Here is a 144,179-nt window from a genome sequence, read left to right on the forward strand (position 1 = left end):
GGACCCATAGAATATGTAGTGGCCGCTTTAGAATACTCGAGGTAACAGCAACCTGTTATGTCTTTTCCCTTTGATTCTGAATTTATCAAGAGAGAATAGGTTAATAATAATATTTGTAATGCACATAAATATTTTCTTTTGTACTTTTGTTGAAAATGAATGAGACTTTCCCAGTGTCTTCTACTAACCTCCCCAAAGCTAAGAGCGAAGCGTGGAATCTCTAAACCCTTTGCTGGGGAACCTAATAAGCGATTGATGGAAGGGATGGAAGGAAAAAAGAAAACCTGAAACGCAAATGTTTTATCTGAAATCCTCCTCCGCTACCCAACCGGACAGATAACTTCCAGTAGGATCCTGACCAGCATTTAGCCCTTCGCAAGGGGTGTCGCCCCGCTTCGGAAGTGGGCAAAAGGGGATCCGATTTTTCTGAGGCGTTGAAGGAATAAATAAATCCGCCTACAAATAAACTGCCCAGGGTTCCTAGAGGGAAGGAGGAAGCCAAACAGTCGGAAGGCGAGGAACCTCGAGTTGCTGCAGGTCGGCACCGCGAATAATAGAACCTCTGGAGGGGTCTTTACTCATTTGGAATCGCTTACCCGGTTCCCCCGTGGAGCCCCGGCCCCCAACTCACCTTGCCAAAAACGTACCAAACAGAAAAGACTAGAAAGAAGAAAAGTCAGCTTGGCTAATGGCAAGGGGGCTTTGCCCAAGGCAGGAGGTCAGGGCGGGTGGACTCCCAGCTAGGGTGAACGACGCTCTTTACGCGCATTGCGCTGCCTGGTACTAAGCCGCCGCGGAGCGCAAGCTCGGGTTCTTGTCGCCGGGCAGAGGGACCCTGGCTTTTGCCTGGGGTCCGTAAGTCGCTGCGCTGTGCTTGTCTTTCGGGAGCGCGGTAGCCAACTGTCAAAAGGAGTTTTTAGCTGGGGGAAGTGAGAGGCCCTGGGAAGCTGGAGCTGGTGGGCGGCAAGCGTCTATGCAGGAGAGGAAAGGCGAAAAGGTGCAGCTATTTCGCTCACTTCCCCAAACCCCACAAAACTGCTCTTGGGGACGCGTGGGATTCACCGTATCCGCGGCGGTCTGCAAGGATCAAGTTCTCCTCCGGTCGTTGCTAACTTCCCCGCTCCACCTTTCCCGCATAGGCGCCAGGCCTGACTTCTCAGGAGGAGGGAGGGGAATTCGGTTTCTACAATTTGCCTCTAAAATCTTTATCGGTTATTCTTGACGGCCCTGGACCTGAAAACTTCCGGATGATTATTAATTATCATTTTATTAAATCGTGACAACATCCAGGGAGGCCTCTCGGTTCGAATCCGGCCCACTGGCTTTGAATCCACTTAACCTGGGAGCCGATAACGAGGAAATCTAATTACTCGCCTCATCACTCATTAATGAGAAAAATAGGCACTGGATCTTGCTACTTACAAGGTCTTTGGGGAGATAGTTGACTACGTTAATCAATTCGATTTTATATTTCAAACTAACGTTTTGCAAGGGAACATCGCTTTTTTTACTCTGGACACGTGGGCCTATTAAACAAAATGTGATAATAAAATTAATTTTAATAAGATATAACTTTTTAAAAAAATCTGTTCAAGTTGGTATGAAGCTGCAAAAAGTCTGGCTCTGCGCGTCTGGGTCTTAGAGCCGACGGATTCCGGGGCTCCTCGCCCCGATTGGTGCCAGCTCCCCACAGCTGCCGGCGGATTGGCCTAAAGTTCCATGAGAGGGCGTGGCCTGAGGAAAGTAAAAACTGGCTTTCGCAAGACGACTTTTGAAACTTTTCCCAACCCCGAAAAGGGACTTGGCCTTTTTTTCCGGTCTCGGCAGGCACCCGCTGCGGACCGCAGAGCGCCGATCTGCTGGGACTTGGGGGCCACCTTGCCCTGTCCCCCGCGCGCAGGCAGAGGGGCAAGCCTTGGTCCCGGTCTCCTGCCGACCCCTTCCGGAGCGCGAACGATCAGTGGCCAGCGGCGCATCCCGGCGCGCCCTCCGGGATGCCGCTCCGCCCGAGCCGCTGAGCGCGCCCCTCTCGGCCTCGGCGGCGGCGAGGCTGGCGCGCCCTCCGCTGCGCCGCTGAGGCTCCCGGCGCCGGGCCCCGCCGGCTTCCTCTCCTCTCTCTCTCTTGCTCGCTTTCGCTCTTGCTCTTTCTCTCTCGCTCTCGCAGGCCCTTCCTCGCTAGCTTGCCCGGCCGCGTCCGCGCGCGCAGGCGGTGGCTGGCTGCCCCAGACGCAGCATGCAGGCGCGCTACTCCGTGTCGGACCCCAACGCGCTGGGAGTGGTGCCCTATCTGAGCGAGCAGAACTACTACCGCGCGGCCGGCAGCTACGGCGGCATGGCCAGCCCCATGGGTGTCTACTCGGGCCACCCGGAGCAGTACGGCGCGGGCATGGGCCGCTCGTATGCTCCCTACCACCACCACCAGCCCGCGGCGCCCAAGGACCTGGTGAAGCCTCCCTACAGCTACATTGCGCTCATCACCATGGCCATCCAGAACGCGCCCGAGAAGAAGATTACCCTGAACGGCATCTACCAGTTCATTATGGACCGCTTCCCCTTCTACCGGGAGAACAAGCAGGGCTGGCAGAACAGCATCCGCCACAACCTCTCGCTTAACGAGTGCTTCGTCAAGGTGCCGCGCGACGACAAGAAGCCGGGCAAGGGCAGCTACTGGACGCTGGATCCGGACTCGTACAACATGTTCGAGAACGGCAGCTTCCTGCGGCGGCGCCGGCGCTTCAAGAAGAAGGACGTGCCCAGAGAGAAGGAGGAGCGCGCGCACCTCAAGGAGCCGCCCCCGGCTGCAGCCAAGGGCGCCCCGGCCGGGCCCCCCCTAGCGGACGCCCCCAAGGAGACCGAAAAGAAGGTGGTGATCAAGAGCGAGGCGGCGTCGCCGGCGCTGCCGGTCATCACCAAGGTGGAGACGCTGAGCCCCGAGAGCGCTCTGCAGGGCAGTCCGCGCAGCGCCGCCTCCACGCCCGCCGGCTCACCCGACGGCTCGTTGCCCGAGCATCACACCGGGCCGCCGAACGGGCTGCCAGGCTTCAGCGTGGAGAACATCATGACCCTGCGAACGTCGCCGCCGGGCGGCGAGTTGAGCCCCGCGGCGGGGCGCGCTGGCCTGGTGGTGCCGCCGCTGGCGCTGCCCTACGCCGCTGCGCCGCCCGCAGCCTACGGGCAGCCGTGCGCGCAGGGCCTGGAGGCCGGGCCGCCCGGCGGCTACCAGTGCAGCGTGCGCGCCATGAGCCTGTACACCGGCGCCGAGCGGCCTGCGCACATGTGCGGCCCTCCTGCCCTGGACGAGGCCCTCTCGGACCACCCGAGCGGCCCCACGTCGCCCCTGAGCGCCCTCAACCTCGCCGCCGGCCAGGAGGGCGCGCTCGCCGCCGCGGGCCACCATCACCAACACCACGGCCACCACCACCCGCCCGCGCCGCCGCCCCCGCCGGCTCCCCAGCCACAGCCGGCGCCGCAGCCCGGGGCTGCCGCAGCCCAGGCGGCCTCCTGGTATCTCAACCACAGCGGGGAGCTGAACCACCTCTCCAGCCACACATTCGCCGCCCAGCAGCAAACTTTCCCCAACGTGCGGGAGATGTTCAGCTCCCACCGGCTGGGCATTGAGAACTCGACCCTCGGGGACCACCAGGTGAGCAGCAATGCAAGCTGTCAGCTGCCGTACAGGTCCACGCCGTCGCTCTACCGCCACGCAGCCCCTTACTCCTACGACTGCACGAAATACTGACTCCCCTGGGCCTCCCCTGCCCCCGGCCCGCTCCAGCTTTGCTTCCCAGACCCGGCCCTCCCAGACAGTTAAGGCTGCAGAGACGCAAAAAGAAACCAAACATGTCCACCCACCTTTTCTCAGACCCGGGAGCAGAGAGCCCGGCGCGCCAGCCCTCTGAGAAGCTGCAGGTAACTTTAATTCGCCGCCCCGTTTCTGAGATTCCAGGAAGTGCCTCTAAGGGGTGAATACTGATTTTTAAATCCCCCTCCCCCGCCATATAAGCAGGATGGCTGTGATCGGCTCCTCTCGGGTTTTCAAAAAATTAAGTTATGGACCAAATCCCATAGCGACCAGTAATGACTTTCTGTAGAGACTCACATAGACGTGTGTATGTGGGCCTCTATAGATTAATGTACGTGCTGTGTGTAATTTTAAATTTCTCTAACCGTGCTGTACAAACGTGTGGATTTGTAATCAGGCTATTTGTTGTTGTTGTTCAGAGCCATTAATATAATATTTAAAGTTGAGTTCACTGGATAATTTTTCATCTTGCCCAACCATTTCTAACTGCCAAATTGAAGTAGGGAAACTTAGGCGGTTTTTTTCACCTTGTACAATTATGCGATATAATTCTCTTCTCAGCTGTAGGTCTTTTACAAAACAAGAAAATAATTTATTATTTTTGTTGTCAGCGGATAAAGAAGTCAAGTATCTGATACTTTTTATTTACAAAGTGTGATGGTTTTGTATAGTAGACTTCACCCTGAGAATTCCTAAAAGAAAGAAAGAAAAAAAAACTTCAAAAAATTTAACTTCACCTGTGTTTGTCTTACATGGTCTTAATTGTTGTACTTACCTTAAAATAAATCCATGTTGTTTTTCTGCCCAAAATTCGGACAGTGTGTGTTCTCGCATTTTTTAAAAAATGAGGTGTGTTTGCAAACCCACCTGTTTTGATTATTTTTGTTACACCGGTGGGCATATGTGTAGACTTATACAGCTCATCACAGAAGAGTGATATTGAGTGTGGGAAAAGCTTTTGATTAATTAAAAAATCCCACCCTGGCCAAGAAATTTCAAGTCACCAGCCAGTTGGATGGGGGCGACTGAGGACTTTGCGGGGGTCATTTGCCGTGATACATTTTGTTAAATGCAGAAAAAACATGCCCGTGGTCAGAACAAACAGTGCCACTCCATCTGAGTTTCCAGCCGTCCCCAATTCAGGGGGCAGGATAAACATTTCCCCTTTGCTAACTACTACTGAGGGGAAGTCTCACTGTCCCTGTCCCCTGAAATGCAGGCTTTCTTGCCCACTTCCATGGGTCTCCAGAAAAGAATATGAACTGGGCCAGCAAAGGTTCAAAGAGAAGTCCACAGCATTTCCCTCTTGTTCGGCGGTGGAACTCAGACCTCTGTACTTCGGGATTTGATTTAGAAATCCTTTCCTGTGTCATGGTCAAAAATTTCAAAACCTCACTGCCCTTCAAAAACAACTTTCAACGCTTATGCGATTCTAAATGCCTCAACGTTTCAAGACGTTCAGGAACAGGGAGACTATTTTTCTTTTCCATTGTGATTTCTTGTCTTTTAAATTTTTAAATAGCAACGTAGCCTTGGCAAAATGTGGCTAGGGGGATGGCTTTATTCTGTTTCATCGGCTGAATACCGCAACTCCCGCACTGACTTCGGAGTTCGAATTTGGAGGCCAGAGCTTCACCAGCCCCTACCCCAGCAGGTGAGCTGTAATTTGCCAAGGTAAAGTTCCTGCGAACTTAACACTTCAGGTGGAAAAGATTTTCCAAAGGGCAATTTTGCTCCATGCGGTGGCATTGCAGGTAACCTGGGTGTTGGTGTTGTTGGTGTTGTTTTAAACGTGGCATTTTGTCTTCACGCTCTGCTGAAACAGACTTGGGGGAAAGCTGGAGGCATACCCCCCTCCCCGATATGTGCAATCCCTGATTCTTTCAATGTGTGTTATCAAAGCAGGCAAGTGGTCAGGACTTAGGGGTCAGGACAGGTTTTATTCCTTTCCATAGCTCCCTGGAGAGGGAGTCTGGTGCCCGGCTTTCAGCAGGCCCCCCACACCACACGTTTTTTGGTTGAGTGAGCAGACACGGGAGCTAAAAAGAGAGAGGGGACCTCTCTGAGCTGTGGAGTGAGGTGGTCTCAAGCTGGTCACCGCCTCTGCCACTCGGTTTCATTTTGCCCCTGCTGTCTTTAAGCTCTTTGCCACCAGAGAAGAGGAGGGTATTCTGGATCCTGAGCAAGCTGGCCTCCTCCTGCCCCAGATGTTCCAAAGATGCCTTCCTGAAAGCTTTGCCCTCATCTTAAGATTTGGGACCCTTGGTTTTCCTGACGAGGCCTGAGACACACGTGGAAAATAAAGGAGCTAGAGGCGCGGGGTTGGGGTGGTCTGAGACCCGTGTAGCTACTGAAATCGCGCTGGCTTTTGCAGCTTTAGGAAGGCTCCCTAAAAAAGTCCCTGCTCTGCATGGGTCGGCCAGCCCAAGTGGGCAGCTGGGGGGGTCCCCCCCTTGGAGGCAGGGCAAGGGGCCTTCCATTCTCCTGGAACTTGAGCACTTTGGGGGGTTGTATTTGCGGCTTGATTCGGGCATCTGGAGGAGGCGGATGGTGAGCCAGGACCTTGGGAGGTGTAAGGCCCAGGAGCTTCGAGACGCACCACGGGGTCCCCAGAGGCGTCCTCAGTCGAGGCCTTGGGTCCGGGATGGGTGCGGGTGAACCGGAGGCCGGGCCCGTGTGCTGCGCGCTGCGCTGGGAGCTTGTCTCAGCTCCGGACGGCGCGAGGTGTACCCGGAGACGCGCGGACTTCCGGCATGGGGCTTAGCGGTCTCGGGGCGTCTGGCTGCGCTCCCCACGGGCGGCGTGGGACCCGTAACGCCCAGCTCTGAGCCGCGGAGAGTCGACGCGCCTGTCCGGCTGCCTTGGCTCTTAGCGGCGTCCTGCGCGTCTGCTGTGGAGCGAGGCTCAGGCTGTCCTCGCTCGACGTTTCGGCGTGGCCCCTTCCTTAGGCCCTCGGAGCTCGCGAGGCCCAGGGCCTTTGAGGGAAAGGGAAAAGGAGGCAGGCTGCGGGCACTTGGGGATGGGTGGCCTGCGGAAACGCAGAGCAGTTTGCGTGAGGCAATGTCTAGATACCAGTCTCCTTCCCGACCCAAGAAGATACGGCTTGGAGGTCGCAAATAGATTGCAAATAAAATGAAAGCAACTCAGACAGCAAGGCCTACAGCAGACACCTTCTTTTTCCCTTGAGCTAACCCCGCAGCCCCCGGGCCGGCTGTGGCTGAGTGGACTGCGACTCTAACCAGGGTCCAGTTTGACAGATACGGGCCGCCCGAGGCGGACACCGTGGCCTCAGAGCGTTCCCAGCGTCAGAGAGGCTGCAGGCTAGAGTCGCCTGTGTGCTCCCCTCTTTTTGGAAGATCCGAAGGCGCCGCCCCAAGCTCACTGCTGTCAGTGAGGGGGACTCGGCCCAGGCCTCTCTCTGAGAACCAGGCTGTCCTCTGCGTAGCAAGGCGGCCCCCACTGCCCTGGATCAAGTAGCCTGTCCCCACAGATGCCAGATTCGGGTGACTCACATCCCGGAATGACTAGCGTTGGGCTAGAATTAGAAGACCCCATCTGCTGCATAACCAGGCCACGCCCCTTCTCTGGTCTCCGTCTTCTCATCTGCAAAATGGCCAGGTCAGTGCAAGGCCATAGCAGGACCGCCTGCACCTATATTCCTGCATAGCGGGGCCCTCGGTTAGCCCGTTACGCTCCCCTGCCAATATCAGAAGGTAGAGGGAGGAGAAAGGTAGGGGGCTGGGAACTGGGGCGTTTGGCTCACAAATCTTTCCGGGAGCATCTCCCTTGTCTCCTGAGCCAGCTTGGGGGTCACTACTTGCCACACTGGTGGCTCTAATCACAGAGAGCACAGTTCCCATCTAGCCCTAAACCAAGCATCTCTGATCCCCACCTCCAAATCCAAAACTGGGGATTGAGGGCTTGGGGCAGGTTGGCTGATGGGAATTTGTTGATAGTCATCAACCTAAGTTGGTTGAAGAGAGATACAGAGAAAGAAGTCCATTAATTAATAAGTAGAACAGAAGAAGGTGCTGGGATCCTGAGCCTATGCCTGGTGGCTCAAGGAACATTTGCCAGTGTTCCCCCCCCCACCCCCTGCAAACACCCCTGTCCGATCTCAGAATGTGATGGGTGTGGATACCTCAAGATCTGAGGTTTTACTCCTTAGGTGCTGACCTGATACAGATGGCTGGGGAGCTGAGATTCCACTCCTCAGCACCAGGTGAAACAGGACCCCGCTGAACTGGCGCCCACGCCCTGCCCTCCACCCAGTGAGTGCCTTTTTGCACCACACACTCGAAATTCTTTCCCAAACTTCAAGAAGCATTCCCTGCCTGCCTCTTTCTTGCGTGGCCTCAGCTCGCCAAAACATTCGAAATGTTTGCTTTTTGCCATAGGCATATAAGGAAGGGGGTGGAGGGCTTCAGGGATGCTGGAAGTCAGGCAGCCCCAGTGAGGGACAGCCTCCTTTGTGGGGAGATGTCCCCCACCTTTAACTTTTGCAAGCCTTTACCTTGCCTTTTCAGCATTCTTGCTCTACAGCGAAGGCAGAAAGATGTACCTTGTGTAGACTTTCTTCGCCTTTCAATCACAGTGCTATGGTTTTTCCCGTGTGAGGCTTGCGGGGTCTAATTGTGGGGACTGATCCTGGGGCCATGGATGGGTGGAAGGCTGAAAATGGGGGGTGGTGAGGTGGCAGGATGACAAGGGTGCTGGTATCCAAGGTCCTTTTAAGGAAATGGAGCTGGGGACCATTGGGAAGGGGTCCCTGTCTCTCTAGTCTCTTGGGGTGTGGCTTGGTGCTCTGGGGACCTCAGTCTGTGCCCGCCTGGCTGGGAGATGGGGGAGGGGGAGGGCAGAGAGACCTCTCTGAGCCAAGTTTCAGAGCCCCCGGCCCTCCCCTTCCCCAGCTGCTTCCCCAGTCCCAACTCTCACTCTGCCTGGAGTTGTTTTTATGGGCAGCTGAATTCAGGAGAACCAACTCAGGCCCTTACCAGCAGGGTTCATAGGACCTCCAGCACGTTATCTAAGCATTCTGGGCCAGTTTCTCAACTGAAAAACAATAGGCTTATCAAGTAGGTTATTGTGAGCATTAATGAACCTAATGCACGTCGGCAAAGAGCTTCCAGCAGCGCCTGTTCACAGTGAGGACTCACTATGTTAGCTGTTAGGATTGGTCTGGATAGCTGAAGAGAAAGGATTCTTTGATCTCAGTGCACTGTATGCATGTGACCTAACTGCCCCTGTTTAGACCCTGTAAATACTTTCTGGGAACAAGGTGGGCTATAAATAAAGCAGTAATTTGGAAAATCCTGTCCAGCTTTCTGGGCTCTGTTCTGCACCATCAGCTGACTCCACCAACCATCAGTGTCTGGACCCTAGGCTGGCCCCCCACCTTACAAGAAGCAGAAGACCCTGCCCCTGATCTTTTCAAAGCAGTAGAGAAGGGGGGGCTTCTGGCTTTGGGTGGGATCCTAAGTGAGGACCCTGGGGCTTTCTATTTACAAAATGCCCCAAATCTTGAAGCTCTGGAGCTGCCGAATATTTCTCTTCTCTGGGGAGCCTTCCCCACCCCCCATTGTGCAGAAACCACACTGCAGACCAATCTCTCTCTCTGTCTCTGAGTCCCTGTGGTCGACTGAGCATGTCAGACTGAGCAAGTCAAACTGCAGAGGCCCCACTTTCAAGGCCAACAATGTGGATTCCCATCCCTGTTTTGCCATTTACAACCTCCATGATATCAGCGTATTCTGTGCCTAGCCACAGTTTTCTCATCTGTAAAATGGGTGGATTCATCACCCCTACCCCCATAGTTGGTGTGAGGGTTAGTAAGAGAACTTCCTCAAGGCCCTCATGGTCTACACATGGCACCCATTATAATATGACTGCTTTCCTGTCTTTGGAACACTTGCCTGTGTGCAGCCTCAGGCATGCTAACTTCCTGGGCCTCAGTTTCCTGGACTGCAAAATGGGAATGACAAAGGTTTCTACTTCTTAGAGGTGCATGAGGATGGAATGGCTTAGTAGTGCTGGCACATAGCCAAAAACAAAAACAAAAAACTTCAAACCCTTTGCCGTGCAGTCGATTCTGACTCATAGTGACCCTATAGGACAGAGTAGAACTGCCCCATAGGGTTTCCAAGGAGCACCTGGTGGATTCAAACTGCTGGCCCTTTGGTTAGCAGCTGAACTGTTAACCACTGTGTCACCAGGGCTCCTGGCACATGTCACATAGCAGTGTTCATTAACATTTATTAATCTTATTGTTAGTATCATCCTCCTGAGCATTTTCCGGTTGACAGTAGGGTGATTGCCTAAGTCCTACATCTGTTTCCACCCTTGCCCTTCTCACACATACTGCACTACCATACAGTAGAAATTTACATCTATAGTACATATAACTTGTTAGCTGTATTTCACACCTGGAAAAGTGATGCAGATACTTGGAGAGATGAAACAGGTAATCGCTAGCTGGTACGCAGACGTTTTTATTCACCGGTGCAGCTGGGGAAGGATGGATGCAGATGGTGCATCTCCGGGGAAGGGGGAGGGGCTCCTTTTTTTCCTGCGGCCTCTTTAGTCGCTTGGTGCCTGGGATCCGCCCAGCCTCCCCAGGGGCACACCTCCCGCGTCGTCCTGAGGCTGGGAAGGGAATGGAGCCATCTGCCCCGATCTCTCAAAGAACCCAGTTTCTGCTCGGGCCCCAGCGTTGGACGTCGTTCTCAAGTACCAGAGCCGCCGGAGGTCGCGGGGCACCCACCGACTCCGGAGACGAACGCGCTTCTCTGAGAACCTGCAGGACACTTTCAGGCTGTCCCCATCTGGCTCTCTGGGACAACACCTCCGCCCGGTCGTCTCCCAAGCTCGGCTGCCCTCCACCCGGCCTCCGGGTGTCCTCTCCCAACAGAGCTTCCGCACGAGGGCGCATCCGCTCTCAGACGCTAGGGGCTGTGCGGTGCGCTCCCCGGAAAATCCGCCCCAGCGCGCAGCTCCTTAGTCTCGCGGCCCCTTCCTAGGCTCAAGTTACAGATTCTTCCCCTGGGAGCCCAGGAGACTTGCTCTCGCCGGAGCCCAAGTGGGACCGGGGGAGCGCCGCGGGAGTTCTGCCGCTGGAACTTCGCGAGTCGTAGAAAACATCTGCAACGCCCTGGGCCGGGCGTGCCTCTCCAAACCGCGACTAGAACGCGGGTATTTTCTTTCTTTACGTCCGCGCTCCGCCCACCCTTCCCTAGCCTAGCTTGTCCCCGCCCGCGTCCCGGCCCATGCCCAAATAGAGTGGTGTTTATTATTGCACGAAGTCAAGCTCGGATTTGCTTTAGAGTTGAGAAGACTCACCGGGGCCGCGCGCATTTCGGGAGAGGCCAGGCTGTGTGTGCTGGGCCAAGGGTGCCCGGGAAGATCCTGGAGTGGCTGCAGGGTGCAGAGGTGGGGGTGGTACAGAGTGACACCCGTTTGTCTCTTGGCTTGGGGTCGGGTAGAGCGGGGCCGGAGGTGCAGCCACACTTGAGCTTGCCCGGGGGCGCGTTAATCTGGAGAGGCTGTTTGGCTCCGGGGCACTGTGGGGCTCTCGGTTTGCAAAGGTGCAGTCATTTTGTTTCTCTTCACCCCAAAGTTCAAAAGGGGTGCCCCAGGAGGAGCTAGGGTTCCTGAGAGAGAGAGCAACGCCCCGCTGCCTCCTGGCTAGGAGGCCCCTGTCAGGACCTAGGCCGCCTCAGGCCTGGCTTGGCCTAAGTCAGAGTTGCAGCGCTGCGGAGGGAGGCCTGGGGGTGTCCCAGGGCCGGGCTCGGCTCTGCCTCAGGCGGTGCCTGCACCCAAACCGGTTTTTCGACCCTGACTGCGACTTCCTTTTTGGTGTTTCAAACTCACCGGTTCCCTGCGTTCTAATTACTCCATAGGCCTGGCATCCGGAAACCCCCAGACACGTGGGGGTATTTTCTGGCCTCCTCATTGTGGAGTGAGGTTCTCCGTTCCTTCTCTGTGTTCAGGGGCGACCTGAGGCTCACTGCTAGTCCCCAGGCTGGTGCCATCTTTCTGTGACAGTGGCAGAGACCTCCGACAGTGCGCATTCATCGCCTCTGGTCCATCTGCCCTGGGCTCTGCCCCGACCATTTCTCACCTGGTTCTCACCCATCTCACTCCTCTTTGGTCTCCTCTCCCATTTTACGCAATGAGACGCGAATTCAGTTATCCTGTGTGTTTTTTCCTTTTAAAAAATATTCATTGGCCATCATAAACAGGAACCAGTCATGCTGCATGCTCCCCCTACCCTGTAAACATGGTGGAGTGGGGGGAAAGCCCCCTCCTTCTCAGTCAGCATCCTCAGGATTTTTTTGATTCAAACCCTGACGTGGCTAAACGCAAAACAAGAAGGGAGGGTTGCTTACACCCCAAGGTGGGTGGGTGGGGGAAGAGGCAAGCAGGCTTCCCAAATGCTAAATGTAATCACGGGCCAGCTGCGTGCACTTGTAAAGTTGTTATAACCCCCCTCCTTGTTATAAACAGGAAAGCGCAGGATATAAAGCAACAGACCCGCATTCACAAATACCAGCTCTCCCGCGTCAGCTGCCAAATTCCCCTTTTATGGTGTTCCTAGCTTGCAACCTCAACCGGACCAGAAAGACCTTAGTTTCAACCCCCCCCCCCAACTCTCCAAACGGGTTTATTTTCAGACCTCCCTCAACCGAGCTATGGATCAGGTAGGTACCCCACACCCTCTCCAGCTCCTCGGTGCCCTACACTAGCTTCTGGAGAAACTGGGCACCAGGAATAAGCCTGTCCCCTTCTCCAGATGCCCCAGGAGTCCTGGAGTGCCCCCTCCCCTCTTGGGGATTCTAGGCCCCTAGAGAATACTGCCCCATATGGGGCCTGATGGGTATCTTTCCAGAGAGGGCTTTATCTCCTTCTCATCAGAGAGGCCAACTTTTTGGATGGACATGCCTCCTTCCTTTCCTCCCTACCCTACCTCCCAAGATCTCTAAAAGCTTTCAAGAATCTCAGAAGACATTTTACAACATGGTGCCATCTCCACATCTCCTATCAAGCCTGTGAGAAGAAAAGCCCTTTTGTGAGAGGCCAGCTGGGGCTCCCCAGGTCAGACGGAGAAGCCACCCTGCGCCCCCTCCCCACCTTCGGCTCTCCACCCTGGCTGGCGGACCGCTCCAAGCCACTGCGGTCCACATCCTGCCTTCTGACTATGTGTGCTTACAGCGTCAAGGGGTGGACGTGATATTTCAAACATCAGATCAGTGCGTTTATATATTGGGTGCCCGGAAATTTTTCCAAATAAACACAGCTTGATTCAACTTGGGTGGGCGGACTTATCAACAGACTAATTCTATAAACAAATGAAGGAATAGCCCCGAAACCGATTGGCTGGTATCAAAAAGACACGTGGAGGGAAAAGCTTGGAGTTTTTCAGCAATGAAATTTTAATTAATGTGGGTGGGCTGAGAACACAACGACTGTTTATCATAGACAATTTATTTTCCAGCGCTAAGTCAACATATAATAGCAAACTTACAACAATTATTTAACATTTCTAAGGCCATGAAGGAGGGCCAGAGCTCGGCGCGGCCGGGGAGCGCGGCAGAGCAGGAGGCAGCGACGCAGCGGGATCCCCGGGAGGGCTCTGGTGGCACAGGCCGCGGTCCCTGAGCCCCGGGGAGCGCAGCGCCGGCTCCGCGCGCCATGAGCCACCTCTTCTGCCCGCGGCTGCCGACCCTGGCTGCCTCGCCCCTGCTCTACCTGTACGGCTCCGAGCGGCCTGGGCTGCCGCTGGCCTTCGCCCCCGCGGCCGCCCTGGCCGCCTCGGGCCGAGCCGAGCCCCCCCAGAAGCCGCCCTACAGCTACATCGCGCTCATCGCCATGGCCATCCAGGACGCGCCCGAGCAGAGGGTTACGCTCAATGGCATTTACCAGTTCATCATGGACCGCTTCCCCTTCTATCACGACAACCGGCAGGGCTGGCAGAACAGCATCCGCCACAACCTCTCTCTTAACGACTGCTTCGTCAAGGTGCCGCGCGAGAAGGGGCGGCCCGGCAAGGGCAGCTACTGGACGCTGGATCCCCGCTGCCTGGACATGTTTGAGAACGGCAACTACCGGCGCCGCAAGAGGAAGCCCAAGCCGGGCCCCGGGGCGCCAGAGGCCAAGCGGGCCCGGGCAGAGACGCTGCCCGAGGCGGCGGGCGAAGGAGTTCCCTATGGCCCGGCGACCCCCCGCCCTGAAGAGGGAGGGCCCGCGCGCCCCTCACCCGCCCCGGACGGACCCTCTCCGCCAGCTCCTCTCCCCTGGCCGGGGCCCGGGTCCCAGGACGAGGACGCGCGCGACGCTGTCCAGAGCGCAGCGACGGTGGCCGTTAGCCAGCCAGGGAGCAAGGCGGAGAGCCCCGGGTGCCCTCCGCGCCCCGCCTCCCGAAGCTCTCCGAAAGGCGCAGACAGGGCCAAGAGCTTCAGCATAGACAGCATCCTCGCGGGGAGGCCGAGCCCGGAGCCCGCAGCAAGGGTCGAGCTCCCAGGGGGCTCCAAGCCAGGCCCCGGAGGCGGCGGAGTGGGCGCCTCTGTGCTAGCCAGCTCCGCCGGCCTCCGCCCGCCGTTCAACGCTTCCCTGATGCTCGACCCGCACGTGCAGGGTGGCTTTTACCAGCTTGGCATCCCCTTCCTCTCCTATTTCCCCCTGCAGCTCTCGGACTCGGTGTTTCACTTCCAGTAAAGCCAGCAGTGGTGGGGGTGCCTGGCCTGAGTCGTTGAGCGATCGGCTACCGGTGGGAAAACTAGTCATGATCTTTTACAAATTATCTTTTCCTCTGCCGAAGTAGGGATTCTGGAAAGTGTCTCCAACCTCTGCGCGCGTGGGGGACCCGATCCCCGCCTGCTCCTCCGCAGCAGACCCTTTCCCGCCGCGGCTAGTAGCGGCCTCAGAGATTTAACAGGCCGGCCCCCTCCGGGACTGGGCATCCCAGACCCTCCAGCGAGCAATTCCTTGGCCTCAGGCCAGTCTAATGGCGTCACCTTCCGCTACCCACCACAGGTCCTGCGCCTCCGGGACCCGAGCGCCCAGACAGCCCGAGGCCAGGACAGACGGACGCAGTGTGGTCGTTTCCATCTGGGAACTGCGGCCTGACCAGCTCGGTTCCCGCTGTGTGGCCCAGGCTTGGCTTCGAGCCGGTCTGGGTGGTGGTGGTTCTGTTCACAGCTGGGTTTGTCCCTGGAGTCCAGTCGTCGGGGGCACAGGGGATGACCCCTGTGTTTCAGGTTCTCTCCGAGATCTCCCGCCTGGGCAATGTCAAAGTGGAAGCTGAGACACCACCAAGAGCAGTAACATTTTTATTTCAAGTAGAGGTTTTTTTCTCTTTCTTTCTAGACTGTAAAAGGAACACGCTTTATTCTTTGCCTAAATACATGACTCTTTTGCTGTAGTGATTGCTCTTTGAAAACCTCTCTATTAACAACTTCTATTAAGAAAATGCACTACGTATAATATAGCATTTGGTTCCATTATGATAGCCCACTAGTCAACGCTCATTTCAGCAACTTTTGTAACAGCCGATAGCAGCCCTCTTATCTTTTCGTTTTTTTCTTTTAAGAGATCAAAAGATTTCAAGGGACACCGGAAGGGAGGGGGGGGGGGAAGATGCAGACAACGTCATATTTTTTGATTCCCATGTTTTTTCAAGACCTACGTTTGGTTTTTGTTACATTTTCCAGAATTATGTAGCTAAGGACTACTTTTAATCAAACAAGTTTGGTAAAACAAACAGAAAGCAGATGGAAAGAGGGATGGGTTAATGCCTGGAAGCGTGAGGGATCTGCTGGTGTTGGCTAGAGGGGCCTCTCTGGACCCCAAAGAACAGAGGCTTGATGGGAGGATTCTTTCAGACACCCTCAGCCGACCCCATTCCCAGCCCACTACCAGCTTCTCCCTCCAAGCCCCCACCTGGCAGGCCTGGAGCCTGCAGTTAAATAAACACCTTAACTAAATGGCTGGAAGTCTGCAGGAAGGTGGAGAGGGAGGCAGGGCTCTGTAACAAGGGTCTGGGTAAAAAAATTAAGATTTTCACATCCCGGTTCAGCTTGGAACTCTTTGGAAATGCACCCAACCTCTTATGGCGTCTGTATATGTGTTATTGCACAGATTCTGAGATTTGACTTCCTAAACCTCAAAGTGGAAACCCTGGTGGCGTAGTGGTTAAGAACTAGGGCTGCTAACCAAAAGGTTGGCAGCTCAAATACACCAGGCGCTCCTTGGAAACCGTATGGGGTAGTTCACCTCCATCTTATAGGGTTGCTATGAGTTGGAATTGACTCAATGGCAATGGGTTTAAACCTCCAAGTAAATTTTATTTTTTCTGGTGCAGGCAAGCTACAGAAAGTCATGAATCCTTGGCGGTAGACAGAGAGGGGTCTTCGAAACAACTTTCAGAGTCATTTCCAAGTCATGTATACAAATTAGTACAAATTTTAAATCAAGAGGGCCTGTCGGTTAGTAGCTCAACTACTAACCAAATGGTTGGAGGTTGAAGCCCACTTAGAGGCACCGCAGAACAAAGGCCTGGTGATATGCTTCCAAAAAGATCACACCCTTGAAAGCCCTGTGGAGAAGTTCTGCTCTCACACACATGGGGTTGCCATGAGTCAGAATCAATTCGACGACAACTGGTTTGGTTAATAATGTTGGAAAAGACATGTTTCAGGCAAGCGGAATAGTTTAATCATAGCAGGCACAGAGTTGGCTTTCTGGAAGCTCATTCTTAAGACCACGCTGACCCATGAGCTACAGACTCAGAAACATTTACAGGACTGGGTTCTCCTGGGCTAGTGGGAAGACTCTGGGGAACTGTAGAGGGTGCTTGGTTTTGGGGATTTTGAAGCACCCCCATTGTTGAGATCCAGGCACACCGAGATGAACTGAAAACAGGGTAGAAGGGCTGTCATTGGATATTTTGTTATCCCAAACTCTCAGCCTCTGTGAATAAAGTTGTGTTTTCATTAACCTCTCCCTGCCTGGTTCACTGGATCACTGGGGGAAATAAACAAACAGTGTAATAGGAAAGAGGAGACTGGGATTATACTTGGGAGTCATGTCAGCATCTCAGAGGCCCCGGCTTCTGAGGAGGGCAAGTCGTCAGAGCGGAGGAGAAGGGGCCAGCTGCAAGAGGGCGAGTGGGTGCTGCCTCCATGGCAGAAAGCAGAATGAATAATTCTGCTGTTTTAACTTTTCCTTGCAGTGTTTGCTTTGCTGTCTTGTGTATTTTGTTAATTTTTTGATGGCTATTTTCTGGTGTAGCCAGTGATTCAATACTGCTATTTTAAAAGGATAGTATTTTAGAGTTAGAGTTCCCAAAAGTGCAGTATACACTTTTTTTTTTTTTAATAGCACAGACAAAATGCAGGAGTGTGTATATGCTTGGCTAAGTGTGTTTATACATGCACAGGAAAAATTCTGCTGTCTGATTCCTGCTTTCATCTGGTTTGGGAAGCTAAGAGGAATGGACAGTGAAGGGCATTTTCTATGGAATCTACACAATTCCATGTGTGTTCTTCACTATTGAAGAAAAAGGAGGCTTTGGATCTTAGTAACCCAAACAGATTTTCTAATGATTCTAAATTTAATCATTGGCTCAACAGTGTGGCTCAAAGAGACCAAGAAAGGGTTCCTGCTTCTTAATTAAAACAAAATCTCAGTTATATTTGGGGTAGACCAGAAACAACCACAGAATTCTACTTTTATGCCATCTGAACAAGTGTCTCTTTTCTCTCATCTAAACAAAGGGAATAGATTAAGTTTTCTGAAAATCCATTTTACTTCAAGCCCTAATTACACACACAGACACACACACACAAGTATGGGTGCACAGAGGGTAATAGGGAATATGGCAGGTGCATTTATAATGATATATGTTTGTGTGCATATGTGATAAATATATCAATGTTCTGTACACATGAGTGCTCAGAAATTCATCTTTTTGCACGTAGGTGGGACAGATGGACTCAGGTCAACTGCTTCAACTATTTTAAATTAACCCAAGTATGAATATCTTTTGAAAGATTTTTGTTATCCTTGTACTTGTAGACAAAGAGCATTTATTATTTGTGTTATGATAGTGAAATGAACAAAGAATTTAAAAAAGATACTTGGAAGGCATGCCAACATTGAGAACTTGACTTCCATGACTTTAACAAGGACAGAGCACTTTGAAAGGGCAGTTTTGATTGGTTTGGGCTTGCTGTTTGCTGGCTCTTGTAGAAGCTAATGGCCTCCCAGGTCTCAAATGCCCTATATGATTTTTGAGAACCAGAGTAGGATGTATTTAGCCATTTTCAGGGAATCATGCCAGTCTGAAAGGGTTTCCACGTGTGGTGTCTATCACTCTGTGCAGAGTGGCCAACGTGTGTCTGCATGTGGGCTAAAGAACCAGCCTTCTAAGATGTGACTGCTCCAGCTGAAGGAGGCTGGTGTTAAGCTCACTCAGGTGGGTGACCCTCCTAGTGATGGGCTGCACCTCCAAGTGGGAGCCATGACTTTGTGTACACCCCAAATCCAGATGGCTGGCATCTTGCTTTCATGAAACCAGGGTGCATCCTACAGTTAAAATTCTTATTTATAATCCAAGTGGTAATAAGCGAAGTACATCATTTAAAATAGCCTGGGTTGTTGGAAAAGTAAAATAAAATTATTTGATCCATGTGTAAATCAGTTTAAAATTTTTGCCCAAAGACCGAATGATCAGTTCTCTACTCTGCTGTCCTTATTGAAAGCCCACCTCTGGTCCAGAGTCAGGCAGACACCATGGATGTGGGCAGTGACCTGGAGAGAGGCCACAGGCAGTGGTGAAGCCCAGGTGGACCTGGGAGGGGGCTGTCTCTTCTAATGGCATCCAAATGTCAATTGCACTGGCCAAATCAAATGGGTGGCTTGAAGGCCAGATGTGGATTCAAGCCAAGGGTGTACACCGTTGTATGCAAATGGGGCCAAGTGCAAATTCGGCTCTCCCACTTGGGGATGGTGAGAGGGGTGTGGAGGGGGCCTGTCATAAGCCCCAAGAGGTACACAGTCAACTAGTCAACCAAGAGTATCTTTGTATACCCTGACAGAAAGAAAATGGAGGCCTTGGGGGCAAAGATTCGGTCTTGGCTTTCTTCCAGGTTAAAAGGCGTCCTGGTGGTGCAGTGGTTAACTCCTTGGCTGCTAACCAAAATGTCGATGGTTTGAACCAGCCACTCCACGGAAGAAAGATGTGGGCAGTCTGCTTTCCTAAAGATTACAGTCTAGGAAACCTTATGGGGCAGTTCTACCCTGACCTACAGGGTCTCTATGAGTCAGAGTTGACTCAACGGCAACAGGTTTGGTTTAGTTTACCCTTTACTAACTTCATGTACAGGTGGGGTTAGCTATCTTAATCTGGTTAAGGCCTTGGGGCCCACCAGACAGAGACTAGTAATCCAGCTCTGCCTTTACTTACTGTGTGATGGTGGACATGTGACCTAACTCTTCTGTGCCTTAATATTTCTCATTTGTAAAAACAAGGATAATGTTAGTAACTGCCTCACAGAGCTGTAATAAAAAAACCAAACCAAAACCAGTGCTGTCGAGTCAACTCCGACTCATAGCGACCCTATAGGACAGAGTAGAACTGCCCCGTAGAGTTTCCAAGGAGCGCCTGGTGGATTAGAATTGCCGACCCTTTGGTTAGCAGCCGTAGCACTTAACCACTACGCCACCAGGGTTTCCAGAGCTGTAATAGGAGTAAATTAAATGGTGCATATAAATCTGCCACAGTTCTCATCTGTAAAATGGTAGTGATGGGAAGGCCTCCTGCATGGGGGTGTTGTCAGAGTTAAATTAGTTCACGTGTGTAAAATATCTGACACAGAAAATGCTCAGGAAATGGTAGGACTGATTTCTGTATACAGACACAGTGTCTAAATGAAATGTGTTTGTTCTGAGTCCATTTGTGACATTTTAGTTCTGAAAGAAAAACACGAGCTGGCAATTCGCTCACGTTGTAGGAAACCAGTAGGAAAAAGAAGACTCCTGGTGGGCTGACTCCTCAGGTTCCCCCACCCGAATAGGCTGGGGCCCATTTTCATCTCTGTTGCCACATTTCCTCTCTTGAGATGGTCCAACCATTTGAACCTGAAACCAAAAGCAAAACAAGCTGTGACACAAGCCCAGGAGGACGGGAAGACTGTCAGAGAGATGGTTTTCACAGGCCGGAGAGCAAACCTCCCTTGGCGCTCCCTTGCTTTGCTCAGGCAGGACAGGGAGCTGAGAAGCAACCTCCCTGGGGCTGGCTGGCTGGCCATTGTGAACCTAAGGGTCTTGGGAATGAGTGAAGCTCTTCCTTTCTGCACTAAGACTGTTGCTGTAGACTGAAGGCTGGCTCCATCCCTTTCCTGGGGGGAGAGGGACCAGGCCCCAGGAGCAGTTTTCCCTAAACTCGCGCGTCTCCGAGCCCGCCTTATAAAGTGTAAAGAACATTTCTTTTAAATACTGTGGCTAAATATAGCAGGAGCTTGGTCAGCTAGAACATTTTTAGAAAGCACATTACAAATCAGGAATGTTTTGGAGAAATAAATAAACTTTCCCACATTTTTGGACTTGAAGCCGGCATTGCGAACTCTTGCAGGCATGATATGGGGTGGGCAATGACTAGTATAAGGCCGGGCACTGCAGAGGGTGCTTGCGGGTACCCGGTGCACACTGGGCAGGATTCCTCCTTAGCTTCACTGGTGGAATGCATCTACTGAGGTTACAAGGCCAGTTGGGGCTGGGAGTTAAGCACTGGGCTGCTAACTGCAAAGGCTGGCGACCCACTCAGAGGCTCGAGAAAGACCTGGAGATCTGTTCCCATAAAGAGTTGAAAATTGACTCGTCAGCACCTAACAAAAAGAGCGGCTAAATAAAGGCCACTGAGTAACACAAGAAAGTGTCGATTAAGAGAAATAAATCGATTTCCAGTACGTTTTCTTTCTTGTCTGTGCTGTTTCTTTAGGGTGTTTACTGAGACTTCCACAGGTGATGAGAACAAGCCAAGAAGGCAGTGGTTCCAGGCCTCTCTGTGTATGCGGATCACCTGGCCAGCGTTGACAGTCCGCTAGTGCCTGTGTCTTAGCCCCAGAGATTCTGATTCAACTGGCCTGCAGTGGGTCCCGATATTGGTATTTAGATAAGATCCTCAGGCAATTCTGCTGTGCAACCAGGGTTGAGAACGACCTTAACGAGGGATAAAATCCATCGGGTGGATTTGTAGGGGCATAAGGAAGTGTATAGCCATTTGCACATCTCTTATTCTTTTTTAATTTATCCATATTTTTCAATTTGCACTTGGTCAAAATAGACTGTCAGCCTCTTTTCATAAACTACATTGTCCTTTTCTTTGTGAAGAGCTGCCCTCCACTAACAAACCCACGATGAAAGCCTCCACCAGACTGAGTCCAGCACAAGTAGATGGTGCCCAGCTACCACCATCGACTGCTCTGACAGGGATCGCAATAGAGGGTCCTGGACAGAGCTGGAGAAAAATGTAAACCAAAATTCTAACTCACAAAAAAAGACCAGACTTACTGGCCTGACAGAGGCTGGAGATACCCTGAGAGTATAGCCCCCAGACACCCTTTTAGCTCAGTAATGAAGTCACTCCTGAGGTTCAACCCTCAGCCAAAGATTGGACAGGCCCATAAAACAAAACGAGACTAAAGGGGCACGCTAGCCCAGGGGTAAGGACTAGAAGGCAGGAGTGGACAGGAACACAAGGTTGAGAAGGAGGAAGTGTTGATATGTTGTGGTGTTGGTATCCAATGTCACAAAACAATGTGTACTAATTGTTTAATGAGAAGCTAGTTTGTTCTGTAAACCTTCATCTAAAGTACAGTATTAAAAAAATAAAATAAAAGTTAGATGTGTTCATGCAAGAAATGTGGAAAATACTAAAAGGGAACAAACCTTTAATCCCATCACCAGAATTACCTGTGATCCTGTAATCATCTGTAATCCTACCTCAAGAGATTATTGTCAGTTTTTCCAATGCATTTTGGTATTTCCTTCAAAGTCATTCTATGTATTGAGATATAGATGTATATATGTGTAACATATCCCTCTAAATTATTTTTTAAATATATACCCCTCTAAATTGCTTTTTCGTTAATGTCACCACCACCACCATCATCATCTTCACCATCATGACCATCATCATCACCATAATCATTTTCTATATATTTAAAAATTATGTATTTCCCCTCTAAATTGGTTTCAACTTCATCAATGTTACCACCACTATCATCATCATCTCCATCACCACTATCATCATCATCATCACCATCACCACCATTGACACTATCATCATCACCATCATCACCATCACCATCACCATCATCACCAAAGAGCATTTCAACCTTCCCTGTGCAGTGCACATGCAGAGAGTGCCGGGAACAGAGAACTCTAAGGCACAAACTTTACACTTCATTTGCTGACAGGCTGGCAATGGAGAGATGAGAGGAAAGGAGGTTTATTTATTTATTAATTAAAATGTCTTACTTTGAAATAATTACAGATTCACAGGAAGGGGCAAAGAAATGTACAGGGAGGTGAAAGACTTATTTTATTTATTTTAAATAATTTTTATTGTGCTTTAAGTGAAAGTTTACAAATCAAGTCAGTCTCTCACACAAAAACCCATATACACCTTGCTACACACTCCCAATTACTCTTCCCCTAATGAGACAGCCCGCTCTCTCCCTCCACTCTCTCTTTTCGTATCCATTTCTCCAGCTTCTAACCCCCTCCACCCTCTCATCTCCCCTCCAGGCAGGAGATGCCAACAGAGTCTCAAGTGTCCACCTGATCCAAGAAGCTCACTCCTCACCAGCATCCCTCTCCAACCCATTGTCCAGTCCAATCCATGTCTGAAGAGTTGGCTTCGGGAATGGTTCCTGTCCTGGGACAACAGAATGTCTGGGGACCATGACCACCGGGGTCCTTCTAGTTTCAGTCAGACCATTAAGTCTGGTCTTATGAGAACTTGAGGTCTGCATCCCACTGCCCTCCTGCTCCCTCAGGGGTTCTCTGTTGTGTTCCCTGTCAGGGCAGTCATTGGTTGTAGCCGGGCACCATCTAGTTCTTCTGGTCTCAGAATGATGTAGTCGCTGGTTCATGTGGCCCTTTCTGTCTCTTGGGCTTGTAATCACCTTGTGTCCTTGGTGTTCTTCATTCTCCTTTGAGCCAGGTGGGTTGAGACCAATTGATGCATCTTAGATGGCTACTTGCTAGTGTTTAAGACCCCAGACGCCACTCTTCAAAGTGGGATGCAGAATGTTTTCTTAATAGATTTTATTATGCCAATTGACTTAGATGTCCCCTGAAACCATGGTCCCCAGAGCCCTGCCCCTGCTACGCTGGCCTTGGAAGCATTCAGTTTATTCAGGAAACTTCTTTGCTTTTGGTTTAGTTCAATTTTGCTGACCTCCCCTGTACTGTGTGCTGTGAAAGACTTATTTTTTACATTTAATTTTAACAACTCCCATGTGAGGTAGGCATTACCATTATCTCCACTTCTCTCTCTCTCTCTCACACACACACCCACTCAGAGAGGTTAGGTGGCTTGTCCAAAGGCATACAGCTGGTCCGTTTCAGAATTAGTCCTGGAGTCCAGGGTGCAGCACTCCCAGCTCTGGTCCTTTCTGAGCTCCTGCCGAGATACTTGGAACAGGACACTGGGAAGGAGACCTCTACAGAATGTCCCCTTGCTGACAGATCCAGTCAGCCACTTGGCTTTCCTTCAGTCATGGGAAAGCCTGCAAACATCTCCACCCAGCCATGCTGGAATCTACATTCAGTTTTCATGATGGTTTCCATTCTTCCAGCAGTTACAGAAACAGCCACCCATTTGAAACACGACTTTTGTTGTCTGTTTAGATCGGTGGTTCTCTATCTTGACTAAGCACTAGAATGACCAGGGGGCCATTAAAATATACCAGCAACCCCGGAGATGCTGACCATATTAGTCTGGAGTGGGGCCTGGGCCTTGGTATTTAAAAACCTCCCGGAATGATTCTAGTGTGTAGCTGAGTGTGAGAACCAGTGGTTCAGACATCAGTAAGGGAAGGCTTGACGTCAAGTGCCCTGATTATTCAGAAACACCGCTTGGCAAGAAGAAACAAGAGTAGGCTCAAGGGGTGAATGAATCAGACCAGCTGTTGGTGTTAATCAGGGCGTATGTCTCCCCCTCCATCTTTGCACAGCATGTGTAAAGAGGATCCTCTTGGGGGAAGTGGAAAGTATTGAACTTATAATTTTTACCACATATCATCTCATTTAATCTTTTCAACACCCTGTGAGGTTGGCTAGAGTCTCCCAGTTGATAAATGATGAATCTGATGTTGGGGTGGGGAAGGAAGTATCTGGGCTGAGAGAACATAGTGAGGAAGAGCTGGAATCGGAAATCAAGGCCAGCTGTTTCTAAGGTACCCACTGCCTGTGGCGCCATCTTCCAGGCTGCACACATTCGAGTTTCACAAATGTCAAAATACGCCTAAGGCCAGGGAAAAGGAAGCAAATGCATTTATAGATATGCACACAGGGGTAGGGTTGTTTGTGTTATCTCCATAATGAGGAGCATGCCATGTACCAAGCGGCCTTTTTAATCAGAACACATTGTCGTTCCTCCATCGAACAAACAGTGAGAATCCATTAAGTGGCGGGCCTGTGATACACCTTAACCAGTTCCGTCGAGTCTATTCTGAATATGGCAACCCCACATGTGTCAGAGTAGAACTGTGCTCCACAGGGTTTTCAGTGGCTGATTTTTTCAGAAGTAGGTCACCAGGCCTTTCTTCCCAGGGCCTCTGGGTATATATGAGCCACCAACTCTTTGGTTAGCAACCTTAGGGATATAAAAATGAACCAGTCCTAGGTCCTGCCCTCCAGGGGCTTATATTCTGGTGGGAACACTTTGAGAAGTAAACTGACTTGCTCTGCCTAATGGACTTTTGACATTATGGTTATTCAAAGTCTTTTAAACACTTTCCATTTTCTGATAGATTGAAAAACCAGTTGCCATGGAGTTGACTCTGATTCATGGCAACCCCACGTGTGTCAGAGTAGAACGGTGCTCCAGAGGGTTTTCAACTGAGGATTTTTCATAAGTAGATTGCCAGGCCATTCTCCCAAGGAACCTCTGGGTTACTATACTCTAATTTTCATCTTCCCACTATAAAATAAAAAAAAGAGGAAAGCCTCTACTCTTCTCTGTGTCCCTTGCTGCTAAGGTGGGTCCACACAAGATGTGCTTGGAATCCCCAGGGATACAGGTGGGCAAAGAAAAGGATGTGGAGTGCCCGCGTTCCTGCTTGGGCTGTGGAAGTGGCCCTGGACCCTGCAGCCATGATGGCCACTTCTTAACTTGAAGTCAACTGATGTGGAACTAGGCTCAGCCCCCCTTGTGTTCAGCATTGTGGCCTAGTGCACGGGGGTCTCTCCCGGAGGCTCAGCCAGGAGCACAGGACAGTGAAAGGTAGAGTGTTTTTGTAACCCTTGGAAAGGACATCCCTTCATAAAACACCGTCTGTGTAAATGAGCAAGAGTTTGCAGTAAAAACCTTAGCCAGTAAGAGAATGATACGCTCCATGAGGGTCTAATAATAATTTTCATATTTACGGAGTACTTGTTCTCCGTTAGAGACTTTTCTAAGTACTTTTCCCAAGTCCTTACCTTTCCTTCATTACAGGTGAGGTAACTGAGGCTTGGAGCGCGTAGTCACTTGCCCGAGGTCCAGAGGTTATTAAGTGGCAGAGCTTGGATTTGGATCCAGAGTCTCTGGCTCCGGCACATTACATTTAACCACCACACTGTACACCACCTCTCGTGAGGAGCAGGCTGTATGGGAACATCTGTGAGGTCTTCTGACCCCAGTCTTTAGCGGCCAGGGGAGGAGAGTGACCAATTCATTCCAATTTGCCTGGGATGCTCCTGGGTTTAGCACTGACAGGTCTGCATCTCGGGAAATTCCTCTGTCCTAGGCAAGCTGGGATGGTTGGTCACTGTACAGGGAAGTGATTTCTAACCCCAAACCTAAAGGGTTAGTGGAAGTTCTTTGTATGTTTGTATCCTCCAATCAGAGCTGAGCAGGGACTGTGGATCCTTTGTCTTTTTATCCCTAGCACCTAGTCAGGACCTGCTTTCTGGAAAGCACTCAGTGAATAGCTGTTGAATGAGTGGATGAAACAAATCTTGTGTTGATCGTTGGGATGCCCAATGCCTTGAAACCCAGTGTGGTTTATTCTTATTGAACACTGACTGCATGCCATGAACCGTATTAAGTATCAGGATGCAGCAGTGAATGAACTGAGGGCCTTACCCGCACAGAGCCTATATAGCAGGGGGGACAATAAATAATGGGATGATGATGATGGTGACCATGGTGACGATGACAATGGTGATGATGACAGTGGTGATGATGATGGTGGTGATGTTAACGTTGATGATGGTGATACTGATGATGATGTTGATGGTGGTAATGCTGGCAATGGTGATGATGATGATGGTCATAATGGTGGTCAAGAATTATTGAGCACTTACCATGTGTTAAGCTCTGTGCTGAGGCCTCTACGTGCATGATTTCTTCAACCTTTAAACAAACCTGGAAGGTAGCTGTTATTATGTCCACTTTACTAGTGGCATTTTACTAGTAGGTTCCAAGGTCACATAGCTAGTCCTTGGCAAAGTATCATACCCAGGTGTACTTGTTTTTAGACCTCTCAGCCACTCTTCTGTATCATCTAACCAGGTGTGAAGTTAGTGGGTATATAGGGCAAACACTTATCTGCTTATCTCCTGGAGTGAAAGGAAATACACCCTCCGACTAAACACATGCTATGCAGGAGTCCTCAACCCTGGGTGCAAATTAGCACTATCAAGGGAGCTTAAAAAATATGGTTCCTGGACTCCATTCCCAGAGATTCTGATGTATTTGGGCTGGGTGGGTCCATGCTCACCTGCTGATTCTATTGCAGCCATGGTTGACCGTCATTAATTTTATAGGTCCAACATGGATCTAGCACAGTGGTTCTCAACTGGGGGTGATTTTGCCCCCCAGGGGACGTTTGGCAATTTCTGGAGACATTTTTAGTTGTCAGAACTGGTGGAGGGATGCTACTAGTATTTAGCGAGTACAGGCCAGAGATGCTTATAAACATAGTGCAGAGAGTAGCCCTACCACAAAGAATCTTCTGACCCAAAATGTCCATAGTGCTGAGGCAGAAGAACTCTGTATAATTCTTCTGTGTGAAATCTCAGCATCCAAAGAAGGGAGCTAATGGCATAGCCAAGTCTCCATCATCTTCTCATCTTCCTGTGACAAGGTCAAGAGCTCTGGGATTATCAAGCTGAAGAGCCATATAGTACCTCTTAATCAGGGAGGCCTTTTTTGACCTTCTAGACCTGCACTGTCCAACAGAAATAATGAGAGCCAAAAAAATGTAATTTAATAGTGTTTAGTAGCTGCATTTAAAAGGTAAAAAGAAATAGGCAAATTTAATTTTAATAATTTATTTTATCCCGCATAATCAAAAACATTATCATTTCAATATGAAATCAGTATAAAAACCATTAGTGAGGTATTTTATGTTTTCTTGGAACTAAGTCTTTGAAATCTGGTGTGTCTTTTGTGCTTAAAGCCTGTCTCAATTGAGACAAACCACATTTCACATGCTCAAGAGGGACGTACACCTAGTGGCGTCCAAACTGGAGAGCATGGCTTCAGCCTATTTTTGGTTACCCTCCCACATACTTTTTAAATAATATTTTATTATGTTTTTGGTGAAAGTTTACATGGCAAGTTAGATTCCCATTTAACAATTTCTATACAAATTTTCAGAAACATTGGTTGCATTTATCAACATTCTCATTATTTCCATTCTGGTTGTTTTGTTTCCCTGCTCCCCACCCCCTGCCCCCACCGTCTCATCTTTGCTTTAGAGTAAATGTTGATGGTTTGATCTCATGTAGATGATTTTTTAAAGGACACGATACTCACCAATACTGTTTATTTTATGAGCCATCCTGTTATTTAGCTGAAGGGTGACCTCTGGGAGTAATTGCATTTCAAAGTTTAAAGGGTATCTCGGGGTGATAGTCTAGGGGTTCTTCCAGTCTTAACTGGTCCAGTAAGACTGGCCTTTTTAAGAATTTGAGTTCTGTTCTACATCTTTTTCCTGTTCTATCAGGGTCCATCTGTTGTGGCCCTCATCAGAACAATCAGTAGTGGTAGGCTGGCACCATCTAGTTCTTTTGGTGTCAGGATGGTTGAGGCCGCGGTTCATGTAGGCTCTTAGTCTGGTAGACTAGAACTCCCACATACTTTTTAGGAAATCTGCAGTCCTTCGTTGTACTTATCACAACTGCAATTAAATAATTATTTGCCCAATAATATCTTTCACCCCTATCTCCCGACTACTCAATAAGCTCTGTGAAGGCAAAGATTGTATCATTTTTTTTGTTTTTCCCCTTTTTTTCTACAGTGCCCAGCATAGCGCCTGCCACACAGTAGGCACCCAGACACTATTTGTCATGGGATTCAATTTTCCTTGATGCCTGATGTTCTGTAGAGTGACAGTTCCCCGGCTTACTATTACCAAGTGCTTGACATGTGAAGGACCCTCAGTAAGTATTTGTAGATGGACGTATGATTTTAGAAAGACAGGCTCCTCCACTCCTGAAGTTTCTTTGCCTGGCCACCCCTTTCCTCACTCAGCCCAAGGGGTGATGTCAGGGCTCAGCTGACAGGTAAATGGAGATAGAGTTCACTTGGCATCCTGTGCCCCCAGTGCCAATTGCTGTTGACTCCAACTCATGTGTGTCAGAATAGAACTGCTCCATAGGATTTTCAATGGCTGTAACCTTTCAGAAGTAGATTGCCAGGACTTTCTTCCAAGGCGCATCTGGGTAGGTTTGAACCTCTAAACTTTTGGCTAGCAACTGAACGTACCACTCAGGGCCTCCATCCTGAGTTCAAACCAAATTAAATCCACTGCCATCCAGTCAATTCGGACTCATAGCGACCCCATGTGTTAGAGAGTGGAAGCGCTCACAGGGCTTTCTTGGCTGTAATCATTATGGAAGCAGATTGCCAGACCTTTCTTCCGTGGTGTTGCTGGGTGGGTTCAAGCCACCAGCCTTTAGGTTAGTAGTCAAGTGCAAACTGTTTGCGTCACCCAGGAACCTCATCCTGGACCCACCCTACCCTTTTCCCCCTTGGGAGTGAGTTGCCCTCAGGGGATAACCTGTCTATTTTGCTCCTCCTTGCGATAGGTTTTCTAAGGGCCTTCACCCCCACCTTCACCACGTGGGGCTCTGCAGTGGTCTGAATCTGCTGTGGGCTAGGGGGCAAATCTATTGCCCACTTGATGGGGATATAAGCCACAGCCTCCAACTGAGCTTTTAAAATAAACTTTTTGGCTGGTCTCTGTTTAATCCTGTTATTTCTCAGATGGCTCAGAACTCAGGCAACCTCCTCATTTTCTAGTGATAACACCTGAGGACCCAGGAGGAGCTATAATGTGCCCCAGGCACAGAATCATAATGTTAGGGACAAGAGGAGGCCCCTGGCTCACAGTCCCCAGTGCGACGGGCTGAGGCTGCAGCTCACAAGAAAAATGCTACCTGAATAGCATTTCTCAGCTAGGAGGGGTCTCTGGAGGAAAGAACTTTCCTGAAGAATCAAAGAGGAGGGACAGCTTTACCCCAACAGGACGAGACCCAGGGGCTTGGCTTCTGATATCTGTGACTTCCCAAGTGGTTGGGTGAACCTGCAAGCTGCAGCTGACCTTTGGGTTCATAGGTTTTCCAGGGTGTACTGGCTGGGAGGATGCTTATAGAAGCCAGAATTGTGGCAGTGGAGGGTGGGGTAGGAACAAGGAGGCGGTGGTAGCCAGAGACTGTGAGAAACAGGAAAAGTCCTTGAGCCCCATTAAGAGCAAGGGCTCTCTTTCCCAGCAACAGAAAATTTCCATGGCCCCTGTAATTCACACCACAAAGCTGAGCCTGAAGTCAGGCTGCCAAGGAACTGCGCTCTGACCAAGTGATTATGGGGGGGGTGTGTGTGTGTGTGTGTGGTTGCATATGTGCGTGTGTGTGTGTATATATGTAGGGGTGTGGTTGTATGTGTGTATGGTCACATGTGCATGTGTGGTTGTGTGTGTGTGGTTGTATATGAGTGTGTGTAGTTATACGTGTGTGTGTGGTTATGCATGTGTGTTTGGTTGTGTCTGTATATGATCGTGTGTGTGGGGGGTGTGTGTGTGGTTATACGTGTATATGGTGTGTGTGTAAGGCTGTCTATGTGTATGCGTATGGTTTTGTGTGTATGTGGTTGTATATCTGTGTGTGGTTTTGTGTGTGTGTGGTTGTGTGTGTGTGTGTATTGTGTGTAGTTGTATATGTGTGTGTGGCTGTATATGGGTGTGTGGAATTGTATATGGTTCTGTGTGTGTGGTTGTGTGTGTGTGGTGTGTGTGGTTGTGTGTGTGCGTGGTTGTGTGTGTATGTGGTGTGTTGGTTGTAAAGTTGGGCAGGAAGAGACATTGACTCTGGACCTATCCTTGGATCGAGTGGGATCCTAGCCAGCACCCCAGCACCCTCTGCTCTTTGTTTCATAACCATCCCCTACATTCTTGAATCAGGGTCTCAAAGTGCTTCCCAAGCCTTTGTTTTCATTAGCAAAGCAATATGTAATAATAGTTGTTAAAATAATTGTATTTCTGTTTTTACATCTGTAAAGATTAAGTTAAACAGTATGAAGCCCATTAAACTATTTCATGACAGGCTGCCGTAAATTGCCTTCCATTCCCACTGCTACTATTATTCCAGAGGCAGCTCCAGAGATGGGGCGGAGGCCACCGAGAGTTATTTATGGCGGCTCATTCATCAATAAAAACACTTCAAAAGGAATCTGTTACCCTTCTATTGGTAAGCCAAAGAAAACTCCCATAAAGACAGCCCTGTCAGGAAACAAAGCGGAGGCCACCACAAGACATGGAGTTCCGTAAAATCCTGATTTCTAACAAATACCATGTCGTGAACAGAGATTGCTGGCAATGTGAGCCCGTTTAAGCAACTCAGGTCCCATTGGATGGTTAACATAAACTGTTAAACAGTTGTATTTACGTTGGCTTCAAAGGGCCGAGTCCCCCTTGTTGGGTTTTAAAAATGTAATAGACTTGTGATCTTAACTGAGTGGAGTGATTCTTTTCATCTTAAGGAAGTCCGGGGATGGACTCATCGTTTGCCTCTTGTGTATGATCTGAACCTATGGTTTTCTTGGCTTTGAATGTGAACCTGGATTGGGGGTGAGGGTCGAGTCTTCAGTCTCCTGTGGTGCTAATACACATCACCATTTATTGAGCACTTGCTGCTTTCTGGCACTACTCTTGAGAAGCAGGTACCATTAGCTCCAGTTTGTAGATGAGAAAACCGAGGCTCGTGAAAGTGAAGTCCACATCCACCACGCTGGGCTGAACACATTATCCACTCATGTGACCTGATTATTGGTGAAATCTTAGAATTGTAGTGTTTTGTTCAGAATCAGATCTTGAAGCATGACAGAGGCAGCCACGCAGTCATTTCCTGACCTGTTGTCATCGTGAGCTGATGTCAGGGGTCCCCAACTCATGTGACCTCAACCACAACAGAAAGAAGTGCTGCCGGATCCTGTGCCATCCCCATGATCGGTTGCAAATCAGACGGTTGTGCTCCATAATGTTTTCATTAACTGTTTTTTGGAAGGAGATGGCCAGGCCTTTCTTCCTAGACTATCTTGGTCTGGATGCTCTGCTGCAACCTGTTCAGCATAATAGCAACAGGTGGTGGAAGACAAACTCCAAAACGTCAGAAGGGACCTGCAGACCACAGGGGCAGTGACATTTCTTTACTGCTTCACATTCTGGGCCCGCATGCCGGGCAGGTCCTGGGAGGTGCAAGGGTGGAGAGCCATGTAGGAAGGACATGCATTGGCATGGTGACCGTGTGGCGGAGATGTTTTGTACTTCTGGAGGCTGGAGCTTGGACAAGCGACCACATAATCACAAGCCCTCACAATTATCAGGCAATCAGTGTGTACTGGGGCTGCAGTCAAATGAGAGCATTGCAGACGCTGTCATTTATTTTTCGCAACCCTGTGATGTAGGTACTAACACGAGGCCACTTCGTAGAGGGGGCAACTAAGGCTCTGGAAGTAACTTGCTCAACGTGCCCAGCTGGGAGAGTGCCAAGCTGGGGATGGAACTCAGAATAGGGCTCTTGACACGGAGCTGGAGTGGGTGCCTCCTTCCTCTTATCCCCATGCTCAGCTCCCAGCCGTGGGTGGCTCTGGATTGGACAGGGCTGTGGTATTCGGTGGCACAGCTTGAAAATCATCCGCCCTCTGCTTGCCAAGCTGTGCCCCTCGTGTGGGGCAGCTTTGCCTGGAAGAAGAGGTGCATCCGGGGCTCGAGGTGGCCCTGAAGGGAGCCCTATCTGGGTGGGGAATCTGGCTTTGCTCCTTGTCAGCAAGTTATTCAACCTCTTGAAGCCTCAGGTTTCTCATCTCTCAAATGAGTGAACAGCACCAAGGTGGTGGTGAGGATTACATGGAATGAGACTTTTTATCTGCAGAGCCTGGCGTTGGGTTGTGACAGCCGCAGCAAGCATTGATCCAGTGCTTGTTCTGGGTCAAAACTGCGCAAAGAGCCTTATAGGTCCTGTTGTTGTTAGCTGCCGTTGAGTTGGCCCTGCCTCATGGCGACCCCATGCACTATGGAAAGAAACTCTGCCCGGTCCTGTGCCATCCCCACGATCAGTTTCAGATGAAACCATTGTGACCTGTAGAGTTTACACTGGCTGACTTCTGGAAGTAGGTCACTAGCCTTTCTCCCTAGTCCGCCTTAGTCTGGGAGCTCTGCTGAAATCTGTTCAGCATTATAACAACACGCAAGCCTCCATGACAGACGGGTGGTGGGGTGCACTGTTTGGAAATGGAACCCAGGTCTTCTGCATGAAAGGCTAGAGTTCTACCATTAAGCCACCATTGCCTCACATACATCTAAACTCACGCAATTCCCTACAGCCCTCTGAGATGGAGGCTATTATTATACTCATTTACCGAGAGCAAACCAGGCACAGAGGGGTTAAGGCACGTGCCTGGCCTCATGCAGCTGCAGGTGGTAAAGCTCAGATGTGAGCTGAGGCAGTTAGGCCCTAGAGTCAGTCCATTCTCTTACTGCCACCCACCTCATTCTCTTTAGGTGGTGGTGTTGGGTGCTGTCGAATTCGTTCTGTCTCATACAACAGAATGAAACACTGCCTGGTCCTGTGCCATTCTCACAGTCATTGCTATGTTTGAGCCCATTGTTGCAGACTCTGTGTCAATTCATCTCATTGAGAGTCTTCCTCTTTGTTGCTGACTCTCTACCAAGTATGATGACTTCTCCAGGTACTGATCCTTTCCAATAATTTGTCCAGAGTGTGTGAGACATAGTTTTGCCATCCTTGCTTCTAAGGAGCATTCTGGTTGTACTTCTTTTAAGATAGATTTGTTTGTTCTTCTGGCAGTCCATGGTATATTCAATATTCTTTACCAACACCGTAATTCAAGTGCATCCATTCTTCTTTGGTCTTCCTTATTCCTTGTCCCCCTTTCATATGCGTCTTTTTAGGAGGTACCCAATAAATGCAGATGGAGTGAGTACTACCCTTCAGATAGCACTCACCGAGTAAAGATGAGAGCTGGTGCTATTCCAGACATTTGTTGGACACAACAATGCATTTTTTGCACAATCTCAGGGCATACTGTCTGCAAGGATTCTAGGAGTCATGATCTAGGATGTTGTGATCCATAAGGTTTTCATTGGATGATTTTTAACAGTAGGTTGCCAGGCCTTTATTCCTACTCCATCTTAGTCTAGATGCTCCTCTGAAACCTGTTCAGCATCATAGCAACATGGAGTTGTGCAACATGGGATGCCGAGATGCAGCCTACGTGTGGCCTGGGAATTGGGGACTTTGGGTTCCATTATTGGTGCCACTGCTCATCTTGCTGAGTGTCAGCTTGTAGGATCCTCCTGTCCTTGGGCCTCAATTTCCTGATCTGTCCTAAGAGGGAGTTTGGCTTCAGTTACAGCAATAGCTGTTCAGTTCTAAGGAGCTGTGGTTCTCTACCACAGAGCTTCCTTCTAGGGTCCAGACTTTGATTCTAAAAGGACACATGCCTTGGTTTTGTTTAGAGCTGAGCCAGGGGCCCTGTCTCAGGCACGTAGAGCCACATGCCTGTATTGCTTTCTACTGGTGGGATCCGTTTTAGTTTCCAATAGGCAGATACATGGGGATTTTGGAGGGATCCCCTGGGTGGTGCAAACAGTGATTGTCCTTGGCTGCCAAATGAGAGGTTGACTTCGAGTCCCCCCAGTGGTACCTCAGAAGAAAGCCCAGGTAATCTACTTTCAAAAAACCAGCCACTTAAAACCCTATGGAGCGCAGCTCTACTCTGATGCCCATAAGGTCACTATGAGTTGGAATTGACTCAATGGCAACTGCTTTTTTTTTTTTCCCCTAATTGGAAGTGGGGACCAAAACAAAATGGAAATGCTGCCTTTTGCCATTCCCTTGGATGCAGTCATGTGCCTTCAAGAAGAGAAGGGGTGACTACAATGACCAGAACCACTTTATGGCATGCTAGCTGGGCTTTTCAGCTCCCAGGTCTATGGCGTGTTGAAGGGAAACGTGTGCTTGTTGGATGGAGGAGAAATTAATCCCCATCCTGGCCTGGCCTTCCCGACTTGTTCAGTTGTATCCTGTGTGTAGCTTTGCCATTAGCGATGGATGGATTCAGCTGCAGGTTGGCTTCGCTGGCCATCTCACACTGTTTTTAAAGTGCTTGGGGTTTGATAAAACCAAAAAGATATTTGCCAAGCCCCCCTCCCCTTCATTTTTAAACCCATGTGGATTTTAAGGGGAATTTAATCCATATGTTTCTGATTCATTTGCTCTTAACTCATCAAAACCTTGTTTCAAAAAAGCTATTTGATGTCCAAGGAGCCTTTGGAGCTGTGTTTTAAATCTTTTAAAGTCTTCCCTTCCCTGCTTTGCAGCAAGAGGTTGCCTTTTGCCAAGTGTAAATGAGCTCCCAAGCTGAAAAAAGTTCATGTTTGGTTCACAATTACAGAACTGTGAATTCTCAGTGGGCTGTGAAATGGGCAAAGCCTACCCTGCCATCCTTCCAAGACCTTTCAGGGGACACCCTCCCCAGCGCCCAGGACACGTGCCCCATAGCGACCACACCCGATCGGTTGGCTGGGAGAGTGAGAAGGATAAAGAAATGCATTGATCTCATCAGCCTGATTCTGCCCAAGGAAGGGCAGCCCTGACACCATTTTTCAGGGAATTCTGATTTGTTTACAAACTCTCAAATATTTTAACTCCATGATGAAAAATTTAAAACACATACGAGAGTAGAGAGTGTCCCCATGCACACCTCACTTAGCCTATGAACTCAATGGCAATTATTTTCAAATGGATCCTAGAGCTCATATCATTTCATCTTTAAATATTTCAGCATATATCTCTAAAACACGGGGAAGGACTCTCAAAAACACACACAATACCCTTATCACAAATGGACAATAAATTCCTAAATGTCTTGCAATATCATGTTAGTGATTATTTTCCCTTTCTCTCTTTTGTTTATTTTTTGTTGGACAACTGGTTTCTTTGAATCTGAATTAAAACCAGGGTTATATATTGCATTGGATTGTTGTTAGGTTCCTTTTGATTCTTTTGAATTCTTCCTTTCCCTTCCCTTCCCTTCCCTTCTCTTCTCTGGAGAGCAGGGCAAGGTAGGAGCAGGTGGGGTGTAGCACCAGGGACAGCTTTGTTTTTTAAATGTGTGATGTGCCTTGGTGTGGTTTTTTTCCCCTGTGCTGGGAAATGAATATGTCCTTTCAACCTGAAGACACATGTTCCTTAGTTATAGAAAGTTTTCTTGTCTTATTTCTTTGACAATTTCCTCCCAACAGTTTTCTTGTTCTATCTTTCTAGAATACTTGTCTATAGAATATTAGACCGCAAAGACTGATTCTCTAAATTTCTAATTTTTTTCCTCTGCTATTATCTATCCTTCCAGTTTTTTTTATAACTTATTTTCTAGAAGATATTCCTCAACTTTATATTCCAATTATTCATTGAAGTTTTAATTTATGTGGTCATACTTTTTATCCCTAAGAACTTGTTTTTATTCTGGGTGAGTTTTAAAAATAGCACTCTGTTCTTGTTTGATGCATACTATAACTTCTCCTCTTTCTCTAAGGCAGGGATAGGCAGTTTTTTTTTTTTTTTCCCTAGGGCCAGATAATAAATATTTTCGGCTCTGCAGGCTATAAACAACTGTCCTGAGATTGTAGCATAAAAGCAACCACAGACAATACATAAACTAATCATCCTGATTGTGTTTCAATAAAACTTTATTACACCGAAATATGATTTTCATATAATTTTCATGTCACAAAATATTTAATCTTCATTTGATTTTTTCCCAACCATTTGAGCATGTAAAAACCACAATTAGCTGGCAGACCAGGCTGGACTATGTCCACGGGCTGTAGTTTGCACGATGCCTATTCTAATGATAATATTTCTGAAGGCATTATGCTTTTCCTTTCTGTTTTTGAGGATTTTTTCTCTCTTGTTTCTCTGTTTTTCACGTTGGCACCTTCCTCAATCATCAGTCTTAAAACTCAGGCACACAAAGTCACATTCAAAGTTTTGTGAGGATGGGTAGGGTTTGCGTACAGGTGGGCTTCCCTGTAGGGTGCCTGAGGGATTTGAAGACTTCAAAGGTTCTCTGTCTGCACAGTCACTGTCTCCTGTGATGGACCCTGCTGCCTCCAGTGAGGATATAAGCCTGGGGGTAGTGGGTGGTGGGGTTTTACTCTTTAGTATGCCAACTTTCATTGTTGTTTTCAGTCAAGTATTGCTCCAAAGCTCTCTCTGGGAACCCTGAGCTGGGATCCTCTCTAATTTCTCCAGAGAAAATACTCATGATCCCCAGAAGGAGTTGGGGAGTACTAGTATCCTATGTGCATGGTATAAGGACTGGGATCAGGTGTGGGTGTTATTGTTGTTAGGTGCCGTCAAGTCGGTTCCAACTCATAGTGGCCCCATGCACAACAGAATGAGGTGCTGCTCTGCTCTGTGCCATTCTCACAGTCATTGCTATGTTTGAGCCCATTGTCGCAGACACTGTGTCAATTCATCTTGTTGATGGTATTCCTCTTTGTTGCTTACTGAGCATGGTGTCCTTCTCCAGGTACTGATCCCTCCTGATAATTTGTCCAGAGTATGTGAGACATGGCCTTGGCATCCTTGCTTCTATGGAGCTTTCTGGCTGCGCTTCTTCCAAGACAGATGGGGCACTGGGGTCTAACTGCCCTTGTACATTCTCTTCTTTTCATTTCTGCATCCCACACCCAGCTTCCAAGATCTCTGTACCTCCAATTCCCAAGATTTTCCAGGCTTCACTAGGGTGAAACAACAGGAGGGTTGGCAACTGTGGGGACACCCTTCCTTGGATGCTTAGTTTTGAATGCGCCGGCCACTTCCAGCTTCAAATACGACACCTCTGTGCTGTTCAGGGTCACAGATGTCTTCTTATCTCACTGAAGACAGACTTCAGGCTTGTCTTTTCCTTCCTTTTCTTTTTTCACCTTTTGGGGAGATGATTTTCCAAAAGCAAAGAGAAGTAATCATTTTATTCTGCCTTCTTAAAGCCAGAAGTCCAAACACATTTATTTCAGTAGGAAACTCCATATGTCTAATGCAGCAGGAAATTAGAAACCCTTGCTGTAAATGAAGAGTACCCCTGAAAATGCATACATACCTAAGATGAACTTGCTTTTCCATATTTGATTTTTTAAGTGCTGCACAGATGCGGTGTTACAGATCACTTAGTCACCCAGTGAGAAAGCCTTTCCCCTTTCCACACTTTCCCCCCACCCCCTCCCCCCCACTGTGTGATTACATCTAGAAGAGACTTTGCTTGGTGCCAGCCTGTCTTTTGCTCCTTCTAACACCTGATAATCGGCTCACTTAACAAAGACAGATTAAGGCCTCAGGCATGGAGCTTTGGGCAGGTAACGAAATCTGGTTAGAATTTAATGATGCTGCTTTGTTTTTGTTGCATTTACCTGCAGTTACATTCTACTTATCAAGAGACACTGGTTTCCTATTTACAGCAGCACTTTAAAGTTTACTTTTAAACATTATTAAAGTAAAAAATGTGAATACACTTAAAGGAAAAGTATCAAAATATTAGGGGTACAGTGGTATGTACTTATTATGGTCAGGATCCTCCTCACGTGCGTGACTGATGTTTGAGAAGCAACGGTGGGGAGGACAGGGCTCTGGGGGAGGCATCAAGAATGTTTGAATGCCATTTTTTCTTCATAATCTAACAAAGTACAGGACCTCAGGTCAATCATTTAATCCCTCTGAAATCTGTTTTCTCATCTATAGTGTGCATGTGTCAATAGTGTTTTTGCTCTCTAGCTACCATTTCTTCTCTTCTCCTTCATCCCCTTTCTCCTCTTCCTCCTCTTCTTATTCTTCCTCCTCCTCCTTCTTCTTCCTCCTCCTCTTCCTCCACCTTCTTCTTCTCTTCCTCCTTCTCCTTATCCTCCTCCCCTTTTCCTCCTTCTTCCTCCTCTCTTCTTCTACCTTTTTTTCTTCTTCTTCCGCCTCCTCCTCTCCTCCTCCTTTTTCTTTACCCTTCTACTCTTCTTATTCTTTCCCCTCCTCCTCTTTCTTATTCTCCTTCTTTATTATCCTCCTCCTTATTCTTCCTCCTCCTCCTCTTCTTATTTCTTCTCCTATTCTTTCTTCTTTCTGCTCCTCTCGTCCTCCTCCTCCTTCTATGTGCAGCCTTTGTACACTCTTCTTGACCCTCCCGCACATCCGTGTCAGCATCTTTCTAGAAATATAAATGGTTGTAATGCAGGCAGTTGGGTAGAGAATGAAAAGAAAACCAAAAAATCTTTGTTTGAAATACTAGACGTAATTAGGGCTGGCAGCACAGGGATTCCTCCAGCAGCCACAGCTGTATCATACTCCACCCATGGGCCAAAGTGATTGGCCCAGCTTCAGACATGTGACTCATATTGGACCAATTGGAACCTGCCTTGAAATTTTTCTTACTTGAGCTGGCAGGAAAATACTCATTCCCTTTGAAAGAGTAGAAGCTGGTAAATGGTTGTGATTATAGTTCTAGCCTTGTTAGTGGGTGGAAGGAGCTGACCTAGGAGAAGCTATTTGGAATTTAAAAGCAGGCATGGAGAGAGAGAGCGAGTGAGAGCACAGCATTTGAGTCCCTGAAGCCCACTCTTCTCTTGATGTTTGGCTAAAGGTGCTGATAAATAATTTTTGCTGAAGCATTTGTATTGGATTTCTGTCACCTTTAACTAAAAGAGTCCTGATGAATTCATCTGTTCAAATTACATTGAAAAGCACCAATTGGGCAGTTAGTTTGGTGCCTAGAAAGTAGCGTGTCTGTAAACAGAGATTTTAAGCTTCCAGACTAAGAAGGAGTAGGTCTGGTGATCTACTTCTGAAGATCAGCCAATGAAAACCCTATAGATCACAATGGTCTGATTTGCAACCAATCACAGAGATGGCCCAGGACCAGGTAATATTTCATGCCATCGTGCATGGGGTCACCATAAGCCAGGGGCCAGCTAGATGGTAGTGAGCAACAATAACAGCAACTGTTTTGCTGTTTTAAGTTCTTTATTATGAGTAAAGTTGCTATCAACATTCTTGTACATGCCTTCTGGGAGGACATAAACATTCATTTCTATTGGGTATATGCCCAGAAAAGGAATGGGTGGGTCATGGGGCGTAAGTACTTTAGCTTTGGTAGATACTGCCAGACTGTATTCTAGCAGTGGGGCAGAGGTCCCATCCCTCCATTCCTTACTCCTTTCAGAAGAGCTATTTTCACACATGCTTCAACATCATCTTCTTTCAACACAAAGTGAAGTGCCCTGCACATAAGTAGGTGTTCAGTTAATGTCTGGAGAATGACTGCTGTTATGGATTGAATTATGTCCCCCCAAGATACGTGTCGTAAATCCTAACCTCTATGGCTATGGTTATAATCCCATTTGAGAATGGGTTGTCTTTGTTATGTTAATGAGGCAGGATTAGTATAGGGTGTATCTTGAATACAATCTCTTTTGAAATATAACAGAGATTAAACAAGTGAGCAGAGCAGAGATGGGGGAAGATAGATGCCAAGCCACATGAAGACCACCAAGGAACAAGGACATTTCCCCAAAGCCAACAGACAGAAAGCCTTCCCCTAGAGCCTGCCTGCACTCTGAATTTGGACTTCTAGCCTCCTAACCTGTAAGAGAATAAATTTCTGTGTGTTAAAGCTACCCACTTGTATTTCTGTTACAGCAGCATTCGATAACGAAAACAGAATTTGGTACTGAAAGAGTGGGGTGCTGCTCTAACAGATACCTAAAATGTGGGAGCAGTTTTGGAATTGGGTAATGGGTGGAGGATGGAAGAGTTTTAAGGTGCCAATAGTAAAAGCCTCGATTGTCTTGAAGAAACTATTGGTAGGATTATGGATGTCAATGGCAATTTTGGTGAGGGCTTAGAAGGAAGTGAGAAGAGCTATAAAGAAATCTCTATTGTCTTAGAGAATACATATGGCACCAGCAACAGCATGTTGCTGGAAATGAGGACATTAAATGTACTTCTGGTGAGGTTTTAAAAGAAAGCGATGAACATGTGACTGGACAACGGAGGAAGGGCGACCCTATTTAGGCAGTGGCAAGAAATTTGTCTGAATTATGTTCAAATGTTTGGTGGAAGGTAGAGCTTGTAAATGATGATCTTGGACACTTAGCTAAGGAGATTTTTAAGCAGGATCTTAAAGGGGCAACATGGTTTCTCCTTGCTACTTATAGTAAAATGCTAGAGGGAAGAGATGGACTTAAAAATGAACTGTACAAAACGAAAACAGAACTTGAAGGTTTGGAAAATTCTGTTATATAAACTAAGGACACATGTCCTAGAATGTTCACCAAGGAAGTGGCTACACAATCTTTTGTTAAAGAGATTAAGCCTGTGAATGATGCATCTAACCAACTAGCACAGCAGAAAACCCATCAGCTTAGACTGAAGGGGACAGAGAAAGAATAAAAAGAAAAAACGCTGTTTGCCTCTTGGAATTTTACAGGCAGGAAACAGGTAAAAGAAGCTGCATCTGTTGTCCTCCAAGAAAAGAAAAGAACCATCCCTGGAGCAGCTCAGAGATCAGCAAAACTGTTGAAAAGAGCATGGGAAGCAGGGCCTTCTCGGTTTCAAAGGAGGAGGCCACAGTCTCCTGGATCTCAAGGGATGGGGCCACAGTCTCCTACGTTTCAAAGAGTTGGATCTTCGCTAACTTGGTTCTGGAGTGTGAGACTGCCGTTAAGGTGTGCCAGGTAGATTGGGCCATTGTTCAAAGCTGAGGCAGTGGAGTGGCCATGTACAAGGGGCAGAAGAATAGGGCCTGCTGGGGCAGAGGGGGTGGGGTTGCCACTCAGATGGACTAGGAGAATGAGGCTGCCTAAGTAGAGGGAGCAAAGTTGACATCCCAGAGGGCCTGGAAGGTGTAGCTGAGGTGCCTCCACCCAGAATCCAGAGAGTGTGGCCAACGCCCAGAGTCTTGAGGGCAGGGCCATTGCCCAGATGGTCTTAGAGAACTGAGGATCATTTTCAAGCCTTGAGAGCTGAAGTGAATTGTTCTGCTGGGTTTTGGACCTGTTTGATGCCTCTTATCCTTTCTTTGCCTCCAATTTCTCCCATTTGTAATGGAAATGTCTAACTTGTACCTGTTCCACCAATGTACTTTGGAAGTAGATAACTTGTATTCTGGATTTCACAGGTTCACAGATGAAGAGGAGTTTTGCCCTCGGATGGAATACGTCTAAAATCTCACCAATATTTGATTTAGATGATTCAGAAGATGAGATTTTGGACTTGGAGTTGCTTTAAGAACTGATGATGGGATGATGGGATGGGGTGAATGTGTTTTGCATGTGGAAAGGACATATGTTTTGGAGGGCCAAATGGTGCAATGTTATGGATTGAATTATGCTCCCCACCCACCCCCCCAAAATACGTGTTGTAAATCCTAACCCCTATGCCTGTAATTATAATCCCATTTGGGAATGGATTTTCTTTATTATGCTAGTGAGGCAGGATTAGTGTAGGGTATATCTTGAGTCAATCTCTTTTGAGATATAAAAGAGATTAAATAAGCAAGCAGGGCAGGGTTGGGGAAACATAGATGCCAAGCCACATGAAGACCATCAAGGAGCCAAGGAACAAGGACCTTCCTCCAGAGCCAACAGAGGGAAAAACTTCCCCTAGAGCTGGCGCCCTGAATTCAGACTTCTAGCCTCCTAAACTGTGAGAGAATAAACTTCTGTCTGTTAAAGCCACCCACTTGTGGTATTTCTGTTATAGCAGCACTAGATAACTAAGATAAACACTGAACAAAACCATCTTTCCATCACGCCATCATTACATTCACCACTAGCATCCTTATTACCACCACAAATGACAACATGGACCGCTCATTATGTGCATCATATCTAATCTTCTAAGGACATCATGCCCATTTCACAGGTGAAGAAACTGAGGCTCAGCAGAGTTAATCATCTTGTGCACATGGGTAGTAATTGGTAGAGCCAGGACCTGGCTCTGCCAGAGGCCCATGTGCTCAGCCATTATACTGTCTACTTCTGAACACCTCCCATGCTTTTGGCGCTCACCAACAACCCATTTCCCAGACAGCATTAGGAGATTGTCTCTTTCTGTGATATCGTTTCCAGGGACAAGTACGTTTCTGGACAGTTTGGCTTCTCCTGGGATGTCTCCAGGGATTCCAGGCTGAGTGTTTATAAATGGCCCCTGGGCTTTTTCCTTTACTGGCCTCTATTGACAAATAAATGGCTGACTCACAAACATAAAAATACACTTCTGCTTTAGAGCTGGATAGAGTTATTAAAAGTTTGTTGTGTCTACTTAGCTGGTAGAGCTACAGCCTGCGGACGAGGCAGCTGACTTGACTGCAGGGTAAATATAGATAAATGATTCCTCTCCTGGCTCAGTCCCTGCCATATGTTGTAGGTCATGGTGATAGGCTCACAGAACTCCAGGGGAAGGTCCCCCTCTGGGGTCTTAGCAGAGCAGCAGGTTCGGTGCCAGGAGAGAGTGCGGTTGATGCCACAGCTGCGTCATTCCCAGCTAGTTAACTCCGGGCAACTCACCTCACCTCCTGGAGCCCTTTTTATCATCAGCTGTAAAATGGGAATCATAAACCTTGCCTCCTAGGGTGTTGAAAGGGTCAAACAGTGGTGGATGTAGAGATAATTTCAAACCAGTTGCCAGAGGGAACATCGGAACCGGAAATGGCCTGGTATGGGCCTGGAGAGGAGGGCTGGGGCCAGATCACAAAGGCCTTTTAAGGAGTTGGAACTTTATAGTTTGGGGATGTCATGTATGTGGCACACATTCTCCAGCCTCTGCACTCTGTGCCCTTGTCAGACATTGCTAATTTATCACAATGTTTTTCATGCTCAGGCTGGAAATCCCAGCCTTGGAATCTATCTCAGAATGAAGTCCCAGGCAACCAGCGCCGATTGATTGGAATTGGCAGGGAAGTGAAATCTAGCTGCAGTCCTTGCTGAAGATGAGAGTTTTTCAAATTATGAACTCCATTCTACTGGGCATTCCTAAGATGGACATTCCTCTCTGCCCTCTCAGCACTAGTCCAACTTCCCTTATTTCACAGTTGAGGAGTTTGAGGCCAGAGTTGATGGGTGGCTTCGCCAGGGTTACCAGCTCTCTGGAAGCAAATCTCCCTGTTGAACCTAGATCTTGCCTCCTAGACCTTTTCTATGATGCCATGGAGCATGCCATAACTAAAACTCTTGGCCTTTGGAGTCACTTGATGGTTGTTTTTGTCTCTTGTAGTCTCCAAAGACTGGCTAAGACGTACCTCCTGAGCTGAGTGCAAGAGCAGGATTTTGCAACTGTGGTGAGACAGTATTTAACATTGCAGAGACAGAAATGGCCATCAGAAAAAGCTAAAATTATACGTCTTGGCCCTGTCTCTAACCTTTGGAATGATGCCCAGCTTCTGACAGTGTCTGATGCTGTTTTGGGGGAGGAAATCTTAGGCTGAAGAAAAGCATGTTTCTTTTGTTCAACGTTATATTTGCTCCTTTTGTATCTTTCATTTCTGAGACCACAAAACACCCTTTCCCATAATAGTCATTATGACCTGTAAGTGGGGCAGCTCCTGGACACCCAGATGGAGGGAGGCTGGAGATACCTTCAAGAAGGGCAAAAACAGGAAAACATTCCCTAAGAAATAATTACTCTGACCTCCAAAATACTCATGGTTTCTTGCAAGAAAACTCATTCTCAGAGTAAGTTGAAAAAAATCTTCTCAGTTAAGTCTCTTCATCCAGGAGGAATATTACCCTCCAGTGACCAATTCGTGGAAAACAGACGTGTTCTCTGATCCATGAAATATACCTAGCTGTATACTCAGCTCCTATAGAACTTGTCACCACAGATCATACTTCAACTTCTATTTAGAATCTTGGAATCTGAATCAGAAGCAAAACAAGTTTCAGTTTGGGAATTGTCATTGTTGGATGCCGTTGAGTCTATTACGACTCACAGTAACCCCATGTGACAGAGTAGAACTGTCCCATAGGGCTTTCTTGGCTGTAATCTCTACAGGATCACCAGGTCTTTCTTCTGTAGACCTGCTGAGTGGGTTTGAATTGCCAGCTTTTCAGTCAGCAGCCAAGCGCTAAACCGTTGTATCACCACAGTGCTTTAGTTTGGAAACAAAACAAAATAAAAACTAAACACCACATTTTTATAAAAGCAGTTGGTTGAATCCATTGAAAATTAATGCTAAGGGGCTATTTATACAAATAACTACTGATTTACTTTTCTTTTACCTTTCTCATAAAGATTAGTGTTGTATTTGACATGATTGTGTCACTTTTGATTTGAACTACTAGGTGACTCAACTTAGTGGAGGGAAGTAAAGTTTGGTTAGAAAGGCTGATGACACCATTTCCTGTCTTGTTGGCCACTGGGTACCCTTGAGTCACTTTGTCTCTGGGTCCCAGTTTCCTGACATATAACATGGATGATTTTGACCAAGTCATCCTAGCGCTACCCTTTAATAAGAAGAAAATCAACGCTAATAAAGATAGAGATTTACACGATGATTTGTTTAGGGCAGCACTGTCCGTAGAACTTTCTGCAGTGGGAAAATGCTTTATAATATAGAACGTGTGTGCTGCTCTCACACATGGTAGCCACTAGCCACATGTGGCTATTAGGCTCTTGAAATGTGGCCAGCGCAACTGAAAAACTGAATTTTAAATTTGATTTCATTAAAATTAATTTAAATTTAAATAGTCACATGTGGCTAGTGGCTACCATATTGGACAAGAAAGCCTGGAAAGAAAGTCTACAAATTGGTGAACATGGCCAGTTGTTTTCCCCTCTGGGCCTTAGTTTTCTCATCAGAAAAAGGGAAGTTTGGATAGATCAGAGCTTCTTAAAGTTCTCCACCAAAGTTTAACGTAGCAGTCAGAGTCAGGGTTCATTTAGGAAAACAGAAAACCCACTAGGTATTTCAACAAGAAAGGGATTGAATTTAGGGATTTAGATGTTTACAAAGCCATCCAAAAGGCTAGGGGAGCAAAAGTCACAGGAAGTTGTATCCAACTTTCAGATTCATCACCGTGACTGTACGTCAAAGAATCATCCAGTTGTTGCTGTTCCCAGAGGTCAGAAAACTTCAGGAAAGCACTGCCGGCAGTTACAGACGCCTTGCAGCATGGAGATGGGTGGCTGGCAATGGGCCACAAAGGCGGCTGCACCAACTGACATTTGTCAAAGCCCACAGATTCACTGTGGCTGCCAGAGAAACACGAATGTCTTCTGCCTTCCAAACCTTGTAGGAGCTTTTCTCATGGGTGGAACATACATTGCACCCAGGACTCCAGAGGCCAGGAGTCTGGGAAAGATGTAGTTCTCTGTCTTCTAGCCCTGCGATGCTTGAGGGTGAAAGCAAATGTCGATTAGCCAAAACAAAACCCACCAAACGCTTCTAACAACATAGGAGGGAAAACAACTGCACCTTCCCACACTTGAGATCTGAGGGGGTGTGGGGTGGTCTGGCCTGGCCTCAAGAACAAAATTGACATCTGTTGTTTTGCCCACTCAGTTTCCATTTCCTACACCTCTCCCACTCTCAATCCATTTTTTTTTTTGGTGGAGTTACTTCACTTTTATGTCTTTGGACTTCAGGCTGGCCAATTGGATAATTATCTCACAGCAACTCTCCCAGCCTTTCCCTCCTCCAACCACGTTAGTGTTGGGACCGACATTTATATATTACTCTTTCCAGCCACATGCCAACCAGGGGAATGGAGAGTCACAGAGCACCTGAATTATCCCAAACCACACCATGTTCCCAATAAATCTTTCACTGATGACCTTTTGCAGCCCAGACACTTTTGACATCAGTTTAGGCAGCCAGTTTCCATCCACTCCAGAAGAGACATTGGTTTGGGTTTGATCTGAAACTCCAGGTGTGGACACTGAATCCAAACTGAGCAAAAACCCCTTTCCTCCTTGAAGGAAGCTGTTCTTGGTACCAAGCATGACATTTCAGCCCAAGCGTCACAGTGGCTTATGGTGGAAAAGACCATTCTTTGTTTTCTTCTGTCCCCAACAAATACCAAAACAGCTAAATGATGTGGTTTCCTTCTAGGTTGTTTGGAATTTGGAGCCATCTACAGAAAACAGAAGAATTGATGCCTTTGAGTTATGGTGTTGGCAAAGGATATTGAATATACCAGGGACTTCCATAAGAATGAACAAGTCTGTGTTGGAAGAAGGACAGCCAGAATGCTCCGTAGAATTCTTCCTCTCATGTACTTTGGACATGTTATCAGGAGAGACCAGGCCCTGGAGAAGGACATCATGCTTGGTAAAGTAGAGGGTCAGCAAAAAAGAGGAAGATGCTCAAGGACATGGGCTGACACAATGGCTGCAGCAGTGGGCTCAAACGCAGCAACGATTGTGAGGATGGCATGGGATCGGGCAGCATTTCATTCTATAGTACGTGGTGTTGCTATGATTCGGAACTGACTCAATGGCACCTAATAATGATAACAACATAGAAAACAACCCAGCGGGATGTCAGGGCTCTGGCCTGGTAGGTGGGCAGAAAGGTCTTGAGTAGTCAGTGGTGAGCTGTGACTGGGCTGTGGGTGCAGGCTAGTAGTTGTGGTTGCTGACCACTGAAGAGGAAGTCATGGCATTGCTAGCCTGGGAACGAATCTAGGAATGGAAATCTGGGAGAGACAGTGGAACATGCTCATAAAATGGACAACCGAAACTAGTTGCTATGGAGTTGACTCTGACTCATGGTGACCCCATGTGTGTCAGGGTAGAAGTGTGCTCTGTAGGGTTTTTAAAAATTATTTTAATGTGTTTTTGGTGAAAGTTTACACAGCAGTTTAGATTCCTATTCATCAATTTTTATCCAGATTGTTAAGTGACATTGGTTACATTCTTCACAATGCTTGAACATTCTCACAGTTTCTGTTCTGGTTGTTCTGTTTCCATTAATCTAGTTCCCCTGCCCCCGTACATTCTCATCTTTGTTTTAAAGTAATTTTTAACTGTTACCATGGGATTTTCAATGGTTGATTTTTCAGAAGTAGATCACCAGGCCTTTCTTCTGAGGTGCCTCTGGGTGGAGTCCAACTGGCAACCTTTTGATTATTAGCCAGCACTTAACTGTTTGTCCCACAACAGTGGACTCCTCTTAAAATGGAAGTCTTGTGGAACACCAAATTCAACCCTGGAGCCGCTCTGGCATGTATCGGCTCCAACTTCGGAAGCTGGTGAACAGTTTACACAGGAGAATTGGTTAACAAGAAACTACCTTCAGGTATAAATGAATATCATGGATTAGTTGATTACTGCCTATTTCCTATGCTAGATAGTAATTCCATGACCACAGGGACTCACTTCTGAGCCCCAGAGAGGAATAGAGGAAAGGGGAGGCTCCAGGAAGAAAGGGATGCAGGGCAGGAAACAATGCTGGGCTCCCACCACATGGAGGCCCAGCATGTGTAGTATCACGCGTGGTGCAGCAGGTAGTTGCGTTTTGCTCCGCGACACTTCTTGGGTCACTGCCCTGAGCTGCATCTATTCTCAGGCCTTGACTCCCAAGAGCAGCATGGTCCAGGAGAACGTCTGTGATGATGGGAATATTCTAGAACTACGCCTCCCTATGTGGTCACCAGGAGCCACCTGTGGCTACTGAGCGCTTGAGATATGGCCAGCACGAGGGAGAAACTGAATTTTTAATTTCATCTAGTTGTAATTATTTAAGTTTAAATAGCCATTTGTGGCTAGTGATTGGACAGTGGACCTTGTTCATCTTTCTCTCTCCTGCACAAAGTTTAGTGTTTGGCAAACAATACACCCTCCTAAATGACGAACTTATTTTATTTCTCTCTTTTATGCTGACCTTGGTCCTAGAGGTCCTAGAGGTGAGAGGAAATCTCTCTCTCCTCAGTGTATGTGCCTTATGTGAATGGAAGAATTCTGATGGCCAGGCATTTGAAAAAAGGACAGTTCTTTAAGATAATCACATATCTGTTTATTTCTCAAATTTTCCTGATTGGGGTATCTATATATCTCTATCCCTATATATTTATAACTATATCTCTATACCTATCTATCGCCTATAATAGTTATCATCTATGTATCTACCTATCTATCCATCCAACAATCCATCCAACAATCCACCCACCCACCCACCCACCCACCCACCCACCCACCCATCCATCCATCCATCCATCCATCCATCCATCCATCCATCCATCCATCCATCCATCCATCCATCCATCCATCCATCCATCCATCCATCCATCCATCCATCCATCCATCCATCCATCCATCCATCCATATCTCCTTCCTTCCTTTTTACCTACCTACCTACCTGTCTATCTCTCTTTCCTTCCTTCCTCTGTTTCACCTACCTATCTATCTACCTACCTCCTGATCATCTATTTTCTATTCGTCTAGTCAGGATGCACACAAGGTCCATACGTTGCATACAGCGTCAGCACCTTCAGTCTTAATTATTTGGTTCTCTAATATCTCATGGAAACCCTGATAGTGTAGTGGTTAAGTGCTACGGCTGCTAACCAAAAGGTGGGCAGTTCGAATCTATCAGGCGCTCCTTGGAAACTCTATGGGGCAGTTCTACTCTGTCTTATAGGGTCGGTATGAGTCGGAATCAACTCGATGGCACTGGGTTTGGCTTTTGGTTTCTAATCTCTCATTACCTGGGCAGTGACATGGACAGTCCCGGCTGCCTTTCCTCAGGTCCGATGCTCCTTCCTACCGCCACACCTGCTCACCTGGTGAGGGCCGGTTTCCCAGCCCTCGACACACCCTCCAGCTCCTGGCTGATGGCTGTCATGTCTGCCTTGCTATCTCTTGATCAGTTGCTGGGATGCGCCTGCCACGCCTGGGAGCCCTGAGCTGGCAGCTGCACAATCTGATATGAGGCCGTCTTGGGAGATTTCAGCACTTCGTCCCTGGCAGCCCTGGCGCCATCACCGGCCTGGCCACTGCTAAGGGAACCTGTCAGGCACAAGCCCATCACATGCTCGGACATGGCCAGGCTGTGCTCAGACACCCCATGAACTCCAGGGAGGCGCCCTGTCCTGGTCAGACTGGATTGCACCGGCTCCTCGAGGCTGGGGGCCCATTTCGGCACCAACAGCTCTGGGTCCTGTTTTTGGAGCTGGCTGCTTGCGAAAGTGACCGTTGTCCAACTGAGACTGAACAACTTGGGGTTATGCTGTTGCAACTGGGAAGCAGATTCCACTCAGAGCATTTGTGTGTTTTTCTGAAAAGTTGAAACTGTTTTTCCCTTTTAATTTCTCAATTTCCCAGCTCTTTTGTGTTCCATTAACACTGGCACAGTTCAAAACAACAATGATATTTATTGTGTGTTTATACTTCATTTTAGCCTCACCATGAATTTAGAGCATTCAACCTTTCATTCCTGTTGTACACAGATGAAGAAGGGAGCCCAGACAGGCTGAGTCACTTGCCCAAAGCCACACAGCAAGACCAAGTGTGGAGCCCAGGTCTTTTGATTCCAAAGCTTGGAAGGAACTGATTGTCCGGTGGACACACTTCCTGCCTGGATGGACTGGAGGTTCTGATGTGCATTGGGGTTTCAGAACTGCTGAGTCAGGCTGAGAACTGGCCTTCTGAGCACCTCCCAGCCAGGGTGGCGGATGGGTCTTAGTGAGCCTCACGGGCGCTTTGGGAGGCAGGCTATAAGCAGACTCTGGCCACGAGGAAGGGTGCGGGGGCTGTGGGACCTGGGCCAGGCTGACTGCAAAGCCACCGTGCCCCCTAGGAGGCCTTCAGGGCAGTCTGGAAACTTTGGGTAGTAGCCATGATGGTGGAGGAGAGGAGGGCCCTGACATTAAGTGGATGGGGTCGGCGATGCCAGACGACTGTCTCTCACAATGTAGGCTTGTTTGATGTCCCTCCCAACTTCCAAATGCCCCATAAAAATCTGCTTATAATTTGAGCTTTGGGCCTAACTCTGTTTTACATATAAACACAGGTTTTTGTTGTCGTTGTTTGTTTTTGGCCTGGTTTTAATAGACACTGAATTTTCCAGGAATGCAATGACTTTATAAATCAAGGGAAAAGTTTGTTGTTGGCTTTGCCAACTTTAGCTAGAGTAAGTTACTGTTTTGGGTCGTTTTGGCAGCTACATCTGCCCTTGCTAGTTGAGTCTCGGCATCTGGTGCCTGGACCAGGCTGCACCGTGGCTGCTGCGCTCACGGTGACTTTGAGTAAATGTGCCAGCACCTGAGCACCTGATCATGTCCCTGGTACCCTTTTTGCTTGAGTACTTGCATAGTGATGGATGTAATTATTCTATTTCAGTTACTTTCCTGTTATTCTCCTTTATATTACAGTGAGGGCATTATGTTGAATTTTTTGTTTTTTGCGATTAGGTGCATCGGTAGATGATATTACATATGCGTTTCATGTCAGTAAAGAGAGTGTTACCAAATATTTTTATAAGGAAGGAGGCATTGTTACTGGAAGCATCATGAACCATTAATGTTGGCAAGACAGTGGTCCTTGGGGTGACCTATGGGTAGGAAGATTTAGGGGTCTTTGCATTCCCTCTCTGGGAGGGGCCAGCCCAGCTTAGGTGGGGTGGGGGACAAGTTTTCGCTGCTGGATGAGGCCTGGGCAGTTCTAGCAGCACAACCTCATAGGCTGGAGAGAGGTGGGGGAGGAGGAAGCATAGGCAAGGCCCTGGGGCCCCTGGGGTGGGGAAAGGGAAGACCCCCGCCCAGGGAGAGGGTCCTGAGCCTTCCACCTGCTTTTCCAGGCCCTCCTGGCCCTCTTCTCATCCCGCTTTATGAGGCCATCTCCTCCTGAATCTCCCAGTAAGGAGCCAGATCACTCCCTGTCCCTGGCAGCTCCCTACCACGTGTCGACTCTGGGCTGAGACCTGGGTTGAGATCCCCACTTGTCCACATTGTTCAAGGCGCAGCCCTGCTCCACCACGTGCAGCTCAGTTCCACAGGGCTGTGGCTGCGGGTGGGTGGGGCTGCACGGGAGCCCACACCACAGCCTGGGTGACAGGTGTCTTCCCGGTGCTCTGGTCCACTTGCCAGGTGATTTCAGTTTGCTGTGACCTCGTGCAAAGCATCATTTCATGTGAATAATATGTACCTCCAGCTCCATGTTCATTGCTGAACTCTGCCCTAAGAGCAACACAGAACATCTTGCAGACTCCTGGTCCTATCACTCTTCCCGATCACCCTCTGTGAACTGGCCTCCGTACACACACCGTGTGGTGCACCATGCTACAGTGGTGTTGAACTTCTTTGTAAGGCTTCCTAGAGCTGTTGTGTTCTTGTTGTTGTTAGGTCCAGGGAAGTCAATTTTTGATTCATAGCCACCCCATGTGACAGAGTAGTACTGCCCCATAGGATTTCCTAGGCTGCAGTCTTTATGGGAGCAGAGCGCCAGGGGTGGCTGGGGGGTTCAAACGGCCAACCTTTCAGTTGGCAGCTGAGTGCTCAACCATTATGTCACCAGCGCTTCTTCTTCCTGGAGTAGGTTAACGTAACATTAATAACCCGTTGCCGTAGAGTCGATTCCGACTCATAGTGACCCTTTAAGAGTCACCAACTATTGTAGAGGGTCAGCGAAAACAAGGGAAACACTCTGTGAGATGAATTGACACAGTGGCTGAAACAATGGATCGTGAAGATGGGGCAGGACTGGGTATTGTTTGGTTTTGCTGTGCATAAGGTTGCCATGACTTGGAACTGACTCAGCCACAACTAACAACAACATTGTGTGTGCACGAGTGCTAGACCCAGTGCACGGTTTATTGGTTTGGTCCTCACCACTGGCTCCGTTGGGCCCCCCAGCAGCCGACCCTAAGATAAGTGTTTGAGTACAAGTCTTCACCTGGCAGGTGTTCTGGTTATCCATTGCTGTGTAACATAAGGTCCCGAATCTTATCGGCTTAAAACGACAGTCATCATTTATTCTGTTTGTGAACGTGTTATTTTGGTGGGGGGGTGGCCGACTCCTTTCTGCTTCATTTTGTTGGGGCCTCAGTCAGGATGGCACCATTGGCCAGGGATGGCGAGTCTCTCTTCACGTTGTGCCTCCACGGGGCTTCTCTCCAGCATAAGAGCTTCCTCCAGGAAGCCAGAATTCTTACACAGTGGCCTGCAGCTCCAAGGCCCAGTGTCCTAAGGGGCATATGCTGTAGGGCCTTTGTGTCCTCACTTCAGGACTCCTGCAGTATCCCCTTCCAGGTATTCTATTGATCACCTAGGACCCACCCCAATTCAAGGATGCAAGCCTACACAAAGGCCACAGGAGCTCATCTTAGAGCAGGTCTACCACCCGAGCTGATTTCAGTAAGCATTGAATAGATAGATAGTTAGATAGACAGACAGATAGGTAGGCATAGATATATAGACAGAGAGGCAGACAGAGAGATAGATAGACATAGATAGACGGATGGATGGATAGATATACAAGCAGACAGATAAACATAGATAGAAAGACATAGATAGGTAGATAGACAGATAGACATAGACAGGCAGATAGGCATAGATGGATGAATAGACAGGTATAGGTAGATAAAAAAACATAAACAAGTAAATGGATGGATGAATGAATAGCTAGCTAGCTAGATAGACATAGATGGATGGATAGATATGCAGATAGATACAGACAGACAGAGGTAGATAGACATAGATAAATGGATGGATGGATAGGTAGAACAGTAGATAGATAGACAGACACACAGACATAGATACATAGGTACAGATAGACATAGATACACAGGTAGAGATAGATAGATAGACATAGATAAATAGATAAATGGATGGATGGATAGATAGATAGCGGATATCAAGTCAGCTCTGACTCATGGTTACCTTACGTACAACAGAACGAAACGTTGCCTGGTACTTTGGCATCCTCACAATCACCGACAAGTTTGAGTACATCCTTGCAGTGATTGTGCCAACCCATCTCATTGAGGGTCTCCCTAGCCCTTGCTGGCGCTCTGCTTCACCAAACATGATGTCCTCCTCTGGCAACTGACCCTCCCGATGACATGACCAAAGCAAGCAAGTTGGGCAATGTTCTGTTGTGATCCGTAGGATTTTCCTTGGCTAATTTTCAGAAGCAGATCACCAGACTGTCTTAGGCTGTAGTCTTAGAAGTAGTTCCTAGTCTGTCTTAGTCTGAAAGCTCTGCTGAAAGCTGCTGGTGACCCTGCTGGTATTTGAAATACTGGTGGCATATCTTCCAGCATCACAGCAACACGAAAGCCACCACAGTACGACAGGCTGGCAGGCGGGTGGCGGAGTAACCACTGGAGGGGGTGGGAATTGAGATGGAGAAGGAAGGAAGCCCGTAGGATGTATTAGTGAGCAGGTACTTCTGTGGGCAGTGGGGCCCCCACATCATTTTAAAACAAATCCCGGTCATATTTTTTCATCCATAAATATTTCAGTTTACATTTCTTACATATAAGGACTCATTAAAAAAATAGCCACAATGCCATTATCACAACTAAAAAAATGAGCATTTCTTAACACCACTGAATATCAAATCACAGTTCAGATTTTTCCATAAAGTTTTTTTCAGTTTATTTGTTTGAACCAGGGTCCAAAGAAGGTGCATACAACGCAATTGGATGATATGTCTCTTAGGTCACTTTTAATACATATAGGCTCCTCTTTTCTCCCACATGGTGAATGTAATTAATGTCACTGAGATGTTAAAATGCCAAATGATATTTTATATATGTATATATAAATATGCTTGCCGCAATAAAAAAAAAAAAAACTCAAGGAATGAGAGAGAGGTCCTTTTTCATCACATCTTTGAGATGCTTGTGGAGGCTGGGAATGACTTGGGTCCAATCCTCAGTTTAACCCTCAGCTTTACCTCTGATTCACCTTATGATCTTGGGCAAATTCCTTAAATCCTCAGAGCCTCAGCTGAAAAATGGGACCAAGAACACCCACCTGTGAAGGTTGAACACAAAGACTGTCTGGTACCATCAGGCATCAACAGCTACTTTTTTGAGACATAACTTCTCTTTGTCCCAAGCCAGGTCTCTGGGGGGCACAAACAGTTCACACCTGGCTACTAACCAAAAGGTTGTTGGTTTGAACCCCACCCAGCAGCACCGCAGAAGAAAGGCCTGGCGATCTGCTTCTGGAAAGATTACAGCCAAGAAAACCCTATTGGTCAGTTCTACTCTGTAACACACCGGGGCAAGATGAGTTAGAATCATCTCGACAGCAATAGGTTTGGTTTTTGGTTTTTCTTTTGCCCTGGTGGCAAAGTGGTTAAAACTCTTGGCCACTAACCGAAAGGTCGGCGGTTCAAACCCACCAGCTTCTCCATGAGAGAAAGATGTGGCAGTCTGCTTCCTCAAGATTTACAGCCTTGGAAACCCCATGGGGCAGTTATACTCTGTCCTAGGGTGTTGCTATGAGTCAAAATTGACTCGTCAGCACTGGGTTCGGTTTGGTTTTTGGTTTAGTATTTAAAATGAATAGAACTGGGAACCATAAAAAAGTCCAGGCCAGATCATGCTTCACTTGGGACGTCGAGCCAGAGCTGGACTTTCCCTCTGCTATTTTTGTATGCCATGTGCCTGACTCCGATGACTGTCCATTCAAAACCCATGGCACTTTCTGAAACAGGCAGAGAATTTGGTGATTGCAGATGGGGTGGGAGCAGTGAAGTGAGGGGGTAAGCCATGTCTCTGTTCTGCACTTGGGCGACAGACATACTGCATCTACAAAATCCTGGGCCCAAGTGGTAACAGTGTGACTTTTGCTGGGGCTCAATGGTTAAAGCAATCGACTAGTTGGTGGTTCGAAACCACCTGTGACTCCTCAAGAGAAAGTTGTGACAGTCTGCTTCTGTAGAGATTTATAGCCCTGGAAACCCTATGGAGTTGCCTCGAGTCGGAATCCACTCGAAGGCAGTGGGTTTTCTGCTAAATTAAGGGTAGTATGCAGTGTAAGGATTGCTCACTACAGCTCTGTCCCATCAATGCCAAGTTCTGTGCCAATCTGATAAGATGTCCAAAGGTCCAAGAGCAACACTAGAAGCGGGGCTGTCAGGCCCCTGATGGAGCTGGCTTAACCAGGAGCAGGGCAGGGATGCTCAGAATTCCCAGGCGGGAGGAAGCACACCGCATGAGTAAACTTTCAGCAACACAGAGCCCATTCATGGGCTGGTGGGGAAGAACGCCCAGCATGCACATTGTCCCCTGTGTGCCAGATTCACTCTGACGGGGCCTTGTCCCTCTGAAACTGGCCTTGATTTCCTGTCTCACCATTGAAGGGGTGGGGTACAGAGCCTGGGGCTGCCCAGACTCCAGAGCAGAGGCCAGGGGATTCCCTTGAGGCTGCCTTTGTCCTGGCCCCATGCGCTGCCTTGACAAGCTTACAAACATGATACAGCTCGCCCTTAAGGTAGAGGGATCGAAACCTTGAGCCCAATTTTCTTTCTTTCTTTTTTTGTCTCTATAGAGAGCTGTGAGCTAAATGGCCAAGGACAGACTGAGTAGGAAGAGATACACTGTATGAAGTGGCAAACAGCCTATGAAGGCCAATTGCAGGTGAGGGGATAGAAAGTGATGCTAACTGAAAGGTTAGAGGATCCAGTTCACCCAGAGGTGACTCAGAAGAAAGGCTTGAAGATCTACTTCCAAAAAATCAGCCATAGAAAAGCCCAAGAAGCACAGCTCTACTCTGACACACCTGGGGTCGCCATGAGTCGGCGCTAACTCAATGACTACTTTCAAAAAAAGTCTATCTAGGTGGCCCTGACCCCTACATTTTCACTTGTTCTCACCCTCCATTTGGTCCCTTCACAGCACATGTCACAATTCATAGCTCTGAGTTTGGTCTGTGCAGGGCTTGTTTGGAGTTTGGCTCACTCTCTAGAGCACAGACACCAGGAGCAGGGTGGCATCAGCTTTGCTCACACACCTCTCCCTGTGCCTCGCTCGGTGTCTTGCATGGTCCATGCTCAATGCCGGCTTCTTAGTGAGGCAGGAGAGAGTAAGGAGGCTGTGTCTGCCTGTCCACTGGTGTGAGCTGTCCATAGCCCCTCCAGCTTCCGAGACAGAGATGAGACGAGACGAAGGAGGGAGGTCAACTGGAAAGGCTGATGCCAACAGTGGGACTGACCAGGATTGCCCGCCTGTGGCGGACTGAATGGTCACTGCTTAGCTGAGAGGTAGAAGCCGGAATGGGACCAGGGCAACCACCACTTATTGTCTCTTCCTGGCCACAAGCTCTGGGTGGTTTCTGCTGCCAGAAATGGAGTCATTTGGAGAGGGCTGAGAAGACCACCATGCACTGAAGCCAGGAGTGGAGCCCAACCACCCCAGCAGCCTGTTTTTAATCTCCAAGTAGCTTTCTATCTCTGGGAACCTTGCTCTAACCAGCAGTCAGCAATGATTTGTTGGGGGGTCTCCACGATGCTAGGAGCCCTGGTGGCGCATCGGTTAAAGTGCTTGGCTTTGAACCCACCAGCCACTCCATGGGAGAAAGATGTGGCAGTCTGCTTCCATAAAGATTTACAGCCTTGGAAACCCTGTGGGGCAGTTCTACTCTGTCCTGTAGGGTTGCTATGAGTTGGAATTGACTTGATAGCAATGGATTTTTTGAGTAAAGCACAGTCAGGGACCACTCGGCTGTCACAGCTCTTTAGTCTTTCAAGAATTTATTGCCAGCTCTGCACATACAGATTTGAAGTGCCTCTCCAGTAAGGATTAGGGGCTGACATAGGGATAAAAAAATCACCAAGAGACTGAGTTTCAGTGGGACTTTACATTGTAATAAGAAACAACATATACACTTTAAATTTTTTATTAGGTGATTGGTTTACATTGCCTGAGTTCATTTCTCTGCGTTTTCGGAGCTAGGAGAGGATCAGAGGGCGTAGGAGAGAGCCAGAGAGGGCATGTTGTCGGTCAGAGCCCTTTTTGACCTGTAGCCTTTCCACTAAATAATACAAAGTGGATTGGGTTATCCTTAATAGGTATTGGAGAAATGTGTACTTTCTCTTCCCTCTTTCTCTCTCTCGCTTTCTTTTTCTTTCTCTTCCCTTTCCACTCTGACTGCCCTTGCTCTCTCCTCTCCTTTTTTCTTCTCTCTCTCTCTCTTTCCACTTCTGTCTCTTCACTGTAACATACATTGGCTTCCCCTGGCATTGGGTATAAAACGTACACACTGAAATTTAACATGAACAGAAAAGTGGGAGGAGGGTGGGGACAGGAGAAAAGAGGGAGCCGCTCTAGGTGTTGAGGAATTTACCAAGATTTCAGTCCTAGCAGCTCACTGCAAATCCAGATGGCACTGCATAGTCCTCAACTTCCAGTCTTACCCAGGTTCCAATGGGTACATGAGGGCACCCTCCTGCGGTTACAGAAATCTGGTGGGGTTGGGAGGAAAGGAAGAGTCCACTCCATTCTCTGCATGGGGTGCCTCGTCAACATCAGGTGTTCACCCCCTTGCCACGTGAAGCTCAAAGTTCAAGATTTCAAGGGGCATGAAAAATGGGCACCTGATTTCTGCCCGAGGGGACCATGGATTTTTGAGTAGGGGTATGTTTTAAGGACACCTGGTCTTAGGAGGATGTGGTTTTTGTCCCTAAGACTAAAACACTGGCATTTAACCCAAACACCATTGGACTGATTTTTTTTTTTTTCCCTTCTTTCTCTCTCTCTTGCTCACTTTTTCTCTCTCTCTCTTTTTGGAAGGGAGAAGTTATTGGTTGGGTAAACACAGATGTGTTTAATGTTTCAAGTCAGTTCACAGTGTATGCGGTGTTAGCTAAATTTCTCTAGGCAATAACCAGCCCAGAGGTGGTTCATTTCAGCTGTAAATGGGAAGAGGCTGATGAAAGAGATTTTTAACATTCGAATCATGGTGGTCAGTGGAGTCAGACCCTTACTGGGTGTTACCACGTGATCATCTGGTACAAATGAGAGCATGGAGAATTGGCTTCTGATTCTGTGGTGACAATTCAGAGACCATCTCCACCATCCACTGAAAACTACTGCTAGATTCCCAGTTATAAGGTATTAACCAAGCTTCTTCACGGCACTTCCCATCTCAGTTCTTTATATGCAAGAGTATAAATATCTACAGCACAGTGATGTGTTAGGTTGTATTCCCACGCTGGCTCCACCAGTATAGCCCAGCCCTCAGGCTCATCTACCAATGAGACCTTGATATCCTCCTTCCTTTTGCATGTGGGTGGGCCCACAGCTATGGTGAAAATGATGCCAAGCGACAGCTAGGGCTAAGCCATAAAGGTGATGCAGCTTCCACTGGAACCTCTTGAGACGTTTATCTTTGGAACCCAGCCACCATGTTGTGAGGAAGCCAATTAGCTACACAGAATGGCTGCATTTAGGTGTTCTGACCCCAGCCCCATCTGAGGTTCAGGTTAACATCCATCTCCGTGCAGGCGATGCCTCTAGCCTCTGAGGAGTCCAGGTGATGCTGAGCGAAGCAGAGACCAACTGTCCTTGCTGAATACTGCCCAAATTACAGATTTGTGAGCACAATAAATGTTGTCATTGTTTTAAGCCACTAAATGTTTATTACTTTATATGATTCAACCTAGTATAAATTTTTTTTTTTTTAAATTATAAATTAGGGCTGGACTTAGCTGCCTATCATGGAAACTTGACCCAGTGGGTTAACCAAACTAGGCTTGATTTTCTCACGTGATAGGAATTCCAAAGATGCACAGTCCAGGGCTAGTAGTGGCTGAAAGAACTCATCAAGACCCTGGTTTCCTTCTAGCTTATTGCCCTCCTATCGTTAGCACTTGTATCCAGCCTGCACACGAGGCATGGAGAAGGTGAAAAGAGGAAGAGTAATGTGTACCAAGATTGCATCAGAAAAACAACAACTCCTCCAGAAATCCAACTCCGTGAATAGTGTCAGTTCACATCTCATTGGACAGAATGCGATCATTCGGCCACCCCTAGCTGCAAGGAATCCAGGGTACTTTTATTTTAGTAAATGTTTTATTTTGGAAAATTTTTAGATTTACAGAAAAGTTGCAAAGGTAGTATAGAGAGTTCCTATACACCCCTCACCCAATTTCTCCTAATGTTAATATCTTACATAATGATAACAGCTTTTTCAAAAGTCAGACGTCAACATTGGCACATTATTGTTAATTAAACTACGGACTTTATGTGAATTTCACCAGTTTTTCCACTGATGCTCTTTTGCTACTCCAGGACCTCATCCAGGATCTCACATTACATTTAGTCTTCATGTCGCCTTAGTCCCCTCTGGGCTGTGATAATTTCTCAGATTCCCTTCCTTTTGATGATCTTGGCAGTTTTGAAGAGCACTGTTCAGGTATTTTGTAGAATGTCCTCTGTTTGGGTTCATCTGAGGTTTTCATCATGATTAGACTTGGTTTTGGGGAGAACATCACAGAGGGCGAGAGCCCTTCTCATGATTTCACATCAGAAGTACATCACATTCACATGGCTTATCACTGGTGATGTCAACCTTGTTCACATAGTGTTTGACAGACTTCTCCTTTGCAAGGTTCCTATTATTCTCTTTCCATACTCTAGTCTTTGGAGGTGAGTCACTAAGTGCAGCCCACATTCAAGGGAAGGATTGAGTTCCACCTCCTGAAGGGGGACGAATCTACATTTTTTATTTACCACTTTTCTGTAGGAAGAATGATTGGCTATGTTATCATCCTGGACAACTCTAGGGGCCTATTAGTAAGGAAGTAGGGAGACATGGATATTATAACCTTCAGTTGTAAATAGGGACACTAATACTTGCCTTACCTCTGCTGATAAGAGAATTTTTACATTTTATGTTGGGACTTGCAGAAGTTTGAAATAACGGTTGGCATTCTCATCAGAGGTTGGCAGCCTTTAACAGATGAGCTTATTCATTCAAGACTTGAGTGCTGGATGCTGGACTCGATTCTGGTGAGTCAATGGTGGATAAGGTGGTGGCATAGACAGATAGTTGTCATCCAGTATCCACTTTCTCCTTTTCTTTAGCAATAGAATTCCAGTGCTTTTGCTGGGTACCTGGCTGCCCCGCTAAGGACTACATTTCCCAGGTTCCCATGCAGCAGTGTAGTCATGTGACTAAGTTTTGGCTGATGGGATATGAATAGAAGTGATATGTCCAATGTCTGAATTAAGCCATGGAACAAGTCTATAGAATGGATAATTGGGAAGAAGAAATTGGGTCCAGATTCTTATTTTTTACTCTTTTGGTATGGTGGTCCCTTGGGTCAAAGTTGATGGATCAGTTTTGTCTGAAATTGCCTCACCAGAACTCTTCTAGATATCTGTAAATCTATATCTGCAAATGACCCAGATTATGGTGAATTCCAACCACGGAGAATAACTTTATCCTAGGTCCACTTTTTATTGTCTGTGTAAACTTGAGCAAGCCACATCACTTCTTTGAGCTGCTGTGTCAACACCCATCTGTCACAGATTTTTTGGAAAATCCGATGCATTCTGTGTGTAAGATACTTAGCATGGTGGCTGGAGAGTAGTAAGTGTCTCAACAAATTCTTGTTTCTATTTTTGTTATCATGATTATTATCACAATGTTGGTAGAATTAAAAAAATTATAATCAGGTCAGAGTTCAGAGGCTTCCTCTACTTACCTTTTTTTCCCCTGTTTGTTAAACAAAACCCTAAACTGCCGTTCTAGCAAGATTGGTCTTAAATGTATGAAGCAATTTCCAAATTTGGGACACTTGAACCCATTCAGGGCACAGGAATTAGTCTGCATTCCAGATCAATTAGGGAAATAGTTTGCAGTAACTACTACATTTTGAAACACATCAAATAAGAAGGAGAAACCACTGTTGTATGTCACTGTCAGAAAGGAAAAGTAAGCCGTTTATGTCTGATTTCAAGAATAGCTTACTCCCAGGGTCCAGGATGGAGATGCAAGAAATTGGAGGTCCATGTCAAAACCACCATGAACTTTTCACTGACTCAAAGACCTCCCACCCAATCCTTGGGGATCCGGTAAGTCAGTGGAGATTAAAGGCATACTAAATCCTGGTAACCAGAGATATGCAAGTTCTATTAGGTTACCATTTCCATTTTTCTGTCATGCAAAGGCAGAGTTTCCCTAGAGAAGACAGGATATTTGCTCTCAGCCAAAAGACCACAAAAGAGCAGAACTCGTTAACCGAGATTACAAAAAAAAAAGTTTAACTGCATAGCTGAGCCGATTCTGTGCATTACTGCCAGCCCCACTCTATGAACTAAAAGCACATTGCACTTAAGTCAATGAAAAATGAATAATGAACTTAGTTAAATATTTCCTCCCACGATGAAAGTCCTTGGTCACCCTAATTTCTTTTCCCTCTTGACATTTTCGCTTCTTTTTCCCACCAGATATCCATAATAAAAACTGGCACTCCGAGGACAAGTGTGTTCTATTCAAGACTTTCTCCAACTTTCTATGAAAAGCCTTTGAAACTGAACACCTCCTTTTTATCCCATATTACTTCCTCCCCTGGAACTGTTCAATCTCTACCCAGCAATCCCATTAGACTTTTAACTTCCATTTTTTAAAAGCTGATAAAAATGTATGGATGTTTGAACCCCATCCAGAGAAGTCAACTTACAAGCTGTGCAAAAAAAAAAAAAAAAGAGGTTGGGGCCGGGAGTGGCAATGAAAGACTGGGAAATGGAGCGATGTGATGCTGGTGAAACGATGTTGTTATATAGTGCCTTCGTCATAAGATTGAGTGCTCAGCAATTACAATCCTGGATAGGTTGGTGGTCCATTTTTGGCATGAGCTCTGCCATTGAAGCTAATCTCAGGGTCAAGGGATTACTGTGTAGATTTTTATATAGTTTAATGTATACTTATTCATCTTTCTTGGTGTTTGAACTTTATGGGAAGAAGGGAGTGACATCACAGGAAATGGTAGGACTTATCACATGGAAATAAAATAATGCATTTTATCATGTAGGGAGATTAATGTTTTCATGCATTTTCCTTTTTTTTTTTTTTTTTTAGAGAGAGGGAGGTTGCAGCTTTGCCATGGAGTAGGTGAGGACAGAAAGAAGGCTTGGCGCCGGCAAGGATGACCTTCTCCAGAAAGGGAGACTGAAGGTAGCAGCTTCATTTGGAAGGAAAGATGTAAGTGTAGGGAAGATGTAGGTGTAGGGAAGGAGTAGGTGTAAGTGTAGGAAAGGTGTAGGTGTAGGAAAGGTGTAGCCAGACCTCTGGATGCCTGGAAGAAAAGAAACTTCTCCTTTTGTTGAGGGGCAGAGGTGAACAATAACAAGCAGAAAAGCATTTGCCTCTCTATCCTCAGACCCCACTGCTCTTCTTTGAAAACCTTCCCAGGGGGAGTTGCATGCTGGCTTGTGCATGAGCGTGACCGATAGGGAGACTGCAGAATAGTGGAGGAGCCTGGAGGACAGCCCTCCCACTCTCGCTTGGTTCAGCACTGAGTCTCCTCCATGTTCCAGCTCCCTTGGGATAACCCCTTCCTCCGTGGTCCAGCTTCTGCTGGGCATCCCCACATGGTCCTAGCTCCTGCTGGATGGCCCTGGCTCCAGAGGAACACCACTGCCCTCATGTTGGTGGCTGCTCGGTGCTGTTGCTAACTTCTAGGATTCCCCACAGACCCCTCCATGGCTTCTTAGCTCTTCCACCACTGTGTACCCAATCCCCTCTATTCAATTCTCTCTGTTTGAAATACCTAGAGAGTGTTTGTTTTCCAATGGACAGTGGGGGCAGTAACTGGGTTTGCAAGGTGATCATTTGGTGAGTTCCTGGGGCAGCAGATCAGTATAGGAGGGGGAAACTTCTGCAGAACTGCTATAGGGTACTGTCTTAGTCATCTAAAAAAAAAAAAAAAACAAAAACCCCAACCTGTTGCTGTTGAGTCGATTCCGACTCACAGCAACCCTGTAGGTCAAAGTAGAACTGCCCCATAGAGTTTCTAAGGAGCACCTGGTGGTTAACAGCTGTAGGACATAACCTACTATGCCACCAGGGTTCTAGTACCGCTATAACAGAAATATCGCAAGTGGATGGCTTTAATGAAGAGAAATTTATTTCTTCACAGAAAAATAGGCTAAAAGTCCAAATTCAGGGTGTCAGCTCCAGTGGAAGGCTTTTTCTCTCTGTTGGCCTTCTCATCAATCTTCTCCTGGCCTAGGAGCTTCTCTGTGCAGGTACCCCAGGTCCAACAGATGCACTCTGCTTCCAGTGCTTCTTTCTTGGTGGTATGAAGTCCCCCCTCTCTGCTCACTTCCCTTTCCTTTTTATCTCTTGAGAGATAAAAGATGGTACAGGCCACATCCCAGGGAAACTCCCTTTACTTGGATCAAGGATGTGACCTGGGTAAGGGTGGTGTTACAATCCCACCCTGATCCTCTTTAACATAAAATTACAATAAAAAAATGGAGAACGACCACACAATACTGGGAATCATGGCCCAACTAAGTTGAAACATATTTTTGGGGGACACAGTTCAATCCATGATAGGTACGGATCCTGGTTTTGGGATGTTTTCTGTGCCCAAGCTGCAAGGGCGGATTTGCTATTGTGACAAGTGCTCCCCTTTCCTCTAGTCTATGTCTGCAGGTAGAGAGTTTCTACTGTCACTCATTCTCATCATAGACTCCTGGGGTCTCATCTACCCAGCATTCTGGGCTGCCTCAGGCACTGCGAGAAGCAGCTGTGGCCCGGGGCACTGGCCCACCCCAGCCCCCAGCTCTTCTAGCCCATGCCCAGGAGGCAACTGGAAATTCAAAGAGCTTCAGCTCATGGGGCTCTGAGACTTTTGGCTGCAGCTCCTCCACTGAGAGAAACACTTAGGAGTGGTCAGGTCCCTCCAAAGGCTCAGTGCTGTAGCCTCTCGGCGAAGTAGAGGAGTTGGGAAATTTGTGTAGCTTCTGGGATTTGCCATGACTCACCACGGCCAGGTTCTACTCAGCTGCATGGGTTGCTGGACCAGGACCTGACATCTGATGCAAACCTTGTCAGTACTATCTGTTCCCCGGGAATTTGGAAGAGAGAGAGGGAGTGACTCCATTTTGCTGAACCTGCATAAAGTGTGTCTGAAAGTGGTAGGAAGACTGTGTATTCTGCTAGGTGGACCGTGAGGTCTGCATAAAAAAAGAAGGAAGTAGGCCCACGGAAGAGTCAGGGACAAGTGGCACAGAAAGACTGCAACCTGGGTTTTCTGTCTCCTCCTAGCTCCTAATTCAAATTCTCTTGGAGGTCCAGCTGCCTTCCTGTCTGTGGTGTGAGACTCCATGCATCTTTCTGGCAACTTCCACGGCTCTTCCACCACCATATAACTAATCCCCTCTATTCAACTCCCTCTATTTGAAATACATAGAGGAGGTTTGTTTTTCAATTTGTTTTCCAAATTGAGCCACATCAATTTGATTTCCCCAACTTGCATCCCAAAGAATCTTAAGGATTACACAGTCCGTGCCTGGAAGAAGCTTATCAGAGTCTTGAGGGAGAGTGACAGTAAACAGACCAGCACAGCACAGACTGATGCGGAAGCACAGAGAAGAGACAGCTTACTCTGGGCTCAGGGAAGTCTGCTTGGAGGTGGCGATTCGTGTCTGAAGAACAACTAGGAGTTAGTCGGGTGAGAAAGGAAGAAACTCACTGGCTATTTTAAAGCACTGACCAGTGTGTGTCTTATCTCCTTATTTAGATGGCAAGCTCCTTAAGGGCAGGGCCTGGGTAGTGCACACTTTTATCCCCATGGTATGTGGCAAAGGGCCAGGTAGGTGCTAAGTACCCAGTGACTGACTGATGAATGGAAGAAGTATTGATGCAGATAGAAGTCTCCCAGGCCACGGAAGTGCTTTAGGTGAAGAAGGTGCTATGAGTCATGGGAGGCCAGGTCCCACTCGGGGTGCTGTGGGAGACTGTCAGAGGCCACCCCTTAACTGTCCTACTCAGGGGCCTGGGAGCTGGGGAACTTATCCACCGATTCCTATCCCCCATTGGTTGAGGGCTGTTTCTGGAGCCTGGGCTCCTTGGCTCTTTGGCCTGCCCTGTGCATGGGAGGAGCAGAGAATGTTCCCAGGCCAAGAAAGTTGGGAGGCCATTGGCATGTGTAGGACTCTCTGCTGATCACTGCCAGGTCCGCCGAGGGCCTCTGGGAAGGTCTGAGGTAAGACCTCTGCCCTCTATAAATCCTCTAAAGCCTGGTGGCGTAGTGGTTAAATTTTCGGCTGCTAACCAAAAGGGTGGCAGTTCAAAACCACCAGGTGCTCCTTGGAAACCCTATGGAGCAGTTTTACTCTGTCCTATAGGGTCACTATGAGTCAAAATCGACTCAGTGGCAACAGGTTTGGTTTTTTAATAGCGGTTTTCCGGACTTTTATCAAGTTTCCTCAGAAAGGAGCCTGATAATATAGGTTACAGTGGAAGCGATCCTTTCTAGCTATTTCATGTCTGAGGTTGCTACCCACCACCATGTAGGATCCTGGCATTTTGCTGACCTCTACTGTCTTTGTCTTTCAGGCAAAAACCTGGGGCCAGTGCCAACGGATCCGGGTGGACATTCTCAGCTATGGTTCCAGAGGGTCACGCCCTGTCCTCTTGCTTCTTAGACTTCGCCAAAACAGCAGGATGTCAGGGAGGAAAGGTCAGGCTCATATCGCTGCACCAAGTCCCCGGCGGCTCAGGACTCTGCACTCAGCCGTGGCGGCCTACAGCGGATGAAGACAGCACTGTGCATTAAGCAGGCCCGCTCTTGTAGTGAGCACCCTGCTCCTCCCAGGACCCTGGTCCCTGATGAGGGATGGTATAAGTGTGATGGACGGCATGTCTGTCCCTAACAAGTACTGCCAAATGCTTGGAGGAACGGTAGAATTATGATACCCGCCCTCCCCTCCACCAGGGAAATGCACTATCAGTCAATAAATCTTTACCCAGCACTTGTTTGGGGCCATCTTGGGGCCCGTGCTAGGGTACAGAACGTGAAAGACACACCTCCTGGCCTCAGGGAGCTTTCTGATGGAAGAACAGAGCATTCAGGGATACCCTGTTCAGCCTTCTGGAATATCCTAAAGAGAGAAGAGGTCACAGTAATATCAGTATGTATTGACCATAAACCGTGTGCCAGACATTGTTTTAAGTGTGTTACAAATATTAACTCAATTAGTTTTAACAACAACCCCATGAGCCAGGCACTATTATCATACCCATTTAATGCATAAAGAAACAGAGGCACACAGAAAACAACTTGCTTTCGGTTACAGAGCCAGCAGGCTGCAGAATAAAGAGTGAGCCTGGGTGGCTTGGTTTAGAAATCCACATGTGAAACTAGTCAGCTATTTGATCTCAGCTTTATTCTGATTCCCAGCAAAATATAATAAAGAAAAAGCAACTGTATTAGCTAATACTCATTGAGTGTTCATTATGATAATGCTTCCTGGGGATTGTCCCAGTTAATTCCTACAGCAACCCATGTAGTTGGCACTATTGGTCTCTCCATTTTACAGAAAAGGAAAGTGAAGCTCAGAGAGGTTAACTGACCAGCCCAACATCGTTCTGCTATGAAGTTGTGGAGCTGGGGCTTGAACCCAGGCCATCCGGCTCAGAGCTCAGTCTCTTGAAGGAATGTTGACAGGTGCAGCAATGTCTAATGTAGAATGAGGGACAGGCTGCATGACCTCCAAGAAGCCCCTTTGTTCTTTAAAATCTAATGTCTTGTAGATAAGAACTACTTTAGGTGAAGGGAAAAACAGCACACAATACAGGGAGGTCAGCACAACTGGACTAAACCAAAAGCAAAGAAGTTTCCTGAATAAACTGAATGCTTCCAAGGCCAGCGTAGCAGGGGCAAGGGTCTGGGGACCATGGTTTCAGAGGACATCTAAGTCAATTGGCATAATAAAATCTATTAAGAAAACATTCTGCATCCCACTTTGAAGAGTGGCGTCTGGGGTCTTAAACACTAGCAAGCAGCCATCTAAGATGCATCAATTGGTCTCAACCCACCTGGATCATAGGAGAATGAAGAACACCAAGGACACAAGGTGATTACAAGCCCAAGAGACAGAAAGGGCCACATGAACCAGCGACTACATCATTCTGAGACCAGAAGAACTAGATGGTGCCCGACTACCACCGATGACTGCCCTGACAGGGAACACAACAGAGAACCCCTGAGGGAGCAGGAGAGCAGTGGGATGCAGACCCCAAATTCTCATAAGACCAGACTTAATGGTCTGACTGAGACTGGAAGGACCCTTGTCATGGCCCCCAGACCTTCTGTTGGCCCAGGACAGGAACCATTCCCAAAGCCAACTCTTCAGACATGGATTGGACTGGACAATGGGTTGGAGAGGGATGCTGGTGAGGAGTGAGCTTCTTGGATCAGGTGGACACTTGAGACTCTGTTGGCATCTCCTGCCTGGAGAGGAGATGAGAGAGTGGAAGGGGTTAGAAGCTGGAGAAGTGGACACGAAAAGAGAGAGTGGAGGGAGAGAGCAGACTGTCTCATTAGGGGGGTGAGTAATCGGGAGTGTGTAGAAAGGTGCATATGGGTTTTTGTGTGAGAGACTGACTTGATTTGTAAACTTTCACTTAAAGCACAATAAAAATTATATATATATATATATATATATATAAATCTAATGTCTTGAAGCTTTCAGGCTAATCTTTGTGCTTGTTTGCCCACGTGTTAACAGAGTACATGTTTGATGGTGACCAGTGTTGAGCCCGGGATGCAACCACAGCTCATGTTTGATAACTCTGGAAATGCCAGTCTTCTTTAGGAAGTTTTTTTTTTTTTTTTGGTGGGGGTGGGGGCATGCAAAAAACCTCTGGGTTTAGCTCACACTTTTCCCAAAGTGTGCTACTATGGAATAGTCCTCCCAAGGGACACTCCAGAAACATAGAGTTCCAAGATCAAGAAAGTTTGCAAAAATACTGAATGCTACATCCTGCCGTGGAGATTCAAAATACTCAGCGTGCTAAAGGCTCTGACAAATCCAGCAATAAAGAATAAGGGCATTTCCCAGACTGATTTGAGTAGAGAGTCTCCTTTTGTTCCACATAATATTTACATCCCTCTGAACTAGCATGTGGTAGAGTATACCTTACAAAATCACTGATGTTTTCATTTCTCGTTCATTCATTCATCCATTCCTTCAAAACATATTCACTGAGCTCTTAACGTCCTAAGAAGAGGCCAATTTTCAAAGCATGGCCAGTAATGGCTCCCACTTACTGAATTCTCAGATACCCCTATGAAGCAGGAACGATCAATATTCCCATTTTCAGTAAAGGAAACTGAGTCCTGGTGCTTTAAGTATATAACTTCCCACCAGAAACAGAAATGAGTGAGACAATTTTAGGTCCGTTTCAGACAAGGAAAGGTTTGCTTGGTGAGCATGGGTGTTTGGCCTTTTACCAGGTGACACAGGTATGTAGATGGCATAGTGAGCCACAGACCTGAGGAGGGTTGGAAAGGGGGAAGGATCCAGGTGGGGGCCACACATAGCCATACAGTGGCCGTACAGTCTCCGGGAGCTGCCTCCTGGATAAAGGGCTTCAGTATCATCAGGACAAGCTCAAGCATTTTACCATGTAGGGTAAATATTTTGCTTCATAAAACTTGTGTCTCAGTCTGTTTGCCTCTCTGCGTGATGTCTTGTATTCTCAGGGTCCCCTGTCCTATTCCTGGGGCCTTGAGCACAGCAGTGGGGAAGAGAGTGAGCCTGGGGTGGGACAAGGCCGGCCCACAAGTCGGAGGCTTGCTCTTGATCTGAGAGTGGGCTTGTTGGTGTAGGTGTAGAGGCTCACTTTAGGGGAGGGGTCTCTGTGTGCCTAAGTGCAGCCTGGGACAGAAGGGGACATACGGACAGCCAGAGCCGGCTGCAGGACCAGTGCTCTGGTCTCTCTCCGTCTCGTGGCTGCAGTCTGGGACCCAGGACCTCGGGGTGGCTTCCTGTCTGCTGTACTTTGCTCTGTGTGTGAACATTTTTTCTCTGCCTCATGCTTTCTGCTTCCCAGGGGTTTGGCTTTCCAAAACCCTGGTGACGTCTAACATACAAGCCAGGCCTAGTCAGACAAGCGCACACAAGACACACATCACGGCCTTCGTGGATCCTGGGGTCCCGCGAAGCGCCCTGTGATCCGGAGCAACCTCACCTTCCCTCCCAGCCGTCCAGCCTACCAGCCACTTACTAGTCCAAGTTCCTGAGAGAGGACTTCTGATTGGCCCCTGCTGCTGTCTGTGTCGAGTCACTTCATTGGCTACTGGGAAGCATTTGGATTGGCTGCTCTCAGCCTGCCGGTCTCCTTGGACCAATCAGGTGTGGCCACAGAACCTGTGATTCAGTTAGCGCGTGCGCAATGCTGACTTTCGGGAGGACTCTAATGTGCCGGTTCCAGCGCATACTTGCCGCGAGGATCTCAGGATGCGGCTTCCACTGTCTGACCTTCCGGCTCTGATATATTTTATGTATTTTTTCCAAGCTGTTTGTTGTCCGAAAAATCTATGAGTGGCTCAAACAGTTAAGCACTTGACTACCGTCTGAAAGATTGGTTGTTTGAACCCACCCAGAGGCACATGGAAGAAAGGCTTCGGGATAGTTTCTGAGAGGTTTCATGGGGTCACCATGAGTCCACGTCGACTCAGTGGCAACTAACAACAACAGACATGCACTGAACAAGGAGAAAGGAAGGCAAAACAACTGACGCATTTTAACTGGGGTGTTGGCAAGGAATATCGAATATACCATGGACTGCCGGGAGAAGGAACAAACCAGTGTAAGAAGAAATACAACCAGAACGTTCCTGAGAAGTGAGGATGGTGAGGCTGCAGCACCCTTACTTTAGACACAGCATCAGGAAAACCAGTCGCTAGAAAAAGACATCATGCTTAGTAAAAGTAGAATGTCAGCAATAATGAGGGAAAACATCAATGAGAAGGATTGACACAGTGGCCACAACAATAGACTCAAACATATCAGTGATCATAAAGATGGCTCAGGACAGGGCAGCGCTTAGTTCTGTTGTACCTACGTTCGCCATCAGTTGGAGCCAACTCGATGGCAGCTAACAACAGCAGACAGAATTATGGGAAGAAATAGGTAAGTCAACAGCTCCTCACTAGTTGATTGTAATGCAGCCTTCCAGACATGGATAGCTCACAATAACCAAAATAACACGTATATGGACGTTTGTAATAGTATTAGAATTAAGTCTGCTCTGGCACATGTTTAGAGAGCCTTAATAAATAGGGTACTTTTTGGTGATATTTCTACCCCAGCTCTTAACACATTCTCCTCTTTTCTTCCCATCTTCCTCTACTCACCCCCTGAAACCTATTTTATGTCTTTTCAGACACATCTTCAATATACTCTATAATTTAAAAAATTGCTTGGCACTAAAGAAAAAGAATAGAGAATTGAATGGCATTTCCAAATTACTTTCAGTTTGTGGCTTTGAAAAGAAGGTTACGTAAAGTATTGATAGTTAAACTACTTTCTCAGGGAGTGGGTCTGAAAAAATGGTAGATCAAAAGCTTCTTGAGAATTGGTGTGTGTATATGCTGGGAGTCTGTTCTGTCCAAAGGAAATCTCTGGCAGGTATTAATTTGAAGGAGAAGAAAGGGAAGTTTTAAGGCAAGTCATCAGTGGGAGGAAAAAAGGGAAAAGGGAGAAAAATTACAGCATGTTTTAATTGTGACTTGGAAATTTTATAAACACAATTTACACATGTATCACTTATAATCAGAGTTCTGATCAGAGCAGTAATTATGATAAATCCTTTGTCAGCCCTGCTTAAAAGTCCTTATGAGGTCGTCGGAAATTAGTTCACATTCTAGACAATAGTTCAATAAAATCCGATCCAACCCAGCCTCTCTGCATATGGAATTCCACCCGGCCTGCAATCAGATGTTCACCAAATCACACTTTTTCATTGCCAAATGCCTTGGCAGGTTAGCATAAACAAGTCTTGAATTCATTAAGTTGCATTTTTTAGTGTTCTAATTAGCTAAAAGTAGTACATTTCAAGCACAGAATGTCAAGAGCGTGACTTCAAGGTATAATGGTAGGGCATGGAAACCAGAATCGTTACCTTTTGCCTGAAATGTTGGTCTAGTGGCACTTTGCTTGGCTGATCTTGGACTGGCTTTGCTTGGGGACCTCGGGATGGGTGGAAAGGGGTTGAGAGGAAGTGTTGCCATTGCACATGGTGTTCTGTTTGAAAAGCAACCCCACTCCAACCTCTGTCTTTCCAAACAACCTCTGAACCTCCAACACAGTCACCTGATGAGCATGTTTTTGTTTGTTTTTAATATTCCAGCTTTTTCACTTGGTGATTCCATGTCAGCCAACATCATCATGATCACATTGAGACGTCAATGTTTCATATTTTCATCTGCAATGCATTTATGCTAACAACAACAGCATTCCAGCAATATTCCAGTGCATTTGTTTAAACGTACAGTTAACTAGTTTTGAAGTAGGCAGAGATGGCTCAGGGTAGGGACAGGAAAAGGAGACGTTAAAATGTCAGGCCTTAAAGATCACTCAGTCCCACTACAGTGTTCACAGTGGAAGCTGAGATCTAGAGGGACAGGAACTGAGTGCATGCTTAGCAGCAGAGTGGGCATTTGGAGAGAATCACCCTTTTGGGGGGCATCTTTCACTTTTTGGAGACACATTCACATTCACGATCCCTTTTCAAACAGAAAGGAGCCCAGTGAATTGGGGAAACTGGGAACCATGTCTTCATTTTACTGGCGAAGACACAGGCACGGGGCAGCCAAGTGTCCTGTGTAAGTACCCATAACCAGTCAGAGCGGAGCTAGGACAACAATTTAGGTTCCTGATGTGCAAATCATGCTCTTTTCACTATATGACAGGATTCTGGGGCTTTTCGTAGAGGATGAGAGTGTCATGAAGGACTGGCTTTCTGACATTTTTAACATACGTCCTGTAAGAAGTCACTTTGTGTGGCTATCCAGTGTGGTAGAGAGTGCTGACTGGCCTCCGTGGTCCTTTGCTTGCTTTTGGTAGCAGAACCACCTGAATTACAGTGGTTATTGGGCCGCTCAGCTACAAGACTACATTTCCCAGCAGTCTCCTTGCAAGTAGGTATGGCCGTGAGACGAAGTTCTGGCCAGTAGGATGAGAGAGAATGTGTTGTGTGTGGCTTTCTGGTCTTGCCCGTTAAAATGGAAAGCGTCTGCTTTCCGGTTCCTCTTCAGCCCTGTGGGCTGCAATGAGGGTGGAAGCCAGCGAAGTGTAAGCGAATGAGGGAACCTCCCAGAGTCACCTGCCCACCTGAGACTGGTACAGGAGAGAGAATTCAAATTCCATCTTGCAGAGCCGCTATATTTTGTGCTTCTTTATTATAGCAGCATAACATATACCCGATGAATGTGTCCAGGATACCCGCCCCCCCACATGCACAAATGTTTCAGAAACAGTGCTTTTCTTACCTTGTGAAACATGCTGTGACCTATTCAACTCCCCCCTCTACCTTTTTTTTTTTAAGGTGGTGGTGGTGGTGGTTAGGTGCTGTGGCATTGGTTCTCACTCATAGTGGCCCTTTGTACAACAGAGTAAAACACTGCCCAGTCCTGCTGCATCCTCACAATCATTGCCTTGTTTGAGCCCATTGTTGCAGCTGCTGTGTCAATCCATCTCGTAGAGGGTCTTCCTCTTTTTTCCTGGTCCTCTTACCAAGCATGGTGTCCTCCAGGGTACTGGTTCCTCCTGATAACGTGTCCAGAGTCCGTGAGACAAAGTCTTGCCATCCTCGCTTCTAAGAAGCATTCTGGCTGTACTTCTTCCAAGATAGATGTGCTTTTCGGGCAGTCCATGGTATATTCAATATTCTTTGCAAGTATCATAGTTCAAATGCATCGGTTCTCCTTCGGTCTTCTTTATTCATTGTCCAGGTTTCACATGCATATGAGGTGATTGAAAGTACCATGGCTTGGGTCAGGCACATGTAGTCCTAAAGTGACATGATTGGTTTTTAATACTTTAAAGAGGTCTTTTGCAGCACATTTGCCAAGATGCAGTATATCATTTGATTTCTTTTTTTAATTAATTAATTAATTAATTTTATTGTACTTTAGGTGAAGGTTTACAGAACAAACTAATTTCTTGTCAAACAGTACACACATTGTTCTGTGACATTGGTTAACAACCCCACGACATGTCAACACTCTCCTTTCTCAACCCTGGGTTCCCTATTACCAGCTTTCCTTTTCCTTTCTGCCTTCCAGTCCCTTCCCCAGGACTGGTGCGTCCCTTTAGTCTTGCTTTGTTCCAGGGGCCTCTCAATCTTTGGCTGAAGGGTGAACCTCAGGAGTGACCTCATTAGTGAACTGAAAGGTTGTCCGGGGGCCATACTCTCAGGGTTTCTCCAGTCTGTGTCAGGCCAGGAAGTCTGGTCTTTCTTTTTGAGTTGGAATTTCGTTGTACATTTTTCTCCAGCTCTCTCTGGGACCGTCTATTGTGATCCCCGTCAGAGCAGTCAGTGGTGGTAGCCAGGGACCATCTTGTTATACCGGACTCAGTCTGGTGGAGGCTTGGGTAGGTGTGGCCCATTAGTCCTTTGCACTAATCTTTCCCTTGTATCTTTAGTTTTCTTCATTCTTTCTTGCTCCTGAAAGGGAAGACCAGTGGAGTATCCTAGATGGCCACTCACAGGCTTTTAAGACCCCAGATGCTACTCATGGAAGTAGAATGTATTCTTTATAAACTATGTTATGCCCATTGAGCTAGATGTCCATGGTCTCCACAGCTGTCAGCCCAGCAATTCGGTCCCTCAGGGAGTTTGGATGTGTCTATGGAGCCACCATGACCTTGCTTTGTACAGGTTGTGCTGGCTTCCCCAGTATTGTGTACTGTCTTACCCTTCACCAAAGTTAGCACTTATCTATTGTCTTTTAAGTGTTTTTCCATCCCCACCCCTCCCCTCCCTCATAACCATCAAAGATTGTTTCTTTTTGTATGTAAACCTTTTTGTGAGTATTTACAGCAGTGGTCTCATATAATATTTGTCCTTTTGTGATTGGCTTATTTCACTCAGCGTAATGTCTTCCAGATTAATCCATGTTATGAGATGCTTCACAGATTCATCGTTGTTCTTTAGCGTTGTGTAATACTCCATTGTGTGTATGTACCACGGTTTGTTTATCCATTCATCTGTTGATGGGTGTCTAGGTTGTTTCCAGCTTTTTGCTATTGTGAACAATGCTGCAGTGAACATGGGTGTGCATATGTCCATTTGTGTGACGACTCTTAATTCTCTAGAATATATTCCTAGGAGTGGGATTGCCGGATCATATGGTATGTCTATTTCTGGCTTTCCAAGGAAACGCCATATCGTTTTCCAAAATGGTTGTATCATTTTGCATTCCCACCAGCAGTGCATAAAAGTTCCTATCTCCCCGCAGCCTCTCGAACATTTGTTATTTCCTGTTTTATTGATTCGTGCCAGTAATGTCTGGGTGAGATGGTATCTCATGGTGGTTTTGATTTTCTTTTCTTTAATGGCTAGTGATCTCGAGCATTTCCTCAAGTGTCTGTTAGCCGCTTGAACGTCTTCTTTGGTGAAGTGCCTGTTCATTTCCTTTGCCTATTTTTTAATTGGATTATTTGTCTTTTCGTTGTAGAGGTGTTGGATTTTCTTGTAGATTTTAGACATTAGACCTTTGTCTGATTTATAATAGCCAATTTTTTTCTCCCAGTCTGTACATTCTCTTTTTACTCTTTTGGTGAAATCTTTTGATGAGCATGAATGTTTAATTTTTAGAAGATCCCAGTTATCTAGCTTATCCTCCGGAGCTTGTGTGTTGTTGGTTGTGGTTTGTATCCTGTTAATGCTGTGTATTAGGGCCTCTAGTGTTGATTCTATTTTTTCTCCTATGAACTTCATGGTTTTTGGCTTTATATTTAGGTCTTTGATCCATTTTGAATTAGTTTTTGTATATGGTGTGAGGTATGGCTCTTGTTTCATTTTTTTACATATGGACATCTGGTATTACAAGCACTGTTTGTTAAAAAACACAGTCTTTTCCCCATTTGATGGACTTTGGGCCCTTGTCAAAGATCAGGTGACGATAGGTGGATGAACTTACATCTGGGTTGACAATTCTGTTCCCTTGGTCAATGTATCTGTCATTGTACCAGTACCAGGCTGTTTTGGCTCCTATAGCTGTATAGTAGGTTCTGAGGTCAGGTAGTGTGAGTCCTCCTACTTTATTCTTCTTCTTCAATAGTGCTTTACTTATCCAGGGCTTCTCCCCTTTTCATATAAAGTTAACGATAATAAGTTTTTCCATCTCTTTAAAGAGTATCATTGGTATTTGGATCGGGATTGTATTGTATTTGTAAATCAGTTTGGGTAGAATTGTCATTTTCACAATGTTGAGTCTTCCTGTCTATGAGCATGGTATGTTTTTCTGTTTATGTAGATCTCTTTTGGTTTCTTGCAGTAGTGTTTTGCAGTTTTCTTTGTATAGGTCTTTTACATCCTTAGTTAGATTTATTCCCAAATATTTTATTTTTTTAGGGGCTATTATAAATTAAAAAAAAAAACCCACCCATTGCTGTTGAGTCTATTCTAACTCATAGTGACCCTATAAGACAGAGTAGAGCAGCCCTATGTGGTTTCTAAGGAGTGCCTCGTGGATTCAAACTGCCGACCTTTTGGTTAGGAGCTGTAGTTCTTAACCACTACGCCACCAGGAAACCCTGGTGGCGTAGTGGTTAAGTGCTATGGCTGGTAACCAAAGGGTTGCCAGTTTGAATTCGCCAGGCACTCCTTGGAAACTCTATGGGGCAGTTCTACTCTGTGCTATAGGGTCGCTATGAGTTGGAATTGACTCGAAAGCACTGGGTTTGGTTTTTTTTTTATTATAATTTTTTCCTGATTTCCTTTTCATCATTCTCTTTATTGGAGTATAGGAATCCAACTGATTTTTGTATGTTTATCTTGTATCATGCCACTCTGCTGAGTCTTTCTGTCAGTTCCAGTAGTTTTCTTGTGGAGTCTTTTGGGTTTTCTTGGGTTACTGGGTATGTATAGTATCATATCATCCACAAATAGGGAGAGTTTAACTTCTTCATTACCAATTTGGATGCCCTTTATTACTGTTTTTTGTCTTACTGAGATTCGATTTCTTGACTGCTGCTTCCGTGGGTGTTGATTGTAGATCTAAGTAAAATGAAATCCTTGACAACTTCAATATTTTCTCCATTTATCATGATGTTGCTTATTGGTCCAAACCCCGCCCCCCCCCCAAAAAAACCCCAAAACCAAACCCATTGCCGTTGAGTTGATTCTGACTTATAGTGACCCTGTAGGACAGGGTAGAACTGCGCCATAGAGTTTCCAAGGAGCGCCTCGTGGATTCGAACTGCCGACCTTTTTGGTTAACAGATGTAGTTCATAACCACTACGAGGATAGTCTTCGATCTTCATCACTAAATGCTTTAAGGTGGTATAACCTATTATATTAGAGGCATGGGTGGTTCAGTGATAGAACCCAGATTCTGCTCGGTTTGATTCCTGGCCCTCAAGTGTTACTTTGGTCACATTCTATTCACATTACAGGATTAGCCCAGATTCACAGGGAAGGGACGTAGCCCCACCTTGTGATGTGAGGTGAGCCATGTCCCTATGGGAAGGTGAGGAGAAAAGGAGTCTATGGTGGCTATACCCCTTTCCCTGGAGCTTCTGTCCCTGGGTATGGTCAAGCAAGGGCTTCCTGGTCTGCCAGCTGCATTTAGATGCTCTGATCACAGGCTCACCTGCAAGTCAAACCTGTTACCACTTCACACCTTTCTTACCTGACAACCAGTCATTCCCAGCTCAGCAGTGTGATGAGGTGGTTAAAGTGATTCCCTGTGTCTGTGCTTCAGGTCCACGTTGGTAAAATGGGATCAGTGGAGTTGTGATGAGGATTCCATGAGAGGCTGCACGAAGAACCCTTTGCCTGGGGCCCCACCATTGGGCAGTATTCCATAGGCAGAAACTTATAGAATCACTCTTCGTAGAACACTATGTTTGGAGTCAGATAGACTAGAGTTTGAATTTCAGGACTTATCAGTTATGGTATCTCAGGCAATGTTCTCAAATTCTCCAGAACCTCAGTCTCCTCATTGTTATAAGACAATGAGGGAGAAAACTCTGAGTAGGTAATGGTCCTACCTTCCTGTAGAACGTGTTCTTCCTCAGGGCCTCCCAGGCTGCCTTCAAGCCTCTGTAGTAGCTGGGACAGACTTCCTTCTCTTAAAAACTGCAGCATGTCCCAGCACTTGTGCTCAGAACTACAGTGTAACCTGCAAAAGCTGGAACCTGTGTAATGTGGAAACCTGTCAGAGAAGGAAAACTCAAATATTTTCCACTAAAAAGAGCAATGAAAAAGTGGTAATAGTAATTCAGAATGAAAGGAAACGGAGAACATAGGATGGAAATGGGGGGAGGGCAATCACATTGTGGGGAATGGGACCAATGTCATGGAACACTTTGTGTACAAATTATAGAAAACTAAAAAACCAAACCAAACCCAGTGCCGTCGAGTCGATTCCGACTCATAGCGACCCTATAGGACAGTGTAGAACTGCCCCATAGAGTTTCCAAGGAGCGCCTGGTGAATTTGAACTGCCAACCCTTTGGTTAGCAGCTGTAGCACTTAACCACTACGCTACCAGGGTTTCCAAATTATAGAATGGGAAACGAATCTGCTCAGTAAACTTTCTCCTAATGCACAGTAAAAAAAAAAAAAAAAAGTGGTAAGGCCATACCCTGTCGAAGGTGAAAAACTTATGATACCCAGAAAAACAATGCAGTTCTGTCGAGTTCCGGTTCTCACAGGTTTCACTGTAGATGGTGGTCCTCCTGGTGCTGGGTAAAACTCCCCCACTGCCAGACTACCCATGGAATGGCGGCTTCTCCCGGTATTGTGTGCGCTTAGTGCATATTTAGAATGAGAATAGAAGACATCTTTTGTTTTCAGGCAATGGTGCTCTGGAGGACTGTTCTAAATCACAATCATATCCCAGGACCCCCTGTCTGAGGCGGATCTGAACATTGATCAGAAACCCAAAGACTAAGCCGTGCCACTTACCAGCTGTGTGATCCTGGGACAGTGATGTGTAAACTCTTTGATCCTTGGTCCCTTCACCTGTAAAATGGGCACAGTGGTGCCTGTCCAGTGATAATTGAACTCTAGTGAAAAGCAACCATGCTGGCATTATTCTTTTCTTTTTTTTTTTGAGCATCTACTATGTGGCAAGTATTAAAACAAGTGCTGGATTCACAGCAGATAAAAGGCTGATGGATGGCAGGTACTGGTGAATGTCTGGCAGGTTCTAGGGCTATGGTATCATTTATCATTATTATTAGGTTGTCAGCTCCTTGAGGGTTTGGGTGATAACTCTCATCTAATTGAACATTGTCCCTTTTAACATTGATTTAGGAGATAACACTGGAGTCATAATTCCTTGTCCTAGAATGTGACCCAGCTGGAGGTGGACCCACAAGGACTCACAAGGACACATCAACTGGGCCTTGAGATATAAAGACAATAGTTAGGACAATCTTGGAAAACGTCTTCCAGGGAACCTTTTGCATAAACAAATCATAAAACAGTGCTGAATGCTCACACACCTTCCATTCATAGCTTTTTTTTTTATTAGTCTTTAGTGAATAGTAAGTTTTGTTGGACCAGTGATGACCCTCCTGACTGTCATTACTGAAACCTGTAGCAATGATTATTAAGTAAGATGATTCAAAATGCAGAAATCACGTTGATCTAGCAGTTTTTTGCCAGTGGGTGAAATGGCGAAGCTTTCAGTGATCTCACTCATTTGTGACGTTGTTATATATTGTTGATTCTGCAATGTTCCTTGGATGTGGGTAGACACTAGCCCTGGCAGCATGCTTGTCTGCTTCCCGCTTTTGCCTTTTTGTATATTAGCTGGCCCGGGCCACAACTAGCTCTTCTGGTCTGAATAAAACTTTCTTTTTGCTTCGCTAAACTTTGCGGTGTTTTTTACCCTACGGCAGCATACAGGGACAGAAATATAAGTATCACTATTATGTAAAGGGAGCCCTGGTGATGCAGTGGTTAAGAGCTACTGCTGCTAATGGAAAGATCGGCAGTGCGAATCCGTTAGCTGCTCCTTGGAAACGCTATGAGGCAGTTCTACTCTGTCCTATGGGGTCGCTATGCGTCGGAATTGACTGGACTGCAACGGGTTTGGTTTTGGTTTTTTTAATTATGTAAAGAGCTCAGTGACTGCAAAAGATTCTCACGTATGGCCCTTTGTTATTATTAATGTTTCACTTGAAAGTTAAAGAAAAACGCCAAAACAACTACTCCTAACTTCTGATTTTATCACATAATGTTGAGAGGAAATGAGGTTAAGACATGAAAATGCCAAAAACCAAAAATGAGTTCTTATTATTTGCCTAAAAAGCAGAATAGTCAATCATAAAACTTGCAAGATTTTCTAGAAAGTTGGTGATTTACCTTATGCAAAGGAGGAAACCACACATTTTAGGGAAAGAAGGCAATTAAAACACCAAGGATTTTGAAATGGGTTTTGAAATTCAGTGCATGAGTGTTCTGAGGCTGCCATAATAAATTACCCCAACCTGGGAGCTTAAAACAACAGAAATCTATTCTCTCCCAGTTCTGGAGGGCAGAAGTCTGAAATTAGGGTGTCAGCAGGGCTGTGCTCCCTCTGAAGGTACCAGGGGAGGACCCTTCCTTGTCTCTTCCAGTTCCTGGTGTTTGCTGACATCCCTTGGCGTTCCTTGGTTTGTAGATGCATCACTCCAGTCTCTGCTTTCGGCCTCACATGGCTGCCTTCTCCTCTGCGTGTCTGTGTATGTCTTCACGTGGCTTTTTAAATTTTAGATAATATTGTGCTTCTGGTGAAAGTTTATATAGCAGATTAGGTACCTATTCAACAATTTCTATACAAATTGTTCATATTGCTTATATTCTTTACAATGTGTGAACATTCTCTTTATCTCTATTCTGGATGTTCGGTTTCTAGTAATCTAGTTTCCCTGACCCCTTACCATCTCATCTTTTTTTTTTTTTTTTTTATTTAAAGTAATTGTTGACTTTTTGGCTTCATATAGATGACTTTTTTGAAGGAGCGTAGTACTTGTGAGTGTTCGTCTTCGTTTTGTGAGTCAATCTGTGTTTAGCTAAAAGGTAACCTCACAGAATAGTTTCAGTTCAAGGTTTAGGGAGTATCTTAGGGTAGTAGTCTTGGGGAGTCCTCTAGTCTCAACCAGTCCACTAATCCTGTTTTTTTTTTTTTTTTTTAAGAATTTGAGGTTCTGTTCTATGTTTTTCTCCCATTCTTGTAGGATCCATCTATTGTGGCCCTGATCAGCACAAGCAGTAGTTGTAGCCAGGCACCATCTAGTTCTTCAGGGTAGATGAGGCCTTGGTTTGTGTAGACAGTCCTATAGACTAGTTTCTTCGCAGAGTCTTGGGTTCCCTTTTATCTCTTTGGTTCCAGATGAGTGGAGACCAGTAGTTGTATCACATGGCTTTCTCATAAGGACACTAGTCATTGGATTTAGAACCCATCCCACTCCAGTATGACCTCGTCTTAACTTCACCAGTTGCTTCTGCAAAGACATTATTTCCAAATAAGGTTACATTCTGAGGATCTGGGTAGACATGAATTTTGGGGGCACTATTGACCCCAGTACACTCAGCTTGGCTGCTTATAAACTCTGACTTAGGCACCACCAGTCTTGGTTCCCTCATTGTAAGACAAGTTTCTTCTGATAGCCCTGCCTTCGTCAGAGGGTTGTTGTGATAGCCAGTGGGTCCATTTCTGTTAGAAACCTCTTGGCATGAAGTCCTTTTCTGAGTGGACACTATCCCAGCTTGTGGTGTTACCACCAGTGTAGGCCCCCGCTTCCCTGAGAAATCTCATGAAAGAGTGACTTTTCTTTTTAAGGCAGGCAGGATCACTTGCCAGCCACCCAAGAGAGCCATTTCCCCATCCTGGGAGGAACCCTTACCGATGACGTGGTGGGCCTGGGAGGAGAGTGTTCTAGCAGAGGCTGTTCCCCTGCCATGGGCAAGGACCCCCATGGACCAGACGCTGTCACAGGCACAGGCTCCTTCAGCGCCCACAGTGATGCCACTACGAGAGGGGCACTGGTCACTGCTTTCTACAGGTGAAGAGAACAGGCACAGAGAGGTGAAGCACCATTTCCAAAGATGTTGAGCTGAGACAGAACCCAGCTGTGAATGGCATGAAGAAGCTGTTCACAGCTACTTCCTCTACCACCTTCTGGGCTGAAGTTAGGTCACTCTCCCATCTTTATCAAGAGATGAGGGCTGCCCACCCTCTTTTAGGTGAGCAGTGTCTCTGGAATAAGTACATACAGAATGCTCCTTAAAAGCGAAGATGGCAAAACCTTGTCTCACTCGTTTAGACATGTTATCAGGAGAAATCAGTCCCTGGAGAAGGACGTCACGCTTGGTAAGGTAGAGGGTCAGTGAAAAAGAGAAAGATCCTCAACTAGGTGGATTTGACACAGTGGCAGCAACAATGGGCTCAAACATAGCAACGACTGTGAGGATGGCACAGGACTGGGCAATGTTTTGTTCTGTTGTACATGGGGTTGCTGAGTTGGAACCGACTTGGTGGCTCCTAACAACAACAGTGTCTCTGGGTGGTACAAACAGTTAATGTACTCGACTGCTAACTGAAAGACTGGAGGCACCTCAGAAAAAAGGCCTGGCAATATACTTCTGAAAAATCAGCCAGGGGAAGCCCCATGGAGCACAGTTCTACTCTGACACACATGGGGTCTCCATGAGTCGCAGTCAACTTGATGGCAACTATTTTTTTTTTTAGGCAAGCAGTCTTTACTGGCTACTTTAGAAGTGTTTTCTTTCTTTACCCTCTTTAAAAAAAAAAAAAAAAAAGACAGTTGAGAGCGTGGGATCTCTAGGCCAAAGGGATCCTTGAGTTCATTTGATTAACCCTACCAGTTTGGAAATGAGACAACTGAAGTCCAGATACACAGTCCAGGAAGCTGGTGGGTGGCAGTGGGTGCAGGAGGGGACTCTCACCTGGGGAGCTGATAACAGAAGGAGACTTTCGTTAAAGCCACAGCTGCCTCAGAGGGAAGATTGCAGTTCCAGCAAAAAATGTGTTCATTTCTGTGTATTTGGGTTGATGGATGTATCCATTGAAACCCATTGGAAAAATATGTATTTTAAAACGAGTTTCAGTTTAGAGTTAAAATAAACCTCAGTAAATATTTTTGTGCTCTCTTTTTACCCTGCCGCAAATAAAATATAATGAGCTTGACGTTTAGATATTCCTCTGATTTTTTTTCTCAGTAGACATTTCAGATAAAAGACAAAGAGTTTCTTAGTTTTGGGTTCATAAAACATTCTACATTTATGGCTTCATTTTTCTGAAATCCAGATCAAAGCCTGGCTGTGAAATTTTACTGTCCCACTGCTCATGGGTCTGTTGACTTAGTGCATACTTCAAAAATCCCTTCTTCCCTCTAGACCCTCTGACCACCTCGCTTTTTTGTTTTTTTTTTTTTTTTTAAAGGATATTTGCATTTGATACTGTTCAGGACCTGCGAGATGTAGATTGACAGGGTTGGGGTAGGGGGGCTGAAACAACATTTTCTTGGGCTCTAATTAAAAGAATTAACCTTATTCACAGCAAGCCCCTCCTGGAATCCCTGCCCTCCTCCCCCCACTACGCACGATGTCTCTGTGTTGGATGCAATGAGGTTGTTCCTGAGTAACCTTGTGATCTCCGTTCCCTGCCCCCATTTACTAGGTGCCTCTATGATCTTTGTTTATATTAATCCCCAAAGAACTAAGCTTCATTTCATTTTATTTGGGAGAGAAACCCAGCAGAGAAAAGTTCAGGAGACCCAAGTGTTTCCATAATTGCTTGGAGTTCTGCATGTATTTCAGGCTGACAGCTAAGATAAAAAGCCCCTTGTGGTTGAGTGTTGGGAATCGTTTTTCAGGGCTGTGTGTGGGAAATTGAGCATGGGCTGTGCCGGGTAGGTCCAGGGAGGCGGGAGTCTTGCAGGCTGCAGTTCAAGGGGGCCCCCAACTGTCAGTTCCAATCAACCCCGCATTTCAGGCCTTGGTTTCAATCATGCCTCTGATGAGCAACAGAGAGTTTGCAGCACATTTGGAGAGAAGCGAATAGGAGGGTGGCCGAGCTATTGTTTATCTCTAGTTTCACGTTCCTTAAATTGCTCTAATTTTCCTTTTCCACCCACTTGGATAATTCCTGGTTTCAGTGGTGACGGAAATGAACAGGGGCCAGAATACTACAAGCTATTCCCAGGATGATTCTAGCCGAGACCACAGGCCAAACCGCGGATGTGTCATGAGAAAAGCTTGGTCTCGCACCATCTCCCCTGGCTGCAGAGGCTCCGGGAAGTTTGGGGACACTGGGTTCTTCGGCGGCTCACAAAAGGGGGGCTTCACCCAGGAGCTGCTCTTTGGCGAGGTCGTGACTTCTTACCTCTATTTTTTCCATCTAAATAATGGACCCATTTTGACTTGTCCCTTCTTATAGTTCTAAAATTTTCTGGAAATGATTTCAATATGGCAGCAAAACATGTTGGAAAGTGTGACCCTTAGATCAACAGTGGAGTCCTTGGGTGGTGCAAATGGTTAACGATCTCAGCTGCTAATGGGAAGGTTGGTGGTTTGAGTCCAACCAAAGGGCACCTCAGAAGAAAGGCCTGGTGATCTACTTCTGAAAAATCAGCTATTGAAAACCCAGTGGAGCACAGTCTTACTCTAACACGCGTGGGGTCACCATGAGTCTGGTTGACTTGATGGAATCCGGTTTGGGTTAGAGAAAGTATGATTCTTTCAAAGGCTTTCTTCCTAGGAACTCAAATGGCTACATGATCACACACCTAAACTTCCTGAGCTCTCTCAGGAGCCATTTTGAGATGGATTTTGGTTTGGGGGAAATTTTGGGAATTAGAGTGGTGATTCACAAACTTTCTGTTCTCAGGACTACTATACAATCTTAAAAATTATTGAGAACACTAAGGAGATTTTGTTTATGTGGGTCCTATCTATTGATACTCACCATATTAGAAGTTAAATCAGAAACATTTAGAATATTTAAAAACAACAATATATCCACGACATAAATAACATATTTTTTTGAAAAATAACAAGATACTCCAAAACAAACAAAAAAATTAGGAGACTGGCATTGTTTTATATTTTTTGCAAATCTCTTATAATCTCAAATAGCATTTTCAATGGCTGATTTTTCAGAAGTAGTCACCAAACCTTTCTTTCCAGGAGCCTCTGGGTGGACTTAAACCTCCAAACTTTTGGTTAGCAGCCAGCACATTAGCTGTTTGCACCACATAGGGACTCCACAACACATACTAGCAATCCATAAAGCAGGAGGTAAGACACATTTATAATGAGTGTCCAAAGAATTATACAGCTCATCAAGTTTTATATCTGCTTCTGATTTCAATCTGTTATATTTTTTCATTGACGTTGTATGGAGATCAACCTCACATAGATACATAGTTAGAAAAGAGAGGAGTGCTTTACTAGCCTTTTTTAGAGAATTGTGGCCGCACTTCTTTAATACTACACCAAAACTCAACAAGTGGCGGTTTCTTAAAGGTAACTTGCAAAGTGGAGTCTGAAACCATATCAATGAATTTTTCATGCTCTGTTACATTATCTTGCACTTCGAATGGATCTTTTGCTCGAGGATGATTTTGTAATATGCACCAGCCATTTGGCAAATGTTGTTTCACTGAGTTATTCAAATCTTCCAAACGTTGACACATTTGGTTATCTGATATTTAAAAAAAAAAAAAAACTTTCATTAACATCACTACCAATCTCATCAGATAAATCTTTAAGAACTAGAAGGCAGTCAAGCTCACAATGGTAAATACAAGCTTGCCAAAATTCTAATTTTTGCTTGAAAGTTCAAATTTGATCATTGGCAACACACTGATAGCTGTTTTCCTTGATGTGAAAGGCTTACTTTGCTCATTTTTGAGAAAGTGTCTGCCAAATACTCAAGCCTGAATCCCCACAGTTTGCATATCACTTGTTCTTTCAAGTAAAAATGGTACGCCATGAAAAAAAGATAGTTTGTTGAGCACACAACTCAGGCATCTGCACACGTACTTTTCCTCCAGATGATCACTGTAGTTCAGTACACAGCAGAAGTGCTTTATGTGTACTTTCCATTTCCTCACACAGAATATTAAAAACGTATGTACCCAAGGGTCGAGATTTAATAAATTAATGATCTTATGGTTCATCAAAGACATTGTTAAATGGAAATGGCTTATAAAAATTTTAATGTGAGTGCATGATGGGGAAAAACACACAGACAGCTAGTGCAGTTTGGTGCCAGTACTGTGATTCAGGCTAAGGCAGCAGCAGTTTTACCCTCTGCTGCTTTTGTGCTATCAGTGCCAAGGTCAACACCAAACAAGAACATCTTAGTATTATCATGAATATCATTTTCACCTCTCAGGCACCCTGAAAGGGTCTGGAGATCCGTAGGTATCTGCAGACCACACTTTGAGAAACACTGGTTTAGGGTATAATTTTTTGGACACTCATTATAAATGTGTCTTACCTCCTGCTTTATGGATTGCTAGTATGTGTTGTGGAGTCCCTGTGTGGTGCAAATGGCTAATGTGCTGGCTGCTAACTGAAAGTTTGGAGGTTTAAGTCCACCCAGAGGCTCCTGGAAAGAAAGGTTTGGTGACTACTTCCAAAAAATCAGCCATTGAAAACACTATGGAGTGCATTTCTACTCTGACGCACATTTGGGCTCCATGAGTTGGGGTCAGTTCAACGGCAGCTGGTCAGTATGTGTCCCATAAAGTGTAGCAGGTGCAGTGCTAGGCACATGGGATTCATTCGATTCTACAAGATTTTCTGAGCACCTACTATATGCCAAGCACTGTTCCAGGCACTTGAGAAACATAGGTCAACAAAACAGATCACCTGAGACAGAAGATGTAGAGTCAAGTTCTAGTTCTTTCTCTTAATGATCAGGGGACCATTGGAAGGGAAGTGGTGGGAATAATGGTGCTGGAGTTTTCTGAGCTCCCCCTGTGTACCATGTCCTGGGTTGTTACTGTTGTTGTTAGGTGCCATTGAGTTGGTTCCGACTGATAGGGACCCTGTGTACCACAGAGCGAAACACTGCCAGGTCCTGCTCCATACTCACAGTTGTTGCTGGGCTTAAGCCCATTGCTGCAGCCACTGTGTCAGTCTATCTCACTGAGGTTTTTCCTCTTTTTCACTGACCCTCTATTTTACCAAGCATGATGTCCTTCTTCAGGGACTGGTCCCTCCCGATAACATATCCAAAGTACATGAGACAGTGTCTCGCCATCCTCACTTCTAAGGAGCACTCTGGCTGTACTTCTTCCAAGACAGACATGTTCATTCTTTTGGCAGTCCATGGTATATTCAGTATTCTTCACCAATACCATAATTCACAGGCATCAGTTCTTTTTTGGTCTTCCTTATTCATTGTCCAACTTTCATGTGCATATGAAGTGATTGAAAATAACCATGGCTTGGGTCAGGAGCACCTTAGTCCTCAAAGTGATGTCTTTGCTTTTTAACACTTTAAAGAGGCCTTTTGCAGCAGATTTGTCCAAAGCAATATGTCGTTTGATTTCTTGACTGGGTGTTGATTGTGGATCCAAGTAAAATCGAATCCTTGACAACTTCAACCTTTGTTTATCATGATGTTGCTTATTGGTCCAGTTGTGAGGATTGTTGTTTTCTTTATGTTGAGAAATAATTCATACTGAAGGCTGTAGTCTTTGATCTTCATCAGTAAATGCTTCAAGTCCTCTTCACTGTCAGCAAGCAGTGTTGTGTCATCTGTATACCGTAGGTTGTTAATAAGTCTTCCTCCAATCCTGATGCCATGTTCTTCATATAGTCTAGCTTCTCAGATTATTTGCTCAGCATACAGGTCGAATAGGCATGGTGAAAAGATACAACCCTGATGCACATTCTTCCTGATTTTAAACCACGCAGTATCTACTTGTTCTTTTCGAATGACTGCCTCTTGGTCTGTGTATAGGTTCTGCATGAGCACAAGTAAGTGTTCTAGAATTCCCATTCTTTGTGGTGTTATCCATAATTTCTTATGATCCACATAGTAGAATGCCTTTACGTAGTCAATAAAACACAGGTAAACATCTTTCTGGTATTTTCTGCTTTCAGCCAAGATCCGTCTGACATCAGTAATGATATCCCTCATTCTTACTCCTCTTCTGAGTCCGGCTGGAATTTCTGGTAGCTCCCTGTCGATGTATTGCTGTAACCATTTTGAGTAATCTTCATTCAGCAAAATTTTACTTGCATGTGATATTGATGATATTATTCAATATTTTCTGCATTCAGTTGGATCACCTTTCTTTGGAATGGGCACAAATATGGGTCTCTTCCAGTCAGTTGGCCAGGTAGCAGTCTTCCAAATTTCTAGGCATAGATGAGTGAGTGCTTCCAGCATTGCATCCGTTTATTGAAATATCTCAACTGACATTCCATCAGTTCCTTGTGCCTTATTTTTCTCCAACACCTTCAGCGTAGCTTGGACGTCTTCCTTCCGTACCATTGGTTCTTGGTCATATGCTACCTTCTGAAATGGTTGAATGTCTACCAATTCTTTTTGGTACAGCGACTCTGTGTATTTCTCCCATCTTCTTTTAATGCTTCCTGTGTCATTCAATTTTTTGCCCATAGAATCCTTCAGTATTGCAAGTCAAGGCTTGACTTTTTTCTGGACTAGGTGTCTTTATTTCCTAATGCCTTTCCCACCCTTCCTTCCTAACTCCTGCCTCCCTCCCTCCCCGTCTTCAGTTTTCTACTTGCCCATTTAATAGAGTAAGTGTGTATAGAGTACCCACTGTGTGCAGCCAAGGGCTGAGATGCTGTGGTCAACCAGACAGAAGTCAGAGAAGGTTTCTCTGAGAACCTGGCATTTAAACTGAGAAGCAAAGGATGGGAAGAGGTGGCCTAGTGAAGCACATTCTGGCAGAGGAAGCAAGGAACCAGGTGTGGGTGAGGAGCTATCAGGGAAGGGCAGGGCAGAGCAGCAGGGAGCAGCCCATTCCAAGCCTCGTAGGCAGTAGGATGGGCTTCAGGTCTCATCTAAGAACAAGGGAAGGTTTCTCAGAGAAACCTGATTTGATCTGTAGTTACCTTACAGCTTGGTGGAGGGCAAAGGTATTGGGGCATGGGAAGGAGTGGGGGAGAGGAAAAGTAAATGCTGGAAGTGCGTTAGGAGGTTATTACATAACCTAAGGGAGAGATGAGGTAGTTTGGGCCAAAGTAATGACAGCTGGAGAAAAGAAACTGCGTTTTTCTCTTCGTGGGAAGAAGACCCCAAAAGGAGTCTGGGCTCCCACCATGATTAAGATGCCTGTGGCTGAAATAGTAGGCCAAAGTTGTCAAACTCTACTGGTTTAGGCAGAACAAAGGGAGATTTTCAAGTGTTTTCTTAGATACTTTAGCCAAAAAGACCTGCCCAGAGTAACAAGAGCAATCTTGGGGTGGAGGTGTATCCTGAATTGGCCAGATGAAGGTGCCATATATCCAGGTTTCATCTAGGGATGCATCTTGTGCCCCATCTCAAAGTCTTCAGTTCCTCCCGGGAGAAGTGAGAAGCCACAACTTGAGATGAGGAACCAAGAGGGAAAGGAATTCAGTGACTTCCCAGGACTTCCACCGTAAGCTGCACTTGGGATGCTCAGCCATTAAGCACATTTTGCTACTGGTTACCCACTTTCAGTGGTCATTGTTCAGTTGGGGTCGGGAGAGGACTCCTTTGAGAATGTAATAAGAACCATGAGCGCTATCCTCAGAGAAATACATGCAACATACAAATGGATGTCCATCTATATCTGCCTGCCTTTCTGTTTGTCTATCTATGTCTATATCCATCTATCTATCAATCTATCTTTCTGTTTAAGTCTGTCTATCTATCTACGTCTGTCTATCTTTCTGATGGTTTATCTATCTACGTCTGTCTATCTATGTTATTTTTGGTTGGGTGCTGGAGTTGTGGGTCCATGAATATCAGGTTAAGGCAGTGTCGTGGAATTGTCTTATTTCTTCTTGATTTCTAGACATTGTTTGAACTCAGCTTCTTTTCTCACCTGATCTCAAGGGTTGAGATCTGGCCTGTCCAAGGCAATAAGCAGTTATGAAGCACCCACCATGTGACTGTTCTTTATATAGGTTGTACCATTTTGTACTTCCCAGTGTTCATTCATTTATCATTTGAGCACTTAAAACAACCAAATGCTGTATGAAGCACTGGGACAATGAAATTGAGTAAGACCAGTGCCTGCCTCCAAAGAAGAAGCAGGATATGGGAAATGCATGGAATTGGAGTTGGATGGACTGTGGTTTAAATCCAGCCCAGTCCTTCACTGAGTGTATTTGTGTTTGGTGGTGGACTCGATTCATGAAATGCTTTTTGGGAAACAAAACAATTTGGGGTTCAAATAAGTTGCGAAGCACCTCTCTGCCTTTTGGAGATTTAGAATGCTTACTTCCGAGTTAAAGACTCAAGTTAAAGTCCTGTAGTAAAGAAACTTGTTTAATCTGTCAGCTTCCAAACTTATTTCGCCAAAAACTCTTTCTATGAAATACCTATAAGCATCTGTCTTAGTTTCCTAACATTGCTGTAGTAAAAATACGACAAGTGGATGATATTAAAGAACAGAAATTTTTTTTTCTCACAGTTCTGGAGGCTAAAAGTCCAAGTCAGGGTCTCGGCCACATCAGTTCTTTCCTTGTTGGTAGTCCTGTGCGTTCCCTGGTTCCTTGGCTTGTAGACGATCCTGATACGGCCTCTGTCTTCCCCAGTATGTGCCTGCATCTGTCTGTTCTACTCTTTTTATAATTCAGAAGTGATTAGGTTTAGGGCCCATCCTACACCAATATGATCTTATTAACATAACAAAAACCCTATTTCCAAACAAGATCACATTCACTGGTATAAGATTCCAGCACCTATTTTGGGAGGGGACAATTCATAAGAGCATTTTAAGAAAACAGAACACCAGTTGGGAAATCAGAAGACTGGCTCTTGTGCCGTTCTCTTCCTTAACCACTAAGTGATCTTGGACAAGTTCTCACCATCTGTGGGAACTGGAACAATACTACCTGTTCCGAATGTCTTGCCCCGTGTTATGTCACTTAGTCTTACAGCAGTCAGTGGCGTAAGTACCGTCATGCCTGTTTTAAAGGTGAGGAAACTGAAGTTTAGAGAGGTCGAGAAACTTAACTGAGGTTTCACATTTGGTTAGTGGGCAAGCCAGGGCTCAAAACGGGTCTGACTGGTAGACACAAGTCTTTTCCCTACACCACACCGTCTATACCATTTTGTCTTTTGCATTTACTCACATCACTTTCTTATTTGCATCTTGCATTTTATTTAATTTCCAACCTTCTAGTCTTACCTCCCCGGCTAGCCTGTAAGCTCCTGGAGGGCAGGGATGCCATCTTATACCAGTTAATTTCTGCTGTGAACCTAGTTGTGCCTCATCTGTGCTGGGTGTTCAGCAACCTTCATTAATAGAATATTTGCATCTACGTTGGTTTTATCTTCTGGCCAAGTGTTCACCTCCTGCTTTTCGGAATATCTGTGCTTGCAGTCTTTGAAGCAGAGAGAGACTTGGCATGCCAGTGGCCGTTTCTCACCTCTCTTACCAGTGCAGCTCAGCATTAGGCTTGCCCTGTCTACTCACTCAATGCTGTGTCTCCTAGCTGCAGCCCGCACGAAGACATAACCCAGAAGTCCTGCTGTTGTCTGATCCGCCAGAAGGGAAGAATGGTTTTCCACTGCAGAGAGTTGCAGGGTGGATCGCAATCGTTTAGAGAGGCCGGCTCCAAAAGCACAGTGCCTAAGAAAAGGGTCAGTTCCTCACTTGACTTGTGAAGAGCTTGTTTAGAAATGTGATTTTATTAATTGATTTGTACATATTTATTGAGCCTCTATCATGTGCTTAGTGCTGTGAGCTGTTCCAGAGAGGTTTAGGACCCCAGTCCTTGAGCACTCTTGAATCTATGATGAATTTATTCCATCAAAAATTCTTTGCTGTCAGGCTTTCCGTAGCTTAAAAAAAAAAAAGAGAGAGAGCTGATTCATTATCATGCATATTTTAGCCAGAACCTGCTTTCTATCAAATCATCTGTGTTTCCTAATCTACAAAAATATGTATGTTAATACTTTTTGTTTTCAAAGGGGTTTTCGTGAACTTTCAAGGGAAAAAAAAGAACTCAGCTGAATGAATAGCAGTTCCAGGAATTTCCAGAGTAAATGAGGCTTTGCGCGGAGCCTATGATCAGTGTGCATAATTCATTAAAAACAAATCACGCTGCAAAATTGGGTAAACCAACATCCTAAGACTGTCTCTGTATGCCATGTGTCAGCCATTTAATCCATGGCGGTTGCTAATGAAGCTTTTTATATAAATTTGAGAGTAAACAGATTTTGACAACTGTATTTGCTGGGAAGGCAGCAGCGTGTTTACTGCCCAAGTCACACAGGCTCTTAAAATGTGATTTGGGGAAAATCACCCTCCTAAAAAGACTTGTGTGTGTATGTGTGTGTGTGCGTGCACGTGGGTCATGTAGAATTATTTTGCGTTATTACAGGGTTACTGAGTATGTTTTAAGTAACTAATCTGTTTCAAATATGAGTCAAATTAAGAAAAAAATAATCATAGTTGTCATGTATTGAGTTTGTTCTGGGGGCAGATGATAATATAGTAAGCACTTATAGCCACCCTATAAAATCCCCAAACTTGAGGCTTAGAGAGTGAAGGGTTTGGACATGGTTTTTTATCCATCTAGTAAGTAGCAGACTGAGGACTTAAAATCAGGATTTTGAGACCAGAGTGTATGCTATTAATTGTTATGCTTTATTTGTCAATTTGGAAGATTCTTTGCAAGAATATTAAACTGAGAATTTACCCCTTTTCTGCCAATTTAAATGTAAAAATATCAGGGAATTGAAGAAAGAGAGATCGTGATGACGTATCTTCTAGATTTGAAGTGACAATGCTCAGATTCACCAAAAATTGCTAATTCTCTGTTTTGGTTTTGTTAGGTACACGTGGCATTTTAATATTTCTGTCATTTCTTGTTTTCTTTTAGTTGGTTTTGCTTTACTTAAAAATTACCCAAATAGGAAACAGAATAGGTTAACGTAGTTCTAGACTGTTAATGGTGTTCTGCAAGAGGGAAAACCATGATCATTTTACACCAAGATTCTCAGGTAGCATTGGATAAAGAGTACTGTAATGATTTAATGACTGACATGAAAATGCCATTTAGACTTAGACACTTAAAACATACTGTTGTGAGCTCTGAGCTCTACACCAAGCAACAACACCACCGAAATCCACCCTAAAGCTTGTTTCCACGCCTGCAGATTAACCATATGGAATTCGAGAAGCAATCCTGAGCCAAATGTTTTCACAGGCAAAGAGGCGGATTTGCGTAAGCTGATGGCCAGGTGACAGTTCAGTCCAGCTCTTGGAAAAGTTCTGCCAACTTGTTTTGTTTTGCAACCTGGGATCTTGTTATTCCTTTGTTGACCTAGTTCTGTTTTCACTGGGTTTTGAAGGTGGCCATTTCATTGGCAGCCCCTCACACTTCACCCATTGTGGAAGCCAACTCTAAGTCCTAAGGTGTCCTCTCTTAAACAGATGTCCATGTTCACAGAGAAATTGTCCATAAAAGTGAGCTATGTCAACTTATTCTCTTCTCCCTGTGGCTTGGAGTCCTCCAAAAACTTTGCCTTTTTTCTGATGCTTTTATACCTTATTTACTCCAAGAAAAAGCACAGAACACATGAGCATTCTGAACAGTTTCCAGAATGATTATACTCGCTGATGAATGATCTCTTCACGTTTCTACCACATGGAAGGCCATCTGGTCCACCCGCCATTGCCTGTTTGGGAGAAACCAGGAAGAGAGCTCAGGGACTTTGTACATTTCAACACAGTGAGCTCAATTCCAATGAGAGAAGGGCCAAGGACCTTCCAACCTTCCATGTTTGCCTCCTTATTTTTTTGAACTGTGCTGGCGTCTGCCTGGCCACATTTCTGTTCTCTGGTTCTGTGGGCTGCTTGGCGTTGGCCCTGGTCAGAAGGAGAACAGAAAAGTCCTCAGGGAAAGTACAGGATGTGCAGAAAACTGAGCTGGTGAATCAGGGAGTGGGCTGGCCCCCATTGTGTCAAAGTGCAAGAGTTCTAGAAGGTTGTGGGCAGGAAATGGCATTGCTGAGTCAGTGGAGAAGACCTCACTCCATGAGTCATCATGCATGGACTGACACACTTTGGGGCACAGACATAGATGAAACCTCAGAAAGGTTACAGTGGGGTTGATAGGAAAGAGAACCTGGAAGCTTGTTGAATATAATTGAGTAGAAAGCAGCCCCAAGCCCCAGTCTATCTTAGGAAAAATACCTCTTTAGATGCAGTTTTTGGTGGGGCCCCTCCCTAGAAGAGACCTTGAGAGAAAGATTTGTGTGAAGGGGATGTATTGGGAAAATTCACAGGAAAGACAGGTAGAGGAGTGAAGAAGTGGGATCAGGCAAGGGAGGAAGCCTAGCACCAGTGAGGCAGCAAGCAGAGTCCCACTGAGGCTAATGGCTCAGTCCCGTGGTGAGTCACACCTCAGAGCTGTCCAATCAGGGCCAAGAGCTGGGGTGTTTATGCCCCCAACTCCTAGGACAACCCTGGGGTATGTGACTTCCAGGCATTCTGGCTCTCATCCAGGCAGGCAGAGTGGCCTCCAGCAGACCAAGGGGAGCTCAGGGCAAAGGTACTCAGGTGCTGGCTGTTGGCAGCTAGTGTGCACAAAACTGGAGGCATGTGCATGGCCAGGGGTACCCTGAAGCCAGCCAGCACTGGCTTAGGAAAGCCAGTTGTGCATCTCTCTTCCCTCCTTCGTGATTAGTGATGAGCACTGGTAGCTTGAAATCAGCCATGGTGGAAGTATTTATACCATGGAAATTGGCAGATACTATAAATCAGGGCTTTTTTTTTTACGAGCCTGTTTTTTATTATTGATCATTTACCAGCCTGGATGAACACGGACATCTGGTACAGACATACACAGCAAACGTTTACTGAGCACTTCCTTTGTACCATGCACTGCTATAAGCAATTTTATGCACATTATCTCACTTAATCCTCAGAATGACCCCGTCAGGGTAAGTGCTAGTGATTCTTCTCATTTCCGAATAAGGAGGCTAAGGCACAGAGAGGTTAAGTGCCTAGTTTGAGGTCACACAGTTAATAAGCGGCAGAGCTGAAAGATGAACCAAAGTAGTCTAGCCACCAGGGTCTGTGCTCTTAAATATGCAGCATTCAACCAATGTAAAAAATACAGGCTGGCATTGCATAGAAAATGCTTTCTATGAAAGTATATATGTACAAGTTATTCGTTGCAGTATTACTTGTAATTATAAAGTATTGAGAAAAACCAGAATGCCTCAGTTTCCAGAAGGAACATACTCACTGGCAAGCAGTCCCTTCACATTCCTACCACATGAAAAGCCATCTGGTCCCCCACCATTGCGTCTTTGGGGGAAACCAGAAATGGAGTTGTACGAACTATGGTACACACAGTGGGGTATTATGCAGTGGTAAAAAAAAGGATGAAAAAGCTTAATGTGAACTGATCCAGGGCACATTGTTAAGGGGGGAAAAAAAACCCAAAGAGCAAAACAGCCATGCATAGGATGCCGTGTTTTGCATAAGAAATAGATATGTATCTGCGCATACATATGTGTACATGTACATGCAATATGTATACCTGTGTTGTATATATATGTGTGTGTGTGTATTTTTTTCCCCAACAAAAGAAATACTGGAAGGATAAGGCAGAAATTAAGGAAACTGAGCATGTATAGGGTAGGAATAGATAGAAGGGAGAGGAGAGGGAGTGGACCTTCTGAGCAGACCTTTCTTGTATCATTTTCGGTTTTGGAACTATGTTAAAGCCAACATTTACCTATTGAGACATTTTAAATCTGTAGGGATGGAAATATCTGTGAGGAGATATGTGAATGGCTAGCCTAGGTGACGTCTGCAGGGGTGGTCTGCGGCATGGCGGGCTTTCGCAGTGTACTTTTGCATTTGTCTACGGTTTGAAACTTTTTGGCAAGCGTGCCTTACATTTTCTTTTTTTATTGTGCTTTAAGTGGAAGTTTACAATTCAAGTTAGTCTCTCATACAAAAACCTATACACACATTGTTATATGAGCCTTGTTGCTTTCCCTACAATATGACAGCACACTCCTCCCCTTCACCCTGCATTTCCTGTGTCCACTCAACCCACTCCTGTTCGCCTCTGCTTTCCCAGCTCACCTCCAGACAGGAGCTGCCCACGTAGTCTTGTGTGCGTACTTGAGCTAAGAAGCACACTCCTCACCAGTATCATTTTATGTCCCATAATCCACTCTAATCTTTGTCTGAAGAGTTGGCTTCAGGAATGATTTTAGTTTTGGACTAACAGGGAGTCCAGGGGCTATGACCTCTGGGGTCCCTCCAGTCTCAGTCAGACCATTAAGTCTGGTGTTTTTACTACAATTTGAGGTCTGCATCCCACTTTTCTCCTGCACCATCAGGGATTCTCTGTTGTATTCCCCGTCCCTTGTCTACTCTCTAATTAGTGTATACCCCTCCCTCCCTCCCCACCCTCGTAACCATCAAAGAATGTTTTCTTCTGTGTTTAAACCTTTGCTTGAGTTATTATAATAGTGGTCTCATCCAGTATTTGTCCTTTTGCAACTGACTAATTTCACTCAGTGTAATGCTTTCCAGATTCCTCCATGTTATAAGATGTTTCACAGATTCATCTTTGTTCTTTATCATTGCATAGTATTCCACTGTGTGACTATACCACAATTTGTTTAACCCGTGGATGGGCACCTTGGTTGTTTCCATCTTTTTGCGATTGTAAACAGTGCTGCAGTGAACATGGGTGTGCATATATCTATTTGTGTGAAGGCTCTTATTTCTCTAGGATATATTCCAAGGAGTGGGATTGCTGGATGGTATGGTAGTTTCATTTCCAGCTTTAGGAAATACCAAATCGATTTCCAAAGTGGTTGTACCATTTTACATTCCCACCAGCAGTGTGTAAGTGTTCCAGTCGCTCCACAACCTCTCCAACATTTATTTTGTGTTTTTTGGATAAATGCCAGCCTTGTTGGAGTGAGGTGGTATCTCATTGTAGTTTTGATTTGCGTTTCTCTAATGGCTAAGGATTGTGAGCATTTCTTCCTGTATCTCTTAGCCACTTGAATGTCTTCTTTGGTGAAGTGTCCGTTCATATCCTTTGCCCATTTTTTAATTGGGTCATGTGTCTTTTTGTTGTTGAGGTTTTGCAGTATCTTGTAGATTTTAGAGATTAGACACTGATCGGATTTGTCATAGCCAAAAATTTTTTTTCCCAGTCTGTAGATTGTCTTTTTACTTTTTTAGTGAAGTGTTTGGATGAGCATAAGTATTTGATTTTTAGGAGCTCCCAGTTATCTAGTTTCTCTTCTGGTGTTTGTGCATTTTTAGCAATGTTTTGTATACTGTTTGTGCCATGTATAAGGGCTCCTAGCAATATCTCTATTTTTTCTTTCATGATCTTTATTGTTTTAGATTTATATTTAGGTCTTTGATCCACTTAGAGTTAGTTTTTGTGCATGGTGTGAGGTATGGGTCTTGTTTCATTTATTTTTTTTGCAGATGGATATTCAGTTAAGCATGCCTTACTTTGATGAAAAGCCTATCACAGAGGATATGACATAGTCTCTGGCTGCTGAGTGGTATGGTAGAGGCATGCAGTGAGCTCCTGGGAACACCGTGTGCTGAGAAAATTCCCAACACTCGGATTTCGGTGTGCTTGGAGACAACAGGAAATCATTGAGGAGCTGGCGGCATCAAGAGATGATTCCTCCAGGTTGGAGAAGAGGGCTCTTAGGTAGGGCCCCATCAGCCCCCTTCCTCTCACTAAGTCTTGTCGTGACCTTGAAACAGGGACCATGAATCCCTGTTCTCAGGGCTCTAGGTAAAGACCTTGGAATTCAGCTTTTGTCTACTCTTTTATTCAATGACCGTTTGAGGTGCTCCTACCATGTGCTAGCCCTTGTGGGGCTGATAGACTAGCTGGAGACAGAAACATACCAGTCAACAGATAAGAGAATGCAAAATTAGGCTGAACTTCCCTTCCCATCTCAGCAGCCCAGCCAGGCTGTGGATTCCATGAGAACAGTCTCTCTCTGGAGGTTTGTACTAATTCCCTTTTCCAGTTGGGCTGGGAATACCATCAAACAGCTGCTCTGGTGCTGGTCCAGTATGTCTATGTCTGTCCTGACAGCAGCCGGAAAGCATGGACGTCATGGATACAGGGAAGGACAGCTTATGGGCCTGCCGCCATGTGTAGTTGGAGCTCTGTTCAAGGACAGCAGCTGTATTGCTCGGGCTCATTCTTGGCAGTGGTTCTGATTTCCTGACCCTAGTCACACAGGATAACACTCCCCTTGGCATCTAATGTAGAGAAAAGAGCATTGATTAGAGCAGGTAAAAACCCTGCATTCTATTCCCAGCTCCCTTTCTTCCAAGCTGTGTAATCCTGGACAGATCTCTTTCCCTCTTTGAGCTCCAGATGATAAAATGGGAATACCAACATCCATCTGCATCTGGGGCTGGACCAGATAGTCTTTGGAAGGTGCTTAAACACTTTTCTTTCTGATAAACAGCAGACCTGGAAGTCAAACCCAAGTTTGTCCATTCAAAGCCAGCATCCTTTTCTGTGGTCTCTCAGGAGTCCAGGAGGTAAGTGGTTAAGGGTGCAGACTCCCCCTTATACTCCACCCTCTACTAACTCAGTGGTCTTGAGCAAGTGATTTGATCTCTCTGCATGTCAGTTCTCTTATCTGTAAAAAGGGGTTAATAATAGCCCTAACTTGTGGCATTGACTGAGGACTAAATGTGCCGAACTCTCATAACCATGCAACGATTGTTTAGTGATTATGGTCATGGTACTCTGGATGCACAGTGCATTCCGTTCATACATGTATGTGTAAAATTCTTTCCTCTGATCAGCCCAAGGAGTAGTAAATTCATGGCACACTGTCCACCACTGTCAACCACTGGTACCCAAGGCAGACATCACCAGTTGATCACCCCACTCTTTCTCGCACCGTGTGAGTGTGGTCTCAGAAACCTTTAGGGAGGCATTGCTGATTGATGGCAGTTGGCTGACACATGCGATGAGCCTATTTTCCATCCCTTTGTAAATCTGTGTGTGGGATTTTTTTCAAGGTGAGATGTTTTTCATGGTAGATAAAGATCGTGCAGGGAAGCAGTGATCACGCTGCAACCTGGGAAACATTTGATGGTCTTTCAAAGGTTCTAAAGCAGTTGCTTCCCTTGGTGCAGCAGCTTCGGGAAAGTTATTTCCCTCTTTAAACCTCAACTCCTCATCTTTCAAAAAAGAATGCTAGCCTTCCCTAGCTGGGCTCCTTGGGGGATTGTTGTTGTTGTTAGGTGCCATCGAGTTAATTCTGACTTATAGCGACCCCATGTGTTACAGAGTAGAACTGCCCCATAGGGTTTTCTAGGCTGTAATCTTTACGGGAGCAGATCTCTAGGTCTTTTCTCCTGCAGAGTGACTGGTGGGATTGAACCACTGACCTTTCTCTTAGCAGCTGAGCGCTTCACCACTGTGCCGCCAGGGCTCCTTCTTGAGGGATTACCTGAGCTAATGAATGAACAAGGAAACACTTGGAGAGTGCTTTTTCTTGGTGTCCTCTAGGGCATTTCCTGCTTTGAGCCTGACAGGGCCTGCCTTCGTGCTTGGGTGTGTTAGACTGACATGCCTCCGAGCTGATGGCAGATTCTGCAGCCAGCTACACATCCCCTTGGCCTTTAGTAATTATGACAGCACTAGGTAATAGCACTCCTTTTCTAAGTGCTCACTATGACCCAGGCACAGTTCTGAGTACTTCCCAAGCATTCGCTTTGCTTGTCCTCCTCATCACTGGGCAGAGCTTGAACAGCCCTTCCACAGGTCCTGACCCTGGTCAGTGCTTACAATTGCCGGGCCTTCCCACCTGTCCTTTCCAGAAGCCAGGCACCCCTACCACAGGGCCTTTGCATGCACAGTATTCTCTGTGTTTGATGCTTTGTATTCAGACACCTGCCTGGAGTTGGCTTCCTTTCTTCTTCCAGGTCTCTGCTCACATGTCACCTTGTTAGAGTGACTCTTTGAACCACCTCCCCCCATCTAAAATAACCTCTCACAGCAGTCTCAGCTGCTTGTTTCAGACTTTGTTTTTCCATAGCAGCATCACCATTTTGTGCTTTATTCACTCACCAGCTAGAACACTAGCTCCATGAGATCAGGGACTGTGTCTCTTACTCATGGCTTCACCACCAGAGCCTAGAACAGTTGCTGGCACACAGTAGGTGCATCTTTGTTGCTGAATGAGTGGACCTCACACCCACAGTGTACAGAGGAGGCTGCGGAGATGTCAAGCTTGTTGCCACAGCTGCACAGCTAGGGAGTGCAGGAAACGGCTGGAACTCCCCAGTGCCTGCTCTTCACCCCTACAGCTCTGTCTCCGCCAGCGGGGCAGCTGAGGCTCTTCTCATCTCGCGCTTATGGTTGTTTAGAGTCCGTAATGCCCACTAATCCCTGGCCGTGTGTCCTTCCAGGCAAGTTCATGGGCCTCGCTTCAGAGCTCAAGGCTAAGAAGGCTGGCTCCCTGCTCTGCGCTTCCTATGGGGGCCTCTATTTACTGGGTGGAGCCACACGCACCGCACCCAGCCCTGATAACCAGAGTCTGCCTGAAAGATCCCAGCGCAGCCAGATGGGCTTCGGGATGCAAGTTCAGATGGGAGAAAAGTGAAGATCCCATCTTCCTCATCTCCCAGGGAGACTCTGGAGAGATTCCTCCCTGTTCACCTCTCGTGTACCTGGGAGGCTGTTAACCTCTGTTAAGCCTGGAACTCTAGACCCCAGCCACAGCCAGGGAAGAGGTGGCCAACTGCTAGGCAGAGATGCTGATGGGAGACAATCTGGGCTGTTTGAGGTTGAGTGAATGGGTTATCCTTGGATCCTAACCTAAATTCCTCCATAGTATTCAGAACAGAAATAGGGTGACCTTGAACAGGAAGTCCGACTTAGAAGTCTTGTGGTAGACACTAACCATTGTATCTGTGGTTGTGTTTGTGTTTGCATCATGTCTGTTGGTGAACACACAACTGTCATTTACATTAGGAGGTGGCTGTGATTAAAGAGAGTAGTGTTGGTTAGACTCAGTCAGGCTTGGGTTTTTAAGTCCCAGTGAGCTACATGACTTGGGGCAGCCACAGCACTCTCTGAGCCCCAGTTTCCTCTTCTGGGAAATGGACTATCTTATGGGCCAAGTCACTTGATCATCCTAATCAGAACCTTGTGAAAGTGAAAGGGATTGCTGCTAATGGTTACATCAGGGACAATAGGCATGGTTATGGATTGAATTGTGTCCCCCAAAAGGTATATTGAAGCCCTAACCCCCAGCTATAGAGTCTTTGAAGATGTTCTCAGGTAACATGAGGCCATATAAGATTTGGTTAAGCGCTCGGCTGTTAACCAAAAAGTCAAAAGGTCAGCAGTTTGAAACTACCAGTGGCTCCATGGGAGAAAGATGCTTGCTTCCCTAAAGATTATAGCCTAGGAAACATTATGGGGCAGTTCTACTATGTCACTATGAGTTGGAATTGACTTGACGGCACCCAACAACAATCCAATCATAGTGGCGTCCTATAAAAGGGGAGAAGAGACACAGACAGACAGAGGGAAGGTGACCATATGAAGACAGGCAGGATTGGAGTGATGCTGCCAAGGGACACCTGGGGCACCAGAAGCTGGAAGAGATGAGGAGGGATCCTCCCCTAGAAGGGACAGAGAGCATGGTCCTGCCATCTCCCTGAATTAGGCCACCCAGCTTCCAGAACTCTGAGACAATAAGTTTCTGTTCTTTAAAGCCACCCATTTGTGGCATTTTATTACAGCAGCCCTAGAGCTGTAATAATATATTAGAGCCCAAGTCTCTAATATAGGCATAAACCAGGACTGTCCTCAGCAAAGCAGCGCTGTTTTTGGATTAGCACCAGTGGCTGACACCCAGAAAGTGCTCCATAAATGTTCACTCTGGTTATCCCTCCTGTTGGCAATTTTCAGCTCCTTTGTGGGCACCTACTCACAAAGTTTTTTCTGTAGCAAGTGGCACAGAGAGGGAAGATGTTACTACCTTTCTCTGTAAACAAGGGTCAGTGGATGTTGGAATATAGAAATGTCCCCATTTTATTTCAGTTTTGCAGATATGATGTTGAATGCTTGCTTTGGAGGACTTCAAAGGGAGATGAGCTGTTTTTAAACCTGTTCAGGATGTGCGCGTGTGCGCATACACACTCATACGTGTGCTGCCATCTGCTGCTCGTGGAGACAAGGGTTAGGCACACGTGTGCCCTCTGAGGGAGGAGGCCTGTGAAATACCACGAACAGGTAGAAGCTGAAGGTTGTCTTCCTGCGGGCTGGTTCTGAGGCTCTCTCTATCACCATCTTTGAAGCAATCCATCCTTTTCAGGAAAATGAAAAAAATGCAGTAGTCTGACATTCCAAGAAACCCCAGAAGGAAGAATGCAGAAAATCAAATGTGCTGGTCCCCGTCCAGCAGTTACTCAAGGGAGATAAATGGTTTCGTATGCTAATGGCCGGCCCCTCCAATCGCTGACATTTTCTTACAATGTACTTAAGTCCGGTTTGTTTTGCTTTCTGTCTCCACAACAATTACAAAGATTTATTTTTTATTGCTCCAGTTAGCTTTGCCAGGACCACACTTCCTCTTTCTTTTTAAAGGAACAGCTCTACTGTATGGTGGGGCCTAGGAGCTGAGCGCTTTCCATCACAAAAATGAAAATAAACAAGGCTGAGCTTCTCTTCTGGAGCAGGGTGGCCGCTTTCCCTGCATGATGCCAGGCGCTTCTGGCTCTTTTCTGCTTTACAGATGGGTTCGCCCAGCGACCCAGCATAGGCCAGAGCGTTGTCACCATGCATGAAAACTGAGACCTCCCCCAAATGGTTCCTGGAGCCCCCTGAGAGCTGAAAGAGTGCTTTGTTCTCACCAGAGGGCGACCTGACTACTCGAGGGGTGATGAACGGGGCTGCGGTCAGGGTGCGTCTTTCTCAGAGTTGACATGGGGTTTCTAAGGTGCTCGAACGCCAGCTTTGAAGCAGAGGGGCTCCTTGGGGTGTCTGGGTTGGCTGGGATGGGCTTTTCTGTGTTTCTTCCGTGGAGCCCTTTGTCATTGAATGCCCCACTCTTGGGATGCCATGCAGAGATGCAGGGCCACCCAGGCAAGGCGGCAAGAGCACCAGCTTTGGGGCAGACACACCTGGGGTACACTCGCCCTCTCCCAGGTTCCAGCTGTGTGACCCGGGAGGTAACTTGCTCTCTCTGAGGCCCGGTTTCATCATCTGGGGAATGGGGGTGACAGTAGTACCTGCCTTGCTGGGCTGCAGTGAGACATCACTGAGCCCGCATACAGCCACGGACTGAGCCAGGCCTGGCCATGGTACCTGTGGTCGGCTGGATGATGGCCCCAAAGATATCCTCATCCTAATCCCTGGAGCCTGTGTATTTGCTACCCCTAGAAGGCGGCCACTAGAAGCTGGAAAAGACAAGGAAAGAGATTCTCCCCTGGAGCCTGCAGAAGGAACCTGCCCTGCTGACACCTTGGTTTTAACTCCGTGAGACCCATGTTGGACTTGGGACTTCCAGGATGGTGAGAGAATAAATGTGTGTTGTTTTCAGCCACTAAGCTTGTGATAATTTGTCAAAAGAACAAGAGGAAACTCTTGCAGTTCCCATTCCCTTTAATGTTACTAGCAGTGGCGATGAACTGAGAACACCATGTTGGGCCTTCTCTCAGCTTCTGTGCCGGCTCTGGTGCTCTGAGGCACCCCTCCACCATTCAGTCATCCTGAGCACCTGACTAGGGGCTGGCATCCCACGCGCTGCCTGCCTCAGCCCTTGCCCACTCGCCCCACTTTTGGTCTCTTTTGAACCCAGCAGCCAGACTTATCCTTCAGAGACATGGCAGGCCATGCCCTCTCTGCTCACAACCCCAGGGGCTTCCTTTCTCCTCTTCCCAGTCCTTGCTGGGACCATGGAGCCCCCCCTGCCATTTTGAGCTCACCCTCTCACCTGACGCCTACTCTGTGCAGGCACTGCACCCCCACATGGCCTCTCCCCCTGGGGGCTCATGCTGCCCCTCTGTGGCATGTCTTCTCCCAGAGAGCCACAGAATTGGCTGTCTTGTCTTCTCACGCCAGCTTCTCAGCGAGACCCTCCCTGACCACCTCCTCCCCTTCTCTGCTTTGATTTTTCCATAGCGCCTGCTGGTCGGCTTCCATATTGCCTGCTTTTGAATCTGTATTTTTGTCTGTCTTCCCTGTTAGAACATAAACTCCCTGTTCTGTGCTGTATTCTCAGTGCTTGGTACACAGTAGGTACTCCATAAATGTTTAGGGAATAAGTGAATGCCTGTTAGGTTCTCTAAAGCCAAATTCCGTCCTAGCTCTCCATCTTTGCCTTGATTCTCACCCGCCTCACGTTCTAGCCACATTGGGTGCTATCATAACTCCTATTCATCCTTCAAAACCCAGCTCCATGAAAAGCCTTCTCTAACTCTCTCACCCCAGGCTGTTTGTCTCTGTCTCTTGTGCACTTCTATTTCCCTCTATCATGTTATTTAATTTCTTTTTTACGATTCTCTTTCCCTGACCAGACTGTTAAGGCCTATATTTTTAGCTTCCAGCACCATCGAGCAGACTGTCAGGCATGTAGTAGATGATCAGAAACAGTGATGAATGAGTGAATGAAGGAGTAGATGTGTGAGCACAGGGGCCTTGTCTTATTTGACTCTGAATCTCAATCATGTAGCACAATTTCTGGCACATAGCAAGTTTCCAGGAAATTTTCTTATCCATAAAGGCAGGGATGTTTGTTTCATTCACTGCCGTGTTCCTAGTACTTGGAGCAGCAACTGGCTCATAATAGGAGTCCGGTAAATATTTGTTGAGTGAATAAGCCATGGGGATCTATTTCCATCAACTTTCTCTCTCAAAGGTGAAGGAGCATATATGAGTGTACTGGAGCTGCCATAACAAACCACCACACACTTGGTGGCTCCAAACAACAGAAATATGTTGTCTCACAGTCCTGGAGGCTGGGAGTCTGAATTTAGGGGGTCAGCAGGCCCTGCTCCCTCTGAAGGCTCTAGGGGAAGATCCTTCCTTGCCTCTTCCAGCTTCTGGTGGCCCCCGGCATTCCTTATCTTGTGGCCAAATCACTTCAGTTTCTACCTCTGTCTTCACATGGCCTTCACCCCTGAGTCTATGTTGTCTCTTCTTATAAGGACACCAGTCATTTGATTTGGGGCCCACCCTACTCCAGTATGACCTCATCTTAATAATTAGCCTATTTTCAAATAAGGTCACTTTTGTAAGCCCTAAGTGTTGGGACTTGAACATATCTTTTTGGGGGGACACAGATCAACCCATAACAGAGGGGCTAGTGGTTCTAGAAGAGGAAGGGGCTCCCAGGCCTTCCCGATATCTCTCCCTCCAGCCTGCCACACCCATGTGTCCATATGAATCAGAACATGCTTGACATGGAAAGAGGGAGGTGGTCAAAAGGGTATGAATCAGCCCATCCCTTGGCTTTTCCTAGACGAAGCGGCTCAAATGTCTCTCAGGCAGGTTGGGCTGTGGGGTGGTTTTACAGACTTTTGGGACACGGGTAGGATCCACAGACTGAGGGCTTGTGGGTCACTGCCTGCCAGCCAGGAGTCCCCCGGCAGCAGCTTTCTGCCGGCCCCCAAAGAAACCTTTTGCGGGAGGAAAACTCCATCCTGTCTTTGTGATGTGTGCCCGTGACTGGCCTGAGGCCCTCTTCCCGTCTGCCTGGAGCCAGGGCTTGGGCTGGCAACCGTGTCTTGGGCTCCTGGATGGAAGCTCTGCTAGGAAGGCACAGGGTGGGGTGCTGACCTCTCCCCGCCTCGACGTCTCCTGGCTGATGAGGTGAGCTGAGCCCTTGGCATTTTCTCTGGAGAGGAGAGGTGTGCTGAGCTGGTTTCTTGCTGTGAATCTACCTGAGTCACACCTCTTGGTCCAAGATGGCTGCACCAGCTACCACTGTCATGTCTGCATTCCAGCCAGTAATAGGGGAGACAGAGAAGATGTGGTAAACCATTCCACCTCTTTGAAAGTTGCACATGTCACATTTTCCCATACCTCACTGGCCAGAGCTTGGTTGGAAATGAGATCTTTACCCTTTGTGACAGTGGTTGGCAGGCTGATGGCCCCCAAAGATGCCCACATCCTGATCTCCAGACTCTGAATATGTCACCTTACACGGTTAAAGGGACTTTGCAGGTGTTGGAGCTAAGGCTCTGAGAGGGGAGATGATTCTGGATCAACTTGGTGGCCGATGTCATCACAGGGCTCTCAAAAGTGGAAGAGGGAGGCAGGGCACCCAGGGCTCAAATGTTTGTTGAATCAGTGAGTGAGTGAATGAATGAGAGACTCAACTTCCCTCTCCCTTCTGACTGTGCCCCCTGCCTCTCGTGTTAGGAGTGTAGTGGCTATCCCAGGCCAGGCCCAGGCCCAGGGAAAGTGCTCACTCAATCCTTGGGAAATGGAATCGCTTTTTGGTCTAGTGGCAAAATTTCCTGTGACTCAGTAAATCACTGTAGTTAATGAAGGAATAACAATCCCAGAGGAACAGAAGTTTCAACTATTCAGATTATTTCTGAGTTTTTAGAAAGTGACTCTTCAAAGAAATAAGTCCCTGGAGGCTGTTGGCTCTCTATAAAGACCTAATTTCTACTCTCTTAAGTAACTCATTTTGGCCCTGAGACAAGCTTCAGTTGGTGGTTTCTAATAAATAATGTTTTTGTATCACAAAAGGAAAATTTAGAAAATTTACAGAAGTAGAAGGAATTGAGAAAAAAATCATCCATTACCCAAAGATAGCCAGATTGCTAGTATGTGATAGTATTTCTTTTTGGTCTTTTTACATGCCTGTTTTTGTGTCTTGATAAACTGACTTAAATACAGTTTGGGTGCTGCTCTAATTAAGCAATCTGTCTTTAAAATATTCTTTAAAAAACCCCCAAACCAAATCTGTTGCCGTGGAGTTGATTCCAACTCACGATGACCCAATGCGTTACAGAGTAGAGCTTCCCCATAGGGTTTCCTAGGCTGTAATCTTTATGAAAGCAGATTGCCAGGCCTTTTCTCCTGTGGTGCTGGTGGGTAGGTTCAGACCTGCAGCCTTTAGGTCGCAGTCAAGTGCAAACTGTTTATCACCCAGGGACCTTAAAATATCCTCCAGCGGCCATATAATTCAAAACCTCAAGACCAGCTAGACTAGACAGGCGGCTCTGAGAGGGGGAGGTAAGATTGGGGCTGAGGTGTGGGTTGGGAGGGACACGGCTGGTTGACTGATGTGAGAGACAAGGGGACAGCCGGTCCTGGACAAGGTCGTTCCTGGAATCCCAGGATGAGAGTGCCCACATGGATGTGGCACTTGGGGTGAAGTGCAAGACATGGAAACCATGCACCGAGTGAAACCCTCCCCTGGCCTCTGTGCACAGTTCACATCCAGCCTGCAGTTTTCAACCACATGGCCCTCTGCCCCCAGTGAGAACCTCCACAGTTCCCACTGCACACGCCGGCTCCGAGTCGGCAGTGATGGGCTTTGCCGCCCTGCTCCTGAGAGCCACGCTGGGCAGGCTTTGTGGCCGGCACTGATGTCATTTCAGAGAAGGAGCTCAAGGCCTGTTTGTTTTCCAGACTGTGTCTCTGAAATTGTCTTTTTTTTTTTTTTGAATTCTGATTTTATCCGAAAGCGGACGTTCCAAACCCAAAACCTCTAATCCAGGCTTGCTCAAAGGCCCCTTCCCCGGCCGTGGTGCTGGCGCCGAGCGTTGGCTGCCGCCTGGGAAACACAGAGGTCGCCTGGTTCACGTCCACCGCAGACAGCCCACCAGTAGAAGGGCTGCTCCAATGAACCTTGTTCGCTGCCCTCCCAGCCCAGGGCCCAGGAGTTGGGTTGAGGGCAGGGAGGCAGTGAGAGGGGTAGGTAGGAGGCATTTGTTGAGGGGCATTTATCTTGTTGAAGGGGGCCATTGCTATCCAAGAATGCCACCAATGTATGTTCCAGAATTCTCTCTTCCAAGTGCGTGTGGGGGAGGCTCACCCTTGGCTGACATGCTGGGAACTTTGCGAATGATGTCGTCTGGATTGGTGCTTGAAACCCCAGATAAGCGCAAGGGCGGGAAGAGAGTTTGAGCAAAGCTGCTGTCATGAATGGTGGGGTGGAAAGGGTTAAAGAGAGGTCATCTCAGCCAGGAGCTCCCTCCTCAGACTGCCCAGGGCCTGCTATGTCCATCAATGTGAAGCAGAAAGCCATGCTTCCTTCTTAACAGCACCTTGTCTGTGTGGTTGGTTGGTTGATATCAGTCTCCGCCCATGGACTGTGTGGACTGTGCCTGGCTCATCAAAGAGTCAGGCATCAAGCAGGTGCCCTTTGGAAATATTTGTTGAGTGGATGAATAAAAATAAGAGTTGCAGAACTCACAGGACAACTGCAGGGAGAAGGGACCTAACATTTACTGTGTCCCTTTTCTGCAGACAGGATGCCAGATGCTCTACTTGCTGTTTCATTTGATTCTCACAACAGTGCTTGGAAATGATGAAAACCCCCAGGCCCAGAAAAACTGAGTAGCTCATGCAAGGCTATGGGCTATGTTTTGGCTGTCTATTTCTGTGTAACAACTAGTTCCAAACAGTAATGTGATACAACAACAACCATCTACTTTGCTCACAAATCTGGGGGTTGACTGGGCTCAGCTGGGAGGCTTTTGTTTTGAATTTCTCATGTGGTTGCAGTCAGGGGTTGCTGGGGCTAGGTCAGTTCGAAGGTATTTTCATTCACACATCTGATACCTGGGCTAGGAAGACTCAGACAACCCGGGCTGGGACAGCTGGGGCTTCCCAGGCATATCTCTTTCTCTGTCTCCTCTCTCTCTATCTCTCTTTCCTTCTCTCTCTGAGCTCTGTCTCTCTTGCTCCTTTTCTCTCTCTTTCTCATTCTGTCCCTCTTTCTGAGACTTTCTCTCTCTCACTGGTTTTGTGTCTCTCTCCTTCTCTCTCTGGTCTCTGTCTGCTTCTCTCTCTCCCTCACTCTCTGTGTTGTATGTCCACATGTTGTCTATAGGGTGACTGGGTCTCTTACATGAGGGATAAAGGCTCCCAGAGAGAATGTACCAAAAGACATTGGCCTTTTCTAACCCCTTATTGGAGGTCACCCATTCTATCCAGGATGCATCCCCAAAAATGCAGGTGGGTGGGGCTTAGACTCCACCTCTTCATGGGAGGAGTGATAAAGATGTGAATACATATTTTAAATTCTCCACAGGCTAGCCAGTGATAAGGCCAACTTAACTCTGAGTCCTGGCTTCTCCACACTCTCCAATGCTGTGTTCATTCAGACCGTCTGGCTTTACTGTCATCTTCCACTTGCTTGTCTCTGTCTCTGCTCTCCAAGTCTGCTCCCAGGCTGACAGTGAGGACATGCTTACTAGGGAGCAGGACCAGCTGGTTTGGATTTGAGACCACCTCCACACCCATGACTGTTCTTATGCCTTTGCCAGTCCTTCCAGCCATGTGAACACAACTGCATTCCCAGGAAAAAGATGGTTTGGGCAAATACTGTGATCCATGTTCTTCCTGAGACATGGCCACAGAGTTGTCAAACTTCCTGAAGCAATACTTGTTATAACTAAAGTGTATTTTTGGGTGTTGGAAATAAAAACTTCGGTGCTTGACCAGGTGTGACCGTGGACTTGCCCGTAATGGGATAAAATGCACAGTCTGTGGATTTCTACCACAGGTTTATATTTTTAACATTTACAACCAATAAATGTTGGCTCCAAAATCAACACAAGAAAAGGAAGATCATAAATCCTGCCTTTCCAGCAGTAAAGGGAATGGACCATTACCTTTGCTGTCATATTTTAATAGCAGCTGCCAGTGGAATGCTTGCCATGTGTCAGACTGTGCCAAGCTACTTGCACATATCGTCTCATTGGGTCCTCAAACAACCCTATCATTATTCCCATTTTTGAGAAAGGGAAACTGAGGCTTAGAGGTATTTAGACGTTTGCCCAAGGTCACATGTTATCAAAAGACAGAGCCGGGTCATGGATATCCTTGTCATTAAATGAATGTCCCATGTCATTATATCCATGTCATTAGAGATATTTTTGGAGGAGGGACAAAATAATTTCAAAGTGTATACATCAGCTTTCACTGCAGTATCTGATTGGAATGTTGTACCTTTGAAGAAATTATTTGTGAGATGAAACTTGCTGGTACTGGTATGAGGGGTTTGGGAAAATTGGGAGCTGAAGGGTGAATTTTTCCTGGAGCTTAGTTTCAGACCAAAGGCAAGGGAGATAATTCTCTTAGTGAATTCCTTAGGCACTGGGAAAGCAGGGAGGACCTTTTCTTTTTTTTTTTTTTTTGGTGGAGGGGGTTGTTGAAAGAAAAACAGTAGAGAAAATAAATGGACCCAAAAGCTGGTTTTTTGAGAAGATCAATAGAACTGGTAAACCTCAAACCATGTTGATCAGGAAAAAGGAGAAAAGATATAAATTACTAATATTAGGAATGAGAGTGTTGACACTACCACAGATCATACAGATAACAGAAAAAAAAATGACCTTCTACCTTTACGTAGCAATAATGAGGCAGCACTCCCCACCCCACCTCAGTGTCAGAGGAAGGCTGTTAAAACAAGATTCAAATAAGACCCAGAGTCTCATATTACAAATGTCCAGGTTTCAGCTAAAAAAATCACTCATTATACCAAGAACCAAAACTTGAAACTGAATGAAAAAAAAGATAAGCAACAGATGCCAACATCTAGATGGCACAGATGTCAGAATTATCTGACAAAGATTTTAAAGCAGTCATAAAAATATTTCAATGGGCAATTACTAACATGCTTGAAACAAATGGGGGGAAAAAAGAACATCTAAGCAAAGAAATAAAAATTCTCAGCAAATAGAAGAGATAAAGAAAAATCAAATATAAATTTTAAAACTGAAATATGCAATAACTAAAACAAAAGATAAAAGCCAGAACAAACAAAACAAAAAAGCTCAATGGCTGAGCTCAGCAGTAAAATGGAGGGGACAGAAGAAAGAACCAATGAACTGCAAGATAGAACAATAGAAATTAGCAATTTGAAGTACAGAGGAAAAATCGACTGAAAAAATAACAGAGCCTCGGGGTCTTGAAGGACTATAACAAAGGCATAACATTTGTGTGATTGGAGTCCCATAAGAAGAGAGAAGAAAGAGAGTGAAGTTAAAAAAGTACTCAATGAAATAATGGCCAACCCCCCCCCCCAAAATCTGGTAAAGGACACAAATCTACAGGTCTGAAAAGCTGAGTAAACTCCAAACAGAATTAATCTAAAGACATTCACTGTGGCATATCATAGCCAAACTCCTAAAAACTAAAGACAAAGAAGAAATCTTGAAAGATGTGAGAGAGAAATGATACCTTACCTGCAGGGGAAAAACAATTCGAATGCATACGAATTTCTCACCAGAAACCACGGAGGCCAGAAGGAAGTGGCACAACATTTTTCAAGTGCTGAAAGAAAACAACTGTCAACCCAGAATTCTATATCCAGTGAAAAAATCCTTCAGAAATAAGGGGAAATAAAGGCATTCTCAGGTGAAGGGAAACTAAGAGAATTTTTCATCAGCAGCCGAAAAGAATGGCTGAAGGAAATTTTCTGAACAGCAACGAATTAAGAAAAGAAGAAACCTTGAAACATCAGAAAGGAAGAAAGGGTAAGCAAAAATATGACAAAATGCAATAGACTTTCCTATTCCTCTTGAGATTTCTAAATTATGTTTGGTGTTTACAAAAATCGTTAACACTGCCTGATGTGGTTATAAGTACATGTAAAGAAATATGGGGCAAATCTGCTTTAAAAGACCTCTTTAAAGGGTTAAAAAGCAAAGATGTCACTTTGAGAACTAAGGCGGGCCTGACCCAAGCCATGGTATTTTCAGTTGCCTCGTATGCATGCAAAAGCTGGACAATGAATAAGGAAGACTGAAGAAGAATTGATGCCTTTGAATTATGATGTCGACAAAGAATATTGAATATACCATGGCCTACCAGAAGAGTGAACAAATCTGTCTTAGAAGAAGTACAGCCAGGATGTTCCTTAGAAGCGAGGATAGCAAGACTTCATCTCACATACCTTGGACATGTTATCAGGAGAGACGAGTCCCTGGAGTAGGACATCATGCTTGGTAAAGTAGAGGGTCAGCAAAAAAGAGGAATACCCTTAATGAGATGGATTGACACAGTGTCTGCAACAATGGCCTCAAACATAGCAACAATTGTGAGGATGGTGCAAGATTGGGCAGTGTTCTGTTCTTTGGTACATAGGGTCGCTGAGTCAGAATTGACTCGATGGCACCTAACGACAGCAACAAATGTTACTGAGGAGGATAAAGGGATGTAACAGGAGGTAAGATTTCGTACTTCACTTAAAATGGTAAAATAATGACACCAGTAGACTTTGATGAGTTATGTATACATAATGTAATACCTGAAGCAACCACTAAAAAAGCGCTATACCGAAGAGAGATACTCAAAAACACTATTGTGCCAGTGAGTCAATCTTCGACTCCTAGTGACCCCATATGACAGAGTAGAACTCTATAGCGTTTTCTAGGCTGTAATCTTTATCGGAACAGATTGCCAGGTCTTTCTTCCATAGAGTGGCTGGGTCTGTTTGAACTACCAACCTTTCGGTTAGCAGCAGAGCACTTAACTGTTGCACTACCAGGTCTCCTAAAACTATCAAAATGGAATTCTACAAAATAAACCAATAGGAAGGCAAGAAAAAGAAAACAGAAATGAAAAATAGAACAAACAGAAAACAAAAATAAAATATCAAACTTAAAATCTAACATACCAATAATTACATTAAATGTAAATGGTCTAAATACACCAATTGAAAAACAGAGATTGGCAGAGTGGCTTAAAAAACATGACTCAGCTATATGCTGTCTACAAGAAACTCATTTCAAATATAACAACACAGTCAAACTGAAAGTAAAATGCTAGTAATGTGTGTGTATATATATATATACACATATACATACACACATACACTAGACAACATCTCACATACTTTGGACATGCTATCAGGAGGGATCAGTCCCTGGAGAAGGACATCATGCTTGGTAAAGTAGAGGGTCAGTGAAAGAGAGGAAGACCCTCGATGAGATGGTTTGACACAGTGGCTGCAACAATGGGCTCAAGCATAGCAACAATTATGAGGATGGTGCAAGACTGAGCAGTGTTTTGTTCTGTTGTACATAGGGTTTCTATGAGTTGGAACTGACTAGACGGCACCTAACAAGAATAACAACAACATGTATTATATATATATCTCTCCCTGTCACTAGAGATTACATTAATCAAAAGAAAATAACAGCTATATTGGTATCAGATAAAGTAGACTTCAGAGCAAAGAAAATTACCAGAGACATACAGGAAAAATATATCATCAATGTATCATGATAAATCTTCCCAAAAGATACAGTAATCCTAAATGTGTATGCATCAAACAACAAAGCTGCAAAATACGTGAAACAAAAACTGATAGACTTGAAAGGACAAATAGACAAGTCCACAGTTATAGTTGGAGAATTCTATCAAATGTTTAAAACAAGAACTAACACCAATTCTGGAAACCCTTGTGGTGTAGTGGTTAAGTGTTACGGCTGCTCACCAAAAGGTCAGCAGTTCGAATCCACCAGGTGCTCCTTGAAAACTTTATAGGACAGTTCTACTCTGTCCTATGGGGTTGCCATGAGTTGGAATCAATTTGACAGCAATGGGTTTAATTTTTTTTTTTTTTTTGGCAATACCAATTCTTACATTTTTTTTTTCTAAAAAATAGATGAGGAGGGAGCACTTCCTAATTCATTTTATGAAGTTAGGGTTACCCTGATACCAAAACCAGACAAAGTTAGTACAAAAGAAAACTAAAGATAATATTCCCCATGAATATAGATGCAAAAATCCTCAAAAACATATCAACAAATAGAACTCAACAATATGTAAAAAGAGTTATACATCATGTCCAAGTGGGGTTAATTCTAGGGATGAAAGTATGGTTCAGTATTCAAAAATCAATCAATGTAATCTATCTTGTTAACAGACTAAAGAAGAAAAATCACTTGGTCATATCAATTGATGCAGAAAAAACATTCAACAAAATTCAGCACTCACCGGTGATTAAAGAAAAAAAAGAAAACTCTCAGAAAAATAGGAACAGAGGGGGAACTCCCTCAATTTGATCCAGTGCATCTACAAAAAAACCTATAACTAACATTATACTTGATGGAGAAAGTCTGAGTGTTTTTCCCCTGAGGTCAGGAGTAAGGCAAGAATGTTCCCTCTCACCACTCTTATTCAACACAGTGCTTGGAAGTTCTAGCCAGTGTAATAATAAGGAAAAAATAAATAAAAGGCATACGGATTAGAAAGGAAGAAATAGAACTGTTCCTATTTGCATATGACGTTATTGTTTATGTAGAAAATCCAAGCAAACTATAAAAACAGAACAAAACAAAAGTAACAACAAAAAACCCAAACCCCGTAGAACTAATTAAGCGGATTCAGCAAGGTCACAAGAACCTGCCCCAAGTTCTTGACCAGCGCAATCATGAACATAATAAAGAGGCAGTTGTTTACTGCACTGAGTTTTGGGATAATTTGCTGTACAGCAATGGTAACCAGACGAGAGTTTGTCAGGAATTACTGGATGGCAGGGAAGGGGCAGGTTGAGGGGTGAGAACCCACACGGGGAAGGGCTCTGGGACTGTCAAGCCCTGTTTGTTCTGATCAGGACTACTGTGACTTTTGAAGAAGAATTCTGATCAAGTCTAACCCCTTCACCTGGGCATAAGCAGACTGAGACTCAGACAAGGGAGTGGCCAGCTTAGGAAAGTCTATATGATTATTCAGTTAACATGCTGGTTCTCACACGTGAATCTTACAGCTCCAAGTCCAGGACTCTGACCTCAGTAAATCTATTTATTTGGAACAATGTAATCAGCCCTTAATCAGCCCTTTTATTTATGAGCTTTCAAAGCTCACTTAAGCAATCTGCTAGTAATCAGCTGAAGCCACACTCCTTTTGTGCAGTATGTGTGACTGTAACTTTTATTTTTTAAAGCATTGCCTAGAGAATCACTCCTTTAAAAAAAGTTGTAGAAGGAACATAACACTCACACTCACATATATTTCCTTTCAGTTTCAACCTACCCAATCTTGGCAGCTCCTGTAAGCATCTGCTGTGTTACTTTTTTCCTTCTTCCCCTTTAATGCTGGGAACCTCGGTAGACCAGTAAACTGCAATTGGGAATGCATTCAGAGACCATTAGTACAGGAAACAGGGTGAAATCCAAAGAAACCATGAAGCAGTGCGTTTGAAAACACTCTCTGAAAGGCCTTTTCAGGCTGTTTCTTTTAGGAGGAGTTTGTGTTTGGATTAAAGGAGTTTATTCAGGTATTCACAAATACCCAGCTCTCTGCACCGGCTGGAATGTGGAAACCCCTCAGTCATAATCAATTGGCGTGGAGGGGTCTGGCAGGCTCTGACTGGGGAATACAGGGATGAAAGGGGTGTAATTAGGTGACACGCCTTCAAAGGAGACGAAAGGCCCAAAACATCCTAAAAAATGTGGGCAAAAATATACCCTGAAATCACTGCTCTCTTTATTTTGGAAGTAGCTGTTCCAATAAAGGGCTAGGTGTCAAAGGCATGGTATGTGGCAAAGTCTTGGACTGGATTTCTTTTTTTTTTTTTTCCTTCTTCTTTCCCTACTAGGGGAAAAGAAAAACGATGGAAATGTCATTCCTGCGTCCCCTGCTCTCCTAGCAAATGGTGTAAATGCTCCCTCCTTAAGCAAAGATTCCAGACTAAGCTGCTACTTTGATGGGCTTCCAGTCGGGCGGGACAGGAGGACCACAGGGGTTAATGGTATAAGTATTTGAAACCCCGCATGGGATTTTCTCGGAGTTTTCTGAGTGGCCCATTTGTATTCTTGACTTCTTTGGTTAAAAACAGCTCTTTTCTCTGTCCACAGCCTCTTTTTCCTTAGATAATTCTTATTTTCTAATTGAATTCATTACAGGATATTTGTAGGTTTTGATGAATGAGGGGGCTCTGATGAGCTGGGGGATGGATTTTAAAATGAGAAAATGGCATCCCAGTGAGGTAGGGTGACCAGGTCTGAGATGCAGGACAGGAGTCAGAATAGATAGAAATTTGGAGGATTTTGATCCCAAATGACAGTTTTACCTGCTGTTCACACTACTCTTTTCCAATTTCCCTTTATTTTTAATCCTTTAATGGTCACACTCAGACTTTGCCCTAGCACTCATTAACACATATTTAAATAATTATGGAAAAATCCGCATTTTATGCATCCGTAAGCACTTTGACCTCTGAGTTTTGCAGCTGGATCTGTGGGCACTCCAAATGTTTGGTGCATTCAATTAGTGCTTCCACTGCTCCTTTTGCTGCTGTGGTCTCGAAGCAGCCCACACAACACACCTGCCCTATTGAGCTCAGAGCCTTCAAAATGCTCCCAGAAACACTCAGCTTTTTCTTTTTCTTTTTTTCTTCCCCGTCTCTTTCCTGGCCGAATTTGAGAGAGCAGAATGAATGTGTTACTGAAAAGCCACGTTGACAGCATCACTAAGTAAGGATTCCTCGTGGTTCCTCTTGGCAGAATTTTCCCAGTGTGGCCAGAGCTGGAGGAAGGAGATGGAAGGGGACTCACTGGCCAAGATTGTAGCTTGAGGTAGAAGATATAAATATGTATGTTGTTGCTGGGTGCTGTCAAGTTAATTCCGACTCATAGTGACCCCATGTGCTACAGAGTAGAACTGCCTTATGGGATTTTCTAGGCTGTAGTCTTTATGGAAGCAGATCACCAGGTCATTCTCCTGAGGAGCTGCTGGGTAGGTTCAAACCACCAGCCTTTAGGTTTAGCAGCCAAGTGCCCAACCATTGTACAACTAGGACTCCATATAGATAGACAAATAGAGATACACACACTTATGTAGAACTGCCCCCTAGGGTTTCCGTGGAGTGGCTTGTGGATTCCAACTGCTGATCTTTTGATCAGCAGCCATAGCTCTCAACCACTGTGCCACCAGGGCTCCATGTATATATGTATGCACATATAAGATGGAATCATACTTTTATAGTAAGTTTTTGTGACAATATAGTATGTTACACTCATTTCCTTTGTCAATACATCTAGCACTGTGTAATATTTCATCATGCAAATGGACGATTGACTTAAAAATCAAGTGTCTGCTGACTGACATAGGGACATTTAGGTTGTTATTTATTTGTTTAATTTTGCTAAGGTTTGATAGACACAAATTACTTTTCATTCTTGTCTGAATATTTTTCTGTAAGTTGGATGTTCAATTTATGGATTGAAGTGTGTCCCCAAAAATACGTGTTATAAATTCTAACCTCTATGCCTGTGGTTATAACCCTATTTGAAAATGGATTGTCTTTGTTATGTTAATGAGGAAGGGTTAGTGTAGGGTGTGTCTTGAGTCTATCTCTTTTGAGATATAAACAAGATTTAAATGAGAGTTATCAAGCAGAAATGGGGGAAGATAGATGCCAAGTCACATGAAGATCTAGCAGGAGCAGAAGCTTGAAAGAGACAAGGACCTTCCGCTAGATCCAGAAGGGAGAGAGAGAGAAAGCCTTCCCCTAGAGCTGGTACCCTGAATTTGGGCTTCTGGCCAAATAAACTGTGAGAAAATAAACTTCTGTTTTTTAAAGCCACCCACTTGTGGTATTTCTGCTATAGCAGCACTAGATAACTAAGACATTGTGCTAGTTGCACATTTAAAATTTTGAAATGTATTACCAAGTTGCCCTTAAGGAACCCCCCCCCCCAAAAAAAAACACAAACCCATTGCCCTTGAGTCGATTCCGACTCATAGCGACCCTATAGGACAGTGTTGAACTGTCCCGTAGGGTTTTCAAGGCTATGAATCTTAAATGAAAGCAGACTGCCATGTCTTTCTCCTGCGGAGCTGCTGGTGGGTTTTGAACAGCCGACCTTTTGGTTAGTAGCTGAGCACTTAACTACTGTGCCACCAGGGCTCCTTGCTCTTAAGGAAGGTGAAAGTAATTTAGAATGCTGCCACCTGTGGAGGAGAGTGCCTACCTGCCCAGTGCATTGTCATTAAAAATAGTTTGTAAGATAGACTACAAATATGTTGTCTTAGTTATCTAGTGCTGTTATAACAGAAATACCACAAGCGGGTCGCTTTAACAAACAGAAATTTGTTTTCTCACAATTGAGGAGGCTAGAAGTCTGAATTCAGGGTGCTGGCTCTAGGGGAAGGCTTTCTTTTTCTGTGGGCTCTGGAGGAAGGTCTTTGTTTGAACTTCTGCTCCTGGACGATCTTCTCATATTGGCATCTCTCTTCCACCATCTGTGCTTCCAGCTTGCTTATTTAATTCTTTTGCATACTAAAAGAGATTGACTTAAGACACACCCTACACTAATCTTGTCTTATTAACATAACAAGACAATCCATTTCCAAATGGAATTATAACCACAGGCATAGAGATTAGAATTTACAACACATATTTTTGGGGATCACAATTCAATTCATAACATATATTGTTGGGTGCTGTGGAGTTGATTCCGACTCATAGTGACTGGATGTGACAGAGAAGAACTGTCCTATAGGTTTTCCAGGCTGTAATCTTTACGGCCCTGTAGAAGGACATCATGCTTGGCAAAGTAGAGGGTCAGTGGAAAAGAGGAAGACCCCCAACGAGGTAGACTGACACAGTGGCTGCAACAATGAGCTCAAGCATAACAACAATTGTAAGGATGGCGCAGGACTAGGCAGTGTTTTGTTCTGTTGTGCATAGGGTCACAGATCTTTCTCCTCTTGAGCTGCCGGATGGGTTCAAACTGTCAACATTTCAGTTATCAACCGAGCACTTAACCACTGTGCCACCAGGGCTCCTAGAGTACAGATATATGGTCTATGAAAAATATAAATAGTCCATGAAATATTGAAATATCCCCCTGAATGAGGGAGTGCTGCTTAGCGAGAGACCCTAGGCTGAGGTCCATGCTGGGCAAGAAAGTTCCAGGGGCAGGAGACATGGCAGAGTCTGGGATCAGAGGCTCAGAGAGCAGCAGTGAGCAAACTGAGTGGGAAGAGGTAGACCAGCCAGATCCCACAGGCTCCTGGTGGATCATGGTGAGGGGTGTGCCTTTCATTCAAGTTCCTGTGGGGATCCACTGTGGGTGTTTAAGTAGAAGATCTGGCTTACATTGCTGAAAGACCATTTTGTTCCCGATCTGTCTCTCCATGGATTCTTTCTAGGGATGCGCTGTATACCTTCTTTCCCCCTCCAGACAGACGAACTGCTTAGGGCCCCGAGAGGCTGACCTGTATGGTGGCATCAAAGGGTCTCCTTGCCCTCTGGCTCCCAGTTGGGGTCAACCAGTTATGGCGGGGCACTGGTAGGGAACCAGAGGACAGGAAGAGTACTTATCCCCCTGTACCTTCCCTGTGATGCCACCTCAGACGGTTGTCAGGACTTTCAGGGCCATGTGTGCAGATTAGGGGTAGTATTAAAGTCACCGTATGTCTGCAGTGGTGTCCCTCCCCTGCGCTGTCTCATCCAAGGAGGGAAGGCCACTTACTTTTCATGGACTCAGTTCACATGGTTGTTGGTGTGCAGAAACAAGGCCATCCTGGGGGTCTCAGTTCTGGCCTCATTCTAAGGACTCTGACACTGCTCTAGCACTACTGCTATTGGGAAGCTGGTCCTGATATCACTGAGTACATGAAGGACTCAGGGACTTCTGCAGTCCTGGTGAATATGTCAAAATCTGCCAAGATTTGTAAATACTGAGATGTAAGCACTACTTACTAGGGTTTTGTTGAGATGTATAATTATATATTGTTAGTACTTTTTTAAAATTCAGCTTCAAGTCAGCACACTTTATAAGAAATCCAAAACATACTATGGTAAAATTAAGAGTTTGATACACTAATTTTTTTTCTAGTACATGTTAAACACACAACTATTAAAAAAATCAATGTACATCCTCAAATAAATGTCAGTTTTAAGACACCTGCCACAGTGTGAGAAATACTGCCTTGATCCAAGACTGGGTGGGGGGCCACTTCCTTGCTTATGACCTTGGGCAAGGCACTCTGTATTTCTGAAATGCTCCTGCAAAATGCAGATAATAATATTTTGTATAGTAGTTGTAGTAAAAATTATCAATTCACATAACTTCATCCATCCATCCATTCATCTGCCCACAGGCCCACCCGCTCGCCCACCATCCATCCACCTACCCGTACACCCACCCATCCATTCATCTGTCTGTCCATTTGTCCCTCAATCCATCTCTCCATCCATCCATCCATCCATCTGTCTGTCCGTCTGTACACTTACCCATCCATTCATCCATCCGTTTGTCCATTTGTCCTTCCATCTATCTCTCCATCTACTTACCCATCCTCCCACCCACCCACCCATCCATCCACCCATACATCCATCCTTTTCTCCATCCATCCAGATTCAGTCTTTATCTAAACAGGATTTTATGCTATTTTGACACTATGCACACAGTACCAAAAAAAAAAAAACCAAACCCAGTGCTGTGCACATAGTAGACATTCCATATGTTGAAGCTACTGACAGAATCATTTGTCTTATTTCAGCTGTCTTACGGCTTGCTGCCATGCTGAGGAAGTGCCCAGCTCAGGATAGCTGTAGAGAGAGAGCCAGGGAGGCTGATAGAGGAGGTGATGGGCCAGCCGGCTCTCTGCCGACAATTGGGACCCACTGCAGCATGTTCCCACTCTCTCCTACTGTCCTGCAGAGCTGGGGTCTCCTGGCAGCTTCCTGCAGCCCCTTCCTCATCTTACTCACAGTCCATTCAAAGATGCCATGGTTATAGAAAAGTTGAGAGAATGCCGGAATGGTTTGTTTTTCTCAATATTGAAGCATAATTTTTATCTTCTGTTCTAGAAATAAAGTCATGTTTCTAAAAATTTGGAAAAGTTAAGAAGACGAAGGGGGGGGGGGGAAAAAAGCCCTAGCTCCAACACTGTGGCAAATACAGTGAACATTTTGGCACTGATCCCTTGGGCTTTTTTCTTGCTATGAAAGCTATGGGTTTTCCCCACATAATTATACTTTAAAAAAATAAACTTATTATTTTAGAATATTTTTAGATATACAGAAAAATGACAGAGATAGCACTGACAGCTCCCATATACCCCACACCCAGTTGCCCCTATTGTTAACATCTTACATTAGTTTGATACATTTGTTACAATTAATGTACAATTAATTGGTACATTATCATTAACTAAAGTCCACACTATATTCAGATTTCCTCAGTTTCCCATCATGCCCTTTTTCTGTCCCAGGATCCCATCCAGGATCCCATGTGACATATAATCATTATGTCTTCTTGGCCCCTCTTGTCTGTGACAGTTTCTCAGACTCTCCTTGTTTTCGATGACCTTGATGGCTTTGAGGAGGCATGCTGGTCAGGTGTTTTGTAGAATGTGTCTCAATTGGGATTTGTCAGATGTTTTTCTCATGTTAGAATGGAATGTCACCTGGACACACTGAACACTTTCTTCCCCACCCCTCTCTACCTCCCAGTTAGCCTGGCTACCTTCTCATGCTTGGTGTGGGTGGTCTCCAAAGCAGGGTGTGTGTGAGCCAGACAGTGCTCACAGTCACCTCCTAGGGTGGGAAGACAGTAGCAGAACCTCCAAGCCTATATTTGTCCTCTAAAATCAAGAGAGAGCCAGTTTTATAAAGATACCTACACCGTGTCCTCATGGGTCAGATGGTCTCACACAGTCCATGAGGTGTTCCCCAGTCTGGAGATGCCCTTTTTAAAATAAACAATTTTATTTTCATCTCTGAGTGACACTTTAAAGAAGTATCGAAATAACCTCAACTTAGAATCAAATTCTTGAACCCATGTGTCAAAAAGTGTTTAATTTTCAAAAATTAAAAAAGTGTCATCAATCGCATTGCTCCTGAAAAAAAATTAGAGCAAAGCTTTTCATGCTGTTAACAAATACAACTATACTCAATTATTGATTTTCTTGTATTCATTCTTTTAATTTTTTTCAATGTTTTATAAAGTACACAATCTGTATAGAATTGTTGTTGTTAGTCGCCATTGAGTCAGCTCTGACTCCTGGTAACCTTATTTGTAACATCACAAAACGTTATCTGGCCCTGCACCATCTTCATGATCATTGTGCGTGAGTTCATTGTTGGGACTGTTGTGTCGATCCATATCATTGAGGGTTTCCTTGTTTTCATTGACCCTCTACTTTACCCTCAACTGTGATGTCCTTTTCTAGTGATTGGTCTTTCCTGATGACGTGTCCAAAGTAAGGGAGCAGGAATCTTGCCATCCTTGCTTCTAAGCAGTGTCTGGTCGTATTCATTCTAAGCCTTATTTGTTCGTTCTGCTGGCAGCCCCGTGGAATATTCAGTGTTCTTCACCAGCACCACAGTTGAAGTGCATAGAGTACCTGTGTATAATTGATAGTAAGTGAATGTAACCGTGCAGGTCAACATTTTTTAACTGGTAGGGAAATGTGATCAAAGAGGTTTGGAAACCAGCTTTAGCTCTTGTCTGAGATGCCCTTTCCTCAGAGAAGCTCTTCCTTATTGAAGCTCTTCCTGTTATGTGTATCCTTAGCACCATATCCCAACCTCTTTCACTTATGTATCACACTGATTGTAATCATCTCCCCCAATGCCTTTGTCTTGTTTGATGTTATATTTTCAATATTCAGTGTTAAATGAATATAGTTTTTGGAGGTCTGTGAAAAATACATCACTCCTTAGCCAGCTTGCAGTCTCTCCATCAGAAAAGTTAACTACACAAGACTGTAGGTGCCCAAGAAATCAGAAGTGGGCATATGGGTATCCAGGGAACATTTAGGGGATGGTCCCAACCCACAGTGCCACCAACACATGACAAGTGGGCTTTGTGCCTTTGAATACTCTAAACAGACTTCTGAAAAGGCAAAGAGGGTCAAGTTACTTCTTATACTCATCCAAGACCTCGCTGTCTTCAGTGGCTCCCACTATTCTTAGTTACAACTTTCTAGAACTCCCACACCCATGGAAGTAAACACATACACACACATCACACATGTGGCAAACTCAGAACACACACACTCTCATTGTGATTCTCACCACTGTGCTGAAGGTTGGCACCACATAGAGCTCTCACAAGGTATGGTGGGGATGTTTATGTAACAAAATAAACAGCTCTGATGGAGTAAAATAGCTTAAAAAAAAAAAAAAAGACTTGAAGTGGCCAAATAAAAAAATTTCCCACAGTTTTGAAAATGGCACACAGAGAGAGAGAATACCTGGTTTCTGGTATTTCTTGATGAATTGAGCAGTATGACTCTAAATAGAGTAGAGGTGCTCTTCTTTCACAAAAAAAAAAAAAATTTTTTTTAATTTAAATAAAAATAGTGCGGAGAAAAATTTTCATATCCTAGAGCTGCCTTGCTTGGATGGATGCCGATGGAATGTCAAAGAATGTGGACTTTTTGGGAAAAAGGTGGAGGTGGGTGGAGTGGGATACATTCTAAGACCTTGTCCTAGTTCACCCCTTTTCCCTCCTTGCACTCATGGGATTGGACACCCTCGCTGTCAGAGGTCCTATAGAAGGGCCTGGGTCTGGTTCTGGTGGTCTGGGTTCAGAACTCCTGTCCCCACCACCAGCTATGTGGCCTTGGGCCAATGATGGCACCACCCTGCACTTTCACCTGGGCAGGTAACGAGGAGGCAGGTAACAGGACCTCACCATGGCTGTTAAGGGTCAAGTGAGATATCTCACAAAGCTGTTAGCAAGTGCTGGCTTAGAGGGTACTTGGCACATTTTCTGGTGACTTTTGAGATTGCCTGTAGTTTGTCTAAGAGGCAGCTCACATGTAAAATAGCAAAACAGACTCCCCAGACCCCCCCTCTGCACTGCCACAAGCCTGCTTTTCCTCTGTCTGTCATCCACATCTCTGAAAGGGGTAGCCCCCCAGCCTCCCAAGCCCTAGCTAGGGAATTACCCTAAAACTCGTTTCTCTCCTGCAGCCCCATGTCCAACCCATAGGCACGTGTGTACAGCCCCGTCTCTGGTCCCACCACCCAGGCCAGGCCACTGACATCTCCTCCAAGATGACTGAGCCACCTGCTTCCTCTGCCCCTCTCTTCTACCTGTATTCCCCTCTCCACATGGTGGCAGGGTGGGGTGTGGTTTTCCATTGCCGTTAGAATCGAATCCAAGCATCTCAGCTGCTACAGTTCTGCACAGTCTAGCACCTGCCCGCTTCCACCTCCTCCGTCCTATGTCTGTAGGCTGCGTTCTAGCACATGGCCCACCCTGTCCTTCTTATTTATCCCCCACAGGGTTTTGCACACCCTGCTGTCTCTACCTGGCATCCTCTTCCCCAGTTGCTCCTTCTGCCCCCAGGAAGGAGATGTTTCCTGACTAGCTAATCCTTCGTCCTGCTTCAGTCCAAATCTCCTCATGTCCCCCAAGCCCCTGTATCTCCCTGATTTTCTTTCCTTGTAGCATTTGCCACCTGCTGCAATGACCTTACTAATTAATCTGATCACCTGTGTCTGGCCCCCACCCCTCGGGACACAAGCTCCAGGAGGGCAGAAACTGTCCCGTCTTGTCCACTGATGTGCCAGACCCTTGCTGGCATGCAGTTGGCATGCAGTGAATGTTTGTGGAATGAATGAGCGAATGTGTGAATCCACAAAGAACAGATACCAGAAGTCCTGGTTCCATTTGAAACCAAGTGGGAGACCAGAAGCTCCCATCACTAGCCTCAAGTTAGATCATCTCGGAATATCAGTGGCAAAATGTTTTGGATGATGTTGAAGACAGACATGCCTTTATAAGGATAGAAGCGTTGAAGGACAGCGTCGCATGTAAATAAAGGCTTTTCCATTAAGCCCCAGTTTCCTTATCTGTAGAACAGGGGAACCATATCTACCTGCTTCTAGGGTGAACATCTGTAAAATGCTCGGTTGCCGCTGAACAAGTGGTGGTGGGTTTATCAGTGTTCCTGTGCACGTTCTGTTTTATTCTGAGTGAGTGTCTTAGTCTCCTTGGGCTGCCATAACAAAATACGACAACCCAGGTAGCTTATAAAATCAGAAATTTACCGTCTGGCAGTTCTGGGGACTGGGAGTCCAAAATCAAAGTATCGGCTCTGTCAATTCCTTCTGAGGACTCTGAGGGAGAATCCGTTCCTGCCTCTCTCTCAGCTTCTGGTGGCTGCAGGTGTTCCGTGGCTTGTGGCAGCATCTTCACATAGCTGTCTCCCCTTTGTGTGTCCGTCTGTGTCTTTCCCCTCTGTATAAGGACACAGCCAAATAGGATCAGGACCCACCCTAGCTAACCTAACCTCATACTGCTAACCTAACTGGTAACATCTTCAGAATCTGTTTCCAAACAAGGTTGGGCTCACTGATGTGGGTGTCAGGTGTCAGCACATCTTTTGGGGGAAATATGATTCAACACACAGCAGTGAGCATCTGTGAGTTCCCAGGGAGAGATCCAGATTGCCATTTTCATCACCACTCATCAGTGGTTTCCTTCTAGCTGGTCTCTGACCCCAATGGCAGGGACACATCTTTCTTAAACTATCTTCTTGAGATAGTTGCAATTTAAGGGGGAAAATACTTTAAAATAATGTTCCAGGAGCAGATGACTGGTTGGTTTTGAGGCTAGTGGTTTTAAAACCCACTGCTGGGATGGAATGGAGAGAAAAGCCTTCTGGAGGCCCCGGGCCCAGACAACTGATGAGGGAGACACATAAAGAGCTGGGACAGGTGCTGCTGCCTGGTGGGCCGCACGCTAGGCACAGATGAAGAGGCGGGCTGCCTCTGATCCACCGTCTCTAGCCCTGGTGTCGTCTTCGGGAAGCCGAGGGGTCACCCCGGGGACATGCACCCCGTGGGAAGGGGTCAGGCTGCCAACCTGTCGCCTCAGAGATGCTACGGAGATAAGAATGCAGAAGAGGTGTAACGCAAGTGTCATCCGAAAGCTCTGGAAGCTTAGATGCTCTTGAAAGGCATGCCTCAGGGAGGGGGCCCAGGTGAGGGGAGGGGCGCAGACAATGGGCCCAGAGTGATCAAGTTCCACCCCTGTACGTGGTGGTGGGGGGGGGAGGTGCTTGGTAGGCTCAAGCACGGGTGAGTGCAGCTAGTCCATCAAGTGCAGGCTGGAGGGGATTGAGAGAGCCCTGAGCCCTGCTTCAGGCAGAGGGAAGGGCCCTGGGGACACATTGGTTCCCAGCAACCAAGGGGTTAAATAAATCGAGAATAGTAACCAGGTGAAAGGGGGATGTGAGCACCAAGGAGAAAGGTTTTCAGCAACTCAGGTGGAAAAGCAGGCCCTGTGTGCCTGTGGAATTCGACTCCATTTCAAGAAAAAAGAATGAAGACAGAGACTCGCATCCCCCAAGCCCGGGTGCACTTACTCCGAGATAAGAAGAAAAAAAAAAAAAAAGCAACCCAAAATCCCTGACAGGGCCAGTCCACCCACTCCTGATTCCTTCTACAAAGTTCTCGAACAAGGCAAAGGAAAGCAAGATTCCCACCGTCTGGCGGTGTCTTCGTTTTAAACAAATGTGACTTTGGGAAGCAGACCTTAAGAGCGTGTCTGGAAGGGCATGAGGGTGCGTTCCTCCCCAGGAAATTCTAGTTTATGGTGCTCCTGTGAGCTGTTGGGGGGGTCGGGGCAGCTTGCTCCTGTTACTGAAGACTGTCCTTGTTACCAGGGGATGGGGACCAGGGGCACGGTCAGGGGTGTGCAGGGTGGGGACTGCCAGGTGCTGGGAGTGGGGACTAACCAAGATGAGATCCCTGCCCTCACCGGGGCTCATATCCTGGGGAGGGGGGCAGGCACAGCCCAGAGGGGGCTTGTGATAATGGCGGCAGAGGAGGGGGCCAGGGCCATGCTCAGTGGAGATGGTGCAGAAGCTGAAGTGCGGGGGATGAGAAAGGGTCACCCTGTACAGGGTGCATGTGACATTTGCTGTTGGTCTCAGGGGGCAGGGGCCAGGAAAGGGGGGCAGCACAGGCTGAAAGCGAGAGGGGGTCTGGGGTTTGTAGGACCATGGAGGGTGATGGAGGCAAGGGGCTTGTGAGTCATTGGGTCCTATCTTGAGGACCACGAAGGCCGTTGGATGCTTTTAAGGAGAAGGGACCCGGGACGCTGTGCATTGACTCTGGCTGTAGTGGATTGGGCAGGAGATGGTGGGTTGGCTGCTGGGGTGGCCCAGGCGAGGTGATGTGGCTGGGACCAGGGTTGGGGCAGTGACGATGCAGAGAAGGCGACAGACCTGGGACATGCATAGGTGAGTTTCTTAATGAGTTTTCCTCAAAGTGCTTTATCAGAAATTTTTTTTTTTTTTTTGCCAACCCCTGTGTTCTTAGAAAAGGAGGGCATAACTCAGTGGGAAAGCATGAGGTATGGGAGGGCAGGTGTACTAACAGACAGAGCCAGGACTGAGGTCTCATCTCTTGTCAGTGTTCATGTAACGATGGAGCTTGGGAACATCTGATCAATCATATCAATCACTGGTTCCCTTCTAGGCTGGTGAGGCAGTGGTGGTTCAGTGTTAGAATCCTCACCTTCCACTCAGGAGACCAGGGTTCGATTCTTGGCTAATGTACCTCATGTCAGCTGCCACTTGCCTGTCAGTGAAGGCTTACATGTTGTTGTGATGCTGAACAGATTTCAGCAGAGCTTCCAGACTGGATGGACTACGAAGAAAGGCCTGGTGATCTGCTTCCAGAAATTAGCCTTCGAAAGCCCTATCGCAGTGATCCCATCTGCAGCGGGTCATGGTGATGGTGCAGGACTGGACAGTGTTTCATTCAGTTGTGCATGGGGTTGCCATGAGTTGGGGGCCAAGCCCATAACGGCTAACAACAGCAACCTCTCTAGCCTAATAAATAGCAGAGAACAGAAGCAAAGAGTCAGGAGGCACCAAAACCCAGAACACCCTTTACTGCTAAGCTAACCCTTGGCGTTCAGCAGCAGGTATGAGGCCCGCGCACCTGAGTCTGGACATCCTGCCACTTGGTGCTCCTGCCTTCATTGCCTTAGCCCTGTGGATGCCAGATTGACGGACCAGATAAACTGTACTGCCATTTCCCACAGAAAGGAGCAGTGAGTGGGAGTGGGGGCAAAGGGCCAGCAATGTGACCTTCCTCCCTCTGCTTGTTGAGGGGAGAAAAGTGGACATCTATCCTGGAAAAGGGGGTAAAGAAATAGAGTGTCCCCCAGATGGACCTGCCTTTCCTTGGGGATGCTGTCTCAACAGGTATGGGTGGGCCTGTGCACCTGCAGGCTCCAGGGGAATTTTGGGGCATGGCCAGGCTGGGCCATGAATGGGGGTGCAGCAGCTGTGCCCACGTCCGAGGGCTGGAGTTCTGGCACTGTGGTGTCAGGCGTAGCCCTCACCTTTCTGCTTATTAGTAAGATGGGGAATGTGGGCTGAGGGAATAGTCTCTGGTGGCCCTCCCCTAAGTGCAATGAAGCCAGGTGTCAACATGTTGACTCTGAGTGATGGAGGGATCTGAGGAAAAAATGTCAGCAGTCCAGGGGCAGCTGGAGGTAAGAGAGTGAATTCAGACTCATGCGCAGAGCAGTGAAATGAGGGCTTGAAGGTGGAGTGGAAAGAGGGCTAGGGGCCGGAGCCAGACACGTTGGGTTTACAATCCCAGATGACTTCACCCACCCTGTGCCTCAGTTTCCCCATCTGTAAGTGAGGGATAACAGCAGAACTCACCTCCTAGAGTTGTGAAAAGTAAAGGAGGACATACAGAGAATGCCCAGCGTGGAGTCGGTCTTCCACAGCCATTAATTCCGGAGTTTTCCTCTCGCTGTATTCTGCTGTCTATTTCAGAATCAAGGGATACCAGATAGTAGGATGAATTATGGCCCAAGACAAACTTGAATACACTGCTTAAAGCAAGTCTGGGATTTAACTCTGCAAAACACTGCGTGGCTCAGCCTTCTGGGGGCCTTTGGATGATTTTAAGGAGAAGGGACATGGGACACTGTACATTGACTGTGTGTGTTCCTGAATGCTAGCCTTGCCTGGGGTGGGCCGAGTGAGGAGACCCGGCTCTGTCCAACCACCACCTCAGGCAGGGAGGCTCCATGCTGTGCTGCTCGCTGAGTTGCCTCTCCCTGAGTGTGTGATTGGCTGACTTATATCCCAATGTCAAGCGTGAGTGAGGGCTCTGAAGAGCCAGCCGCAAGCATCCTGGGCTAGATGGAGACGCCGCCTTTTGGGTTACGCAGTCACTGGAATATTCTGCCTCCTGTCAGAGTGTCAAGTCAGGGCATATCTCCCCATTTTAGAGAAAATGACAGGTTTAAGGAAAACCCAGCAAAGCCTCGCAGGAACATCTATGGATCCATGAGGTGGCCTGGGAGGGATTTGTGTTTATAACACTCCCTCTTTTCATGGGTAGAAGCTCACTGGAAGAGCAGATCTGAAATAGTATAATTATAAGGAGGAGTTCATAGATTGCAGATTGTATTAGTCTCCTGGCTCTGCCAGAACAAAGTACCACAAACTGGGTGGGTTGTGTTGTTGTTGTTGCTGTTAGGTGCCGTTGAGTTGGCTCTGACTCATAGCAACCCTATGTACCACAGAACAGAACACTGCTCAGTTCTGTACCATCCTCACAATTGTTGTTATATTTGAGCACATTGTTGCAGCCACTGTGTCAGTTCATGTCACTGAGGGTCTTCCTCTTTTTCACTGACCCTCTACTGTCTCACAGTTCTGGAGACTGGGAGTCTGAGATCAGGGTGTAAGCTACACTGATTCCTTTGGAGGGCTCTATGGGAGAACCTGCTCCATGCCTCTCTCCAGCTTCTGGTGGCTGCTGGTGATTCTTGGTGTTCTTGGTGTGTAGGTGGGTCTGCACATGGCCATCTTCTCTCTGCATCTGTCTACCCATGTTTCTCTCCTCCTCTTTTATAAGGACACCACTCGTTGGATCAGGACCCACCCTACTCCAATATGACCTCATGTTAACAGATTACTTTGTCAAAGACCCTATTTCCAAACAATGTCAATTCCCAGCACAGAGGTTGGTACTTCTACATGTATTTTTTGGGGACACAATTCAGCCCTTCACACAGGTCATGTACACCAGACGCTTTGTAATTACTGGGTCTGATTACGGAAGCACAGCTGTGACTACAAACGCGCTGTGTGCTCATGGACGCTGGATCTAGTTCAGACGCGTGGGGTTACCGTTTCATAGCCGGTCATGTTCACCTGGATGTTGGGGTTGAGGTGGTATCCGCCAGGTTTTTCTGCTGTAAAGTTACTGTTTTCACCATCATGTGGTATTGTGATGCGCAGTCTACGTGTCTAAATCTACCCTCAGGTGGTAAGCTTCTTGAGGACGTGACTGTTTTCCTCATTGTGTATCCCTGGCACCACATCAGGCATGTCATAAGTGCTCAACAACATCGTATTGAATGAATGACTGTCATGAGATTCAGCCAGTACTCAGGGACATGATATTCGGGGAGGAGCAGTTTTTAAGAATAGTTATCCTGGATAGAAAGATTTAGATAAACAATTCCACCAGTGTCTCCTAAATTTCCCATGTCTTTTATTTAACCTCATACTTTAATTTCTCTGCTGTCTGATTCTTATCCTATGGCCAAATAAGACTCTTCAATGTATGGGACCGCTGAGTTGGTTCCCACAAAGGTTTGGAAGGCCTACTACAGAGCAAACAAACTTTACATACGCAATATAAAGATTGATATTTCTTATTGACCCGTTTTTATTGAAGCCCAGTTTCCCTTGCCTGGCATCACTGGTTTCTGAACCTTTGTGACAAGAGCGATTGCCAAAGTCACAGCCACCACCAAATGGGAATGCTTTACTTACAATGTCTCAGCTTCAAGTGGCAGAAGTATATGATGGTATATGGATGAGACCTTTAATTGCCTGCCATAAGACAAGCACAGACAGTGGGTTGGAGGTTTGTTCATAGGCTGGATGATGTCCTCAGGGCCCAGGCATGTCCATCTTGCCATCCGGCCTTTATCTAAGGCTGCAAGATGGTGGCACAGATTCAAGCATACCATTCTCTCATGACATCTCCAAACAGGTGTGGGGAAGGTGCCTCTGCATTTCCCTAAAGTAGACTTCCCCCACTTCCCTTTGGCCAGAACTGGGTCAAAAGACCACCCCTAACCTCAAGGAGAAGCCTTGGTGATGCAGTGGTTAAAAGCTATAGCGAGCTTCAGCTGCTAACCCAAAAGGTTGGCAGTTTGAATCCACCAGTCACTCCTTAGAAACCCTATAGGGCTACTCTGTCTTATAGGGTCGCTATGAGTTGGAATCGACTCAGCAGCAATGGGTTTGGGTTTTTTGAACCTCAAGGGTACCTGAGAAAAGGAGCATACATTTGTAGCCTCTATCATGGGAGGTGGGCTTTGTCACCATGTAAACAAGGGGAGGGGCTGACTTTGAGCAGACAACTCATACTCTCTGCTATGGGAAGCTTCTGGGTGGGAAACTGTGGCTGGACCCCAGGGCCATGCAAGGAGCAGGAAAGTAACGCTGGTCTGGGGTGGACTTTCTATGCTCCTGACAGTGTTTGATAAAATCAGGATCTGAACTAGAATTCAGGCCTCCCATTTGCCATCTTCCACAAAACATACTATATACTGACAATGAAGTGTATATGAAAAGCAATTAAAGAAAAAAATCCATCTGTCTCTCCGTCTATCCATTCGTTCATCCTTCCATCCATCTGTCAACTTTTCATCCCTCCTCCTTCCCTTCCTACCTCTCTCCTTCCCTCCTTCCCTTTTTTTTTTGTACTCTCTTCCTCACTCCCTCCTTCCCTTCTACCCATTTAACCTTTCAATATTTAGGGTAGCCTTTTGACCTACCAGTGAGACATAAGAAGAAGTCTGCTTCTGGAATATTTTCCTTCCTTATGTAAGGGAGAGACATCAAAGAGGGATGTCTTTCCTCCTTTCTTGCTTTGGATGCTTTCAGGTAAGGATGTGATGCTTGGAGCTGCAGCAGCCATCTTGCAACAATGAGGCTATCAGCCTAGATGTCTGGCACAGCCCTTCTGCCTCTACCTCCCCCACCGGTGGTGGGTGCTCCCCTGGTGCTGTCAGATGGGACACGCGCAGTGACAAGCCTGGGCTTTTGTGGTGTTGAGAATCCCCCTGGCCTTTGATATCTGCCCTGGACTCTGTTTTCTCTCTGCAGTCTAGGGGTGAGCAGAGGATGATGGGAGGTCCTCACTGCACCGCCCCTCTCGGCCTTCCCCTTGATAAGGTCAGGCCATCAAAGGTGAGGCTGGGGGGAGGTGTTAGAACCCATGGCCTCCTCTCTGGAGCTGACAGGATCACCCCTTGGAAGAGGCTAATGACTTGGCCAGCCCTAGCTGTCACTTCCCAGCTCTCCACTATCCCTGGCGACTGGCAGACATGGCTTAAAAAAAAAAAAAAAATTCTCCTGAACTCACCACTGACAATTGAAAGCAATCTTTGAAAGAGAGCCACTGTGATGAAAACTTCTGGGAACACGGTCCCAACACCTCTGCTTGGGCTGCGATGGGCAGAGGAGGCTGAGGGTCATTCAGAGAGTAAGGAGCAAAGGGACCTTGAATGACTCGGCAGGACCCCATCTCCATGAGGTTAACCACGTCCCCTTCCTTTCAAGCAGCAGGAAGGTGGGAGCAGAGGAAATGGAAAATGCAAACTACACACCAACTTAGCTTTTCACTTCTTGAAGCTCAAGTTTTGCTAACTTTGGAAGTCTCAGAAGAGAGAGGCATTTTGTCAAGATGTTTAAAAATTTATTTTTAAGGGAAACAAAACAGGTTATTTGTGGCCAGCAGGGAAGTGCGCTCTTAGGGTGCTGGGCACCCTCGCTGTGCCATAAATTTGATTTAATGAGATGACGAGGCTGATGGAGGCATCCCTCCTCAGGGCTCTGCCTCAGCCTCGCTGCTTTGGAGCTGGACTTTGAAGCTGTATTTTGTTTACTGTCTCCACCCTCACCCTCTTGCCCCCTACCAATTGACACCAGGGAGAAATTGCATCCAGGTGCAGCCCAAAGCCGACCATGCCAGTTAGGACCAAGTCATCCCCAACACGGCAGGAGGGAACCAGGCCTGAGAGGATGGCAGGCACAGAGCCCAGAGCGTGCCAGGTGCTGATGTCTGCGTCCTGAACTGGGAGCACAGGGCTGTGGGCTCAGCCTCCCTGGCGTGCCTTGGGTGATCAGAGGGATCCTGCTCCATGTGGGCTTTTGTAGTTGTTGGCCTGGCGGCCCAGAATGCTCTCCCCGCACAGAGCTCTGCATGGCTGCGGCCTTCCTGTGGTCCGGGATGGGGCTCTGTTGGCCCCTCGCTCCAGAGCCTCACTGACCTATCGAAGAGTAGTGCTTCCCTCAATGGACTGCCCCTCCATCGCCTGACCGTGACACTTGTCACTACTGAAAACACATTACCTGCTTATTTGCTTAGGAATTTGTTTTATTTACTTCTGTGTCCCCAGTGCTCAGGTACTGCCACACACATACCCAAAACAAAACAAAACAAAAAACCAGCTGCCGTTGAGTTAATTCTGACTCATGGTGCCACTGTGTGTGTCAGAGTAGAACTGTGCTCCACAGGGTTTTAGTGACTGAGTTTTCAGAAGCAGATAGCCAGGACTTTCTTCTGAGGCATGTCTTGGTGGACTCAAACCTTCAGCCTTTGAGTTAGCAGCCAAGCATGTTAACCATCTGCAACCCCCAAGGGCTCCCGTGGGGACAGGAATGGCTCATCATACGCCCAGAACTGAGCGTAGGACCTGGCTTATAATGTTGTTGTTGTGTCATCCAGTGTGTTCTGACTCCTAGCAACCCGTGTGACAGTAGAACTGCCACACAGAGTTTGCTCTTTCAGAAGTAGATCACCAGCCCTTTCTTCCTAGGTGCCTCTGGGTGGGTTCAAATTGCCAACCTTTGAGCTAATAGTCAAACACTTAAGCATCAGTCCTACCCAGTGACTCCGCCAAGCACATATAGGAGCGTTCTGAACTTCTGTTGAGCAGACAAATGAAGGAACAATAACCATGGCACCTGTGCATGCTGCAGCCAGGCTCTGTGAGGCACCTTAGACACCTACTCCTCCAGTCCTCACATCAGCTCTCCAAAGAAGGCATCACAGACCATCTTCACAGATGAGGAAACTGAGGCTCAGAGAGATTCTGTGGCTTGTCAAGGTCACACAGCTGGGGCCCAGGTTTGAAGCCCAGATCTGCCCAACTCCAGCACTCCCACCTTCATTCCTGACCGGTGTCCTCCACACCTCTGTGCTTCAGTCACTGAGCTCGGACAGCCCCCCGGGGTGCCTGTCTCTAGCCATTGGGAACCTGGAATGGTAGCTGAGCCAGGGTCACATCGGATGTCCCTGCTAGTCACTTCCACATTTTCTAAATGAGGGAGGTGAATTCCATACAGAGTAGCCAGCCCGGGCCAAAGACAGAGTGCTGACAGTGGCTTCTGTGGCCCATGCTTGCAGGACAGTAGGCCTGGGACAGGTGTGAGCTCAGGTGAGCACTGTCCTCTTGGAAGTGAACACTGAGGATGTGGCATGTTTCTGGGGCAGGGTCATTAGGGCTGGTTTGAGGACAGGCTCCGAGAGGTGTTGGGCACACAGTTTATACCATCCACATTGCCAACCTCTCCACTCCCCGCACGTGCACCCCCATGTGTTTTTAGGTTAAAAGGACCCAGTGTTTTCATTTGAGGAGCGCCACACGATTTGGATTCTGTAGAAGCCCAGGATTCCCAAATTCTGGGACCTTGCAGCCTCTATCCAGATACAATTAGTTTGATTTTATGATCAGGAAAGATCCTTTGGTCAAGTGACTAAAGCTCTTTCTCCAAGCTTCCTTATCAGTAAACTGGGCAAAATAATAAGACCAGCTGTCAGGGTGTCGTTGTGAGGATTAAATAAGATAAGCATGTAACATTCTTAGTGCCACTCCAGGCACGGGGTAAATGCTCAGTAAATGGCAGCATTCGCAGCAGCAGCAACAGCAGCAGCAGCGCACAGTATTTTCTTTGTCTCCACACCTCACCTTTTGATTCAGATCACACCTGCAGTTGGCTCACAGACATTTCCTTCCCCCTCGCTTGGTTACAACCCAGGAGGCAGAGAGCCCTAAACCCATTCTAGGTGGGCAGAAACCAGCTGTCACCTACCAAGGAGTGAGCCTGGGAATGCGTGGGGCAGAACAGGTGGGTGCCACGCCCTCTTGTGGAGGGAAGAAGCTCCTGAACCCAGGTGTGCAAAGAAACAGGTGAATGTTTTTCATACCATCTAAATTCAATTCTCCGGAAACACAGCCAGCAAGAAAGCAGCCTGAATTCCATGCGGTGCAGACAGAAATTGTGTACTGTGGGATTTTCATTTGCGATATCCTTTTCCTGCTTGCTAAATATATACTCAAAAACAAAGGAAGGATAAGGGACATATTAGAGTTCAGTGAGGGCGAGGACTGGAGTTAGGGGGGCTTTACAAGTGTATGGACTAGGTGTCAGGAAACCACGGGTAGAGTGCATTACTCTGAGGTGGCTGGAGGAAGGGGACTTGCCATCCAGGCCTGAATGGGCAAAGGGGAGGTTGAAGTCACCAACCAGAGCCAAGAGAACCATGGGACAGGGCCCTGAACAGGAGCCATGACTGTCAGAGGGCAAGTGAGATGAAACTTAGCTGCCAAATGTGTGTGTGTGTGTGTGTGTGTGTGTAGAGGTTCCTGGGTACCACAACTGATTTGCACTCGACTGCAAACCTAAAGATTGGAGGTTTGAACCCACCCAGCAGCACCAAGGGAGAAAGGTCTGACGACCTGCTCCTGTAAAGACTACAGCCTTGGAAACCATATGGGCAGTTCTGCTCTGTCCTATAGGGTTGCTGTGAGTTGGAATCAATTCAACGGCAATGGGCAACAGGTTAAGAGCTAACTTAAATGGAAGTGAAAACACTGACACCTCACATGGACTTCACAGTCCTTTTGGAGGTCAGTCTGGTGGCTTTGAGTTGTGTCTCTTATCAAATAGTGCCGTGCCTGAGTTGGCCGCTTCAGGGACTGGGGCATTGTGAGCAAAGGTGTTGAGAAATGCAGACCCAGTCCTGAGGCCATGCTTCCATGGCTTTGGGCAAATTGGACGAGACTGAAAGAAGCGGTTGTTCCATTCATGGTAGCTTGATACCACCTTCAAGTGGCAGAACTGGAATGACCAGGCCCCGGAAGAGCCCTGTGGGTGGGTCTTGGGGAACTGGAACCAAGGCTTCTAAGTGGCATCTGACTGGTCTGCACTCAGCACCAAGTGCAGTACAGACACAAGATAATGGCGGGTGTGGAGGCGGTGTAACGTGGTTGGGTGGTGATGTCACGTCATGTGGAGACAATAGCTTCTAGAGCTCACGTGCCACAGCGCCTGTTGGGCTCTGCCACGCATCAGAAAGTAACCTGGAGTGAACACCGTGTGCTCCCTGGACCCCAGGGCGTCCCTCTCTCAAATGGAGATGACAGTAACACTGACCTCATATTGTCTTTGTTGTTATTATTGTCATCCTTGTATTATCTTTAAGGCCTTGTTAGTGTATCTTACAGGTAATCTACTAAAATTGCATTATATAATGTGTTTTATGTTAAATAGGGAGTGGCTATGCCTGAAAAAGTATTTTACCCATGACTACTGTGTATTATAACTGAAATTTTGATGTAAACCTATAGGACTCCATTGTACCGTTACCTGTATAGAATACGTCTTTGTATTCATGTCTTTAAAACCAGTGTTCATCAGGTTGACTCCAGCTCATGGCGCCCCCATGTGTGTCACAGTAGAACTGTGTTCCATAGGGTTTTCAATGACTGATTTTTCTGAAGTAGATCACCAGGCCTTTCTTCCGAGGTGCCTCTGGGTGGAATTGAAACACCAACCATTTTGTTAGCAGCCAATACATTCATCGTTTGCACCATTCAAGGACTCCCATTTGTGTCATTGGATGTGATAAAAATACTCACGATTTATATGCATGCCAATCTCATGACGTATAAGGTCTGTCGGCCTAATGCCAGTATACATATCAATATGACAGAAGGGGGTACCTTTTGACGATTGAAGCTGTGACACCTAGAGGAGGCCTGGGAGAACTCAGCACCCTAGGTGATCTCAGAGGGAACGGACTGTGAGTGCAGCCTCCTGACACCCCGGCTCTGACTGGAGTTCCCTGATTGCACCCCTCATGTCTCCCACTTTCATCCCTTTCTTTAGTTAGTTGTTGGTTTTCTTCACTGGTATCCCTTGGAGAGCACACCCCCCTTTTAAAAAAATTTCAAACTTAAGAAGAGAAGTACAAAGAATTAAAAAAAAAATAGCCTTCATCCAGATTCCCCAAATATTAACATTTACCACTTTTGCTTTATCCTCGTCTCTCTGTTGTTAGGTACTTTTGAGTTGATTTTTTTTTTCCTTTTTTTTTTATTGTACTTAAGATGAAGGTTTACACAACAAACTAGTTTCTCATGAGTTAGCACACACATTGTTCCATGACATTGGTTAACAGTCCTACAACATGTCAACACTCTCCCTTCTCAAACCTCGGTTCCCTATTACCACCTTTCCTGTTCCCTCCTGCCTTCCAGTCTCTGCCCCAGGGCTGGTGCACCCCTTTAGTTTTATTTTGTTTCATGGGCCTGTTCAATCTTTGGCTGAAGGGTGAACCTCAGGAGCGACCTCACTACTGAGCTGAAAGGGTGTCTGGGGGCCATATTCTCAGGGTTTCTCCAGTCTGTGTCAGGCCAGCAAGTCTGGTCTTTCTTTTTGAGTTAGAATTTTGTTCTCCATTTTTCTCCAGCTCTGTCTGGGACCCTCTATTGTGATCCCTTTCAAAGCAGTGTTGAGTTGATTTTTGACTCATAGCGATCCCAAGTGGCAGAGTAGAACTTCCCCATAGGGTTTTCTAGGCCATAATTTTTCTAGGAACAGATTTCCAGGTCTTTCTGCTCTGAGCCACTGGTGGGTTCAAACCACTAACCTTTCAGTTAGCATCAAGTATTTAACCATTGTGCCACCAGGACTCCTTTCTCTGTGTGTGTGTGTGTGTGTGTGTGTGTGTGTGTGTATGGGGTCCCTGGGTAGTGCAAATGGTTAAAGTGCTTGACTGCTAACAAAAAGGCTGGTGGTTCAAGTCTACCCAGAGGTACCTCAGAAGAAAGGCCTGGCATTCCGCTTCTGAAAAATCACCCGTTGAAAACCCTCAACGGGGTTGCCATGAGTCTGAGTTTTTTTTTTTTTTTTTTGTGGTAACTGATAGAGTCTAACACATGCCAGATGCTGATCTAGGCAGGAGATACAGAAGGTCTGAGCAACTCTGTGCTGGAGATTGTAGGGCAGGAACTTCAGCTGGACATGTGTGTCCTACTGTAGACCTTGCCCCTTGTGGTGTTTGGAGACGAGTCACACACTTCATCTGGCTGATGAGGCTGAAGCGGCCCCTCTGAGCCCTTGGAGTGCCTTGAATGGTGCATTGATAATTTTGAACAATTTTGCTTAAAGTGAACCTCCCAAATGGGACAAGCTTTGGGCCCCACAGAACCTGGATCCGCCTTTGCTCTTCCTTCTGGGGGAGTCCAGCTTCCCCACCCCACCGGCCTTTCTCAGAGTGCAGCTCAGTCCTGGACTCAGATTCCCAAGTGTGAAGACCCATTCTGAAGAAGGGGTGATAGGGCAGGACAGGGGCTGGCAGTGTTCACTGGTCCAGCTGGTGACCAATTTCCGACCCCTGACCTACAAGCTGCTCCTCGAGGCTTCTGCATACAATGGACTGTGGGAATCCTGGGCAAGGATGGCTCAGAGATAAGGAACCAGTCCCTCAGATCTCAAAGAGCAACAATGGAAACAGGAGGTAAAGCTGCTGCCAGTCAGCCTGATGGTCACACGGGCAGGGGTGGGGTGGAGTGGGGAAATGACTCCACGCAGAAAGGAATCCACTGTATGAGCTTCCTGTGGCGGCTGTAACAAAATGGCCACAAACTCAGTGGCTTAGAACAATGCAAATGTATTATAGTTCTGGAGGTCAGAAGTCCCAAATGAGTCTCACTGGACAAAAGTCAGGGCTGAATCCCTCTGGAGGCTCCAGGAGAATCTGTTCCTTTGTCTTTTCCAGCTAGAGGCCGCCCACATTCCTTGGTTTGTGGCCACCTCCTCCATCTTGAAAGCTAGCAGTGTAGCATCTTCCAGTCTTTCTGTGACTCTTATCTCTGCTTCTGTCATCCCATCTCCTCTGACTCAGACCCCCACCTCCCTCTTATAAAGACCCTTGTCACTGGGCCCACCTGGATAATCCAGGATCATCTCCCATCTCAGATCCTTGATGTGATCATACCTGCAAAGTCTCTTTTGCCATGTGAGGTCACATGTTCATGGGTTCCTGGGATGAAGACATGAATGTCTTTGGGGCCGTCGTTGTACCTGCCACGACCACTGAGTGGACACCTTTGCAGCACCCAGAAGACTCAGGACAATCCCATGGGGTTCCACTGGCTGCGTGGCTCAAATCTAGCAAGGTGCAAACCTTTCTAGTTCTGTTTTCACTTTTTCCATGAAGCTGTAACTTCCCTGGAGTAAAGGGTGTGCCTCTTGAGTATCCAGCTTGATGATATTCTGTACATGGATGTGCCTGTGTGACCGCCACCCAGCCCAGCCCTTGAACCCCCTCTTGCCCCTCAGATAACCACCTCCTAACATCCGATACCTGGGAGCTGCTCTACCTGCCAGCAAACTTTATACCAATGAAATCAGACAGCTTGTTCTTTGTGTCTGAGGTCTTCCCCTCAACATTCAGTCAGTGAGACATACTCGTGTCGTCTAGCTAGAAGTTGGCAGCTCTTAATGGGCTTTGCTGTTTTCCACATAGACACTGAATCCTTCCAACACTGTGCTTGGCACCATAATAAGCAAGATATCGCCCTCTCTAAAGAGTGTGCACAGTTTGGTGGAGGGGTGAGCCCGTCCATAAGTTATTATGGTAAAGTGTGTTGAGTGAATTCTGGGAAACATGTCGAGAACACATGATGGATGGCAAAAGGAAGGCTCCCTACTGAGATTCTGTGCACGCGGTGGTGGTTCTCACTGGAAGAAGGATCCATCTAGGTGATTATTGATAGGACTGTACCCATTGTGGTTGAGAGTGCAGGCCCCAGGCATCTGCCCACGTTCAAGTCTATGGCACAAATTTCTGTGGGACATGTGACCTGGGGCTGGCTACTTCACCTCTCTGTGCCTCAGCCTTTGCACCTGTACACGGTTTCAGGGCTGATGTGAGGATTAAATAACCGGGTGCTTGTGACATGGCACCTGGCACCTCGTGGGTCCTCAGGGGACACCAGCTGCCACCATTATCATCTCATCTTCATCATTATTATAATTTCCATCATTGCTATCGTTACTACATGACAAGCAGGGACTTTAAATGTTCAACAGTTCATTGACATTAAGACCAACATTGTTTCACATTTTTTTCTTTCAACCAGTTAACCAACTGACCAGCTTTAACTTCCAAGCAATCAGTATGAAGTTTCCAGATCGTGGACCAGTGCTTATGCACGAGAGAGAATTTTCAAGGAGGGTGGTATGTTAAGTTGCATTTTCGTTGATTTTAACTCCCTGTACTTGGCCTAGGGAGCCAAGAACATTTAAGGATGGTGATACACTGTCTTTTTAGTGTTTTAAAACCTAAATCCCAAGGCAGAGAGGGAAACTCTATAAAACTTAGTAGGAGGAGAAGCAGATTTTCTTCACGCAGCTAATGGTATCATTAGCTCGGCCCGCCAAAAGACAGAGTGCACCCCTGGTTGTGAAAACCAAGTGTCCTTGTCACAAGATCAGAACAAATAACTCACCATTTGTGGTTTCACATCCAGGGCCTCCTCAGTGCCTCTACCAGCCGGAGCTGGCTTCCTAGGTGAGAGTCCCTCAGCTTTAAGTCCTGAGGTGCTGCTGTTCTGGGTTGTACCCTGCCTGACTGTCTTCATTGACTTGTTGCTTTGAAGCTCTCCCTATGATTAACCTGGTGTCTGAGCAGGCTCAGAAGTGAGGTGGGTTCTCCCCCCAGCCCTAAAAAGAATCGTCCTTTGTTAGGATTTTAGGATCCTTTGCTTTGAAGAAAGAGGATGAAACTATAAGGTAAAAGAGATGTGTGCCTTCCTCACCTGGCTTCTGGTCTACCCAACTTGTCTGTTCAACCGCAGCATGATTTTTCATTTTTGTTCCACTTCTAATGATGTCTCATTTGAGAATCAGTAGTAACAGTGAAGACAGAAACTGGTTTGCATGGGCCTTTCTTTCTGTAATAAACTTTTATTTCAAGCAATACTCTTCCTCACTTCTCCTTGGCTTCTAAGCCGGTTGTTTTTGTTAGGTGCCATCAAGTTGATTCTGATTCATAGTAACCCCGTGTGACAGAGAAGAACTGCCCCATGTGGTTTCCTAGACTGTAATCTTTACAGGAGCAGATCGACAGGTCTTTCTCCCTCAGAGCTGCTGGTGGGTTTAAACCGCCAACCTTTTGGTTAGCAGCCAAGTGCTTAACCATTGCGCCACCAGGGCTCCTTCCAAGATTGTGGGTTTTCTATTATAGCATGTTCCTTCCCTATAGTTTGAGGAAAGAAAGGCCTGGAGATCTGTTCCCGTAAAGATTACAGCCAAGAAAACCCTACTGTGTAACACACAGGGTCGCCAGGAGTTGGAATCAACTCCACAGCAATGGGTCTGGTTTCGGTTTTGGTGCCAAGCAATTTAGCAGACCATCAGTTACTCCGCCAGGCTAGGAACACCTATTTCTAAAATTTTCGTTTCAGAGGAGGTGGGTGCTTTCACCCCTGTGTGGAGAGATTTTGCTGCAAAGTCTGGATTCTCAGAAGCCTCCCCAAATTCATTAGCTGCACAATGTCAACTGTACCTTATCCTCTTGAATGTCATCCAGAAAAGTGAGCCGCGATGCATACAACATGCTTCCAAATGCTCTTTCCGACAGCATCAGTGGCCTGACATTAGAAATGAATTATTTTCCATTATACCACTGACCCCTGTTGTGAGTTCTATTAATACCATATGTTACACTTTCATATTTTTAGTAAAGCGTGGCCTTGTATATGCTCTGTCATTCCTCTGGCCCTGCCCCACGTAAGCACAGCCCATGTGGTGCGTGGAAGCCCACGGCCTCCCTTTGTCCAGAGTAGTCTCACGTCTCCTCCCAGCCAGAAACACACGTGGGCAGAAGTCCTGTGATCAGCGAAAAAGGTGGATTTTATCAGCAACACAAGTCACAGCAGAGCGGAGCCATGTTTTGTAAAACACGTGTTTGGCAGAAGATCCCCCGTGGTTTGCAGAAATCCAGATGGAGGGGAGTCTTCTAAGTGCGATGTCAGAATTTTACATCTGCTGACTAAACACGTGCAAGTGGCCAATGAGAGAAAGTGCATTGATCTGTCCACAAAATGCTACATCAGATCAGGGCATGTTCAACTCCAGATGGCTCAGGCCCTTTGTGCACAGCCTCCTTTACACACTGCCATCATGAGAGCTAGAAGCCTTAGCATCACCTAGGAGGGCTCCCAGGTTACGGGTGAGAATAGGAAGATGGGGAAGGGGCACTGCCAAAGGTTGGGACTTGAACCTGGTGGCTTAGCCTCAGGGCTGTGTGTTTTGGTCTCCCCTGGACAAGGCCTTCACACGTGGCCCCTGGCAGCTGGGACTAAGGCTGCAGGGAAGGCCTAGAGATCAGACTTGTCCTGGGCCCACAGTGACTACCACCCACAACCCTGAGCCCTGATAGCAAGGTTTCTGAGGTCTTGGAGCTGGTCTGGGATTAAATTTAGGTACCAACAAAACCCAAAACCCATTGCCATCAAGTTGATTCTGACTCATAGCGACCCTATAGGACAGAGTAGAACTGCCCCATAGTGTTTCCAAGGAATGCCTGGGGATTTGAACTGCCTACCTTTTAGTTAGCAGCTGTAGCACTTAACCATTCCTGCACCAGCATTTGCAGTTTGGGTACAGTCTCTATTACATGGCATCTTCCTCTCCCTCTTTCCTTCCTTCCTTTTCTTCCATTCCTCCTTGTCTCCATCCTTGCTTTTTTTATTGTGGTGAAAATATGCATAATAAAACCTACGCCAGCTCAATGATTCCTATATAATTCAGTGACATTAATTATATCCTTCAAGTTGTGCAACCGTTCTCACTATCCTTTTCCAAATCATTCCACTACCATTAACCGAAACTCAACACCCCTAAGCAAAGACTGCCCCTTTTCCTCTCCCTGGTAATCATTAATAATCTTTGCTTTCTATCTGTTAGCTTATTTCATATAAGTGAGATGGGACAGTATTTGTCCTTTTGCAACTGACTTATTTCGCTCAGCATGATGTTTTCAAGGTTCACCCATGTTGCGGCACACATCAAAACTTCTTTTCTCTTTATGACTAATATTCCATTTTATGTATGTACCACAGTTTGTTTATCCATTCATCTGATACTGGGTATTTCAGTTATTTCTACCTTTTGGCTATTGTGAAAAGTGCTGCAGTGAATATATTGATGTACATGTTTCTGTTTTGTTCCCACCTTCCTTCTTCTGGGTATATACCTGGGATTGAGGTTTCTGGGTCATGTGGTAGTCCTGTGTTCAACTTTTTGGGGACCCACCAAACTGTTCTCCACAGTGGCTGTACCATTTTACATTTCCATCAGCAATGGATGAGGCTTCCATTTTCTCCACAAACTCGCCAACACCTGTTGTTTTCCAATTTTTTTTTTTTTTTATCATTGCCAGTCTAATGGGAGTGAGTTGGCATCTCATTGTGGTTTTAATTTGCATCTTCTTAATGGATGTTGACCTTCCCTTAGAACCTTGGAAAGAACCTGGCCCGGTCGACACCCTTAATCCAGACTTCTAGCCTCCTGAATTGTGAGACAATCAATTTCTGTTCTTTAAATCCACCCACTTTGTGGTACTTTGTTATGGCAGTGCTGGGAAACGCATACAGTCACAGAGCATCAGATTGCCTGGGATTAAGTCTGGATTCATCAGTCTCAAGGATGTGCAACCTGAGCAAACCCATTC

General features: G+C 46.3%; 2 protein-coding genes across 2 annotated transcripts; both read left to right on the forward strand.

Moving 5' to 3' along the window:
• Positions 1-1,795: 1,795 nt before the first annotated feature.
• Positions 1,796-66,159, forward strand: FOXC2 (forkhead box C2). The gene is made up of 2 exons (XM_049864688.1): positions 1,796-3,909; positions 66,100-66,159. The coding sequence occupies exon 1, from the start codon at positions 2,234-2,236 to the stop codon at positions 3,737-3,739; it is 1,506 nt and encodes a 501-aa protein (XP_049720645.1). The 5' UTR covers positions 1,796-2,233; the 3' UTR covers positions 3,740-3,909; positions 66,100-66,159.
• Positions 13,490-14,574, forward strand: FOXL1 (forkhead box L1). The gene has a single exon (XM_049864689.1). It carries the CDS (start codon positions 13,490-13,492, stop codon positions 14,510-14,512), a length of 1,023 nt encoding a protein of 340 aa, XP_049720646.1. The 3' UTR covers positions 14,513-14,574.
• Positions 66,160-144,179: the final 78,020 nt, after the last annotated feature.

Source organism: Elephas maximus, chromosome 21, assembly GCF_024166365.1.
Source record: "Elephas maximus indicus isolate mEleMax1 chromosome 21, mEleMax1 primary haplotype, whole genome shotgun sequence".
In the NCBI taxonomy this organism is placed as follows: domain Eukaryota; kingdom Metazoa; phylum Chordata; class Mammalia; order Proboscidea; family Elephantidae; genus Elephas; species Elephas maximus.

Coding starts and splice junctions, on each gene's coding strand:
- FOXC2 (XM_049864688.1), top strand. CDS start 2,234: ATGCAGGCGCGCTACTCCGTGTCGGACCCCAACGCGCTGGGAGTGGTG.
- FOXL1 (XM_049864689.1), top strand. CDS start 13,490: ATGAGCCACCTCTTCTGCCCGCGGCTGCCGACCCTGGCTGCCTCGCCC.